This window comes from Mus musculus, chromosome 9, assembly GCF_000001635.26.
Source record: "Mus musculus strain C57BL/6J chromosome 9, GRCm38.p6 C57BL/6J".
NCBI classification, from domain to species: domain Eukaryota; kingdom Metazoa; phylum Chordata; class Mammalia; order Rodentia; family Muridae; genus Mus; species Mus musculus.
In genome coordinates, this window is record NC_000075.6 from 78,077,952 (window position 1) to 78,221,494 (window position 143,543).

The window sequence follows — 143,543 nt, forward strand, 5'->3', positions numbered from 1 at the left end:
CTCCTGGTTCCTGCCCTGACATCCCTTAGTGATGGAGTATGCACTAAGAAACCTTTTCTTCCCCAAGAAGCAATGGAAACCCCTAACTAAGACAGAAGCCTTGGTGCTGATGGAGTTTCTTCAGGACTGACTGTTTCTCAGTCTGACAAACAGACATACACTCTGCCCAACACACACACACACACACACACACAGGCCAACACCACAAAGTAATATATTAAAAACCCGGACACTCTGCCCAACACACACACACACACACACACACACACACACCACACACACATCACACACACACACACACACACACACACCACACACATCACACACACACACACACACCACACACACATCACACACACATCACACAGGCCAACACCACAAAGTAATATATTAAAAACCCAGGCATACACTCTGCCCAACACACACACACACACACACACACACACACACACACACAGGCCAACACCACAAAGTAATATATTAAAAACCGGGACAGGAGTGACATCTAGTGGCAAAACCACAAGGCACTGGAATCAGGGTTTTAAAGGAATTGAGGAATTAGCCAGGAGTAGATGCCTTTAATTCCAGCAGAGGCAGGTGGATCACTGTGAGTTCCAGGTCAGCCAGGACTACACGGTGAGACCCTGTCTCAAGAAACAAATGTAACTGTTATATGAGACCTTTCATCCAACCCTCTTTGCCACTCCCAAGGTTCAGGAAACATTGTGGAAGGGGGAGCAGAATGCCTGAATTGCCTGCCTGACATTCCCACGATAGATCTATTGCTATACACGGAAACACACCCCTTCCTTCAACCCTAGGTTCGTTTCTGTCAGGATATTTTCTTTTTAGAGAAAGCAACTTTGTTTTTAGATTTATTCAGTTGGTTTTTATGTAGGTGAGTGTTTGCATGCATGTATGTGTATGTGCCGTGTTCATGCCTGGTGCCCACTGATGTCAGGTCCATGGTGCCCGAGTTACACATGGTTTTGAGTCACCTGATATAGGTACTGGAAACTGAACTCAGGTCCTTTGCAGGATCAGTATGTGTACGGACCTAACTGCTGAGCCATCTCTCCAACTTCATCTTTTAAAAATAGATTTTCTTGGAAACTATCTAAAAGTCCTTCAACTGACAAATGGATAACAAAAATGTGGCACATATATACCATGGACTACTACTCAGCTGTAAAGAAAAATGAAATCATAAAATCTACAGGTATATGAATGGAACTAAAAAAGACCATATTGAGTAAGGTAACCCAGAACCAGAATGGCAAATCTTCAGAAGTGAATACATATCCTGGAGAAAATTCAGAAACCAGAAAGTAGAAAAGGACCATTGCGGGGAGGAGAAGCGGGGAAATAGCTGGTATAAGTAATCTTGTGAGAAAATTAGTGGGCGTCTAGTTAGGGGTAGGGAGATGGTGATAAAATAAAGGTAAGGGTATCTGAGAAAGTCATAAGGAATCATACTATTATCTACCCAAACTATTGATAATCCACATGAGTCTCTGTAAACATATATTTATAGTTTAAGTTAAAAATTTCCATCTGGGCTGATGGCACTCCCTCCCTGAGCCAAAGACCACCTGATGAAAACTCTAACACCAGACAGGAGAAGCCCTCATTTGAGTTGTTGATCAGGGTTGTTCAAGAGATTCCCAAAACATTACAGATTTTGCTACTGCCCTTGGTGGCCCCCAAGAGGTGGAAGGTCCCTTTTTTATTGCTGAAGACACCATGTACTTCAGACACAAGGCCCAAAGGCCCCTGAGCTGAAACTGACATACAAAGCTCCTTCCTAGGAACTAGTTTCATGGTACCCAAAGGCAGGTTCCAAAGGAGAGGCAGCCAAGCCTTACATAGCTATGATGTTCAAGAAACACAGCAATGACCCGCATGGTGAGATAACCCTAAGGGTGAAGCAGTGGCACACATATTTTGACAGTAACTGACAGCTCTCTGATTGGACTTAAGATGCATTCAGCAAAAGGGAAATCTTGCCTGGTACTGGGAACCTAGTCAACAATGGAGAGCTAGCAAGGTCGTGGCTCTTGAAGATCTGCACAGAGCCACCATTAAACAACTGTAATTCCCCAACTACACTTCCAATTTTTGTCTTTATACACAGACAGGTGTAGTTCTCATCCCTCATCAAGGCAACTTTTTGTCAACAAGACCATTACAGAAAACCAAAACCAATCAAAATGCCAAGTTGTGGAGCCCCGTCTCAACAGACGTATCTACAAAATAATTCGCACACCTGAGGTTTTAGGAACACCACGGAAGAAGGGCAGAAGAATTCTAAGAGTCAGACAGACAAAGTTTGATATGAGAATGTCTCCCAATGTCAAAAGTTACACTCATGAAGTCTCACCAACCTGAGTGCCTCAGTGTTGGCTGAACAAAGACAGCAATAGGCACGCTAACGTGGACAGGGGAAAGCCCAGGACATCTCAAACCCACACAAAGAACGAAGAAATGCTGAGACCAGGAGAAAGTCTTCCCCAGGGAAGAGCACTCCAATTGGTTATCCAATACCAAGCAGTCAACCCTGATACATACACGAGTGACATTTTACAGACTGAGCAGTTTGTGCTATGGATGAGGGGAGGAGAGGTATATAACAATAATTAAACAACAGGTCATAAATTTGAAAGAGAGCAAGGATGGGTATATGGGAAGCTCTGAAGGGAGAAAAAGAAGGAAAAATGGTGTAATTATAATCATCTCAAGCGATAAAATAGGGCAAGCAGTGGTGGTACATGTGTTTAATCTCAGCACTTGGGAGGCAGAGGCAGGAGGATCTCTGTAAGTTCAAGGACAGCTTTGTCTTGAGTTCCAAGACCTTGAGTGAGTTCCAAAAAGGCCAGAGCTACATGGTGAGACCCTGTCTCAATAACAGTATGTGTGTGTTGTATAATTTTTCTTAAAATGCATTTTCTCACCACCTCCATGAGGATGGTTAACCAATTAACAATTTCTGAGGCAGTGTTCTCAATCTGCGGCTCGCAACCCCTTTGGGGGTCACGTATCAGATATCCTGCATAGCAGATATTTACATTAATAGTAGTAGCAAAATTACAGTTATGAAGTAGCAATGAAATACTTTTATGGTTGAGGGACACCACATGGAGCTATATTAAAGTGTCACAGCATTGGGAAGGTTGAGAACCACTGGAGGTAACTTTTAGTTTCGATATTTCATGGTTTTATAATTTGCTGTTACTGCTTCATTCATGTATCTTACTCCCCCTTGACCATATCTGCCCCTTCATCTCCACAGGTGATTTATGTGACGCGCAAATGTTCATTTGTGAAGAAAGACCCCATAGTCAGCTGCTTGAGCTTGCTGAGTCCCAGCCTGACTTCACTGTTTCACACTTACATATCTGTAAGTTGCCTAGATGAGACTAGGCGTGCCAAGGTTTGGAGTCAAAGGTAAAGGCCAGCAATGGCTGACGCAGTGTTCCTGATGCCTCTGTTGGCTATCCCGGGACCATTCATTAAACACTCTCACACTGTTAAAGGCCATCCACACATATTTCCTTGAAAGAAACATTTATTTATGATCTTTATTGAACAGTTTCAAACAAATCCAGAACAGGTTTCACATTTTGAGTATGATGCAAAGCCACTAAGTCATGCGGGAATAAGAACTCTCCAGTGTGCTCCCTGACCTATGTGTGTTGAGGATGCTCAGGCACAAGGCAGTGGATGTGACAGATCTGCTCAGAAACCTGCTTGAAAACATGATTTCAACTCTACATCAACATTTATTACAACAAAAGTGTCCTTAACAACTTCTAATTTCAAAACAAAGTACCCCAGGAATCAACTATCCTTTTAAATAAAAAAAATAATTTATACTCTTCTTAAAGGAATTCCAACAACTTAAAGTAAGCTCCAACTCCATGTATGTATATATGCATGTCTATCTACATGCGTGTGTCTATGTACATATAACTTAGGTGTCCCAGCGCTCTATGCTTCTGCTCATGCAGCAGTGACATGCTGGTGTGGCTCTACAGAGGCCTTTCCGAGAAGGCAGTGTAGCTCCTCACTCTGGCGAACAACAGGGGCGTGTACATCTTGTCAATCTCAAAAGCACTCACTGCAGTCTCACCAGTTGCTCTGGAAACAAAGTGCAAAACACCAGAATGAGAAGTCCCAGTGTACTTAAACTCCCGGCCTGCTTGTACGGTGTGAGTTTAAGGTCTACACAGTGGAGGCAGAGTGAAAAACATTTAAGAACTCCCTTCAGAAACTTTTTTTTTAATTAGGTATTTTCCTCGTTTACATTTTCAATGCTATCCCAAAAGTCCCCCGTACCCACCCCCCCAATCCCTTACCCACCCACTCCCCCTTTTTGGCCCTGGGGTTCCCCTGTACTGGGGCATATAAAGTTTGCAAGTCCAATGGGCCTCTCTTTCCAGTGATGGCCGACTAGGCCATCTTTTGATACTTATGCAGCTAGAGACAAGAGCTCCGGGGTACTGGTTAGTTCATATTGTTCCACCTATAGGGTTGAAGATCCCTTTAGCTCCTTGGGTAATTTCTCTAGCTCCTCCATTGGGGGCCGTGTGATCCATCCAATAGCTGACTGTGATCATCCACTTCTGTGTTTGCTAGGCCCCGGCATAGTCTCATAAGAAAGAGCTATATCTGGGTCCTTTCAGCGAAATCTTGCTAGTGTATGCCAGAAACTCTTTTTATTGGCTGCATAATATTATGATCCCTGCTTATATCATAATTTAACTTAATAATTATTCTTTTGGAAATTTAGGTTGTTTCTGATATTTGACAATTAAAATAATGTGTTATTCGTCAAGAATGTGTTATTCTTCATTATGACTTTCAACATATTCCTAAGAGAATTCCCAATCAGAGACTATAATCTGTAGCCCTTGTTAAACTGTTTTTTTTTTTTTTTTAAAAAACGCCCTATCGGGGCTGGAGAGATGGCTCAGCAGTTAAGAACACTGACTGCTCTTCTGAAGGTCCTGAGTTCAAATCCCAGCAACCACATGGTGGCTCACAACCATCTGTAATGAGGCTAACGCCCTCTTCTGGTGCATCTGAAGACAGCTACAGTGTACTTATGTATAATAATAAATAAATCTTTAAAAAAAAAAAAGGCAGCCAAGTGTGGTGGCACACGCCTTTAATCCCAGCACTCGGGAGGCAGAAGCAGGCAGATTTCTGAGTTCGAGGCCAGCCTGGTCTACAAAGTGAGTTCCGGGACAGCCAGGGCTACACAGAGAAACCCTGTCTCGAAAAACCAAAAAAAAAAAAAAAAAAAAAAAAAAAAAGCCCTATCATTACAAGAGAACTAATGATTTGGTATGGGATCAATAGCAAATGTGTAAGTGTGTGCGGGCTGAGGGGATCACTAATTATCTAATTATGCTACCACAGCTGTATTATACACTCCCGAGGAGACATCAACCAAAGCAGAAAACCACAGTCACCAACAGCTGCAATCTGTACCTGCTCTGGAGCGCTTTCCTTCTAAAAGACAATTCTCACTTCCTACAGGGGCAAGCACAAACTGTGGCTTCCTTCTCCTTCTGGGTTTTACTCTGGACTCACTGCATCAGATCACAAACTAAATGGAGAAGGGAAGGCCTGGGCTGTGAGGACACAGCCGGGCTTGGTAGACGGAGCCTCCACATGAGTACTGAAGTCATCCACACAGTGGAAATGTGATGGAGACCATCACCGCGCAGTCAGGACTGCAGAGCGGATTGGGAGCCTGTTCAAAACCTCCCTCTCAGAACTCTGGATTTGACCTGCGTGGGGAGCCCAGAACACCAGTCTTCCTTCAAGCTCGACACCTGCTAACTGGCAGTCACATGACCAGGTGGTTCCTGTCTCTTCTAAACTCTTTCTTACTTCTGTACTGTTCTTTTTTGATGCTCTTAATTAATTACTAATTAAAAAACCCTACCAAACAGAATTAAGAGCTTTACATAGAGGGCGGTAGCAGGTGGGTGGGCAGGGGAGCACCCTCATGGAAGCAGGGATTGGGGGGAGGTGGGATAGGGGTTTTCGGAGGGGAAACCAGGAGGGGGATGACAAATGTAAATAAACAAAATAACCAATAAAGAAATGTTTAAATAAAGAGCTTTACCTGGGTGTCACCTACCTAATGTATTTGGCTGTGGGCTACACTGAGCACCATTTTAACAGACATAATTTCTATAAGTATAATTTTTAAAATGATTGTATAATTCCCAAAAATGAATCTCCAGCCTAAAGAGACCTCAGCAGCCCTAGGATGGAGCGCCCCCTTTTTTGCGGGGGAGGGGTTAGCATAAAAGTCTACTTCATGCTAGTTTAGGCATTCTTTTTTTTTTTTAAGTTTCTTTTAAAATTGTACATGGTTCTTTTGCCTACACACATGTGTACACCACATGTGTGCCTTGTGCCTATGAAGGTCAGAAGAGTTGTAAGCTAACATGAGGGAGCTGGGAACTGAACCTGGGTCCTCTGGAAAATCAACAAGTGGCCCTAACTGTGGAGCACTCTTCACTGCGTTCACCTACTTGTAAGTGATGTGACAAGAGTGGTGGATCCAGATGAGTTTGTTGAACCTCTGGTGGCCACTGGAGCACAGCTGCAGTCCCACATGGAAGCTGTGATCTGCCTCTTGGACAGGAACACGACGAAAATACCTGTATTTATGGTCAAGTGGCTTCTGTAAAGAAAAGGTTCGTGAGCTAGGATAACCATTAGAGGAATATATAATGTGAGATTCACATTGCAGATAACCTGTTACACATTGCAGGTCACCCTGAGTACCACATGTAAACCTATGAGTGTTCCAAGAAGCGGTAGGTAAAACACCAGGTTTCCTCCCCACCAGCTAGAGTTACCTAGCAGTTTCAGGAATAAAACTTTCTTTCTCCTTTGGTGACTAGGAAGCCTGGAGAGAGGCGTGACAGCTCGCACCTTCAATCCGTGTGCTGCCAAGGACAGGCAGATCCTGGCAGCTTGAGCCTGTAATCTGGCAGAGATAGGCAGATCTCTGGGAATCTGAGGACTCCCATGTCTACACAGCGAGTTCCAGGCCAGTCAGGCTACACAGTCAGACCTTATCTTTTCTTCTATACATTTATATATAAAGTGTAGCGTACAAGTCATGTTTTGCAACAGCAGCAAGACAGTCACAGATGAACAGGTGTGATGGATCTCACTCTGACTGTTCTTTTGCACACTGTGAACACTGTGACTGGCTTCCTTATAGAAGGATACTGACGTGCCACGTGGGAACACGTGGAAAGCACTACAGCATCCCAGGAGCCCATCAGAGGAGGCAGGAAAGCCAGTGCCCTGGTGTCACGACATCACTCACAGATAAAACCCTGCAGCGTCTCACTACCTGACAACAGGAAGGGAGAATGAACCTACGAGCCCCACTACTTATGTGGACAACAGCCTACACTTGCTCTAACCACTGCCCAACTGATGTGGCAGGTATGTACGATGTCTCTGAACCAGGACTAGACAAAGGAATCTAGAGAAAGTTGCAAAAAATATTAGCTCTTCAATCCACCAAGAATTTAGAGCACCATAGACCATGATATATATGTATATATAATCACATTTACTGGGCATTTATTCTTTCTTCACAGAAACAGAAGAGGGAAGCTTTTTTCTGGTAAAATGCTCTCTCTGCAAGTCTCCTGGCAGAAGAGTGGCCTGTACGAGCAGCAGAGACAGTAGCAGCCCCGTTAACAGAGACAGGAGTCGGATGTAGGAGATCCTGGTACTGTATTCCCGTGCGTGAGGACCCTAGGGTGGCTTTCTGGAAGGGCAAACACACTGATGTGCATAAACGTCCAGCTCTTGTGGCAAAACCGTCTGGGGATTGTTTCTCTTTCCTAGCTGAGAATGGGTGGATGGACAGCTGTGGTAAGGGCAGCCCCGGCTCCACAGTGCATACTCACTTCTTCTTTTTTCTTAGTTATTACAGCAAAGACTTTGGTCTGATTGTCTGCATCTTGTGACAAGCGGTAATGACCCAGCAGAATTGCATCCGTTCTAAGAAATAATAAGCACACCTTAAAACAGCCAGTTATACTTATCTGAGCACCTAGAACGCGGCGTCCCAGTGCCCCTTCCCCCACTCGCCCACACACAGCACTGGGATGAGAACGAGCTTGCATAGGCCTTGCAGGACAGGCTTCCCGAGACCCCACCCCAGCCCCCAGCCTCAGGACTGCCTTTTATGACATGCATTATTAAGCCATAAAAGCGCTGTCTTAGGATAAATAAGGAAATGTGGACTAGGTAGAAGGCCATATAGAAACACTACCTGGTGTTCCTGGTTCTTAACCGGGGAACGATGGACGGAGGCTCCTCGGGGGTGGTTAACATCATCACATGGCCATCAGGAAAGAATCTCATGTATCTACATGAGAAGGAACCAGACACCACCACACACAGTACAAAACATGACCTTAGCTTGCAGTCTCTACTTAGCCCCACACACAGTACAAAACATGACCTTAGCTTGCAGTCTCTACACTTAGCCCCACACACAGTACAAAACATGACCTTAGCTTGCAGTCTCTACACTTAGCCCCACACACAGTACAAAACATGACCTTAGCTTGCAGTCTCTACTTAGCCCCACACACAGTACAAAACATGACCTTAGCTTGCGGTCTCTACACTTAGCCGGAGCTGTGAAACCCAGACTGAACCCCATCAGCAAAGCGTGGGTAAGACAGGAAGGCAGCCAGGACCCAGTGGCAGGCTACACGGGAGAGCCTAGCCTGTAACTCCTTGGGGTGTGTTGACCTTTCATTTCACTCACCAAATAAACTTTAAACTTGTCTCTTAGACTAAAGTCTGTGTTTTCCTGGGGCACTAATTAATGCCTGACAAAGCAAGACCCAGTAACTATACACAGTGACAGACACTACCCTACCTATTTCTCAGCTGCATACCCACGTGCTGAACAAAGGCTGGGACAGGCCTTATAGGTCACAGTATAAGGACAGAGGAGAGGGGCTCAGGAGGGCTACTAGGAACTGGAGGGATTATACAACTTATAAATAACCTTTAGGTTTTTGAGTGCGGTTCCTGTCATAATATTAGATTAAAAAATACCGAGGACCGTTTTGTGGATAAATCATGAGCAACAGAAAGCAGATCCAAAACCTAAGACACTTGAGAATTTCCCACTCACGCACTTTACAGCAGCTGTACCTGTAATATTCCACTTGGTGCCACGCCCTGTAGAAACCATCAAGTGACTGCTCTCCCTGGCGAATATACGTGGTTTTACTGATGTACACTCCTACAAAAAACCAGACGTTCCTTTAAAGTCCATAAGTAAAAGTCACGTGACAATCGCATAGCACACCCCGCTCTATTTTTAGTGCTGCTTCCCTCAGTTACGTTCATAGGCACTTAGGTCCATTACAAAAAATGAAAACCACGTTTTATCAAAATTACATTGTAGATTATGATTACTCCTGAGCGCTTGAGTCCGCCCAACTTACCATCAAACCGAACTCGGGGCCGTTCTAGAAACATCTCTCTCCAGGACGCGTATGGAACGAGCTTCATGCAGCTTCTGCCCCACACTTTCAAGCAAGCCAGACGCCAGATTTCAGGGTCTCTAGGTAAGAAAGCACAGCATCAATCAATGTAAAAAGCTAAGTTAAAGTCCTTAGAAGCAAATGAATATTTTGACTATCATGTAGTTCTTTTTAATTCAACAATTATTTGCTGAGTATCTGCAAGATGCTGTTTCAAGAGGCAGGCTGAGACCGACACACAAGGTGAAGACCTTTTGTTTATTGGTGAAAGTTCAGGTCGAGTGCTAGCGTAAAAACCAACCACCGAGGCAGTCAGATAGGAAAAAATACTGTCCAAGAAACTGACCCTTTGGACAGAGTGACCACGGGGACAGGGAACACCATCCTAGCAGCAGCTGTCAGAGTGAGGCTTGAGCTGAGAGCCAGCAGGAGCACAGGCTGCAGAAGTGAGCAAGCTGTGCAAGGCAGAGGAGGAGCCAGCATCCCACTGCTGGCCTCTAGCAGGACAGTGCCAGCTTACGGGAGAAGCTTTGAGCGTGGTTACGCTTTCAAAAATTAACTCTGGGAGACATGGACTAAAGAAAGGTGACAGGCCGGGCAGTAGTGGTGCACGCCTTTAATCCCAGCACTCAGGAGGCAGAGGCAGGCAAATTTCTGAGTTCAAGGCCAGCCTGGTCTACAGAGTGAGTTCCAGGACAGCCAGGGCTACACAGAGAAACCCTGTCTCAAAAAACCAAGAAGGTGACATAATCTGAGACCTTATCATCAGAGCAAAGTCAATGCATCCAGACTATAATAGAGGATGATAAACGAACAGAAAGCCAACTTTAAGTCAATGCACCCAGACTATAATAGAGGATGATAAACGAACAGAAAGCCAACTTTAAGAAACAGTGGCAGAAAGTTTCCCAAACCTGGAGAAAGACAAACATCCCGGAATCAGGAAGATCAAATACAGTCAAATATGTCAGAGAGGTGACCCAATGTGCCTAGCAACAGACTCCCGATCAGAACTTCTACAGGTCGGGGGCCTGGGATGATCCATTCTAAACCCTGAAGGAAAAGTAACTGCTAAGCTGGAGAGAGACCCCTGCCAACTGCCACAGCAATGGGGGAGCTGCCTGCCAGTGCAGCTCAGGGAGAGCTCTGTCAACAGCAAGGAAGGAGAGAGGGCTCTAGATAGAGGGCCATGTAGAGGACAAAAGAGCTGTAGCTCCAGGTCAGCTGCTGGGGACTGCCAGGAAAAGTAGCTTAGCGCCAGCACCAGCTGCTGTCAGCTCTGACTGGAATAAGGAGTTCCTGTCCTCACAGGCCTTGGTGGGGAGGGGGAGGAAATGGAGAGCTGGGACTTGAACCCACACGAAGCAAGCACTCCGTCACTGAACTACCTATAGGGCTTTAATACAACTGAAGGAGCTCGATGGTCCCTTATGGTCCATGTTCCATAAAGTAAACCTGTCCTTGCCTTAGGGCAGAATCTAAACTGCAACAACAGCAGCCAATGCTGGACAGCCTTCTGCCTTAGGGGCTAACAGCTTTTCCCTGATATAAGCCTTGGGCTTGTGTGGAACTCACAGGCACTCAGCATTCTCAGATCATCAGAGGGCATTGCCACGAGCTTGAGTCCTGTCTGCATTTTACCCAAGGGACATCGGGAGGGTGTCCTTGCCTCTGCCCTTGACATTGCAGCCGTGTATACAATCCCAGCGTCACATACGGCTGTCCTCCACCAGAAGGTAGGGAGGTCCCAGCCACCTCCAGCAGCTCTAGGATACAACTGCTAGAGTTCCACTTCCTGGAGCCGTCTGTGCTCTTGGGAATGGAGCGAGGTTTCCTCTCCAGCCTGCTGAGTGCCAAAATCCCAGCTCCATCCACCACTGTCTCTCAGAACCTGGCAAGTGTATCAGCCTCTTTGGAGGCTTTTGTTTCCCACTCTTACACCGTCAGGTTGCATATGATAGCCTTAGAAAGATTGGTGGGCACAGGACCCCGACCCTGGCCTTCAGGCTTGTGTAGAAAGTAAATGTGCATCCTTTTGCATCCATGTAGGCATGCAGGCTGCACTTATCCCATGGGAGCTAGGCAAGTCTACATTACATCCTACCACACAGCTCCAAAAACTGGATCCTGGCACCAAGGTCCAGGTATTTTCTACATCTATCTTTTAAGACTTGTGACAAGCACCTTTTCAAATCCTATGGTTCAGGGACCATAGCTACAGACATCACAGTTCTTGGTATTGCTTGCACTTGTCATGAGGGACCTAAGGACAGTCCCCTCTGCATCTCAGACAACAAAGACTATGACAGATACAAGTCCCAGTGAGCCTGTGCCCATTACAAAACTGTATAACTGACTTTATGAATCACTGCAGTCCAGACTATTCAGAGACATTACCGACATCAATCAGAGCCAAAGAAATCACAAGGATGTTACACATTTAAGCTCCTTTTTAACCAGAGCCAAAGCTCTAGCTGACTCCATATCCCATCTGAAGGAAAAGAAAAGAAGAAAATGTTTCCAAGAAACACAGGAAACAAGAACAAAAGGAGATGGGGTTACTTCAAACTAAAATTCCTTTCTGGGTCAGTGAGATGGCTCAGCAGGAGTGGGCATCTGCCACCAAAACTGCTGACCTGAGTGTGGTCCCTGGGACCCAGAGGGTGGGGAGAGCTGACTCTGAGTTGTCTCTAACATAATTAAAACATGAGCATAAATCTAAACTGAGATTTTTTAAAAAGAGGTATTTTAATGAGGAACAAGTACAGGAAAGAAATGTTCCAATCCACTAATCCCTGGGGAAGGACAAATAAGACATGGTATCACAGACTCCACTATGAAAAGCTGCAAGAATGTAAGTGCAGCCATGGGGGTTCCTCAAAAGATGCACATAGGGAAGTCACATGATGAACAATCCCAGGAATGGGTATGTATCCAAAGGAAATGGAATCAGTGTATTAAAGGGACAGACTCACCTTCACTTCACTGCAGCACTAGTCACAATAGCTAATGACAGAAAGAAGAACAGACCTTTAAACATGTAGCACATCTACACACTGAATTCCTAGACAGACACAGAAAGAACAAAATCCTGTACCTTGTAACAGCTGGATGGAACTACAGATCATTAAGTTATGTAAAATGCCAGTGACAACGGCCTCGTACCTCACTCATGCAGGATCTACAAAAGTCAATCCTATGAAAGACAAGAGAACAATGGCGGCCATGTGCTGATCTGCACTGGGAAGAGGAGTGTGGGGTGGGGACTGAATATGCCTGGCCCAGGGAGTGGCACTATTAGGGGGTGTGGCCTTGTTGGAGGAAGTGTGTCATTGTGGGTGTGGGCTTTAGGACCCTCCTCCCAGCTGTCTGGAAGCCAGTCTTCTAGCATCCTTCAGATGAAGATGTAGAGCTCTCAGCTCCTCCTGCACTATGTCTGCCTGGATGCTGCCATGTTCCCTCCTTGATGATAATGAACTGAACCTCTGAACCTGTAAGCCAGCCCCAATTAAATGTTGTCCTTATAAGAGTTGGCTTGGCCATAGTGTCTGTTCACAGCAGTAAAACCCTAGCTAAGACAGGAGCAAAGATGGTGGTGGGAGGTTGACTGATGGCTGAGTTACAATGAGAGCAAGAAGCAACAGTGCTGATGTGGTAGGGTGGATGGATATGTCAAAAAGTACAAGATTTTGAATTTCTACCATAAAGAAAGAAATATACCAGGTACTGTGGCATATATCTGTATCCCTAGTATTGCAGAGGCTGAGGCAGGAGGATTCTGGATTAGAGGACAACCTGTGCTATATAGTGAGTTCAAGGCCATCCTGAGCAGTATAGTAAGACTTTAGTTTCAAAATAAATGCTGGCATGTGGTTTTATAAAGGGTACTTGCCTAGTACAAAAGTGGAATATGCTTAATCTGATTGTACAGTGTGCAATATACATATACCAAACAGTACGTAGTACCATTAATATAGAAAAACTTTAACTTTTTATGTACTAGCTAAAACAAAATAAATTAAGGTGCATGCTTACAGTACCAGGATTGCTTTGCATATGAGGCCAGCCTGAGTTAGTCAGTGCCAGGCTAGATAGGGCTACCTTGCCTCAAAACCCAAAACAAACCAACAAACAAAGTCCTAGAAACAAACAAAGCTGCCAATCAGACCTGTTCTCATCAGAACCGCCCTCTGACATTAGCGAGGGAAGATGTTTCCGCAGAAACAGAGCTGTCCCAGGTTCTCACCATCACCTGTCAATGGGAAATACTAGAGGGGATTTTCTAAGATGAAAGAAAATAGTGCTGATAAAGAACACAAACACCTCAAGTGTAAATAAAGATGCAAACAATAACATCAAGACTTCAAATATAAGGGAGAAGAGCACTTTCGGCTCTTGCAGAGGACCCGAGCTCAGTTCCCAGCAGCCACGTGGCAACTCACAACCATCTGCATCTCCAGTTCTAGGGAACCAAGGGCCTAGTCCAGCCTCTGCAGGCACTAGGCACACACATGGAGTGGATAATGCACACAGTCTAAACATCCACACACATGGAATAGAATAAGTCTTAATTTATTTTAAAGTATTCAAATAGAGGGGGAGTAGAATCAAAGTATGGAGGGGTGTGTGTGTGAGAGTGTGTATGTGAGATAGAGACAGACAGAGACAGACTGAGAGAGAGAGAGAGAGAGAGAGAGAGAGAGAGAGAGAGAGAGAGAGAGAGAGAGAGAGAGATGCTAGCAGCCTAAAATAACTTATTAAGATAAATGCCAGTACAAACCTGCAATAAATACACTAAAAATAAAAAGCAGAAAATAAAACCATGCTACTAAGCAAATCACCTCACCAAAAAGAAGACAAGAGGGGGGAAAGGGTCTGGAATACCCAGAGAACAATGACAACATAAATCCTCCCATATCCATAATTACCTTGCATACAAGAGGACCAACTTCCCAGCTCCAAGGCAGAAAGCTTGGACAGAGGGCTGACTCCGGCAAGTTGCCCTCTGGACTCTACCCATGCTGTGGTACTCACACAACCCACTCATACAAACACACAAATAATGGTAAAAATGACTTTTGAAAACTCATGTTGAACTATCACCTCACTAAAGAAAAAAATGGCAAAATATTAGCAACTGCGGGGAGAAAGGGACTCCGTACTGTGGGACTGTGTGTTGGTAAAGCCACCACTGAGACTGGGATCCAGGCTCCTCGAGCCATGTAAAACATACCTATCATATGGTCTAGCAATCCTACTGAGTATATACATTTCTGAAAAAAAGATTTTTTTAAAGCATTTACTTTTATTTGTGTGTTTGTGTGTGTGTGTGAGAGAGAGAGAGAGAGAGAGTGTATGTGTGTGTGTACCTGTGTATGTGTGTGCCAGATGTGTGTGTTTGTGTACCAAGTGTGTGTGTGCCAGGTGTGTCAGTGCCTTCAGAGGCCAAAGGAGGGCATCAGATCTCAGAGCTGGAGTTACAGGCTGTTGTGAGCTGCATTCCACAATGCAAATATATTTTAAAACATCACACTAGAAACAATAAATACACATATTTTTTCCTGTCAATTAAAACAAAACTTCCTCTGGTGGTTTACAGAGAAAAAGTTCTATGGGTCCCTAAGTGGAAGCAAGACCATACAGAATGTCACTGAATTTTACTGAGACCAGAAGAAACAGAGGCTAAGTCTGCACGGTAGCAGAAGCAGAGAAAAGGCTAACTGGAAATACACTTTAAGGACAGCACCAAGAGTGAAAACAGAGGCTGAGGAGAGTGTCAGTCAGTGGTAGTGTGCATGCTTTTCACTTGTGAGGCTGGAGTTGATTCAGTGCTGGATGGACATGGCTGCCACACACATGCCTGCCATACTCATCCCTGAGGAGACACAGGAACCCCACTGCAAGCTTGCAAGGCAAACCAGCAAAATCAGCTAAGTTCTATGTTCTAGCCTGACCCTGTCTCAATATGTACGGTGGAAAAGGATGGAGGAAGGATCCTATTCAATTTCAGGCCTGTGAATCTGTGGACATGTCTGTGCGTGTGGCCACACACACACACACACGTATACAATAAGATGCAAAAAAAAAAAAAAAATTTAATATAGTCGTGGTTTTGATACAGCTCAAAGTATTTTTAAATCCCACTGGATAAAAGATAGACTCTTCAACAAATGGTGCTAGTCAAACTGGATCCCTATGACAGCTACATGTAGAAGAATGAAGGTACATCCTTATCTCTCCCCCAGCACAAAACTCAACTCCAAATGGATCAAGGACCTCAATCAAGTAGGATCTGATACCCTGGATCTGATAGAGGAGAAAGTACAGAATACACTTCAACGTATAGACCAGGACAGGTCTTTCTCAACATGACCAGCATAGTACAAGCATTGAGACCAACAACTGAGGACTGGAGAGATGGCTCAGCAGTTAAGAGCACCAGCTGCTCTTCCAGAGGACCCAGGTTTAATTCCCAGCAACCACATGGCAGCTGACAATTGTCTGTAACTCCAGTTTCAGGGAATCTGACATCCTCCCAGGTATACATGCAGGCAAAATACCAATTCACATGAAATTTAAAAAGAACACATTTTTTAAAATGTTACTTTAAAAAAAAAAAGACCAACAATTGATAAATGTGATTTAGTGAAACTAAAAAGTTTCTTTATAACAAAGGCACCATCATTCCAGTAAAAAGGCAGCCTATAGAACAGAAAACATCTTTACCTGTTATACATCTGACAAGATCAAAAATTGGAGCAAGAAACTAAACAGTGCTCAAAAGAGATAGCTGCAAGTGTTCTTAACCACTGGACCATTTCTCCTTCCCCAGAGTTTCTTCTTTTAACAATTATTCATTTTATGATGATGTATTAAGTTTCATTCCTGAAATTTCACCTTTTTAAAATCAAACTGTCACTTCTCCCCACGTATAATTAATGGAGTGATATTTAGATTCACCAATTTTGAAGGGCTGGCAGCAATCCAGTAACTATTCGACAAGTATTTGTGCAACAGACTAACACAGAGAATTATTAAAAACCCAGGCTCTGAATAATTCAAATAGTTTATGTAAAATTCTAGACTCTAAGTGGTATTGGGCTATTTTGTAAATAATGCATTTGGATTTTAAGAACTTCGGTTATTAAAACTCTAGATGCTGAGGACACACTGTTTTGTATAGAATCTTATGGCGAGCAGTTGCAAATGATCTCACACTGAACTACAACACGTTTAAAGTACACAACAGTTATTTAAGGGGTCAAAACAAAACTCCAGTAAATCTAAAGTTAAATAATTAACTCCTAATGGGTTTAGAGCTACTATACAGACACTGTGAACGTATTCTTTCTTCTCCATCAACTGAACCGTCATAGGAACTGAGGAAGCAGTCAGGGCGCCTGTATCTGTCTGGCAGTGCTATACCCTGGGAAGCTAGCACATTCTAACCTTGAAGTGCTGTTATTTGAGGAAAGTCACATTAAGTACAGCTTTGTAAACTTTCTATTTAAGCTTTTACTCAGAACATCAAGTTTTTGGTTTTTTGGTTTTGTTTGGTTTTGTTTGGTTTGGTCAAACTTGACAAAAGGCTATCATCTTTTACTTCACTGCCTGAGTCATTTCCAAAAACCAGTACCTGGCACAGATATAGAATCCTCTGCACACCAGTGACAACTGCTCTAACGATCTGAGGTCCAAGTCACTTGATACCACCCATCGGAAGATGTACATCAGCACCTCCATAGGCAGGACTGCAACAGAAAATCATCTTCAGTGACTTCCCTTCCTCCGAGGGCACTGTGCATCTGAGAAAGCTGTAAACCACAGCCTCAGAGACACAGCGCAGAGACGCAGGCAGAGCACATTAACTCGCCAGCAGCAAACGACGACTCCCACTACACAGGGGAGGCTTCGCTTTTCCGCACAGAGTTAATGCTAAAGAACCGTTTCCCCTGGATAGTTATTTTATCACCAAGATATACTAAAATCAATATGAAAAATGATGGGATTCTTATATTTTTATTTAAGAAAAATGTAAATAGTCCTCCCATAAACAAGCAGTACTTACTATATGAACATGCTAACTCCTGAGCATTCAGCCTCATCAGGACCACTGCACACTCTGGCTGATGCGCACAGTGGCACCGAGTTCCTCCAGCTTCCCAAGGGCTTCAGTGAAAAAAGTATGGCGTCCCAAACACCTGCATGCCCTGGTCTGTTGTTTCAGATTCTGAATAGCACAGGCTTACATCGCCAGCTGTTTCTATCATAACTAGATCACCACCATCTAGGTCACCAATCGCCTGACTTCACCCCGAGGTCCAAGGGTTTCTGAGTGACAACAGCCAAGGAGCCACACCTGATATGTGAGTCTGACTGGTCTCAAGCTCAGGCTGACAGAGTTTGAGCACAGACTCCTGCAACGTGAGCTGCTGCTGGAAGTACGACAGGAGATCGGCCATCTTGCTGGCGTCCTCGTTCTCTTCGATGCTGAAACCGAGAGGGAGGGAGTAGATTGAGTGCGTCAGATCATTGAAACAGACAGCTTAAACACTGGTCCCACAGCACCTTCAAAACTGACTTAGAAAGACAATCTAAAAAGCCATCTTTCTTATTACTTTTAAAAGCTGTGCTAGTGTGGACCCTGCCTTGTTGCAAAGTCCATACCAAGTTTTCCAAATGAAAACATTTTGGTCATTATCCAAAGACTTAGGATTTTTAGGCTCATGTGTTGGGATTTAATTAGTTTATTTGTGGTGAGTTTATGAGTTAGTGAAAAAAATAAGTGTTTGAAAATTTTGTGTAAGTTCTTTTGTTTTTTTTTTTTTTTTTTTTGGCTTTTTCAAGACAGGGTTTCTCTATAGCCCTGGCTGTCCTGGAACTCACTTTGTAGACCAGGCTGGCCTCGAACTCAGAAATCCACCTGCCTCTGCCTCCCGAGTGCTGGGATTAAAGGCGTGAGCCACCACGCCCGGCTTTGTGTAAGTTCTTTAGTGAACTCTTTTTGTGTAGGGTGTTTGACTATGAGTCTGTTCACCATGCAGAGCCCTAAGAGGCCAGCAGAGGGCATCAGATCCCTTTGGAATTGGTGCTAGAGTTTTGAGCTGCCATGGCGGGTGATGGGAACTGAACTCTGGTCCTCTTAAAGAACAGCCAGTGCTCTTAACCACTAGGCCTCTCTCCAGCCTGTATTTAATGATCTAATCCCTTCTGACTGTATGAAAATAAAATATATAAATGCCATTTGAGTTGCTAAGTTTTCTAATAAAAATTCCCTTAATTTGTCACCCTACCCTAAAGAGTAAGATACCAATTTTGAATAAGCCTTAGACTAACCCACAAATCATCTACAGATATTTACAGTTGCAAGGTTCTTTCAGCTTTCCATTTTTGAGGAAAGACTTGCATGAGGATGGAGTTAGGAAAACAGGACGGACATTTCACAATTCAGAAAGCAGGTAAGTTTGAACTTAGATAAACTCAATGACCCATCTACCCAAGCCTCAATACAGACAGGCAGTGGTGGCACACACCTCTCTCTAGTTTCAGCACTCAAGAGACAGAGGCAGGCAGATCTCTGAGTCTGAGGCCAGTCTGATCTACAGAACAACCACAGCTACACAGGGAAACCCTGTGTCAAAAACAAAACAAAACAAAAACACAAAAAGGTCCCCCAAAACAACAACAACAACAAAAACAAATAAAAAACAGACAGCCAAACACTTCAACAGGGGTGAAACTGTCACCAAAACAGAATCCTCAGGACTTCCCAGATCTGGTAAAAGGTAGTACAAACCTAACATAGAGTAACATAACTTAAAGATCTGGTAACACAAACCTAACAGAGCTGGTAACACAGACTTGATAGATCCGGCAATACAAATTTGACTGAATCCTTACGCACCTCCCATAAAAGACCTAGCTAAAACTTATAAAGTTGACCAAGATCCATATCTAGGTAACGAAGCCCAAATGGCTCATTTGGGTTTGAGCTACTACTTCACACTGTCCAGTCTCATTTGGTGAACATGGTGCTTTGAACGTGCTGAGCAAGCACTCCACCAACCAAGCTACATAGCCTTAGCCCTGGCATTTCCCAGTTTAAAGCCAACATTTCCTCCTGGCCACAAACAGCTTTCCTTTTCATGCCATCAAGTTGAGCTTTGGGGAAGATATTAGGCCAAAACGATTTATAACTGTCTTGAAAAAAGCACTGGCTTTGAAATACACTCTTAATCTTCTCTCAGTTGAAGCCATCACTGCTCTGTCAAGGCTCGAATGGAAGTGCTGTCTCGGGTACAGTGAACACGAGTTTCCTCAATGCTTGTTTATGCTTGAATCTATGCTTCTAGACAATGCTATTTTAGAGGTTTGATAATGCTAATTCTAGATACACTGGGAGAAAGAAATCACTAGAGCTTAGCATTTTCCTAACAAGATGCCTTTTTGAAATGTCAAAAAGACTCAAACACACAGAGGCTAGTACAATGAAGTTCTGCATGCCCACCACCCAACTTTGAGCATTAGTGACATATTTGTCAACTAGCGTAACTATATTTTAGTACTTTCCACTTCAAACAGATTTCTAAAAGTTGAAATATATTCTTTAATCTTTTCAATAATCATCAATTTAATTTTACAAACTTTCGTCACCTTTTTGTTACAGCTATTTAAGATGTAAATATTAAAGTGTCTCTAATTAAGTAAGTCTACTTATAAACATGGACACATTAAACGTGACTAACAGAATAGCACCACCTTCTTAGCAGGGTAAGAGTTAGAACAGCACAGTGCTTAACTTACAAACTATACCCATTACTGACTGTCTGATACGTACTAGCCGCTCCCAACGCCGTCGCCGTCTGGAGACCGGGTGTAAGTGATCTTGAACTCAATGTCTGGCACCAGCTGCATCGCCCTACGGTAGAACTTGATGGCTACAAGAGAAAAGCTAATTAGCTATGGCCACACATTTCTCTCACTCATTTTGTCTGCCCTTAGCTGTGGTTGGTAGACTTGATGAACAGCTGAATACTTCAAACATGCAAACATGCATACTGAACAAAATTATTTCCAAACCAGGCAGCTCAGGTTCCTGCCCTCAAAGCTAATAGGTTACAGAGACTTAAGATGTGATTTGATTGTTTGCGTTGTTCTTTGGGGGGTGTTTGGGGGATTCTGGAGGGTGGTGCTGGTTTTTGTTTGATTTGACTTAGTTTTTCGGGACAGGGTTTCTCTGTATAGCAACCCTGGCTATCTTGGAACTCGATTTGTAGACCAGGCTAACCTTGAAATCACAGAAATCCCCTGCCTCTTCCTCCCAAGTGTTCAGATCAAAGGTGTGCACCACCACCACCCAGCCAACTATTCCTCTATGTCTTCTGCATCCTCTGCATCTGGAGCCGACTACCATGCACTGACGTCACGTGGGAACCTCACAAACTAATACCAGGGACTTGACCAGTTAGACACTTAAAATGTGGGGAAAAGCACCAGTAGAAGAAACTTCCACATAAACACAGTAACTTCAAATAATGATATTTTCCATGTGTTTTCAAAGGACTCAATCTCAAACATTTTTTCATGAATTTTCAAACATTTCAATTGCTATTATTACCACCAACAAACAAACAAACAAAACCCTTACTATTGATTTACAGTACAACCACTCTGTTCATGTGTGTTATCTACCTCACTCCTTGCTGGAGGCAGAACCCAGGTTATGTACTGCACAGGGCAGGCAAGGACTCCACCACCAATGCATTTCTTTTTTTTCACTAATGCATTTCTATTGGGTTTACAGAGACAGAAGCTGAAGCACCCTGCCTTTGGTAAAACTTAAAGTCAGGCTTAGAAAGAGGGCCTACGCATTCTCTGATTTCATCTTTTGTAGTTCATTCATCTGAAATATTTTCACATGTGAAAAAAACAAAATATGATCTTTATTCATAAATCACCAATGTAAAACTAAATATAGAAAATGCATCTTACTCATCCTATAAATATGATAATACTACCCTGCAATGTATTTTGAAAACAAATTATATACAATTTATTTATTTTAATTAATTAATTATTTGTGTGAGAACAAGTCTTTACTATGTAACCCTGGCTGGCCTGGACCTCATTATGTTGACCAAGCTGGTCTCAAACCTGCAAGGATCTTTCAGTCTCAGGCATACACTACTTAAAAACAATTTCAAGTAGGAGGAGAAAAATGTCCAATACCAAATAAATTCCAGTACAAAAGGAAAAAGTACTGAGAAGCAGAGCTTTTACCTTCATAGAGAGCTCCATTTTGTTCTTCCTCCACTGCCTGCAGGAAGAGTTCTCGAGCCTGTAAAATGAGAAGGTGAAAAAAAAAAAAATTGAAAATCTGTATGGTAAGTGGACAAGCCAGGTGTGGTGGCACAAGCCACAATCCCAGCCCTGGAGAGGCAGAGGCAACGGGATCAGATGTCCAATGTCATCCTTATGTGAGGGCAGCCTGGGTTTCATGAAAAAATAATAAAAATAATCAAAAATAAATAAATAAAAGTAAATTTAGAGCATGAAGACGCATTCTTAACTGGTGTTGTACAAAGCAAAACAATGGAATATGACCTAAGGTCCACAGCTTACATAAAAGTAACTCAAAATGAATTATGAACTCAAAAGCAAAATGCAAAACTATAAACCTTCAGGGAAACTGAAAAAAATCTTGGGGACCGAGGTGGCTCTTCTGTGTGAGCCACGAAAGGAAAAGTTGATACGTTCTGCCTCGAAGAGACTCACAACTCTGCAGGACACACCCTGCTGGATGTAATGGTGACAGCCCCCATGTAAGAGGAAGACCAAATGAAATGGCAGGCGACAGAAAGCAGCTAGCATATGGAGTACTTCCAGTGTGAACAGCTACAAACTTTCCTGGATAAGGTAATGACTGATACAACATGACAGGTTTAGTTTAAAATGTGAAAACCAACAAACCAACCAACCACCCAATTAAACCTCTCAAAGACAAGGAACCCAGGCACCAAGTTAGGTGGCAAAGGCCTAAGGAGGGTGAGGCAGGTAGATCATTGTAAGTTCTAGGGTATGCTGGCCAACACGCGAGTTCCAGGTCACCTGGACCATAGAAGAACCTGTTTCAAGAAAAATAAAGGGGGTTGGAGAGATGGCTCAGTGGTTAAGAGCACTGACTGCTCTTCCAGAGGTCTTGAGTTCAATTCCCAGCAACCACATGGTGGCTCACAACCATCTGTAATGGGATCCAATGCCCTCTTCTGGTGTGTCTGGAGACAGTGACAGTGTACTCATATGCATAAAATAAATAAATAAGTCTTAAAAAAAAAAAAAGAAAAAGAAAATTCTTTAAAAAGGCAAGAATATTTTACCCCTGCCTTTAGGGCTTCTGCTGTAATTTCTGGGCATCTACTTTTTAAAGACTAAGTGAAACTTAAGAGGCAACAAATTAACAAACGTTACAGGAAGAGGGTGGGTGATAGTAAAATAGGCTTGTATTAGTTACTGTGATAAAACGCCATGACTGAGACCACTTATAAAAGGAAGTTCACGTGAGTCATGGTTCTGGGGTTTGGCATTTGTGGTGGCATGCTGAAGGAGCAGGACCCTGAGGCTTCATATCTTTCACAGCAAGCAGGAAGCAGAGTGCAAACTTGAAATGGCATGAGTCTTTAAACTCTCAAAGCCCCCCTCCAGTGACATACTTCCCCTGTCTACCCAAACAGTGTCACCAACTAGGGGCTAAGCATTCAAACGCTGGAGACTCTGGGGACATTGCTCATTACATCACAACAAAGCCACAGCAACAATATCTCCCGAAACACTTAGAAGTACAGGTAAGGTGAAGGACCTGTAAGCAGAAGTACTAGTCATGCGAAACTGTCCCACATCAGGAAACATTATTGTACTTTACAAACCACATCTCTGCCATCAGATCTAATGACAAAACACACTGGTAAAACTCACTATGTGTCAAAGAAAAGAGTTAATTTGTTAGAGCACTTCAGCACTTAACTTTTCTTCCTTTGCCAGTTCCTGTCGTCCTTTGGTGTCTGCAGCTGCTTTCAGCATAGAGCTTCTTCCTGCTCTGCAAGGCCGAGTTTCTCCATGACTGGAGCCTACACCTGGGGTCAGTTCAAACATCCACTGAGCTCTGAACATCTGGAGCTGCGCCTGTGACAGAGAATATTGGAGGACCCATCACGGGAAGGCAGTGAAACTCTGGTTTCCAGTATTTACTTCACTGTACATTGTTGCAATTCAAAGACCAGAAAACAAACAGACAATCAGTCACACACACACACACACACACACACACACACACACTCTCTCTCTCTCTCTCTCTCTCTCTCTCAAACCAAAGACCTTATAAACATACTTTTAAAACATCATCTTCTGAGGCAAGCAGATCTCTGAGTTCGAAACCAACCTGCTCTACAGAGTGAGTTTTAGGACAGCCAGGGCTACAACAGAGAAACCCTGTCTCAAAATCCAAACAAACAAATGAAAACAAAAACAACAGCAAAAAAAATAAAATAAAATCATTTTCTGCTTAAAACTTTAAAGAATGAATACCAGACAAAAGTAAGTTTGTCCATATAGTAAAAAGCCTAAAAATACTGGAGAACTAAATTTTAATTAGAATTGAGATTATAAGCCCTGATGTGGGGGCAGAATTGATATGTTACTGAATATTTGTTAATAGTACACATCTAGTAGATATTACAAAGTTTCTAAAAATTTCTACAGGTCAAGCAAAGTCTTTCTTTTGATAAACATTCTATACTCCAAAAAGGAAATCCTTTTAAACAAAGGTCATTTAAATATAAAGCATAGAAAAACTCAAGGCCCCAATGTGGTCGGCTGCTTTTAAGGAAGAAATTGTTACCCCAACTTTTGAAAACAGTCACAGCATCACCCCATGTGGGTACTGCCTCAGCAGGATCACACTGCCTCCCTGCTCCCCACTCAAGGACCTGGCTTTCGGGGAGGGGCGTCTATCCTCAGGACCCCACAGGACCAGCTCAGGGGGTCCATTAAGACTGCAGGCACCCGGGCTTGCTTCCTTTGCTGTCTCTCCCATCCCCCTCCCAAGGCCTTGACCCTAGAGGTGCCTTTCAAAAAGGGTCCCGAAGAGTAATCGCTACTTCTCCTGCGAAAGACGGCCACTGCTAATAGAATCACGGATATTATTTCTGGGTAACTTTCTAGAAAGGTGTCTCATGGATGTCTTAACAATATTCTGCAGTGCTCTGCTTCCAGACTTCTAACATGTTACACTCGTGCCTGACCTGCAGAATCCCTAGCTGCGTCCATCCTACTAAACTACATGTGCCAAGTAAGCAAGCCTCATACAGCTCAGAAGTCAATATTAGCTTAGTTGCAGTAATTTTTGAGTTTAATACATATAGATTTATCTCATCCCCTCATTTCCCTGTTATTTCCTTAGATTTAATTTCCTGGTCAGTTGCTGTATCAAAAGGGAGTGTATACTTCTAATTTTGATCCACATTGCTCATGTATCCTCCAGAAAAATAAAGGTCGGTTATAATCTCAAGTGTAACGTGTGTTTTCACAGTCCAGACAAAAATGGACATCATTCAATAAATTATTAATTCGTTGAGTTGTGGTTAAATTATTAATGAGACATATTACCTCTTCAAATATTTAACAGCCATTCATATTTTTCCACTAACTGTCTGCTCACCTCTCTCTACCTTGTATTCCTCTAATTCATGCACAGTCTATCCACTTACGATTCTAACCCTTTGCTAACATAGCAAGCAGTTGTTCTAGCTATTTCTTTCAATTTTATGTTTTAAACAGGCTTTGAACTTCAAATGATCAAATCTCAAACTTGTTCATTAAGTTATGTGTTCTGACTTGCATATTACTTTTAAATATCTTACACCTACATTCTTGGACCAAAACAACAGTTGGGTGAGTAAAATCACCTGCTGCCGAGCCTACTGACCTGACCTGAGAGCCACGTGCTAGAAGGAAAGGAACGACTCCCATCAATTGTTCTCTGACCTCCCTACAAGCACTGTGGCACATGAGTCCATGAACTCACATGCACACACAAGTAAACGAATGTAAAAAATTAATATAAACATTTAATTTCATATTTTTACAGAAAAAATATGGTTTAAGTATGTTATAAAGAATATCGGGGGCTGGAGAGATGGCTCAACAGTAAGAGCACTGACTGCTCTTCCAGAGGTCCTGAGTTCAATTCCCAGCAACCACATGGTGGCTCACAACCACCTGTAATAGGATTTGATCCCCTCTTCTAGTGTATCTGAAGACAGCTATAATTGTACTCATATGCATAAAAATAAATAAATAAACAAATCTTTATTAAAAAAAAACCCAAAGTCCAAACTAGGACATGATAGTGCATGCCTTTAATCCCAGCACTCAGAGGCAGAGGCAAGAGATCAAGGCCACTCTGTTCTACAGAGTGAGTTCTGGGAAAGCCAGGGCTGTTTCAAAGCAACAAAACCCCCAAACCAACCAAAAACCATTAACAAATCAAAAACAACAACCAACAAAAAATATAAACAAAACAAAAACAACAAAACATCAACCAACAAAAAACATAAACAACAAAAAACAAAAAACCAACCAAAAAAACCACAAACAAAAGACTATGCAAGCTCAGCTAAATTCCATGCAAATAAGAGCTGACAAGAGCTCCCAACGGTGACCAACTTCTCACGGTGTAAGAACTCAACACAGAACTGAAGACACTTGCCTGCAGGTCTCTCTCAGCCGGACTCTCATTTCCTTCATCGCCTACTCTGTCAGCATCAGAATGACAATCTTCCTCCGCTTCTGCCTGAGAAGAACAAACCAGAACAGGGTCCAAAACTGGTAAACACTAGTTTCCCTCTGTGATCGTCTCAGTCAATTGTTAACTAATACCACACCTCTGAGTTTGTGGAACCCACTTTGAATATCAAGGCTGCACAAAGTTCAAGTTCGGAGGCTGAGATGTTTCACGTCAATGAAATACAATTCCTTCTCTCTGGGTATCCACTTTGGTTAAGTTTAAATGATACCAATACAAAGAGAATTTGTGCTTTAACTTTTATAATACTGTAGAATCAATTCTGCACCTCTAGGTGACCCAGGCTTGGTTCCCAGCACCCACACGGTGGCATACAATCATGTTATCTCAGTCAGGCATGGTATTCCATGCCTTTAATTTCCACACTCAGGAGAGAGGCAGGCTGCATCTGAGTTCAAGGCCAGCTTGGTCTACATAGTGAGTTCCAAGTGAAGGAATGCAGTGAAACCTTGTCTTAAGGAAAGGAAGGAAGGAAGGAAAAGAAAAAGTCAGCCCTTCTCTTTTTCCCTATTAAGGAATTGAGTCTAGAGCTTTGTACATGTAAACAAGAAGTCTAACAGAGCCACTGAGATATATGCCGACCAAACTCACCTCCTCTATTTTATCTCTATTATAAACCCAATCTTTTACACTGGCGTGGTTTAACGTGGAATAAAGGTGGGCTGAACAGTGAGTGGCTTTGGGCTTAATAAACGTTTCCGTTTACTATCACCATCGAATCCTTTTAGTCTCAGTACATTAAGTGACTAAAATGAATCCTCAGGAAAATAAAGTATTGCCTGGTTCAGTCTGTTAGCTAATAACTTATCAGCACGGGCAGCTTGCTCAACACTCAGTGTGGTCACTCCTACACAGAAATGGCAATGAGGAAATGACCCTGGCAGTTAGCTAGGACTAATAACAAATGGATTTTATTGCCTCTGGTCTCTACACACATATGCAGAAAGGTACATGTGTAGTTTCATACACACATGTACCTGCACACACAGGAAACACATATCCATACCACTGTCACCCCTCCCCACAAAAAAAAAAAAAAAAGAAAGAAAAGCCCCAAAGGCAATTATTCTATCTAGTTCCAAAGACAGTAACTTTTCTATTAGCAAATTTTGGCTGTAAGTTATTTCCAGGAGAGGAAAGGTTTTGCCACCACAGATCTCCGAGTACAGCAACCAAACACTCTTGTACCACATAAGTGTAACATAAACAAACTCTGCTCATACCTTATCTCTGGCAACCAGACCCAAAGCAGGGAGCCCGTAAAACTTGACTAGCTGGGACAGAGTAAGATCCTTGCTGCTCTGTAAAGTTACTCCAGGGAAGACATAAGTCAGAGAAGCATTTGTTCTAAGCCAGGAGTCTGGGTTTGGACAAAGGGCTTAGACTGCTCTTCCCCAAAGGATCCCCGTGTAAACAGAGGTCCTCAGGTTGGCGTTCCTGGATGTTGGGAGAACCCGTAGGATCTGGCCTGATGGGTGGAGAACAGTTCCTGCCATGATGTGCTGTTGTGTGGGAGGTGCAAAGCAAGGGGGCCACCTGGATCCCGGAGTTGATCCTCCAGATCATGAGCCAAAGCGAACTCTGTATGCATGATCTCAGGCATTTTGTTGTAATGAGAAACTGATCTACTAGGAAATATGAGAGGGAGACTGTGAAATGCATGGATCCCACTGAGATGTATACATCTAAGAGTCTGAGTTATCACTGCAAATCCTAAATAGAGCTAATAAGAGAGGACCCGAGTCCCACGGAGTACAGCCCTCTTGCTGTTGTCGGGCAGTCGGACTAAGCTAGCCTGATCTGAAGAGCTTCCCGGCTCTAATGGGTTAGTGCTACTCAGTGTGCTGCTTGCTCTTCTGGGCCTGGATTGCCTTCTTCCTTGCTTAGCTGCATCTACTTCAACATTCAGTCAGCAGCATTTTCCAACTGTTTTCTGTCACCTTACAAATACATTCTTATTGAAATCACTTGTCTCCCTCAGTAGAAAGAGTGTATCGAAGGCAGAGAGCACATCTTTGTCACAGCTGGTACGTTTAGGACCAAAAGCACCACATGATTTTGGGTAAAAAAAAAAAAAAAAAAACCAGCATCATTAGTTTTTGTTAGTTGAAACAGGGTCTCATTGTGTATAGCCTAGGCTGGACTGAAACTCGATATGTAGACCAGGCTGGCCTTGAATTTGCAGTGATTTTCCTGCCTCAGACTCTCATGTGCTAGGAGGAATTTGAGTGTGAGCACTATACTGGGATCTCTTTCTTTGGAGAGACATCTGTGAGCTGGAGAGATGGTTCAGCAGTTGAGGGCTGGATAGTCTTCCAGGGGACCTGAGTTTGGTTCCCAGCATTCGTGTCCAGCAGCACACTGGAATTCTCTTTCTGGCCTCTGTGGGCACCTGCACATACACGGCATGGTGTCTCAGTTAGGGTCACTACTGCTGTGATGAAACACCATGACCGAAAGCAACTTGGGGAAGAAATGGTTTACTTGGCTTACATTCCCACATCACTACTCATCACTGAGGAAATCAGGGCAGGAACTCAAACAGGACACAATGGTGGATGCAGGAGCTGATGCAGAGGCCATGGAGGTGTGCTGCTTACTGACTTGTTCCTGCATGGCTTGCTCAGCCAACTTTCTCATAGATCCCAGGACCGGCCTGCCAAGGGATGGTACCACCCACAAAGGGCTGGGCCCTCCCCATCAATCACTAATTAAGAAAATGCCCTGCAGGCTTGACTGCAGCCTGATCTTTCGGAGACACTTTCTCAGGTGAGGCGTGCCTTCCTCTCAGATGACTCTAGTCTGTGTCAAGTTAACATAAATCTAGCACACACTTTAAAACATTAATTTAAGGAGAGGGAGAGAGGGAGGGAGAGAGAGAGAGATCTGTAAAGAGAATTAGTGATTCTGAATTCTGGGTCATCTTTTCAGATGTGATTAAAAGTTTATCACAGATCACAGTTAATAGGTTTGCTAATATTGAAGATCTGGTACTGCACCAAACCCCACACCATGCCAGGCTAGTCGGAGGCTCAAAAATAACTAGTTGAATACAGAATGCCTATCTCAGAACAGAATCCATTGTTAACCTTGATTTTGACAGTAGGAACTGGAATTTTACTACATTTAGTCGATTTTAATCCCACTTGAAATAAGCAGGAGCTTAGTTAATCATCAGTATTTTCATAGTTGAAAATTACTCAAGCATCATGGTATAGTTTAGTGGGTTAGTTTCTTCGCAGATGAGATTAACTGAACATAAAGAAGGTTAAGGGCTTAATCGTGGTTTGAGGACTACTTTTGAAAGTTTAGAAGAAGAATCAATTAGTGTGTTTTCTGTGCACCAGACTAGTTTCATAAAATAAACCGTTGCAGCCAATTCATGTTAAAAAAAAAAAAAAAGCCACTTGAGTGTTCTCCCAGTCAGTCTGGTATCTTTCATTCTTAAATCATCCAGCCCTAGCCGGAAACTAGTTTCTTAAGTCACTGCAGAGCCTACATACTCCATGCAACAGTCCCGTGAGACCGGAGCTGTCACACATGGAGCTTGGCGCAGTCTCTCCGTCCGCACAGCAGAGAAGCGGCTTAGGCCCTCGCTATCAAGAAACTTGGCAAGAATCCCTCCAAGTCCAGTTTGCCAGCACTGCCTGCGAATATCCTACCAGGGCCACTGACACCTCGAGGGCGTGCGTCCCAAACGTGGAGCTCCCGAAATCATCTATGGGCCGGGCTGCCAGAACAGAAGCGATCAACAAGTGTCACCGCTTGCCAGGGCCACCTCCCTTGTGCAGAAGCCAGGACAGGTCACCTGAGACCCGACTCCCAGCTCGGACAGTCTGGAGTGACCGAAGCGGGCCTTTCCTCGGCTATCCGTCAAACCCTGCCCTCACCACCCGGCCCTTGCTGCCCTCCCTCCTCGGTTACCATGCTGGCCGGCGGCCGGCCCAGTCGAGGGGCTTCCCGCGCCCGGCTCCCGGAGGGGTGGCGGCTGCCCGGTGTCTACTCCTGCCCGTCTGCTGCAGCGCGGCTTAGCAGAGTTCTCGGTCGGAGAAGCGCACCAGGCAGCGGCAATAACTGCGGGCCCGGCGTACGGCAGCCATTTTCGCGGGACAGGGGGCCGGAGGCAGGCGCGCTGCGGCGGCCGGGGACTCGAGCTGCGGAGGGGTCGCCGGTCGCCAGCGGAGGCCGAGCACCGAGCGAAGAGCTGAGCGTCGGCCCAGCAGGAGACGTCTGGACGCAGCGGCGGAGCTGCCTGCTCTGCTGCGGAAACTGCGCCGCCGCGCCGCGCATGCGCAATGCCGTCGTCGCCGTCGCCGCCGCCTGCTTGGCTACCAGCCACCCGTCGCGAGCTAGGGTGATGGGCCTACTGTGTGCAGCCGTCGGTGGAGCTAAGCTGGCCCGCCTCACTCAGCCCGCCTGTTTGATGCTGAGAACACCCAGGCAGGAAGGAGCAGACGTTAGCTCAAAATGTTTGAACCTGAATTTGGAGTAGAGCCCCCTGAGTCGATCCTAATTGGACATTAGGGGACAGTACTTTAGGCGCCCTGGACACTGGGTGCCCTGTCAGAATGAGAAAAGAGAGCGAAAACTCAACAATCATTGAACCCCACAGACTCTGAACCGAAGAAAACGTACGCTCATGTGTGCAGCCGGAGAGTGGTAACAGCCAACGCAAGTCACGTCGAACTACAGATCCCACAATACAACGGGGGAAGGACGGCCCTTTTCAAGGCCTGAAACCCGACTCCTGAAGGAGTGGACACTACAAGGGACGCTGGGATTTGTAGTCAAATGTTCCACGTTGAGCCGGAACTTACACCCACCCACCCCCAACCCGGTGCCACTTCTTACAGTCCAAACATCCGATTCCACGTCAATAGAAGGCACTTGGATTGCACATTTTAGAACTTTTTCACCTACAGGCATATGCTAGCAAAACTTACGGGCTTCCTGGCCTCTGACAGACATTTAGACAACATTTATTGAGTTTCTGTAAGTGTTAGAACCTAACAGCCAGGACGCTACATTCACCCGACTTCACAGAACTTAAAATTTTATTGTGCTACTTTATTCTGGAGCTCAGAAATGAAGTACGTCTTCGGCAAAGACATGGAGGTAAAAGGGGAGGGGTGCAACTTGATTACAGTAAGAAATTGCAAATCCTGTGTATGTTGTCTATTTAGTTAGTTTGTATTCCACTGAGTCCAGTTAATGCTGGAATATTGCCTTATCTTTTGGGCCTGATTTTGTAGAAATTATCATAATTTCAGTAGGCTGATGAATACACCTGTCGTGACATATCCAAAAGACAGCATCTCGGAACACTCTTTCCTGTCCCCGGGCTCTTACATTCTCTCCACCCCATCTTCTTTAATGTTCCCGGAGCTGGGGGCTGGGGAGTGGATATAGATATGTCCCATTTAGGGCTGAGCACTGTCACCTATTCTCGGCAGATTTTGTAAATAATGGAATCCACCTCTAGGTGGAGACTGTCCTTGGCTCCTCCCTTATAGACTAATCTAGTGGGATATAGGTCAGGGACTTGGCCCATGGGATTACCCCTAGGAAGGTGAAATCAATTTAAGACAATGTCATTTTTCTTCCAGAATCTAGGGTGTCATTCCCTAGAAGCCACCATGAGATTCAGGCAGAACCAGGTAAACTTTTTCTAGCTAGAGACCAAGAATGCTTTTACATTCCTTAACTAAAGCTTTGAGCTTCCTTGTCCTCCGAAGTTCCCCTTCCGGTCGTGTTCCACGCCTGTTTCTCTGCTTCAGTCTCATCCTCCTGGCTGTTTCCCGTTTTACAACTCGCCAGTCCTAGTTTTCCTAGTTCTTGAGGTGCTGTCTGTGTCCAAATTTAAATTATTTTATTAATGAGACTAAGAACCCTGGAAGGAGGCTTCTATTTCCTCGGAATCGTATGGTGGCTCTTCGGGGACTTCCCCGAGATTTCTTAACTGCCTTTTAATTCCTTTCTTTAAAAGACTTGCTTACTGTTACTTCTGTGTGTGTACGCTTGTGTAAGTTTATGTGCCACCATGAGTGTGAAGGTTCCTAAACAGGCCAGAAGGTATCAGGTCACCTGCAACTGGACTTAGAGGTGATTGTGAGCCATTTCACATGGATTCTGGAAACCTAAACTGGAGCCCCTTGCAAGAGCAGCAAGTGCTCTTGACAGCCAGACCCAGCCAGACCGTCTCTCACAAAACAACATCAGCTAAACATCAGCTTTCACATGAAGTTTCCACAGTGTTAGAACTAGTCAATTTCATTGAAAGGGTTGAATGTTTAAGGTGGGCTGGCCAACTAGCACACGAGGAAGGTTGGAAACAGCATTAATCTCTGCATATAAAAAGACAGAAAGCAGTTTAACAACATGTGCATTTAGCAAAACAACAGTCAAGGGCTCCCTACGTGGGGCCTGTAACCTCCTCTTTCCTCCATAGGGCCATGGACTTTTGACAAGGTTGGAGCAGGTCTCGGAGCCAATCAGAAAGCAGCTGATTCTCCCTATAGCTTATATGCCTCTTGCATCCTTAGGCACATGTTGCCCAAATCCTATATTTCAGAACAGCCCTTCTCTATGGATGGTTTCATTTGTACACTACTAACTACCTATGATGTAGGTATTCGACGGATGCCAATATGTCAGTAGTTTTCTTTGTTTTTTAAAGGAGACTCTAGATTTCAGGTCTTTCAAGAAAAACACTTCTCCCAATGATCCCTTTAAAATTAGGTTTTAAATGGAAAAAATTTAAAAAAGACTAATAACAGACGTGATTTGAATTCCCCAGATTGGGGCTTGGAGAGATGGCTCAGTGGTTAAGAGCACTGACTGCTCTTCCAGAGGACCTGGGTTCAATTCCCAGCACCCACATGGTCTGTGACTCCACTTCCAGGGGGTCTGATGACCTCACACAGACATACTAAACCAACAGTGCACATAAAACAACAATGAGCCCTAAACGTCAGTTTTCAGATGAAGAGTGAGGATTGAATGTTTAAGGCGGGCTGGCCAATTAACACGTTTTCTCTTATCCAAACGAGTTGATGAAGTAGTAAAATTTAACAAGATAAATATTTGTGAAGATAAATTCAGTACCTACCTAATTGAAACCCTGTTTGCTTCACAGCAACAAGCCTGTTTTATTAAAACACAGCTACAGTTCACTACCGCTTATTTGTACTCAGTCATAACCAATAGCCGTCATCACTGGTTTTTATTATCTCAACATGTATTTACTGGGTCATAATTTCCCAAGGGCCAGGACTTCTAATATAAACTGCTTAGTAACCCAGTGGACCTCTGCCAAAGGTAGACAAAGGCAGTTCCTCTCTTTGCAAGGCAGACTGGCTTGAACTGTTAAGTTTGAAAATGTAATCATTTTAGTTACTTTTAAAGCTCCCCTTTATGAGCACTATATGACTTATTAGGCTCCTTGTCTTGTGTTCACTAAGGAGGACTTGTGATTTCCATTTGTCCTATGGGCTAGCTATCACATAGGTAAACAAGGAGACAGGTAAGGTTAACAGAAGCCCTGGGGAACTTGACTGTCTCGTAGGTTTCTTCAACAGTGGAGCAAAAGGAGTGATCTGAGCTTTGCTAGATTCAGGGGCTGAGAAAAACTGCCTGCAGTCCTCAGGATTCAGAGGCAAATAATGAAAGGAAAACGACATGACAAGTGTGTGTGGGGGGGCACTCGGTCTTATTTGTTAGACCAGCTCTCCTGTAGCTCATGTTGGCGCTTCTGCTTCCACTGTCACACGCAGGGGCTGCGGATGTGTAACTCCATCAAGCATGGCTGGGAAGAGTTAAATTCAAAAAGAGTTAAATTCAAAAGAGTTACTGATTTATTGGTCAAAATAGTGTTATTTAGAAAGATGTGGGTCTCCAGACCAGCAGCATCTGCCCCAAGAACTTCTGGTGTGGGGCCTAGCAATTTGTTTTTACTAGCCTTTTGGGTTACCACCCTGTGGAACGATAGAGTCCAGAGCCGGGTGGTAATTTGTTTTTTTTTTTTTTCAAAATGCTTCAAAGCTATCCTTTAAGATGATTTAAGGTGGGTCCCACAATAGTATATATGTATGTAGGTATGACTTATTTTAGAGAGGTTTGAGACTTGGTCTCATTACATAGTCCTAGCTGTCCTTGAATTCACTATGTAGACCAGGCTGTCCCAGAACTCACATAGATTCACTGCATCTGCCTCCTAAGTGCTGTGATTAAAGGTGTACACCACCACTCAGGCTTTACAATATAATTTATGTTGTGAGTTTGTTCTAGTGGTTCTCTGCCTTCCTAATACAGTTCCTCATGTTGTGGTAATCACCAACTTTAAAATTATTTTTGTTGCTACTTCATAACTGTAATTTTGCTACTGTTATGAATCATAATGTAAATATCTGTGTCTTCTGATGGTCTTAGGCCACCTTTGAATCCCCAAAAGGGTTAACCACAGGTTGAGAACCTCTGCAAACAGTGTTAGATTTCCTACCACTGCATAGAAAGGAGTGTTGCATCTCCTTGGTTTCTCACTTCGGAAGCTATCCATTCAGTCTTTCAAACTTACGTTGCAATAATGCTGAAATCATTTTTTCTACTGTGGTTAAATACAGACGCCAAAATGTGTTGTTTTAAAACATTGTGACTGTGCAGTTTAGTCGCATTGATTTACATTCAGGCAGGAAACTTTTTTTTTTAAGCGGGGGCTTCCCTTATTTGAGTATTTTGGGGTCAATCAGCCTGTCAGTGGCAAGTCTGCGGCTCCCCCGGGTGGGTTCGCCGCAGCCCAGAAGCTCAACGCTGCCCTCTGCCGAGCATCCGGGAGATGGCGGTGGTGCAGGGCCGCGCGGGGCCAGCGAGGGGAGCTGCAGGGCAGCTTTTCCAGGGAAAGCGGCTGGTCGTCCCCACTAGAAGCCACTCTGCCTTTTGTTTGTTTTGCTGCCGGAGGCCGCGGAGCGGCGGGTTCCTGCTGGATGCCACGCGCTGACGGGTGTGGACTTGCCGGGTTCGCCCGCTCGGATCCCACTGCCCTTGCCTGCCGGGCCCTCTCGGGTGCACGCGCCGCCGGGCCGCGATCGCCGCCAGTAAGTGGGGCTGGGGCTAGGGCTGGAGGGCTGCACTGCGACCTGTCGCTGGGTGCTGGGCGGTACCGGCTGACCCGAGCGAACTCATGGCCGGGAATGAGGGGCTGTGGCTTCTCAGTGGACCCGCCACGGTCTTGCGGGTCTCCTTTGCCGAGAAAACTCCCGAGCCCGGGGCTTTTGATGGGTGTGTTTATCTTTCAGTCTGAAGGAGCGGAGCACCCTGGCCGACTTGAAACCTCTTGCGGGTGGGTTTGTGGGTGGATGGGTGCTGAGGACTTGGGATTATCATTTGCCTAACTAGGCCCTTGTCCGTCCCACCCGGGTCTGAGCAGCACACTTGCTCGCAACCATTTTACTCAAGATTATCTTTTACTCCGGCTTCTTTCTTTCCACTCAAACCAGATGTTTGGAGGAGGATGTTGAAAGATTTTTTTTTTTTCAGAGAACAACGTTTATTTTTTATTGTTAACCTTTTAAAAGTTTGATACTAGCATGCATGGCTTGTACAGGAGGTAAAATTAATGCATCTTTCTGCAGAGGAATGTATTCATTTCCATTTATTACTAAGGAATGGCTTTTACTAAGTCTGAGGGAGATTCCACCCTGGATTTTGCCCACCTGACTGATATCTGAGCTAGCAAGACTGTTTGTTTGTTTGTTTTATAATTTTGAGCCCAGCACTCTTTGTATTGAGAGGAGTTTGATAGTTAACAGTTTTCATTTCACCCATTTCCTGGTGAGTCGGGGCTTCCAGGTGTGTCTCAATAATGAATGGAGCTGCATATGAAATTCTTAAAGAGCTTTAAATCAGTGTAGTTGACATATAAATTATTTGCAAGACCTGTGCCTTGACTCTGTGCGTAACTGTTACAGTAGCTAATGTATGCATAAATACGCACATCTGAAATAGTTTCTGAACAATTTGGTAGATTCTTTAAGGCCCTCTACGAGCCTGGACTTGGAGAACACTGTAAGTCAGAGTAGAACCAAGGACAGTGCTGGGAGTGTTTAACTTAGGATGACATCCCATGGACCCCCTGCCTCTGGGGTGCAGCCTTCCAGTGTCCACACACACACACACACACACACACACACACACACACACACACTTTTCTGCTCTTTCCTTTCCACTTTGCCTTGTCCCTTTTTTCAGTCACACTGGTAACTGAGTGGGAAGAGGGCAGCTTCAATTCTTAATGAGACCAACCAGTTTCCCATAATGGAGGCGCGTGCTGTGGGGTCCAAGAAGCCTGCCTGAGTAGGCGTCCTTGCCAAAGGAACTGAGCACATATACTAGTCACAAAGAATCTTTTCTCCTACCGAAATGTCCTCCCTCTGTGCCATGCGCAATTGCTGACAGGATAAGGAGTCAGGAAAGTGGAGCCTCACTGACTGAGTGTCCACTCACTCTCTCAGAGCCCTTCTCACAGACTCCCTGTTCTGTTCTGGTTTTTCCCTCACAGCTTTCTAAGGTTCCTGACAAATCAGGGGGTTGTTTCAATTTTCAAGCATTTGAATTCTCTTCAGCCATTTTCCCTCCATCAGTGAGTCACCAAGACCTTTGAAGTGTGTTTCATATAGTCTCTTCCTTCTGCATCTAATCTAGATCTTGCCCTTCCCTTCCTGCAGCCTGAAACATTGTGGAGCCACCTTGTCGCCGGCCCCCCAGGCCTGTTAGTGAGCCCTCTCGAGTGTTTGCCCTCTCTGTCCTCTTCCTCTGCTTCCCGGCTAAGTCTTTCACATGGTCACTTTTTGTTATATCTCCTGGCCATGCGACCTTTAGTTTATCCATTGTGTCAGTTCTTCACTAATCCACCTGAGTTTTCAAGTCCATTCATAATGAACCTCAGCCTTCTAAATTCTCTGCACTCAGTGTCCTACTGTGGGGGCGACTCCTTCCCCCAAACGGAGATCATCTTACTCTCTTTAGAGCCTCGCTTTATCCTCCATACTCCCCTGTGCTAACAGTACCCATCTCTGGGGGAGGAAATCCTCTTGTGTGTTTGTAAACACATTCATGTGGGTATGCAGGTGTATGCGCTTGCATGTGTGCGGCCAGAGGTCGACACTGGTTTTCTTCCTTGGTCACTGTCTTACATTTGGGAGCCATGTCTCACTGGCTCCGTTAGGTTAGAAGTGAGGCTGTGTCTTGCCTTGGCTTGCATGTGGGTGCCGGGGATTTAACTCGGGTCTTTATGCTTGCACAGCCGATACGTTATCAATTCCCAAGTCCCGTGAGTCTTTCTGTCGTTGTCGCTACTCATTTCTCTCCTTGTCCCTAAAAGTCTTGAAATATTTGTTCACCAGCCTGCCCTTACACTGTTCTCTCATTGGCTTACGTTATCTTAAGTCTCTTGAGGCCAGGAACCGTATTTTATGGATGGCAATCCATCTTTCTGGTTTCAGAGTCAGGCAGAATTGTGGTTGGGCTTGGCGTTACTCTTTAGTCACATGGCTGTGTCAGATTCTAACAGGCCAGTAGTTGCGTAAAGATGGTCCACGGGGCCTACTCAGTAATGGCCGACCATGGCGTGCTTCTCCCTCTGCAGCTACTGGCAGAGTCCTAAGCAAGAGGCACACAGTTGGTAGGTTTGTAGTAGAGAACTTATACTTGAGCCTAGAGGAGGACCGGGCTCACCAGACAGTGATTCTTGCCCTTAGCGTCAGTGCTGGAGCTCACAGTATTCCTGGCTGCTGCTCTGCTACTAGGATCTGTTACTATTTTTCCTTCAGACCTTGCCAGGAACATTTCTGCCTTTAAAAAAAAAAAAAAAAAAAAAAAATCAGCAACCTCTCCTACTTCATTTTGTGGAACCTTGTCAAGTTAAAGATAGATCTACCCAATGTAGTCATATGCTTATGAAAGATACATGACTGTATGTTTTTATCTATTTATATTTATTTGTTTTGGTTTTTGAGACTGGTAGTTTGAATGAAAATGAACCCCTTGGGCTCATAGGGAGTGACACTATTAGGAGGTGTGGTCTTATTGGAGGATTGTGGCCTTGATGGAGGAAGTGTGTCAACTAGGAACAGGCTCTGAGGTTTCAGAAGCACAAGCCAGGCCAATATTACTCTTTCTGCTGTAGAACTCTGAGTTACCTCTCCAGCACCATGTCTTCCTGCGTGCCACCATGCTTCCCACCATGATGATAATAGTCTAAACCTCTGAACTGTAAGCAAGCCCCAGTTAAATGTTTCCTTTCTAAGAGTTGCTGTGGTCATGGTATCTCTTCACAGCAATGAAACCCTAACCAAGACAGAGAGGCTTGCCCTGAAGCCCAGGCTAGCTATAGATTTATGGTGATCTTCCTGCCTCAGCCTCCCAAGTGTTGGGATTGAAAGTGTGAACCATCACTCCTGGCTTTGACTGCGTGCATCTATGCACGGCTACTTACCTGCTGTTGGTTTCTGGATAGAATTCTGGGTATAGTGACCATTGTAGTTTCATCTCTGTTGCTGAGATAGAACACAGTGACCAAAAGCAACTTAGGGCAGTTGACTTTCCATCATGGAGAGGAGTCAGGCAGGAACCTTAAGCAAAAGCCATGCAGGAATGCTGCTTGCTAATGGCTTATGCTTAGTTAGCTTTCTATCTACCTACCTATCTATCTATCTATCTATCTATCTATCTATTATAGGTAAGTACATTGTAACTGTCTTCAGACCCTCCAGAAGAGGGCATCAGATCTCATTACAGATGGTTGTGAGCCACCATGTGGTTGCTGGGATTTGAACTCAGGACCTCTGGAAGAGCAGTCAGTGCTCTTAACCACTGAGCCATCTCTCCAGCCCTTAGTTAGCTTTCTTACAAATCACCTGCTCAGGATATGGTGCCACCCACAGTGGGCTGGGCCTACCTACATCCACAGTACAGACCAATCCAGGTAACCCTTCAGTTGAAACTCCCTTCTAGGGGACTCTGAGCTGTGCCAAGTTGGCAGTGAGAGCTAAGGAGGACAGTGGCTTTTCTGTGTAAGTTGATGTGCAGAAAGGAGCAGGATCTCGCTTGACTGTCCATTCTTCATTAGCATTCTTTGAAGGCCATAGCATTTCTTACAATTAAATGTAATTAGTTAGTTAATTTTTGAGGTAGGGTCTCATTGTGTAGCCCTGAAACTTGCTATGAGCCAGTCTAGCCTCAAATTCATAGAGATGTACCTGCCTCTGCCTGCCGAGTACTGAGATTAAATTCGTGCACCACCACACCTGGCTCTGGCATTCTTTTTAAAAGTCAGGATCTCGGTAGTTCAGGCTGCTCTCAAACTCAAGGTAGCATTGCCACAGCCTCTTGAGTGTTGGTATTCCCCGTGTAAGATACCACACCTAGCCTGGGCATGGCATCCAGGAAAAGGGCCTGTCACTAGAGTGTCAGACTCTGACCCTGGACTTCAGTGTTTATAGGAGGTGTGATTGCCCAAGATTGCACAGTGGTATGTGCACTGTTGGACTAGTCATGTTATTCTGAGATAACAGTGTGACTGTGCCCTAACTTCTGCTAGTGCTTACCCTTGGGCTGCAGCTCTAGCTTCCTTATCAAAATACATGTGTTCTGGTCAGGTGTGCTGGCTCACACCTAAAATATCAACACTGGAGAAGTGGGGGCATGGAGATCAAACCTAGAGTACACAATAAGTCGCAGGCCAGCCTGGGCTATAGAGTGAGATATACCCCCCAATAACCCGCTAGCAAAACCCCCAACAACTCATTTTGTAAAAAGACTTTGGCAAAGTAAATAATTTCTAGCACAAGTTGCATTAAAATCCTGGGGAAAGGTTGTGGGAAGAGGAGAATGCAGCTACCTTTCCTTGAAGCCCAGGAAGTAAAAGAAGTCCGACTGTCTCGGAGATGGCGACTCTCAGTGCTCTGACACTTTCTCTGCTCACCCTGAGCTGCCGGCCCGTGAGAGGAACATTGTCCTATTCGACCTATCAGGGAAATGTCCAGCCCACGCTGAACCCTTGCCATCCTAATTTCCTTATGGAGTTCCTGAAGTGTCTTCCATACTTTGAAAGGTGAGCTCTTCGAAGGAAGTGTAATTCGCAGACTCATGTACAGACCATATCCACATTCTGTGTTGTTCTGTGAAATTGAGTGTTGGTTCAGGATTAGGAAAATATTCATGAGTCTTTTTCCAAGGTTCGTGGGAGCATTTGATGCACCTTTGGTAGAGGAAAGGTTGTTTACATTTTTTAAAAGATTTATTTATTATAATATCTAAGTATGCTGTAGCTGTCTTCAGACACACCAGAAGAGGGTGTCAGATCTCATTACGGATGGTTGTGAGCCACCATGTGGTTGCTGGGATTTGAACTCAGGACCTTTGGAAGAGCAGTCCGTGCTCTTAACCACTGAGCCATCTCTCCAGCCCTGTTTACATTTTCACATTTAAAAGTATGCTACTCTGAAGATGATAAAGTCTTGATGCTTGTTAGTGGGGTCTCTGACCTCTTCTGCAAAGGTGTGGTGTTGGATGATCTTCAAGTTTACACACAGAAAGAAGAATTTCCAGTTTCCGTGTGTTGATCCCAAAGATGGGAAGAGAAAGACCACCCACCCAAGTCATCATGGCCAAATTAATTTAATTAAAGCAAGCTTTCCTTGTACATGAACTGCCTATCCCTGAGGTGGGATTCAAGAGGTTGGCATTGAACATGACAAGATAAGGGTTTTTATAGCTCAGGGGAGGGAATTTCCCAAATGAGGGATTCAGCAAGCCAACAGGTGGGGTTACAGAAGCAGCACATAGCAAGGCAGTCATAACAACCTCCTAAAACCAAGGCAAGGTGGCAAGGTGGGCATGGTAACTTCTGAAAAAAGGACACGGTAGCTGGTTCTTGGAACAGACAGTACAGAACGATTTGTAGTTATGGTTACAGGTGGGGCATAGCCCAATGTTTGAGAAAAAGATTTAATCATAAACAGGAATGAACCTAGTTTGTTTGTCTTTATTATGAGATGGCTTTCAAGCCCAAGATGGAGGCAGGCCGGTCCATCACTTGCTGTTACAGTTGGAATTGAGATCCAACTGAACATAGCACTTAAATCTATACTAGTTAGCATTCAGGTATATATTTCCATACTTTAAATATTCTCCTAGATGTTCAGCTTGGCATCCTCAGTTTTTAAGATGAAATGGCCATGTAGTGCTTCATATTTCATTCAATTCTTTCCCCTATGGTGGAAGACATTTGTGGCCACTTAAGGCTGGTGATAACTGGGGGTATGTGAGAAACACACCTTTTACATTTTTATTATTATTATTATTTTGAGACAGTCTCATTCTCTAATCTGTGTTGGTCCTGGTATTTTTCATGTTGCCTAGGCTAGCCTCAAGTTCATAGTGATGCTCCTGCCTCTACCTCTTAAGTACTGTGATTACCATACCCAACTGAAACACACATTTTTTGAATGAATATTTTCATAAGTAGTTTTATATAACATAGGTATAGCATATTCAGGATATAACCATATCCTTCATGGGCACAGTACACACATGACACACAGATATATATGCAGGCAAAACACTCATGCATATAAAATATTTTTAATATGATGAAGAAATATATGATTCCCTGGGATCTGCATAGTAGAAGGAGAGACCAACTCCCTACAGTTATCCTCTGACCTCTACACATAACATACTCCATGGAATGCCTCTATCCATGCACACAAAATAACTCTCTTCTGGTCTTCACCAAGCATGCATATGCATATACCTGCAGTTGAAACAGTCATATGCATAAAGTAATTAAATCTAAAACTTAAAAGAAAACATAGTAAACATGCAGTTTTCCAGAACTAAGATGAAGATTTACAGTTACGTACTTGACAGTACTCTCTCTAACCAAAATATCAAAATCCAAGGTGGATCAAAAATGGGACACGCACAATTGGACTTTTATGACTTTCATACCTGATTCTGTAATAGATTGTAGTTGAAATGCAGACATAATAAAAACACTCGATGGAATTACCCTCTAACTGCGCCTGTAAGCTGTAGTCTATGTTTATAGTGTATACAAATACCATCTATACACAAATATGCCAAAGCAGCATGCTTCTTCCTAGACTCGTAGTTCATAAAAGTGATAGTTAATGCTTTTGTCCTCTCAGACTTTCTTTATAAGTAAGTTTATCAGAGAATGATTTCAGATGAAACCGAAGGAAAACAAGATCTTTTGAGATATACGTGTTTCTCAAAATTACTGCGAACATTTTAGAGGGACCCATCTTTTTGTGCCAAGTCCTAATATGGTTGACCAGTTTTGCCAGAAGGAGGCTGGGAAGAATGGTCACGGGAGGAGCTCACTGATTCAGGGACATCACCTACAATCAGAATGACACCTCACAGATCTGTAAAGTGCTCAGCGACACGTCTTTGTGATAGCTATTCTGTGTCCCTCTGACTGCCAGATTCTTAACGCTAAGACCGCAGTCACGAGTGTATTAAAACCTCTGCCCTCAGAGTGTGGGGATGGATAACTATACTTTTATAAGTGTGGCCTTGTAAGACAAGTTGTATGGAGAGTGTTTCCATTTACTCAGGGATTTCCTGTTTGGAGCTAGGAAACTGTAGTTTTTCTGAATGAAGCTGTAAGTCCGTGCCATTTGTTTATGTGACCCCCCTGACAGGTGCAAAGGTGAGCAGTTGTAACGGAGCTGTGCAGCCCCTGGAGCCTCAAGTGTTTATTGTCTCTTCTGCAGAAAAGGTTTACTGAGCCCTGTTCTGTTTTTATTCTTCTACTAAGCCGCTGTTTTATCCTTAGTGCATTTTAGTGAAGCATGGTAAACTGAGTTATGGTCATTCCTAAATTAAACATGTTGTAATTCCAACCTGACAAGGTTTAGAATTATCATGGAACCGTAACACCAGATGTGTCTGTGTTTCCTGAAAAACTTATCAGGGAAGACCCAACCTGGATGTGGGCGGTTCCATCCCAAGGCTGGGGTCTGGGACCCAGTAAAAATGAGAAAAGACTCCGATTCCTGCCACTCACCTCTCCCTGCCTCCCACTGCAGATGCCATGTGACCAGCCACCTCCTTCCGTCCTCGTTGTGACTTTCCCGAGTCTAAAGGAACACTTCCTTCCTTAAGGATTGCTTTTGTTGCTTTAGTGGGGCGTTGTCTCAGCAATGAGAACAGTCAATAATGCCAAGGTGGAGATCAGGAAACAGTTCCTGGGCGTAGAAGATTTCCTCCTCTCTGTGCCCTCAGTGCAGTGGCTGAAGGCATATTCAATGCGCTCCTTTTTGGTGCTACAGCCAAGCCAGATTCTCTGTAGAGAAGGGTCTTCTGGGCTCCTAGCTGCTGTTCCTAATTCAGGAAAACCAAGTTGTCCAAGAGACCAAATGCTTGTAAGATTTGTTCGCTAAAGTGTATACAGGGGAAGAATTCCTAGAGAGAGAGATATGAGAGACATTTGCTATTTTTAGGCAGCTTATAAAGAAATCGCAGTGTTAAGTTACTCTCTTAAGTTTGTTACACATTTGAACTCGGATTCAGAAAGTCATTAGAAGCCTAATTTTCAGAAGTGCTGTGAGAAGGTGTGTGTGTGTGTGTGTGTGTGTGTGTGTGTAAATGTGACATTGATTCCTTGACCATCAAGGTTCCAAAATAAAGAATGGACTGCAGTTCCGCTGTCCCCGGCCTGTTTTCTGGGCTGTGAATGAACAGGGTGCCTGACGGGAGTGCCTGCTCATGAGCAGATGTCCTGTGAAACTGGGGAGAGGGAACTGGGGCAGGGCACAGGAAGGTCTTCACCAGCGTCACCTCGCTAGGAAAACAGTAACATTTCAAACATTTGCCAGAACTCTTTGAAAGAAAGCCTCTTTCTGTTTAGATAGAGCATTGCCCAAACACTAAAGGCTCCTGGAACAGCATGGAGGGGCCTCCCTGTGACTGGAGGCTCTGCGGTGTCCACTCTTCTGCTGCTTCAGAACTTCAGACTGCTTCCAGAGAGCTCAAATGAGATCCTGATCTTTGTTTTGTCCTTGAAGAAAGAGACACGCTGAGAGTTTTTCTGTACCCAAGGAGGTACAGAAAATAAATAGCGAGGTCTAAACTTCACATTTGGGCCAGCCTTTGAGAACCTGCTGTGTGCAGAAAGGCACACAGAACAGAGAGGTGTGGGCTGCATCCCTGTAGAGAACTGTCCACTGGGTCACTCACCATCCAGCAGGGCTGCACAGGTGAGAATGGGCTGTGAGGATACCGTGAGCAGGGATCCTTCGCTGTGTCTGTCCACGGCACCGGACAGACGTCTGAGACGGGTGTGTGAGTTGACCTAGGAAAGAGGAGGCAGTTCTTAACTTGGAGCCTTCCCCCACGGACATGCAATATCCACCTGTATTATGCATCACAAATGTGGATACACAAATGTGGATAACCTCACAACTGTAGAAAAAGATATTAGTTGGCCTTTTGACCAAATTGTAAGGAACTCAGTGATCTGAAGCTGCTCTCTGCTGTTAGACTGAAGTCCCAGTGAATCATGGGTAAATGTGATAGAGAGGAGCAAGAGACTTGAATTGGAACCTGGACTCCATACGGTTAGATACTAAGTAGTTTTGTGGCTACTTCTGGTTGTTTTGAAACACAGTCTCATGTATTTCAGGCTAGTGTCAAACTTGTGGCCAAGGATGACCTTGAGTGTCAGCTCCTCCTGCCTCATGTTAGTAGTGACAGGATTACAGGCAAGGACCACGGTACTCAGTTGACACAGTACTGGGGACTGAGCCAAGCTTGGAAAGCACTCTACCCATGGAGCTACATTCTTAGCCCCAATACAGGGATCTTAAAAGCCCAAGAGAAACTACACATAGAGATACTCTGGGGCAAAGAGGGGAAGCCTCTGTTTTGGCCAACTAGTTCTCCAGACATCTCTGAGTGACACCAGAGTAAATTTTGGGTATTTCTTATGGTGACCTTATGTTGTATTTATAGCGTGCGCTCTTTCAAAATGGAAACACAGAGTGGAAGCAGGCACAAAGTGAACTTCAGGCAAGTACACAGTGACCTCTTGTACACGTCTGTGACTATAGCCTGCTCAGTCTTTATGACTGTATGGCTTAGAGATAAAGCGGCTCATGGCTGAGTTCTTGGTTCCCAGCTGGCAGATATAACCATTGAGTGCTGGCTGGATCCTGCAGGCTCTGACCTAACCAGTGGATTCCTGATTGATAGCAGCATTGGATGATGACAGGGACCTCTGGAGGGTTGGTCCTAGTTGGAGGAAGTAGACCACCGAGGGTGTGTCCTCTAGGACATATCTTGTCCCAGGCCCCTTGTGTCTCTTTCTACTTCCTGACAGCTGTGAGTGTAGCTTTGCTCTCAACGGGCGTGCTCACCCTCTGGCTAAAGGATACACGACAGAGGATAAGGGCAAATACATCCCAACGTAAATCATAAACTTAAAACCTTAGGAGATATTTTTATGTTTTGTTTTTCTGTAACATGATTGTGCGTTTGTTGCGTGTGAGCTTCGTACGCACTATGGTTTCACAGTGTCAGAGGTTGGACAAGCCTGACAACACATCTTTTTTGGGTCACAGTGTTCTGCCTTCCCACAGTCCAAAAACAGCCAAGCCAGCCAACCGTGGGTTGAAACATCTGAAACTATGAACTAAAATATATCATTTCTCCTCTTCAGGTGTTTGTGCCAAACATTGTTCCCCAGTACCTATGCTGCTAATGAAAGACAGTTTGTCACCTGCCTGTCAGTATAACCTTCAGCCGCTGTATCTGGGTTGCTTTTAGCTCTCCTTGATGGGATAGTGAGTCTAGTGTTAGGTCATTCAGCGAGAAACCAAAGGCCGATGTGTTCAGGGAATGTCCGGCAGTCCTGCTAATGGTAGACAGGGCTGAGCCTACGTCTTTCAGTTTATCCTAACAGATGAGAGTCTTGCCTTTGTAGTTGATGCCTCCCAGTTACAGAGGGCCCTGTGTGCTCTCACTAGTGCAGCTTTACACAACCATGCTCAAGACAGAAACTCAGGCTGCTTCCCTGTCACCCGTCTTACTCCCCCTTACAGCCCTCCTCTGCCCTCACCCACTCACTTCCCTTTCGGTACCGTGTGCTGGTGCTGTAGCCCCATCTCTAAATAGTTCTTAGTAGGAAGCACTTTGTCTTTGCCGGGCTCTAATGTATGCCTAGGCTAGAGCAGGTGGCTTCAAGGCCCGAATGTGCTGGTCTGAATCCAATCAGAATCTGTTAGCTAATGTTGCTAACTGTGGAGTGGGCTCGATGGCACCGGCAGAAGCATCCTTTCTTCTTCTTGGCACTGTCCATCACCCTGCTGTGTCCCAGAGCAACGGAGCATCCCTTCTCTGCTTTCAACTGAGGACAAGAATCCATCATGTTTGGACCACAAAAGTAATAACTGAGTAGTACTGATCCCAAACATATCCAACCTCTTCTTGCTTGAGTATGCTTAGAGTTGATTTTTGGTTGACCTCCTGCCTGGTGCTAACCTGACTAACCCCACTTTATTTTTTCAGTGTGGAAAACAATTGTGGAGAAGAAAATGGCTCCCTGAGCTGAGTGGTCCTAATCTCAGGAGCTGTCCGTCCAGAGGGAGCCTGATCTTTTCTCTAATATCACTTTGCAGACTTGGAAAATCCTGTGGCTCCCCAACCTCCTTCACCTCCAGCATCCTGTGCTCTCATGGAGGGCCTCACTGTGTTCTTTAACGTCTCTCAGTGTTTGTCATCTAGACAGACAGCTCAGCTTGGTTTGCGCCTAGTATTGCCATGTTGCACAGTCCAGCAGACTCCATTCCTGTTGTGTTTTCTGTGAATGAAATGCCATGAAATCTTGAAGTACATCCACTTGCTCTGAATATTATGTTTCTAAATAAGGCTCCACTAATGTACTGCCTTGAGGAGGAAAGTCGAACTTGTAGAGCTATCTGTAATTTCCTAGTAAGCATGTACTGTGGGCTCAATGGTTGTTTTGTTTTAGGGTTGGTTTTGCGGGTTTTGGTTAGTTGGTTAGTTAGTTGGTTGGTTGGTTGGTTGGTTGATTTGCAATTCTGTAAAAATCAAACCCAGGCCTTGTGCAAGTAGGCACACGCTGTAGCCCTGAGCTACATCATTAGATGAGCGGCGTTCTCTATAGTTTTAATCCAGTACCCCCGGTAGTAAGCTTGTAAAAAAGAATAAATAAATAAAAAATAAAATAAAATAAAAAATCCTTTTCCAAAAAAAAAAAAATCTTTTTCCATTGCCCAAATAACATAATGGCATGTCCCACATCCCAACCTGTGTCTGCTCCTGTCTCTGATGAAATCGGGTCAACTGCCTTTGTCTGGGCCTCCATCATAAGCCCCTCGGCCAGGGCAGTGGCCCCTGCGAGTTTCTCTGCCTTTGCTTTTTCTGCTCTAACAACTATTCGGTCTCCAGGGGATTCTCCCTCTTCTGTTTCTCTGCAAGACTCTGGAGGTTTCCCTCGGCACGCTACAGATTAAAACTCCCGTATGATATATAAATGGGCCCCACTCTGAGGTGCTGCACCCCAGTCCTCCCTGGAGAGCTTTTGAAATGATCCAAGCTTACCCCACTCGGCCTGCCCCTCGGAGCAGCCATGGATCAGGACGCTAGAGGATTCCTAGGCAATTCTCAAGTTCAGCCAGTAAGGCCCTAGGCTTTCTTCTCTTCTAAACACAGCACAGTATTATTCCTACCAAGCTTCTGTGTGTGTGTAGTGTTCTCTGCATGTAATCCCCATCCCCCTCCTGTGTAACAGTCTTGTTTATCCTTCAGCATCTCAGACGCTTGTCACCTCTTCTCACCCCAGAGCCGGCTGCTCTCTTCCGTGACAGGATCTCTCTGTCATAGCAGATACTACATTTCCTTATGTGTGTCAACTGTGAATTATTTCAAGGGAAAATACTTTCCTTACACTTAATGTATCCCCACCTAAGCATACATGTTTAACCTCTCAGCAAAATGACTAGCATTTTACCTGACACCAGCACGTGAAGACGCCCTAGTCCGACCTGCTGGGAAATCCCTGAGGAATTACTTGACATTCAGCACGCAAACCTGCTGCCATGACACAGTGACAGTCAGACCTTGCCAAAATAGTTGATTTTCGTTTCCTGATAGTAATGTCAAATTGTAACAAGGGGGAATTGTTAGGGCAATCCTGTGTTAAATGATTCAGTGCATCTTAATTTCAGTAAAGTGCTTCACTCATAAGTAGTTTTCCTAATAATCCAGGAAAGCATTGTTACAATTATCCAATTTAAGCGGAGAAGGAAATAGTGGTGCATTAGCAGCAAAGCAAAGGCTTTTGTTAATAATTGCTAGGATAAGGCCACGGCAAGAAGGGAAGCGGGGCGCCCACACACCACTGTAATATAATCGTTATTAAGCTTTAGTCAACACAATTCATCAAGAAGGTGGAGGAGCGCGAGGGGATCCAGACGTGAGTGCCGGAGATAATTAAGGATGGGAACTGGGTCCTGTGAGGAGCTGTGCAGTTAGGCTGCAGACAGCTGAATGACACTTGCTTAGTAACTTTATGTGCATACACGCTTTCATGACATGTTTTCTTCAGAACACTAAACATGTTGAGATTAGCCTAAGTAGCAATATGCAAGGTTGGTTTGACAGGAAGAAAAATATCTAACAAACTAGAAAAAGAATGCAACCTGGTCATAGCAGACCCCTAATTTTAAAAGCAAGAACTTACCATTATTTAAGGAGCAGAACAGATGTAACCAAAACAAACAGACAAACAAATGTATATTTATGGGGTTGGTAGGATGGCTCAACAGCTAAAGGCTCGTGCGGCACAAGCCTGGTGACCTGACTTTGACCCCTAGAACCCACGTAAAGGTGGAAGAAAAGAACTCCACAAACTTGTCCTCTGACCTCCACACTCGTGCCATGACACACCTGCCCCTCCCCCACGCCATGCCCTCTCATGTACATAACACACACAACAACACAAAATAATAATAAAATTTAGAAACAGCTGATACAGTTCATTAGGTGATTCTTGACAAATCAGTTGTTTGGTGTGGTTGTTTGGTTTGTTGGTTTCTGGAAGATGACATACAACGGTGGCTTGGCAGTCTTCAGACGCTACAAATGAAAAGTGCACCTGCCGTGGGGCGTTGCACACTGTAAACTCGCTGCAGATGCGGGTGGGTGTGGTAAGGATCCAGCAGTGCTGCAGTCTCTGCTTGGGGCAGTGGTCAGATGCTCTTCCTAAGCAGGCCGTGGATGCAAACAGCCCACAATAGGATGGCCATGCATGGAAGAACCCTATTGAGTGGCAGAGTTCTGGGAAGGTCCCATTAAGTAAATGTGCCTTTGTATTTTTTAAATGAAGGTAAATTGTTCAGTGTGATCTGTGTGCCTTTTAAAAAGATCCCCTCCTCCTCCTCCTCCTATCTTGAGTAGAAACTTTGAAACTTTGAAGCTGTACTAATGCCAGATTTGCCGACAGGCTGCAGGAGGAGTACCCCGTCTGTACCTCCGCTTGCTCTGACCAGCGCAACAAGCTGCGGAAGGGAAGGGTGACCACCTGCAGCAAGGGGTGTTTATTTCTACTGGCTCTGGGAAGGTGGGCTAGGAAGCCTTAAGGGGATTAGGAAGCCTTAAGGCCGAGGTTCTAATGGAATCGGATTCTGCAGGTGAGAGCCCTCTTCCTAGTCTGGAGATTGCTTGCAGAGGGCCTTCCCATGGCAGGGGCAGGGCAAAAGGAGACAAGACACCAAACTTGTCATATCAGGGCCCTACCCTGTGAATCTCATTTTTAACCAGATCACCTCTTTCTAGGCTTGGTTTCCAAATACAATCACCTTGGGAGTTAGAACTTGTAGTTAGGAATGGGAGTGGGGTGAGCGACACAGTTCAGAGCACAGCACACCCCTCGCCCTGATTTTCCCCATTAACATTTTATCCTATTTGCCTCAGACCTGCACATGCATGCACACACACACACACACACACACACACACACAGAATCCTGATGGTGCTCAACTTTACAATGGCTCAATTACAGTGTTTCAGCTTTACACTGGGCCCCAAAGTTTCCATAGGAACTATGCTTTGAATTCTTAGTTTGATCTTTTCCCAGCCTTGGGGTGTATGTATGGTACCATACTCTCTTGATATTGAGTAGTGACAGCAAGCCACAGCTCCTCAGGCCCACCATTCCATCAGGGGGCAAACAACTGATCTCTACAGAGGGCAATGCTGGCATTATACTGTGTTTTGTGTTTACATCCATCATGGCTACAAAAAATGCACACCTGTGTGTATAGATGCTATTTAATCCTTGATAAAGTGAGCCAGCTGTGTTTTGAGCATGGGGAAGGTGGGCTAAGCTGAAGGGTGGCATGGAATACCAAATTCATTTTCAACTCACAATATCTTCAACTTATAGTGGCATTATCAGGACATAACCCCACACGCAGCTTAAATCATATTGTCCTTGTCCTTTATCACTAGATCTTTCTGGGTGTATTTTCTATTACTGAGCCACAACACAGGCATCAACTTCAATAAATTTAAGACAGGTACAATATTTATCTAATTTACTTTCGTTTATCTCTCATCCATTGACTGGATAATGTCTTTTTATATAGCATTTTCTTTCTTTCTTTCTTCCTTTCTTCCTTCCTTTCTTTCTTCCTTTCTTTCTTTCTTTCTTTCTTTCTTTCTTCCTTTCTTCCTTTCTTTCTTTCTTCCTTTCTTTCTTTCTTTCTTTCTTTCTTTCTTTCTTTCTTTCTTTCTTTCTTTCTTTCTTTCTTCAGCATAGAATCCAGTCAATGCCTATACTTAGAAACATGGGATCTGGCAGCTGAGGAGATATGGGCTCAGTGTAGTGAAGTGTTTGCTGTGCAAGCATGAAGACTTGAGTTTAGATCCATATGAAAAGCCTGGGTATGCATAAAACTGAATCCCAGTGCTAGGGAAGGAGAGGTGTAGAGACAAACTGATCCCCGGGGCTCACTGCATAGTCAGTCTATCTAGCCAAAACACTGGGCTCCGGGCTTAGTGAGAGACCCTGTCTCAAAGAAGGTAGAGAGCTATAGTTGACCTGTGGTCTTCACATATGCATGCACAGGTCAGTACACCTGTGCTCACATGCACACACCACACACAGGCACACACAAACATACACATCTACACACATACACTCACCACACTGCACACGCTGCACACACACACTGCACACACATACACAACGGTATCTGAGGCCCTCCAGAACAAAACTGCAGTTATGCTCTAGGTCACCCACTCCTCAATCCCAAACCACACCCCGTGCTTTCATTGCTGCTCCTGTGTTGCTAGCTTTCCTTTTTGTCCTACGAGATGCTCAGCCTTCCCTCATGACTCAGTTTCTTTAAAGACCTTTCTTACTGCCTCCTGAAGCACAGTTGGAATTGACCCAACTGGAAGCCAAGCCAACTAACCCCACCCTTGTTCCCTCCAGACACCTGGTACCCTGTGCCTACTTGAAATACCACCTCCCTCACTCATTCCTAGCATGGCTAAGCCCTCCTTTGAAAGAAGGGCCTATGTTTACAAATATGTATTAATATTTATGTGCTTTATGAATATTTATCGTCAGCAGTAGAATACATCACTGTAAAGAATAGCACAAAGAAACTATAGGGAATCTGATCCTGAAGGTCAATGAGAAACCAAACGCTCCTCCAGGGGGAGGGAATGAGCTGAGCATGAAGAGGCTGCGCTTGACCCTACCCACTCCTTCAGTTGTGTGATAGAGGAGGGAAGTCAGGATTGCGGCTGTAGTTCTCACAGATGCTCAAGTCATACACAGCTTTTACAAGAATGTAGTCTAGGCTTATTTTTTACTGTTGCCTTTCAGGTTGGAGCTTAGACACAGATGGTCTACAAGCAACAGTGGAGCACTAGAAACTGCACCTAGCAGCTCCATCTTAGTAACCATAGGGTCCTGGTCAAGACCGAGAATTACTGTGCGTGTAACAATGTTACAACTAAACCACAGACTGTGGTTGCTTTCATCAAGTCTCCACTGCAGTCCCTTTCTGAGGCCCCTGTCTTGGATCCCATGTTCAATTTAGTTGTCGTAGCTCCTTAGTTGCCACTAACCTGACAGGTAACCTGGGTTACAAAACTTCTTTATTATAGGCAGACTGAGTGAGTCTCAATTATATAAATTTTTACAATGTCAAGGACTTATTTAAAAAAAAAAAAACCTACAGCAATGGGTAGTTGCTACATATCATATATGCAGGCCTTGGATGATTCATTCCTTGTCTGATCAGCTAAAAGAAAAAAAAAATCGAGCTGATGATACTCAGCTACACATAGTCCGTGATGTGCGTGTCAGCTTTCTTTCTGCAGTGTGATATGGCCTCCTCCGGCTCTTGTATATTTGCATGCTGACTGTAGCTGCTGTGCAGAGAACACACTTAGCATGGGTGCTCTTAGTTCAGTAGTCCTCCTTCACCGAAGCTAGGCAGGTTTTCCAATCAAGCCCTGAATTGGAGGTCACTCATTGTATTGTTTTCCAAGCATGCCATCTCTAGCTTTATAAAGACACTTATTTGTATTTGAAAGAGAATATCTAGGCCAGGAGTTGACAGCTTTTTCTGTGACTCCAGAGCATAAACACTCTAGGCTATCCAGTACTCAGAAATACTCAGTGCTGCGATTGTGGGTGGAGATAGCCAGCAAGTCTAAATATGCTTTATCCCAATAAAACTTTACTTAAATGAGTAAATGGCAGTCTGGTGGCTACAGTTCAGTGAGCCTCGCTTTAGACTGCACAAAAGCACACATTCACTGTGTTCACTAGCACTTGTCCTAACCTTCCGTGCTTCCCCACAGGCAGAAGACTGAGCTTTGAAAATATGTATTTGGGAGATAATCACGTTCTGTTGAATACCTTGTGCTGGTGCTGCCATCGAAAAATCTGGTTACAGTCTGGGGAGGCCTGCTACCATTGCAGGACTGAACCGCCTCGGCCCTGAGATGAGTGTCCCGACAGAGCAGGCGCACGCACCATGAATAGATACACAACGATCAAGCAGCTTGGGGATGGGACCTACGGCTCTGTCCTGCTGGGGAGAAGCATTGAGTCTGGAGAACTGATTGCCATTAAAAAGTAAGTGTATGCTTGACTTCTTGAAAATTCACAGTCCGCTCTGCCTATCAAGGTGATTCCAACTCCGTCCTGTCCATTCCCTGTCTTTGAAACGTTTCTAGAGGGGAGTGAATGGGAGGCATGAAGAAGAATCAGGCAATGATTCTAACGTTATAAAGAAGCCATAAGACTTCTGATGAGGGAGGGGTGAAGTTAATAAACTTCATTTGCCAGGAGAGGAAATGTGTGCCTATCTGATATTTGCCGTCTTGTATCTGCTGTCATGTACTTATACTTAGTTCTTGTAGCCATGATTCAGACCTATCGCATTACTTACCTGTGGCTATATAGCAATTAACTCCAGGCTTGTGGAGTAGAACAACATACATACATTATATCTCCGTTTCTGTGGGCCAGCACAACTTTGCTGAGTTATCTGGTCCAGGGGCTCTTCCGAGGCCGCAGTCCAAGTGCTGCTCAAAACTATAGATTTATTGACAGCTGGACAGGGAAAGGGTCTACTTCCAAGCTCACTCATGTGCCTTTGGTGGCATTTAGGTCCTTCGCATTGTTGGTCTTAGGGTCTTCATTCTCTGCTGATTACTGCCCAGAGGTGGCCTCTCCGCCCTTCGCCAGGTGGACTGCTCCAAAGAGCCATTCACAGTGTGGAGACTTGCTTCATTGAGATGTAGGCAGTGGGAAAGCAATAAGGAACTGAGAGATGCTCAGAGGTTAAGCATGCCCACCACTCTCACAGAGGACCGGAGTTCAGTCCCAGCTCACAACAACCTGTAACTCCAGTTCCAAGGGGTTACAACCTCTTCTGGCTCCTGTGGCCACCTGCACACACATAGCAGAACACTGTCATCCGTATGTACACTAAATAAACAAATTGGTTGTTTGTTCTTTGTTTTAAAGACAGGGTTTCTCTGTGTAGCCCTGGCTGTCCTGAAAGTCATTCTGTAAACGAGGCTGGGCTTGAACTCAGAGATCCACCTGCCTGTCTCCTGAGTGCTGGGATTAAAGGCATGCGCCACCACCACCTGGCATAACCTTTTTTTTTTTAAAGAAGGAAGTCTATCTTCCATCTTTTCACTCTTATAAACCAATCACTGAAGTGACTTTCTCTCAGAATAATGTGCCATTACTAGCTAGAAGCAAGTTATTGAAGGACAAAGGGTATACGTGATTATAAATAGAAGATGATAGTCTTTGGCAACCATGTTAGAGTCTGTCTGCCGGGCCACCTGTGCCCTCTGCCTTATTACCATCTCCACTAAGTCCTGGAACCATTTAAAAACCATTCCTTGAACTGAACCTATATCCAGTATGCCATTGCATTTTATTCCAGATGTGTTTCTCTTTCTTATCTTTGTTCTGTTTTGTTTATTTGAGACAGTCTTGCTATGTAGTCTAGGCTGGCTTTGAATCCACAACCCTCTTCCTTGCTTCCCAAGAACTGGGTTATAGGTCTGCAGCACTCCTTCTCACTCCGTTTTCCCCAACTCCAGATGCCTCACTTTCATTCATCCAGTCCTGTCAATTGTACTAAATATCCATCTGGTCTACCTACTTCATTCCCACTAGAACCTCACTTTCAACCTATTACCATTTGCCATCTGACTAGCAGATTCTCTATAAGGCTCTTGGCTTCTAGTCATTTCACTGTTCATACCAAGCTGAAAAGACAGTCGATTAAAACCACCAGTGCTGGATAGTTTTATGTCAACCTGACACACGCTAAAGTCATCTGAGAAGAGGGAACCTCAATTAAGACCGTCTATAAGATCAGATTGTAGGCAGGCCTACAAGGCATTTTCTTAATGAATGTTTCATGAGGGAAGCCCACTGTGGATGGCACCATCCCTGAGCTGGTGGTTCTGGATTCTACAAGAGAGCAGGCTGAGTAAGCCAGTATCAGACTTCCATGGTCTCTGCATCAGCTCCTGCCTGCCTGTTCACACCCTGTTTGAGTTCCTGTCCTAACTTCCTTCAGTGAATGACTATGGATGTAGAAATGTAAGTCACATAAGTCCAACTTGCTTTTGGTCATGGTGTTTCATCACAGCAATAGTAACCCTAGCTGAGACTCAGTGCTCCCAGCAGGGCTGAGCTCTGGTCTCTGGTCTTGGTCTCAGCTCAGTCCTGTGTCTTGTACTTGATCTTTCACCTTTCCCCTGGTTTTACTGCTCTCTGCCCTGGATTCCTGGAGTCACCTTCTAAATGAACTTCCTGCACCACAGCCTGGGAGGGCCTAGTGTGCACAGCTTTCATTCAGTGTCATCCTCTTAGCAACAAGCATCAGTCCTGAGACCTTCAGGCTGCTGCAGCTTTGTCCTGTTTCTCCAGCTCTGTCTCTCTCTTATCTCCGCCTTCTTTCCTCTTGGTTGCAGTCTTCAGCCTTTCCGTATCTTGAATTTACCTAATTCCTTTCCACCCTGATCTTGTGATAGGTCCTACTGCATATGCCTAGCTACATTGAGCTAGCTCTTCACTTTCATGGTGGTGGGGCTGAGGTAGCAGGCACAGAGGAGTAGACCAGCAGCTGAGAGCTTATGTCTATAACCCCAAACAAAAAATAGAGCCACTCACTCCAGATGGGGTGAGTCTTTTGAAACCTTGAAGCCCCTCCCTGCCTCCTTCTAACAAGGCCACACTTCCTAAGTTTTCCCAAACAGCCATCTACTTGAGACCAAGCATCCCAATACCCTAGAGCACTGGGGAGAGGTACCTCCTTCTATTACTGAGAGTAGTGAGATACAGTATCTGGCATCTGCATTGCAATTAAAATAAATATAGCTCCTATGGTATACTAGCTAAGTTTCAAGTGCACAGTAACCACAGAGTTTTTTAAAAAAATATTTTTAAATTAACTCTTTAAAAATTTCATACATATGAATTATGTATCCTGGTCATATCAACCCCCAACTCTCCAAGGGACCCTCTCTTCTACCTTCATCATTTCTATCTCTTTCTCTTTTTCCTCCTTCTTTTCTTTTTATAACCTACTGCCTGTCCCAAGTCTAAGGACTACTGTCTACCTCATCCTGTATCATCAAATTCGTGACTACCACACCATCACCAAAAATCTCCAAGTTCTATTGGCCATCTCTGGCCTACAAAGAATAAACTTGAGGCCGCTTTCTTCAGGCCAAGTTAGTTAGTGGTAGTCAGACGGTAGTTAGTGGTAGTCAGACGGTAGTTAGTTAGTGGTAGTCAGGTGGTAGTCCTGGCTCTTCACACTGCACCAGGCTCCTGGTTAGGGTTTTTGTTGCTGTGATAAACACCATGGCCAAAAGCAACTTGGTGAAGAGAGGCTTTATTTCTTTTTCCAACTCTCAGGTTGCGCTCCATCACTGAGGGAAGTCAGGGCAGGAACCTGGAGGCAGGAGCTGATGCAGAGCCCATGGAGGAGTGCTGCTTACTGGCTTGCACCTTGCCGATTGCTAAGCTCAGGGATGTCACTGTGTACAGTGAGCTCAGCCTCAATCACTAACCAAGACAGTGTCCCACAGACTTACTGCAGGCCAGTCTGGTGGGGACATGGTCTCAGTTGACAGTCCTTCTTCCCAGGTCTGTCTTGTTTGTGTCAAGTTGACAAAAACCACGCAGGCCCCCAGTTTCCCACTGCTGCTGGGAAGTTTAGTGATTCACACTTGACTGACTGAACCAGGGTTTAAAATGAGGTTTTGTTTTGTTTTGTTTTGTTTTTTAAATAGTATAATATTTTATAAAAATTGAAACCAACGTTGGTTAGGTTCAGGATAAAAAATTAATAATTATTTTTATTTGTGTGTATGTACCCATTGAGGCCAGAAAAGAACATTTGAATCCCCTGGAGATGGAGTTTCAGGCAATTTAAGCTGCCTGATGTGGGTGCTGGCTATGTGGGTAGCCATACCGCTGAGTGAGGGTTCTCTGCAAGAGCATGCAATACCAAGCCATCTCCCCAAGCCTGAATAAAGACATTTTTAAGAAATGGTGTGAATATTTCATAGGCTGAAGCCTATAAATAAGCATGCCATTTCCTTTTCTTCTCTTTCAGAATGAAAAGAAAGTTTTACTCCTGGGAAGAATGCATGAACCTTCGGGAGGTTAAGGTATTTATTAATTTACCAGAATGATTCTGTTTGGCTGACTAGAATAGCTGTTTGTGTGGCTAGATTTGCAGTTGACGTGGTCACCCCATTTGTCTTTTCTCACCAATGCTGTGAAAGCAGAGGAAAGACACTATACAGTTGGTGTCTGACAGCAGGAGAGCGCAGCGTTACTTAGTGAATATCTCGTTACTAGAGTGCTTTTGTCGTTAATGGCGTTCTCCCACCAGCATAGCTCAGTGACTGGTGATTTGTAGCATGGCCCCCACTGGTGTCATTCCTAATTACTGATGCGAAGGACACTGCCTGTAGCTAGTTTTTCCTAGCTATGATAGCAGTGCCTCTTGCACTTTTTTGCATGAATGAGTACTCTGTTGGGTGTGATGGAACTCTTTGACCAACACTGAGCTTGGTCAGCATTGCACAGTGTGTGTTCACTGTTTTGTTTGGTTGTTTGTTTGATTGGTTGGTTAGTTTTTTTCTCCCTTTGTTTTTTCTTTCTTCCTTCCTTCCATATTCATTTTTTGGGTTTTTGGTTTTTGTTTTTGTTTTTTTTTTTCTGATAAGGTCTGCCTATATCTCATAGGTTGCCCTTGAACTAGAAATCCTCTTAAGTCCTATAGCTTCTCACTTGCTGTGATTGTCAGGCTCCACAACGCCTGATAAAAAGAACCTCCTGTTTTTGCCTGCCCCACCCCCATTCCCAGAGTCCAGCACTGATGACAAGCCCCGCCCAGACCTCGAGCCTCCTCAGCAAGTTCTCAGAGCAGAGCTGATCTTCACTTTTGTTCCCTTTTTTTTCCTTTTCTCTTCTTCCTCTCTTCTTTCCATCCTGCCTCAGTCATCTCTTATGCCTCCCCTGGTAGACTGACTGCTTGGGTTTTCCATATGTAATTACTTTCCTGTGCATTGGAGAAGTGCTTCATCCATTGTTAGTCCTCTCAACCCTGTTTGAGAAGCCCAGAAGGATATGAAATCAGCCCACTTAGTACATGGAATTAGGGTTTCAGGTCTAGAGCAGGGGCCTGTAAACTTCATCTATAAAGGGCAAAGCAATAACTCTTTTAGACTCCATAAGCCTGAAGGTATTGTTGAAGCTATTGTCCGTGTATATATGTAATGAGTAAGAAGTGTTGTCAGGTGTGCTGGTGCATGACTGTCATCCCAGCACTTGGGAAGCTGAGACAGGTGGATCTCTGAGTTCAGGCCAGCCTGGTCTATGTATCGAGCACCAGGCCAGCCAAGCCTACATAATGAGATCCTATCTCAAAAAGAGAAAGAAAGAAAGAAAGAAAGAAAGAAAGAAAGAAAGAAAGAAAGAAAGAAAGAAAGAAAGAAAGAAAGGAGGGAGGGAGGGAGGGAGGGAGGGAGGGAGGGAGGGAGGGAGGGAGGGAGGGAGGGAGGGAGGGAGGGAGGAAGGAGTTGAGCATGATGCTACCCACTTTTAATCTCAGTACTCAAAAGGCAGAGGCAGGTGGATCTTTGTGAGTTGGAGGAAAGCCTGGTCTACATAGCACATTGCAGGACATCCACGATTGATAGAGACCATGTCTCAAAAAGGAGGAGGAAGAGGGAGGAGGAAGAAGAACAGGAGGAGGAGGAGGAAGAGAAAAATATAATTGGATATAATTTTATTACAAGTCTCCCAATTTGAAGAATGGTATTTGTTTGCTGGTAATCTGTAACATTAAGCTTGATTAAGGTTTAAGGCATTCAGGACTAGACAGGTTGCTCAGAAGTTAGGAGTACTCACTGTTTTTGTAGAGGACCCAGTTTGGTTCCCTTCCTAACACACACGTAGATGGCTCAGAACTGCCACCAGTTCTGTCAGACGCAACACCCTCTCTGGCTTTCTTAGGCACTTGCAAGCATGTGGTGTACATACATACAAACAGGCCCAACATACACATACACACATACATACACACACACATACACACATACACACACACATACATACATACATACATACATACATACATACATAAATGTGTTTTCTGTTGTGAAAGTGATTGCAAATACTTATATTAGTCTTACAGAGATCCATCTGCATCTGTCAACCAAGTGCTGGGATTAAAGGCAGGCAATGCATACCACCAAGCCTAGCCACATTACATGCATTTTAAATTCATATTCTATGCTCCCAGTTGGGCTGTTGGCCTCTGAGAAGCAGACACTGTCTTCCGCCATGTTTATCCTTAGGGTATAGTACATTTCAGTTTTAATAGTGAGGAAAGCATCGACCAGTCCCTGGAGGGCGGTGAGAGGGTCAAAATGGATACTATCGATGTACCCATGGAGTGCACCCCTGTGAGAACTGCTGGCTTGTTTGCTACTGATGCTTAGCTGCTCTCACAAAAAAAGCTTGTCTCCACTCCTTCAGAAACGTTTCTATAACCACACAAGACGCTTGTTTTCTGGAAATAGATCTGGGTAATGTGACCACACAAAATTTAACTTGCTCAGTAACCTCACTGAAACGGGATGAAATGGGAGCTTCAAAGCTGCTCTTAGACATGGCCTGTAATTCATGCTTCAGACAGACCATGCCTCAGAGCCGAACCTCTGCCCTCCTTCTAGAAAAGCTCTAAGTCCCACTTCCCTTTTTTCTAAATGAATTGGCTGTGAAGCTGCTCATCGAGTGATACCTGTGACGCGTTTCAAGCAAACGGGTAGGAAAGATGGCTGCAGTCAGCGCAGCCAGTGAACAGCAGCCTGTGTATTTCCTCATGGGAAAGCAGGAATCCAGTCCAAACAAAAGAAATAATCAAGCTTGTTGGGTCATCCTAGAAGACTGTAGCCAAGCCAGCTGAGAACCCAAGCCAGCAGCATGACTTGGCAAGAATTCGTCCTTTGGGGTTAAGGTTCCAGAAGGTTCTTCCTTGGGCCTTCTCTGCTGGCCATGTTTCCTCACTGGCCCAAGCTCCATTGTTCCAAGTTCTGATCATTTGGGTCCTTCTGGACTGAGGTGTTCACTTTAACACTTCCTTCTGCACACATTTTGTTTGGTTTATTGGGGTTTTTGGGGGTTTGGGGATTTTGGGGGGGGGTTGTTGTTGTTGTTGTTGCTGCTGCTGCTGTTGTTTCTAAAGGTTTTTTGAGACAGAGTTTTTCTCTGTGGCCCTGGCTGTCCTGGAACTCACTCTGTAGCCTAGGCTGGCCTCGAATTCCGAGACCCACCTGCTTCTGCCTCCCAAGTGCTGGAATTAAAGGTGTGTGCCATCACCACCTAGCAAAATGTGTGTTCTTTTTCATTCAAAGGCAGGGAAGCTTCTATGATTTATCAGTATTGATTTCATTGCCCGAGGTGGGAAAAGACTTTTTAAGGCAATGGGTTCAAACTCTGGTCATCCAGATAGGACCCCCAGAACTGAGTATCTTTGGATATTGTACTTGAACACAGTTGCTGCTCACTAATAGTAGGTCAGCAGTTTTGTTCACTGTTGACAGATGGTGTATATGCAAGTCATACATGCAGGGCTACATTCAAATGAACTTTAAAAACTATGTATGCAGGCTAAGTAATTAGAAACTCCTGTATCATCTTCTGAACCGTGGCCATGTTCCTCAGCGACTGCCTGACTTTCTCACCTTCGTTGCTCTTAGACCTTTCCTTTAGAATTTCATCAATAATGTGTCTTCATTCCTCTCTAGTAGTTAAAACTTACATTGTAGGAAGGACCATTTTGTCTTAGACACACAAGTCTAATGAAGGTCTAGAATCAGGCTGTGCGCCCCAGTCAGGCTGTGCGCCCCAGTCAGGCTGTGTGCCCCAGTCAGGCTGTGTGCCCCAGTCAGGCTGTGTGCCCCAGTCAGGCTGTGTGCACCTCAGTCACACTATGAGCCTCAGTCCTTTGGGCGATTTCCTGTTGAACATGTCTGTAGGCTACTGCCTGGTGATCTCAGCCTTAACCAGCTATACTCTCTAGAGCTAGAAGATTTAAAACCATGGCTTGCTTTATTGGTTCTCCTCTTGACACTTGCACAACCCGAATTCCATGCTTGTGAGGGTGTAAGCCTAAAATAACCTGGGCCTATTGCCACAAAAATAGTCCTGACCTATTGCTCTGGGCTGGGTACAGCCAGAAATACCAGCTCACCTTCCGATGTTCACCTTCCAGCCTTCTCGTGAATTGATCAAAGTCATCTTTCTAGATAAAGTTAAGTGACCTCAGAAAAATACTGTTTATTACATCACCAATAAAATGTAACCCATGGCACCTTCTCACTTGGAGACTAGACACTGTTCTCTGTGTGTGCTTAGGGTTTCTTTCCCTCTTACACAGATTTATTTTTCTAACTTTGTTTTGTCTCTCACCATCTTTCAGTCTTTAAAGAAGCTTAATCATGCCAATATCGTAAAGTTAAAAGAGGTTATCAGGGAAAACGACCATCTTTACTTTATCTTCGAGTACATGAAGGAAAACCTTTACCAGCTCATTAAAGAAAGGTATGGTTTAGTCATAACCTTATTCCTTTTAACAAAGTGTCTTTGAGATTTTTTTTTATTATTTTAAAGTGTACATGTAGGGACTATGTGTGTGTACAGGTGCTCACGAAGGTCAGAGGCACCAGCTTTGTGCCATTGCTGGTGTTCCAGTGACTAGCTCTGCGCCATTGCTGGAGTCATGATGAGCCACCCCCACGTGGGTGCTGGGAACTGAATTCTCAAGGGTCCTCTACCAAGAGTAGTATGTGTTCTTAACCTTTGAGCCATCTCTCCAGCCTCACAACATTTTTATGCATTAAAATTGCAAAGTAGACATGCCTTTTGTTTTGTTTATTTTGGTTTTCCAGTTCTTTCTGTAGTCCTTTAACAGCCATGCCTCTGGACTCTAATGATTAAATTTGCCAGCTAGGTGAAGGACCCAGCCACATTCCTGTGCCTGGGAATGCTCGGATAACTCCCAAGAAGCAGCCTGCTTGCTTCCATTCATTTTGTAGTTTTTGAGAAGAGATCTCATTGCTAGGCTGGCCCCAGACTTGCTGCGTAGTTGAGACAGGCCTGGAACCCAAGATCCTTCCATGTCAGCAGTTCTTAACCTGTAGGTCATGACCCCTCTTATAGGGTCATATATCATATCCTGCATGCCAGATAGCTACATTTTTATTCATACAGTAGTAAAATTATAGTTATGAGGTAGCAATGAAATAAGTTTGTGGTTGGGGGTCACAGCATGAGGAACTGTATTAAGGGTGTCAGCATTAGGAAGGCTGAGAACCAGCTCTTTATACGAACCTTCTGAGTCCTGAGGTTGCAGATAGGCTACCGTGCTCAGGTTAGTTTTAGATACAGTGTTAAAGGTTTCTTAGTTATTATTATTATTATAAAAAGTTTACTCTTCCTTGTAACAGAACTGGATATACTTGCTGTTTATTACTTAGCTTCACCATCAAGTGATTCTTTTTCTCTGGTATTTATTATCAAAGGATCTAGTAAAATTTTCTTAATTTCGTACTATATGACCAGAATGACACAAACACAGGAGAGTCTCTTTAATACAGAAACTTGGGTTTTTAACTTCATTTTCTTCTGATCCATACAGAAATAAGTTGTTTCCAGAGTCTGCTATAAGGAATATAATGTACCAGATATTGCAAGGACTGGCATTCATTCACAAACACGGTAGGTGTTTTACAGTATTGTGCTTCTGAACAGCAGTGAAATGTCACTAGGTAAGTGACAGAGGAAGTAACAATGTGCTCTGTGATGCACTTCCAGAAGAGACCATAGAGTTGACAGGTTGACAGTGGCCTTCAGAATATGTTACCTTTGTACTTTGATTCCTAGATTTTTGTGTGTGTGTGTGTGTTCTTCAGTTTTTGTGTCACATTTATTAATCATAGATGGATCTAAGATTTATTTCCCACCACTTACTGATCTATCAACAAGAAACATCCGATCGGAATTCTGAGGTCTCTGTGTGCTGTGTCTAATCCATGCTAGCATTTCTGAACTCTGCTGCTCATTTTTCTACATCATTTGTATTCCAATTTGTTTCAAAGAGGGTCAGAGTAGTTAAACTATACAAATGGAGAAACAAAATAAATTAAAATTTGGCAAACTGATAAAGAGACAAAGGCAAACATGGTAGGGAGCAGCTGGGAGTAAGAGTCACTCCCCTCCGTCCCTCCCTCCTTCCCTAAGGGACCTAGCCAGGAGTGCTAGCACAATCCTTCAATCAACACTACAGAGGCAGAGACAGGCAGATCTCCATGAGTTTGAGGCCAGCCTGGTCTACATAACAAGTTCAAGGCCAGCCAGGGCTACATAGTAAGACCTTGTCTGAAGAAGAAAAAGAAGGAGAAGGAGAAGAGGTGAGGGAGGAGGGAGGTGCAGGTCTTGTGTGTGCTATCACAGTCTCTGTGAGTTGATAAGGTATACATCAGCCTGGTTGTATCTGCAGAATGCTGTTTCCTTAGAGTCAACCATCCCGCTCTGGCTCTTACAGTCTTTCTGCCTCCTCTACTGCATAGATCCCTGAGCCTTGCTTGAAGGGAGGGCTTTGATAAAGACATCCCACTCAGGCTGAATGTTCCAAGGTCTCTCATTGTCTGCACAGGGTTCAGTTGTGGGTCTCTGTGTTATCTATTGCAAGAAGCATTTCTGATGAGGGGTGAGCTGGGCACTGACGTATGAAAATGTAGCAATATGCTCTAACAAGTTGTTTTGTTGCTGGGTTAGCAGCTTCTTCCCTAGGGCCACGTGTCCTAGTCTCTTGACCTCACTACTGGTGTCAAGTATGGATTCCATGTCATGGAGTGGGCCTTAAATCCAGGTTTTTGTTTTTTCTAAGTGGTTGGTTACTCTCATAACGTGTGTGCCACTACGACACCAGTATATTTTGAAGGCAGGTCACTGTTGTAGGTTGCAGAGTTTGTAGGGATAAAGCTTCTAGTTGGGCACCAGCCAGCTTGATTTTTTTTCCATATTTGATGGCATAAATAAATGGTGTCTTCAGCAACAGGGTCTTACACTCTGGTTGTGTGTGTTGGGGATAAGGGGTAAACAGCATTTCCAATAGCCTAATATTTGGAGGACATGTCCAACATGCCAGTAAATTTTATTTCAGTAGAAGAAACAGGCAATAAATTTGGTTCTGAGCTTGTGGTACAAAGGAAAATATTAAACATGATCGAGTTTCCTTGACATAAAAATAGATTAGTTAGATGAGCATAGTAGTGCACAACTTTAATCCCAGCACTTGGAAGGCAGGTGGATATCTGTAAATTCGAGGCCAGCCTGGTGTACAGAATGAGTTCCAGGACAGCCAGGGTAGAGTGGTTACACAGAGAGAGAAAAACCCTGTCTCAAAAAAACAAAAACAAACAAACAAAAACTATACTAGTTATCAAAAGAAGAACTATTATTTTTAAGTTAATTTGTTCATTTTACATTTATTTATCTAGCGTGTGTATGTATGTATGTATGTGTCTGTGTCTGTGTATGTCACAGTTTGGCTGCATTAGTCAGAGGACGACTTTCAGGGGTTGTGCAATGAGTCCTCTTCCTTCCATCCTTCCGTGGGATTTGAACTCAGGTCATCAGGTTTAGAAGCAAGATTTTCACCTGCTGAGCCATCTTACCGGGCATAAAACTATCTGGATACCATGACCAGGAAGACACTTTCTCATGGGCCCCTTGGAGGGGGCAGTGTGTCACATGATCTTATAGTAAACACAGCATCGGGCTGTGTAGGCTGCTTTTCTGTGATATCCTTTATTAGGTAGGCCAGTCCCATCACCTGATCAGAGAAGGCAATTCTGCTGTGACTCGCCTCAGGGATGGCGTGGGTAGTCCGCTGAGAGCTTTAGCATGTCCAAAGGGAAGCTTAGCTATGTGCCCTTCAGGAAACCCTCCCCTTGTGTTTTTCCTCTTACCTGAGTTTGTAAAGGTTGCACAGCAGTGACCATGAGCAGGCATCTTCATCAGCTCTCTGGAAGGTTGCTGGTTTCAGCCACTGCAGAGGAGACTCAGATTGGTAACTTTCCCATGACTATGTAGCCAAACCCGGACATTTGTGAGGGAAAGCCAGAGTCCTCTGAGAAGGTCATTCGAGGTCATTTAGTATGCAGACAGTGGCTGATTTTGTATCAGTCTCTGTATGTTGTCACTGTAAACATTTCACTAAAAAAAAAAAGGATTCATTTCTCATTGAGGAGTCTGGGTTGAAACCTTTTGGCAGTTACCAGATTTGTTGTAAATTTTCAGTGGGTAGAAAAATGTTGTGTTGTACAAGGTGACACAGTATATCCAGGGCCAGGACCAGCTCTTTACTTCTAAGTAACTCTTCTCAGTTACAGAGTAGATGAAGCACAGGGACAGGCTATCCCTCGTGGTCATCCAGCACAGACTGTAATCAGTGAGTGATACACAGGGCTGAGCTGACTTGTTCATCCAGCTGGGCGAACCACTGCAGTACAGGTGAGCTTCCATCCCACTGACTTCGGAGCACTGACCGGCTCCTTAGCCTTTATTCACAGGAGTTCACAGTGGGTGATGTGTAATAGTCAAACACAGGATTTTAGGGACACCTAGGAGAGGGCACATGAGCTCAAAGGAGAAAAGGGAACCAAAGGAGTTCTTTCTCTACCAGCTTATTGTCAAGTAGGAAGCAGTCACAAGGTGTTAGGGTAAGTTGTTCTTTAACCCCAGAAGCTGAGACAGAGAGTTCCTTTTCACTCCTTTGCATGAGACTCAGATATCTATTGCTAGGAAGAACTCGCAGCCTTTCTCCTGAGACTCTACCTAATGACGCACTTATGTACTCATAGACACAGACCACCTACACACTTCCATACATGTCCATCCACATGTAGCTATCTCTATATGTACACATGCCCACATGCTTATCACTTGTATAGGCCCTCTTGTCCCTCACACGTAAACAGGGGCATGGGTATGTATGCAGGCACAAATATCTTCAGCTAACAGTTTAGCACTCCTCAGCAGCCCCTGGGAATTCTGCACTGCCATTCCCTCTCAAGCCTTAGGCACTGGGAATGTGTGCAATGTGAAGGAAGGTTCAGCAGTGGAGGGTCAGGCCTGTGCTTTCAAAACCTCACCATCCTGGCCATCACCAGAGGTGGACGTTGTTGACATTTTTCCCAACAGCGATATGCGTGGTTCTGGTTGGAGTCAACTCCATCTGTTACTCTTTTCATTCCTTGCCAACGTCACAGATAGGGAGAACAGAAAGTAGCCATGCCTCTCAAAGAAGAGGAGACCAGAGCTTTGAGAGGCTCACAGCTCTGCAGAGAGCGCACTGCAGTAATGCAGAGGAAGCTCAAGTCCTAGCCCCTTCTTGCTGCTGTTGTTGTTGTTGTTGTTGTTGATGATGATGATGATGATGATGATAAACAACCTTTTAAGAAATGGAGTATAGGGAACAAGAAAAGAGAGGTGGTTTGTGGGTAGGAGTACTTATTACTGAACCTGTGAGACTGAGTTCATTCTCAGTTGCAAGAATGAACAGTTCCTGCCAGTTGTCCTCTGCCCTCCACACACATGCCTCGGTAACACTTGCACACACACACACACACAACTAATAAATAAATGTGATGTTTTGATTTTGTTTTTTTAACTTACAGGGTTGGTGTGGTGGTGACTTGACTTCGGTTAAGTGCACATGCGCCTAATAGTCAACCTTTCCTGTGGTAGTGAAGCTATCTGATAAAAGAGTAACTTCATGGCACTGTCTAGTTTCAGCCCTTCCCCCGTAGCTCGTTCTCACAGTGAGAAGGTGCAGCTCGCCCTGGGGAGTACTGTCCTCTGAGAGGGAAGAACAGCACAGCGGGTGGTTGCTATGGCCATGTCTCCTGTCACTGACTATATTACACGCCCCCCCCCCCCATGGGGAATAAACACATGGCTCTGCTCGGTACTGACTGAACAATGTCAAAGCACATGTCCCTTGCAGGAATATAATCCAAATCGTATGCTTCCTGCTGACCTACCTATACAGCTGGAGGGAGGGGGGCTATATATCCACATCAGGTAATGGAAATGATTTGGGGCAGTGTTTTGCCCTGGAGATGATGCTGTATCTTTGAGCCTCACCACTGCCTTAAATGTGTGACCTTGAGGTGACCCTTTGTGTGCCTGTGCTGCCCTTCCCATGGCCTACTTTCTTTTCTTGATATAAACACTGTAGTTTTAGATTCAGGGAAGGAAGGAAATTGGGGAGGAAGGAAGGGAAAGAAACTGAGAATTATCTGAAATTACTTTTACAGCAGGAAGATGTGCCACATAAATTCATAATGTTTAAATACACTTATGTCATCTCTCCTTATTTAATTAGTCACCAGTAACAGAATATGGACCTGGGAAAGCCTTCCTTGAGGCTGTATTTTCCTTTCTTCCTTGAAGTTATTTATAAAAATCTTCTATCAGAATGAAAAGGGAAGCCCTTGTGTTATTCAGCAGTCAGGCAATGCCCTGAACTCAAATTAGGGCTCTGTTTCTGTGTTCTGGAAGCCATTTAGAACTGGGGGGTTTTTGCTGTGACAGTGCTCTGCTGTTGTGTGATCCCTAAATGGCACAGCTAGAAGGATTTCCATTGTCAGGTCAGGAGCCAGAAGGAAGAAGGGGGTCATTGTTATGGGCCACACTGTACACGTCAGCAGAGCACAGACCCAGGCAGAGCTCACTGCCAGCTCCCCACAGCTGACACTTGTCACTGGCCTCACAAGCCTTGATTCTTATCTGAAAAAAGGACACCATCTATGCAAGCCCACGTTGGCAGTTTGTGGGAGGTTGCCAGAGAGAACTGTCTAGTAGTTATCCTCAAAATGACCAGCTCTCGAAAGGCACTGATGTGCCGGCATTGCCCTTTAAAAGCTTTATAGATAGAATGTGTTTTATCCCACAAAGCAAACCTGTGAAGTAGATGCTAGTCTCTATTTTACTAATGAGGAAACTCCTCAGGCACTAAAGGGTTAAATGGCCACAGGCATCCTTGCTAGTCTACACATTCACATCCTAAGCTGAGTTGTCTTTTTAAATAGTCATGTTTCACTAAAACAGATGAAGTATGAAAAAAAGAAGCGAATTAGAGGAATAAGTGAGAAGCCTGACTCTTCATTCCCCCTTTGATGAACATGGATGCTCTCTGTGGGACTAGGATCAAGAGCGAGAGAGTACAGCCTGACTGTTGGGGGAGGGGTGCTCGGGACTTAGAAGAGCGTGGCTCACAGTGGACTCACAAGCGATGCTTGCATGAGTACCAGCCAGTGTGGTAGGATGGACTGAGCTGCAGAAGATGAGAGTTGTTGATGTGGGCGTAATAGATGGTGCCAGAGGGAGTTGGGGGGGGGTGTTGGGGGGGCTGTTCAAAGACAGATGAGTCACTATAAGAGAAATGCCATATAAGTTTCTAAATAATAATTACCCCAATTCGAGGAGGGAGGGGATGCTTACCAGGAGAATCAGCATTGATGTGGACTTGAGAGTCAAAGCACAAATCAAGGTGTAGGTGTCTGAGCCAAGAGGGAGAGTCAAGTCGTGCTTGGCACTCTCAGCCTCTGACAGGGTGTTCTTGGTGGGATTGTGAGTGACTTGTTGCCCCTGCCCATAACTCAGTTTCCCCATCTGTTGGTAAGCAAACAATGCCTGCTGTTTCTTCTTTTCACTGGAGAGTCCTGGAAACCATCCTCGGTACTTTGACAAAAGACAGCTCTAATACTTGCATAATTCGTCATTTGTTTCCAAGATGGGAACATAATATAGTCAGGCCTTCTGGGAATTGGCAGGTGTTCACAAGAGCGAAGGTCCCAAACACGGTGACTCAGTTATACCAAGATTTAAAACAGGCATCACTCATCTGGTGGGTAGATAATATATTTTTATTGGGCTCATAATAACCATCTGGATTTGTCCATATCAGATTTTTTTCTTTTATAGGAAAGGCCATTCTTGACTAATACTGAGTCACTCTTGAGTTTCTTACTCTGACAGCCTCAAGTTTGGTTCTTATAATTATTTATATTTGGTTAACTACAAACCTGGTTAGGATTCTTGAAGAAATCTGTCTATGGGAGGCCACTAGGTCTCTGTCAGGACAGTGGCAGAATAAAGATGAAGCACTGAACTATAATATGTTTTCCTAGTGCATGCGTACACATGCATGGACTCGTAGCTACAAATATACACATGCTGTAAAGAGGCCAACTTTACTGTGACTATGTTTTGTCTCACCCACACCACACCTGACTGATCTCAGTTCCTTGGGCTGTGCAAAGCAGGCGGCCCTGTGTTCTGAAGGAAGTACTTCCTCCTCTTACGTGTGTCTCCCGTGAATGTCTGTGATCATTTCTGTGCCTTCATCCTCATGTAGGCATGAGGTTCTAGGCTCTGATGTATCCACTTGGTCCAGCTAAGCCACCCACTGGGTCTGCAGTCCCATCATTATGCTATACAACTCTGCGTTTAGAATCTGACCAGCTGCTAAGCCCAGGTGTCTCCAGGATGGTGAACACAGAGGAGTGTCCTTCTCTTAAAACATTGCTACTTCCCATCATGCATCGCCATGTAGTGCCTTTTCACATCACAGTCACTTTCTGCTAGAGCACAGACAAAAGTAGCCTTGGCTCTTGCTTTCTGAGGTATTACAGGAGTGCCTGTTGTGGTGTGCATACCCAGCCATGAACCTCATCGAACCGCATCATCACCTGCTGTGATATGCATATCCAACTGTCACCACCCTGCTTCTGAGCCTGTGCACCTGTCAAGCAGTTCTCAGTTTCTGTCTTTAGGACGTCCTCCCTTCCATCCTCCCCACAGCTCTGGCCTACTCTCTTCGTCCATGTAGATTCATCAGTGTGAAGGTCCTTCCTTCCTACACGCCCATGTAGTTCCCTCAGTTCAATCAGCAATCACATGCTATGAGACTCCCTGGCTCTTTTTTGCATGCAAGACATTCAGAAATGTAAAAGGCCTTAACTGTTAAAGTGCTTCCATCTGCACAGTGAAAACACTGACCATATGTGTACATGATAGAAGTCTCCACACGAAGGGCCTGCTCTTCCTGTGAAGGCAAAGACCAAGAACCATAGCCATGTGGGTTGATCAGAATCCCCAGAGCCCAGCCCGCTCTTGGCAAAGCTTCTGAATCATTTCTTGGCAGAGGGGAAGAATAAGGAATGGCACCGTGTGTGATGGTTCCTTAGACAAAATGCAACTCAGCCTTGGAGAATGGTCAAGATTGGGATCGATACAGATGAAAAGGAACAGGGTACATTATCAATGGGGATCCATACAGTGAACTTAATGGGAGTAAAGAACTTCAGCTGAGTGGAGCAGATGGGATGGGTGTTGGGAGTCATGTTTTGCAGTGTGGTTGATTGACCCTAGGGCAGCATGCATGCTAGTCAGGTTCTTTACCACAAAAGTACATTCATCTCTTTAAGTAGAATGAAAGAGATCAGATTTATTAAACAGAGGCTGTGTGTGTGTGTGTGTGTGTGTGTGTGTGTGTGTGTGTGTGTGTAACATTGTTTAAATTACTAGAGGGTGTGAGAATCCAGAGATGCTCGTGGAAGGGAATGGTCCAGCCTTAGGCAATAAGAGCTGCTGGGAGGGCAGAGTGAAAGGGAGAAAGGCCAGGAGGAGGCATTCTGAGGGAAATGTGGGACTGTCCCATCACTATCAAAAGAACAGATTCAGGCTGGAGAGATGGCTCAGTAGTTAAGAGCACTTGACTGTTCTTCCAGATATCCTGAGTTCAATTCCCAGCAACCACATGGTGGTTCACAACCATCTGTAATGTGATGCCCTCTTCTGGTGTGCATAAAGACAGAGCACTCATATACATAAAATAAATCTTTTTAAAAGCCAACCAACCAAACCAGATCCAACAGAACTACTGAGTACTTGGCGATATTGTTTGAGGAGGACAGATTATTTGTGAGGTAGTTTTGGACAAGCTGATGCAGAGACGAAAGTGACATCCAGTCAGGATCCAATTAAGGATGTAGCTTTAAGGGTGGCTCAGGATATAATATTAGAGATGATAAACAGAACTAACACTGTGGGCAGAATCACCTAAGTTGTCTTTCCCATCTGAGTGCCAGTGAGGTTTAGAAGCATTCTGAGTGATGTCTGTGTGGGTGGTACCTTAGGGAGGAGGTGGCTTGAGGTTTGCAGAGCCATGGATATTGCCAGTAACTGGATCTCTGCATGTGCCTTGAAGACTCCCCCATTAAAGACCTCCTGGCCACATCTTGGCAGCACCACTGTAGCTGAGACTTCAGTGAGCCCTCATTGTTCCTCACAGTGTGAGTTTCACAATGCTTACCAGAGTCACAAGGCTGAGTAGACAAGACCCATTAATCTTTTTTATGTCTCTTTGGTTTTGGTTTTGGTTTTGGTTTTGGTTTTGGTTTTGGTTTTTCGAGACAGGGTTTCTCTGTATAGCCCTGACTGTCAGGGAACTCACTTTGTAGACCAGGCTGGCCTTGAACTCAGAAACCCACCTGCCTCTGCCTCCCAAGTGCTGGGATTAAAGGTGTGCGCCACCACTGCCCGGCTTTTTTATGTCTCTTAATTATTTTCTGTATTATAAACTTAATACAATAAAAATTGTTGTCTTTTGACATGGTATTAGTCTCAAGCTACTTCTGCTGACTTGATCGGGATGATCCCCCAGCCCCAGGACAGTTTGGTTTGCAGTTATCTCAGCCCACAAGTGTATTTGAAAGTGCTTCCGTGTGTATAAAAGTGTGCAGACTAGCTTTGGAAGGATTTTATATAAGGAGGTGAACGAAACCCTGAGAGAGGTGCGAAGGGGTGACGGTCACCTACGGATGTTGTCAAGAGAGTGTTTGAGCTGCAGAGAGCAGTGCAGAGGGAGTGTGTGGTTGGATCTCTTCACTCTCCCTGCAGGTTTCTTCCACCGGGACTTAAAACCCGAGAACCTCCTCTGCATGGGACCAGAACTTGTGAAAATCGCCGACTTTGGATTGGCTCGAGAAATCCGATCAAGACCTCCGTACACAGACTATGTGTCTACTAGATGGTAAATGCTTTTTCTCTCTGAATTATCTAATTATGCTTTTTTTTCCAAAAGATACAGTTATAATGTATCTTATATGTAATGACAGCAAGTGTAATGGCACACACCTCTAATCCCAGCACCCAGGAGGCAGGAAGATTTTTTTATGAGTTCATTGCCAGCCTGGTCTATATAGTGAGTTCCAGCCTGGCCAGGGCTATCTAGAAAAAAAAAAAGAAATCAAAACAACAGAAACATTAAAACATTATGATGAGAACAGTATTAATCACAAACATTAATTTCTCACTAAAAGGAACAAGTAGTTCAAACCCTGCAGATATTTTGTTATTAAGTGAAGTGTAAGCTTGTTAAAAACAATTTTCAAAGAAAAACCATTGTGCTCTCTGTAGTCTTAGTAATTTCTTAAGTTTTTAGACTTGTTATTTCGTGTGTGTGTGTGTGTGTGTGTGTATGTGTGTGTGTGTGTGTGTTCGTGCACGTGTGTGTGTGTGTGTGTGTGTGTGTGTGTGTGTGTGTGTGTGTGTGCATATGCACCATATGCACGCCTGGTGCCTGGAGTGGTCGGAGCCTCTGGCACTAGATTTGCGGATGATTGTGCACTCTTGTGTAAGTGCTGGGAATTGAACCTGGTTCCTCTGCAAGAGCAACTTGTGCTCTTAATGGCTGAGCCACTTCTCCAACCCCCAAATACATCATGTTTTCTGAGGATGGTGTCCCCATAGCCTCCTTCCCGGCTCCCTCTCTTTTTTACCTCCATGTGCTTCTGAAGGTGCTACAGAGAAGATTCCTGTGTGGCGGGGAGATGGCTGAGCCTTAAGAGTATGTCTTGTGCTCAGGGAGAACCCAAGTTGAGTTCCCCACCCTTCTCAGGTGGCTTAGAACCAACCGTTTATCACTCCAGCTCCAGAGGGCTCCAGGGTCTCTGGCCTCGTGTGCACACACCCACACAGAATTCTTAAAGGCTTCAGAGGAGGTAGACATGGAGGAGGAGAAGGGGACAGGGAGAGACTTTAGTAGATGACTCTGGGAGTAGAGGCTGGTGCTTAAGACTATGGGCCGCAGTCCCACATGGAGCCCAGTATCTGAGCATGGGCTTGTGAAACATTGGGCAGTGGTGAAGGTGGAATGTTTCTGAATGGACAACTAAAACCTAATTCAAAGTCAACTGTGTGATGGATTGGAATATCTCTGCCTGTGATCCCATGTTAACAGGTGGGACTTGGCTGCAGCTTTGCTACTGAACACATGACATGCGTGCTTTTCAGGGTGTGTGCTGTTCCCACACACAGTGCCCATGATCCTGCCCCAACCACTGCAGACTCGATTCAAGACTACTGCATGTTGTAACTGCAGTGTGTTCACCATATGGATGGATTTTTTGCTCTTATAGAATAACATAATGGTTTATGTGTAGAAAACAAACGCTTAATATTTTCCTACCATCATTCCTCAACAAATTAGTATCAAGTTAGGAACTGTCTGGATTGGATTGGGTTAGAATGTTTGATTTTTAAAATTGATGTTCAGTTGAGTTTTGTTTAAAGATCATTAGGTGGGGGCTGGAGAGATGGCTCAGCAGTTAAGAGCACTGACTGCTCTTCCGAAGATCCTGAGTTTAATTCCCAGCAACCACATGGTGGCTCACAACCATCTGTAATGTGGCTAACGCCCTCTTCTGGTGTGTCTGAAGACTGCTACAGTGTACTCACTGTGGCTCTGTGAGTGGAGTGCTTCCTACCCACCATGCATAGAGCCCTGGGCTCAGCCCCCAGCATCTCATCAACCACTGTCCTGTAACCCTGCAGTGGACACAGGAGGATCAGAAATCCAAGGTCATTCTTGGTGACATTGTGAGATTGAGGCCAGCATGGGCTATGTAAGACTCTTTCACTAGGTTTGATGGCGCACGCCTTTGATCCCAGAACTTGGGAGGCAGAAGGAGGCGGATTTCTGAGTTCAAGGCCAGCCTGGTCTACAGAGTGAGTTGTTCCAGGACAACCAGCGCTACATAGAGAAACTCTGTCTCGAAAAAAAAAATATTTATTTTATGTATATGAGTACACTGTTGCTCTCTTCAGACACACCAGAAGAGGACATCTGATCCCATTACAGATGGTTGTGAGCCACCATGTGGTTGCTGGGAATTAAACTCAGGACCTCTGGAAGAGCAGTCAGTGCTCTTAACTGCTGAGCCATCTTTCCAGTCCCAAAGGTGAATTTTTGCTTTCTTCTTTAATAAATGGTAAGATTATATGTACACTAAAGAATAGATTAAGATAAGTGTGTGATTTGTTACTAATAATCTTTACATTTTTATACCTACTGAGGAAATATAAAAATTTCTGCGGGGAAACAGAGACATAAATGGAAAAGGTTGAAGAAGCCTTGATTGGATTCCTATTTCTTCTCTTTCTCGTTCTTCCTTCCTCCCCTCTCTTTTCTTTGTATATGTGTGGGGTATATGTGTATATATGGTTCATGCACTGCACATGTGTGTATGGTGTTCACACAGGGGTGGGGGGTGGTCAGAGGTGTCCTCCTCTGTCACTGTCAGCTCACCTTTTTGGCTGAGCCGGGTAGCCAACAAGCTCATGAAACCCACCTGTCTCTGCTCCGCTGTACTGGAGTTGCAGGCACTAGAAGCTGTGCCTGGCTTTTTACTCGGGTGCTGGGATTTGAACTCGGTTTCTCCTGCTTGCACAGCAACAGCAGTCGCCCTTACCCAGTGAGCTACCTCTGCAACCCTAAGACTAATAGTTTTTATTATTGGCCATGACAGCTACCGAGTCCTCATAAGCCCCCATACCACATTGCATTTAGGGAAACGACATACTTTTACTGAGAGTTACTGAATTTATTTTCTGACCAGTAGAAGCAATAGCTAGCTGTTAACTTTGTCTTTCCAGGTACAGGGCTCCAGAGGTACTGCTGAGATCCACCAACTACAGCTCCCCCATTGACATCTGGGCGGTAGGCTGCATCATGGCGGAGGTGTACACGCTCCGGCCCCTTTTCCCTGGGGCCAGTGAAATTGACACAATTTTCAAAATTTGCCAAGTGTTGGGAACACCAAAGAAGGTAATGAACAGAACAAAGGCTCGTGGGCCAAAGCCAGCAGCTTCCTGCTCTGCCCCTCCCCAGTACTGTACAGCTCTGGCACACTTGAGATTGTCCTAGGCCTTGACCATTCTTCTCTGCTCAGGTTCTCTAGCAAGGCCTCTTCTCCCCTTCCTTATGCTTACAACTATGATGTTTGTCCTTCTCTGTTTTCTCTCTATACTGGCTAACCCTATACAGACCTCCATTCATATGCATATGTGTTCTGAGCCTTCCAAAGGTGCTCTCTATCCCCCCCCACACACACACACTCCACCTTTGTAACTGTTCCAGCTATTTGGTGCCTTCCCTCCTCTCTCAGTCACCTCTGGCCCAATTCACCTGAAGCACAGAGCTTACCTTTAAACACACTTCCTTTCTCCGGCTCCTATTTCTGTCTGTGGTCTCATCATAGTCCCTGAAGGACCAGTCTTGAGGCTGAGTGGCTTATGACTCAAACCTAGGGCCTTATACATAGTAGACAAAGTTTCTTTCGTTTTTTGTTTTAAAGAATTATTTATTTTATGTATAGGAGTACACTGTAACTGTCTTCAAACATACCAGAAGAAGACATCTGGTCTCATTACAGATAGTAGTGAGCCACCATGTGGTTGCTGAGAATTGAACACAGGACCTCTAGAACAGCACTTAGTACTCTTAACCTCTAAGCCATCTCTCCAGCCCTTCTTTTTTGTTTTTTATTTTTTAGTTGTTTGAATGATAACGTTGTCCACATCCTCTGCTGGCTGGCCTCCTTCCTCTGACCTTCTCCCTCTTTGATCTATCCCTCTGGTGGCTTTTGACATTTTTAATTATTATATTTTAAAAGAAATGCCATATTTTGTCTTTTAAAGACGGCGATATTTTTAAGGGAAGGATTTATATTGAATTATTTTTGGATACTCAACAAACACTAAGCATTCTCTCGGGAACTATCTGATTGGATAGTATTCATAGTAACTGTTAGCTCCAGGAAGAGGTCAAAATTCTATTGCAGGGTGCCTCACAAAACAGTAGTGTTGAAGCTGGAGAGGCTCACGCCTAGCTGCTCAGATTTCCCATGGTTCTCTCCAGCCTTCAGTGCCCCGGACATGGGGTGTGTGAAACGTGGAGAGTGGAGCAGACAGCAAGCAGTGTCTCTGTCTTCTCAGTGTGAAAGTGAGCAACGTCAGGCTGGTGATAGATGACACGTGGCGTTTCACAAACTTACTGGGTTAGGACTCCGTCTTTTGCTTTATCTCGTTTTATTTTGTTTTCCCCTTAAAAATATACTAACAGATTCTAAAACCCATATGTCAGGGAGCACAGGAGAGAGAATGCCATGGACTTCGATCCTCAGCCCTCCGGAGATGGACAGGCTTCAATAAAGGTTACAAAACAAACTAAGCTGGCGGATAATCACCACCTTTTCTAGTGTTTCTCAGTTGGCATGAGAGGTAGTCTGTGTTAGGGTAGCCCCGGGCCTCATCATATGCATCTCTAGTGAAGCCACAGGAGGCACGACACAGTTGCCTTTCTGTGACGGGCACACAGAAGACCCCTGACAGAAGTCACAGCGAATAGTCTGAGCGCCATTTCCTGTCTTTTCCTGCAGACTGACTGGCCTGAAGGCTACCAGCTGTCAAGTGCTATGAATTTCCTCTGGCCCCAGTGCATACCCAATAACTTAAAGACTCTAATCCCAAATGCTAGCAGCGAAGCCATTCAGCTCCTGAGAGACTTGCTTCAGTGGGATCCCAAGAAACGACCAACCGCTAGTCAGGTTTGCCTATTTGTTTGTTTGATTGATTGTTTGTTTTGTTGTTTTTCTGTTCAAAGCATTTCTTAGGAGATCTATACCTAACCCTGAATATTCCTATAAATTATAAGTTTATCATCTGATAACATGGTTGAAAAATAGTATTGACTGCTCTGAACTGGAGGAATTTAAGGTAATCTGAACCTTGTACACAATTAAAATAGTTCAGATTAAACTGTGTTTGATTCGAACATTAGCATATATGTCACAATACGTGATACATATGTGATCGGCAATGAAAATGAACATAAAATTGTCAAGAAAGAAAGAGTGGTTCAGGGGTTTCGGGGGGGGGGGGGACCGGGACGGGATAACATTTGAAATGTAAATAAAGAAAATATCCAATGGAAAAAAAGAAAAGAAAAGAAAAGAAAAGAAAAGAAAAGAAAAGAAAAGGGCAGTTCAGAAAAGACCCGTGTACCTGTCAGCCTTAGAAGTGTTTAAATGTGTTCTGTAGGAGTTAGGATCATTCCGTGGTTGAGAGATACGCCTGCACGGATTGCTGAAAAGTAACCATAGCTTACAAGCCCAGCTCCCTCCTGTACAGATAGCTAGAACGGCAGAGGGATAGAGCCAGACAGGTAACTGCAGCCTGCATTTTCATAACTTTGCACGTGTCATGGTTTGTTTTATGTGATTTCAACCTAATGAGAACCCCACACAGTAAATGTTTTTGTTTTCACTTCTATAGGTAAGAAAACCACGTCTTAGATAGTTTGAGTGGTTTCCCCTCGTCACTTCTTCAGTGTTGGTGCAGAGTGCAGGTGCCTATAATCCAAGCGGCAGGCTTCTGAATGGGCTCTCCTCCTGTCTGCCCGCCTGCCTTTCCTGGGCTACACTGATAAATTATGAAATGTACCCAAAAGAGCTGAGGTGGCTCTCGTCACTCACCTGCCCCCTGCAAGCCTGGTTTTGCATTGGTTGTGTCACCTTTGTCAGCTTGGTTCATGAACAATTCATTACACTGCTCGGAGCATCAAATAATGACCAGTTCTAGCCAGAGAGGAGATCTGTGATATTTCTCACAAAAGCGCCAGCTTAATGTTAGAATTCGTGGTAGCTGGAGAGATGACAGTTGGGGGAAGGTTAAGGGGACAGAAAAGTTCTTCCTCAGAACCCTAAAGAGTTACAAAGTGTATGCACTTTAGATGGTGAAACTCACAAATGGCTTAAGGGCAGAAAGGAAAATTTCTCATGAAGCACTTCATTTTTTATAGGATGCCCCTAAAATATTAAACTAAGTTCTTTTATTCTTGCTTTTATAGAACCAAGAACCAAGGAGGACTAGTATCAGAAAAGCTAAAAATGCCCCCAAATCAAATCAGACTCGAAAATGCTTAGGGTTACAAAGAATTCTTCAGGTTACACACCAGAGTCCAGGACTCTGACAGGGTGCCCACATGGTTTGGCTCTGTGCTTACATATAATAGTTGTAGATGTCTGTAACTTATGTTCCAGACTCATTAAGAAAATGCTGCTACTTTCAGTGAGATCCATTAACAATTTCCAGGGAATACCTAGAGAATTTCATACAATTGTAAGCTTCTACACGTTCAAGCTTCCTCCTTGGTTATCCAGAAACTCAGTTATTCATAGCAACTTGCTTCTAAGGCTTGTCTTAGTGGGGACGCTTGAGTGACTGTGTACTGTATTCTCGATTTTGCCTGAGTATTGGCAGAGATTCCCACTGCCTGCTTTGCTATTGCTGTTTGGTTAGTCAGCTGATTTTGAGACCAGATCTTTTATAGCTGGCCTCACCTGAACAAGTTTAACCAAGTCTGGCCTTTGACTTGTGGTCCTCCTCCCTCCAAACTCCTGAGTGCAAGGATTAGAGACATGTCTGTCCCACCATTCCCAGATTCATACCATTTGCCTTATCCAAATAATTTTAAGTCTTGCAACTAATATGTAAATGTTATTTTAGCTCAGATATGGAAAAACAGAAGGGATTGCCAATGCAGGCTATTGATTTATTCAGCAGGTTTGGCTAAGAGCCTGTAGTGTTCACATGAGCTGTCGTCCATTGATCATAACAGTGCTCTCTGTCCCTTCTTTGCCTTTCCCCTAATGCCTCATTTGTCATTCTAGGCTCTTCGATATCCTTACTTCCAGATCGGACACCCACTGGGCATCATCAGCAAGGACTCAGGAAAACCACAGAGAGAGGTCCAGGACAAGACAGGCCCTCCTCCTTACATCAAGCCAGCCCCTCCTGCCCAGGCCCCGGCCAAGGCATATACGCTGATTTCTTCACGACCAAGCCAAGCCAGTCAGCCCCCTCAGCATTCTGTGCACCCCTACAAAGGCGATGTCTCTAGGACTGAGCAGCTGAGCCATGTTCAGGAGGGCAAGCCAAGCCCTCCATTCTTCCCATCCCTCCACAATAAGAATCTTCAGCCAGTAAGTGTCGAGTGTCTACACGGACACTTGTTTCTTCGTCTCAGTTATTTTCTTCTGGCTAGAGAGAGTATGTGTGAAATATTTTCCTTTTCAGTGCATAAGGTCATATACATTTATCTTCACAGTACCATGGTGTTGTGAGAAGGCTCGAGATCTGAAGTCTGACTTCAGTTTCCACCTTTTCCATATCAGTATTAGCCCTCCGCTGTCGCTCTGATAAAATGGTGTGACAAAGGCAACTTAGAGAAGAAGGAGTTTATTTGGGCTTATGGTTCCAATGGGTTAGAGCCTGCAAAGGCATGGCAGCAGGAGCAGGAGGCTAAGGGCTCATACCTTGACTGCAGACAACCGAGCAGAGAGAGCACAGGGAAATAGGGCCTGGGTTTGGCAGAGTCCAACCCCAGAGACATACTCCCTCCAGCCAGGCCACACCTCCAACTCTATCCAAACAGTGCTACCATCTGGAGAGCAAGTACTGAAACATCCCTATGGTAGACATTCCCATTCAAACCACCACAGTCTCCTGCTAGCGAGTGGAGGAGTGTCGGCAAGTGGACTCTATAGCCAGAGTTCTGCTCTTCAGCAGCCTGCTAACCAAAAGCAAGTTATCTGGCTTCTCCATTCCATATTACTCACCTATTAAATAGAAACAATTATAATGTACAATTGTTTTGAGGACTGACCTAGTTAATACTTGAAAGAAGAATAGTGACTAGTATATCATATTATCAAAACATACATAGTGCTAGCATGTTTATGTCAACTTGACACAAGCTAGAGTTGTTTGAGAAGGCAGAAAGCAGTCCCATTGGATTGGCCCGTGGCAAGCCTGTAGTGTATTTTCTTAGTTAGTGGTTGATGTGGGAGTGTCCAGCTTACTGTAGGTGGTACAACCCCTGGGCAGGTGATCCTGGGGTGTGTAAGAAAACAAGCTGAACAAGACTTGGAGAGCAAGACAGTAGCCATGGCTTCTGCTTCAGTTTCTGCCTCCAGGTCCCTGCCCTGACGTCCCTCAGAGATGGACTGGAAGAGTGAGATGAAATGAGCTCCTTCCTCTGTATTTGCTTTGGTCATAATGTTTTCTCACAGCAATAGAAACCCTGACTAATACTTCCTAAAACTCAGGAATTGCTAGGAATTATTATTGTTCATCCCTACAGAGTCAGTTTCTTCATACATGGATGGAGATCTTAATTTATCTCTCCTCCCCGCTCTCACCAGTTTGTTCTTGGTCATGGGAGATCCTAATGCCTAGAATAGTGTTTTAAAAATCCTAAGGAGCAGAAATCCATTCTTCCGTGTGCAGACCGTTACTCATATGACGATGATGAGTTGATGTCAGTGCTGGGCTGCTAACTGAGTGCAATTCTTTTTTTCAGCTAGTTTTTAAGTGGACAGTATACAATGCCAGAAGTGTTCAGTTCTCTGGAGAGTTACAGACAGTGAGCTGCCTGACGTAGTGCTGGAGACTGAACTCTGGTCCTCTGTGAGATCAGTGTGAGCTTAGAACCACGCAGCTTCTCGCCAGCCCCAGGGTTTTCTTACTTGGGTTGATTGAAGTGGGGAGAGTCCCCACCCCAGTATGTGCAGCATTTCCTGGGCTGCCCACCGGACTTCAGGAGTGGAGAGAGCAAACCAAGGAGCAGCCTGCACATACAAAGTCATCGCTATCTGCTCCTGGCCGTGGGTGCCGTGACTGGCGCCTCAGGTCCCCACCAGGATGGACTCAAACCTGGAATTTCAGGGCAAAGCAACGCTTTCTCTGCTAAGGCACTTTTTGTTTGGTTTGGTCTGGTTTGGTCTGTTTGGTTTGTTCCCCACCCCCACCCCACCCCAGACAAGTTTCCTATTTGTAGCTCTGGCTGTCCTGGAACTTGCTTTATAGACCAAGCTGGTCTTGAACTCAGAGATCTACTTCCTCTGTCACCCAGATGCTGGGATTAAAGGTGTGTGCTACCACTGCCCGGCCTTCGAAGGCCCCTGTGTAAGGGTGTTCTATCGCAGTAGCAAGAGAATACATTGGAATACTTTCTTGGGTCTTCCTTTCTTACATTCTTGTTGCATGTAACTTTGGGAAGTTCTGTTTACAAAAAATTATAGTTGGTGCAGGGTGAGTTAAAGACAGAGGGTATGGGCTTGCATTTTCAAGCAGATGGAGCCTGTGGGATAGTACCATACTTCAATCCTTCTTACTCTAACAATGGAAATTCAGGATAGAAACTATTTATTGATGGATGTACAAGGCTGTGGATTCATTCCCTAGCATGTGTGCACATACACACACACACACACACACACACACACACACACACACACTCACACCTACATACACACAGACACACACACACAGATTATTGATATATAAACCCTGTTAATGTTGCTTTTTCTTTTCCTTCTTCTCTGTTTGTATTCACAGAAAATCCTAGCCAGCCTGGAACAGAAAAATGGTGAAATCAAGCCAAAGAGCAGGAGAAGATGGGGTCTCATCTCCAGGTCGACAAAGGGTTCTGACGACTGGGCCGACTTGGATGACTTAGACTTCAGTCCCTCTCTCACCAGGATAGATGTAAAAAACAAGAAGAGACAGAGTGATGACACCCTCTGCAGGCAAGTGTGCCGTCTGTCTGTCCCCATGAGCAGGCTGACTTGGATCTACAGGTCACCAGTATCCCCTCTCCCTCCTGACTTAAACCACATTCTCTTGATGCAGGTTTGAAAGTGTTCTGGACCTGAAGCCATCTGAGTCAGTGGGTACAGGAACCACTGTCTCCACGCAGGCTTCCTCGCAGAGGAGAGACACGCCGACCCTGCAGTCCTCAGCAAAGCAGCACTACTTGAAGCACTCTCGCTACTTGCCTGGTAACAGAAAGGGCACGCTGCCCTCAATGACCAATAACCTGTCTTGTCTCTGGGATCATGTTGCACATGATCCGTAAATATGTTCTGTTCTGGAGGATGAGTGCTTTCATGTTGGCTCTGTGTCCTCCTTAGCCCACAGTATAGACCACACCGTTTTGTTTTACATAGGCGTCCTGAGATGAGAGACTTAGTGTAGGACACATGAGCTGAATCTCTGAGGATGGAAGGCTTGGCAGGAACTGGAGAGCATGTCTGAAGCATCTTTGTCTCTGCTACTCAGGAAACCAGGGAGGAGTTTAGTTGCACATCCTGGGCAGTACTATAGATACTAAGTTTTGTATTTTGTAAGTACCATAGACATTAAACTTTGTATTTTGGTAAGTGCCCAAGCCTCTCTCCAGACTTTAGATTCCAACCATTATCCGATCATCCACTCACAGATTAACTCAACAGTCTATGTATCAAGCGGCCACTGTATGCTAAGCACTGAGAACGTCATGACAGAACACACACACACACACACACGCCCCTCGCACATGCACACCCACCCTGCCTTCCAGAATTGCACAGCTCCAGGTAGCTTCTTCACGTTCACAGCCGCACAGTGGCATCATGTTCACTACCCTGCAGATGAAGGTGAGTGGAGTTCACAGACTCACGGTGAGACTCCGACACACAGTCGTCATCACAGATGGTGACACCCTGGCCAGGAAAGATTCCTCTGAGCAACTGGCTGGGCACCAAAAATCGAGGAAGAACCAAATGCAGAAACCAAGAGAAGAGCACACCAGGCCACAGGGAAAGCAAGCACCAGGGCCTAGAGGCAGGAAAGGTTTAGCCGTGAGAGAAACTGTACCATGGCAGTGTGTGCAGAGCAGGGGAGGAAGGCATGGGGGTGTGGCACGAGCTCTCTGTGGAGACCTGGTCAAATATCTGGATCCCATGTTGTTGTTGGTGGTTTGTGTTTTGGCATGGGTGTTGTTGTTGTTGTTGTTGTTTTACTGAACCTTACCATGTAGCCTTAGCTGTACTAGAACTCACCATATTGACCAGGCTGGCCTTGAACTTACAGAGATCCTTACAGAGAGCTTCCTGAGTATTGAGATTAAAGCTGTGTATCACTTCACTATGCTGAGTTTCATTTTTTTTTTTTAAATAGGGAAAATCCTGATAAGAGTCTACAGTCAGGGCCCAGCAAGCTTAATTGGAGGATATGAGTCTACAGTTAGGGCCCAGCAAGCTATGACTGTCATCTGGGTAAGAGAAGGGGAAGCCAGTCTGGAAGTACTGCAGTTCCGAAGTAAAGCCTCCAGATGCAGTAAATGCTTCACTTGAGGTTGGGGGTATGATGGGTCCAGGCAGGCTATCAGGGTTTTGACATCATCCTAGAAGTCTGCAGTGATGGTTCTCGTGGTGACAAATGTGGAGGGACCCAGGTCTGAGGAAATGGATGAGTAGACTGTAAGCTTCAGTTCTATAGAACGGCTGTGGAGGCTGGCTTTGGCAGGAGCATGGAGCATGGTAAACGTTTGTCTTGATGGCCTCACAGCTTCTATGTTCTGTCCTGGGTGGCCTCGCATCTGAAGGAGCAGCATTAATGAGGCATGTCCGCACGCACAGCGATGTCATCAGCCGCTAATGGTGAGGTGATCCAGGCCGTGGGGGAAAGTGGAACCTCAGATAACAGACACAAAAAGAAGCCAGGGGCTGCAGAGCTGTGGCATGGGGTATCAGTGAGGAATGGAGAGAACCTAGAAGTCACTGGGAAGAGGGAAGATTCAAATGTTTAGGAGTCCTTGAAGGAGTCCTCCTGAGGGAGGGAGGGGACCAGAAAGGTAAGCAGGGACAGATCTGTTAGCTGAAGCATAAGAAAACCCCACAGACTGGCTGCAAATGAGACAATGTTTTCCACTCCAAGATGGCCTCTTCCCTTTGTGTCTGTCACGTGATGTCACCAGTTTCTATATTTTTGGGTTTTGCTGGAGTGTTTTTTTTTTTTGTTTGTTTGTTTTTTGTTTTTTTTAACCACAGAAATTTTTTATGTTCTGTGTTACTTTCATTTTTGAAATTTGGTATAGATTTATTTTATGTTTCAAATAAACTTTGCCATGTCTGATTAAGGTATCTAGCAATGTCACAGGCAATACATAAATTGTAAGAAATGTACTAGAGTGACTGTAAGCATGTGCTTTGTCACTGTTCTGTTGTTATGAAGAGATACCTGGAAGCCCACTCCCCCAAGGCCACGCCTCCTAATCCCTCTCAGGTAGCCCCACTCCCTACTGACCAAGCCTCAGATACATGAGCCTGTGGGGGCCACTGCCATCCAAACCAGCTCAGCAAGGGTGCAATGAAACCACCAGACTGGACCACTGGTGAAAGGAATGGTTTATTTGGGGAAATTCAGAATTGACCTGGCTATCTCTCGGAGGTCAGAGAGAATAACAAAAGGTGTAAAAGCTACCAGCTTTAAAGGAGGAAGGTTAGGGAGGTGTGCGAGCCTGGCCACCTGGGAGCCAGTCTGGGGACGTTAGTCGGTCTCGTAAGCGTGTGTTAATAGATGCAGCATTGCAGAAGGCTGTCTGCTGCTGCAGTGGAGCTAAGGGAGGTTGTGGCTCTTCCTAGCCCACATCACAAGTTCCTCAGGCATGCTGGTTTGGGGCTTTTGTTTATCCACTGGCAAGCCTTCTGTTTACCCTGTCAGAGTGCAGCCTGCGATGAGACCAGAGCATCATTTACAACCTTGGCAGTGGCACTGCCGCTAGGGTGGGGGAGGGGTGGGGTGCTTTGGCCCTAACAGTGTCCACGGTCTCGTGGAGTTAATATTAGTTGTTATTTGTTTGTTTTTTGTTTTTTGTTTTTCGAGACAGGGTTTCTCTGTGTAGCCTTGGCTGTCCTGGAACTCACTCTGTAGACCAGGCTAGCCTCGAACTCAGAAATCCGCCTGCCTCTACCTCCCGAGTGCTGGGATTAAAGGCGTGCGCCACCACGCCCGGCTATATTAGTTGTTATTATGGCAAGAACAGCAAACACCTACTAATTTAGAAAAGATGTCATACGTAGTACAGTTGTGTTGCCTGTGGTTCTTAGGTGATCAGACTTACAGATTGTGCCGGGCAGAGGTGCTGCACACCTTTAATCACAGCACTTGGGAGGCAGAGGCAGGTGGATTTCTGAGTTTGGGGCCAGCCTGGTCTACAGAGTGAGTTCCAGGACAGGCAGGGCTACACAGAGAAACCCTGTCTCGAAAAAGAAAAAAAAAGACTCACAGATTGCACCCTCTTCTCTGACCTGCCCTCACGTCGTCTCCATTTTGTCCCTAGACACCTGGTAACTTGTTGGCTTGAGTTTTTTGGGCTTTGTTGTTTTGTTTTGTTTTGTTTTGAATTTTCTCTCTGTATTTATTTTATAATCTATGTATATTTGAATTTTTTTTTTAGGTCCCATGTATAGGGTTGGAGAGATGGCTCAGTCATTAAAGGCTAGTCTCATAACCACAGACAGACTCCACATATTAGTGAAGTCATGTAATCTTTTTTTGTGTGTGTTAGTTTCCCTTGTCTTTGTGTGTTAGTGCGTTTCCCTTGTCTAAAGTCCGTATCAGACAAATGGCGAGCTCCTGGTCTCCTTATGACTGATTAATATCCTTCGTGTAGATGTACCATTGTTTCTATCTGTCTGGTTTATTTTGCATTGAAAGCTCATTTCTTCTCCTCTAGGAATAAATATAAGAAATGGCGTGCTCCCAAATCCAGGCAAGGACTTTCTTCCATCAAATTCATGGTCCAGTTCCGGCTTGTCTGGAAAATCTTCAGGAACAGTATCAGTAGTGAGCAAAATAACTTCAGGCAAGTAACAGTTATTAACTCCTGAGTGACCAGAGGCCAATTCTCCTGATGTTGTGGGGCTGGAGGAAGTCTCCTAGAGAACTATGGCATGGGGCCCTTCTGTCTGAGACGCAGGCATCTCTTCAGTTTCCCTGCCCTGCTCTCCCTTTTGTAGCAGCCCTAGGGGTTCAGCCAGCTCCCCAAAGGTTCTGTCCTCAGGGGAGGTTGGGAGTGGAGCAGTCCTCCCTGACCCAGGAGGAAGCCAAAAACCAAGTTTACAGACTTACCAAATCTAACCTCGGATGCCCTGCTGTGCTTTGGACACCTGGCTCCTAAAGTCAGTGTTAGTCTGGACTTCTCTGCTGGACTTCCTGACTGTGAACCTGCCCTGCCCAGAGCAGCAGAGTCCCTTCTGGTTGGAAAGTGGACAGACTGTTTTTTAAAATAAAGTCCTCCAAAATGGCTAGCCAGGTAGACAATTTCCCCGTGCTGTTTCCCTGGCCGAGTGCTCTACACGGCACCCAGTGCACACCTAACCCTCGCCGCTCCCCGGAACCTTCTTACATTAGGGTTCATGTAGGAATGCCGTGCCCAGGTACCCGTCATGCCACCGAAGAACACATGTAAGCCCCCGTGGCCCACCCTACATACCAGGCCTGATGGAATGTCAACTTTTCCTGTGCATTTAAAAAGTTATATATAAAAGTCAGTGAGCTTTGCATAGTTTAAAGTTTATAGGAATGCTTCCTTTTAAAAAATAAAGTGTGTAGCAAGTATGTTGTATCTATCCTGAATTGTAAGCTATACTGCATATGGCTGTATGTGCCATAACTGGTTACTACACTGGATTATCCGTTACTATATTGGATCACTATTCATTCTTTGCCTTCTGACCACGTGAATGGCTGTTTGTAGCTTGTTCGTTGGAAGGGGCTAAGGTGGACACAAGGCGGACACTACTGTATCTCTGTTTGTGTGCACACAGGCACCAGGTCCTCTGCTGGATCAGCTTTAGGTTAAAGGGTGTGCACATCTTGGGCTTTATAGATATCACATTGCTCCCAGCTGGATATAGTGCCTCTGTCTAAACTTGTATGTCTTTTTTTTTTAATTAGATATTTTCTTTATTTACATTTCAAATGTTATCCTCTTTCCTCATTTCCTCTCCGAAAACCCCCTACCCCATTTCCCCTCCCCGTACTCACTAACCCACCCACTCCTGCTTCCCTGTCCTGGCTTTCCCTTACCCTGGGGCATGGAGCCGTCACTGGACCAAGGGCCTCTACTCTCACTGATGTTAAACTTATATGTCTTAAGGTTTATCCTTGTGTTTATTGATTTTTTTTTCTCCTTGGGGGAGCGGGGTTCAAGTTCTCCTCTCACTTTTCTTCCTGTCTCCTTACTTACCAGTACTCCATGCGTTCCAGGGCATTTCCCCACTCTGCCCTAAGCAGTTATCAGATGCCTTTTTGTTGTCAAGGCAATGCAGCTGTACAGTAACTCTTCCTCACGCTCAGTACTACCATCCCATTGTCCTTAATGGTCAGAACTAACTCATCCATGAGTCTGTGTTAACTGCTTACCTGCTATCTGCAAGTTATACCATGAACCTCCTAGAATACAAAGGCAGAGGGCAGTATACAGTCTTCCCTTAGCACACTTTCAAATGTAAGTGATTTAAACAAGCTTTGCCTGGTGGCACACACCTATAATCCCAGCATTCAGGAGACTAGCGCTGCCTTAGGAAAAAATAAGAAAGTGGGGAGTAGAGAAAAGGAAAGATGGCAGGAAGACATAAACAGTGAGTGACCTTTTAGGACATTTCTGTTGGGGCCAGTGAGTCTAGTTATCAGCAGGATAGTTAGTGTCTATTTATAACATGTAAATAAATAGGATTACCCCTTCGCATGAGAGAATATGTTAAGTGAATTACATTCAACTGCATTTCAGAATTTGTATACACTGACATGAAAGGATATTCCATTAGATGGAATAGAAGAAAAAAAGTTTCAGAACAGGCTAAACCAATTCTTGGTAGGAAAACTATGTCCCTTGCTTAGTTTAACAGTGGCCCCCTTAGTTGCTGCCTGCCTATGGGAAGGCATGTCCTTTGCCTTCGTGACCTTTCTGACTGTGGTATGGTGACATGGCTTCTCAGAGCTCTCCTCGGTCTCCTCCTTTGTCCCTCAGAGATAACAACGTGCTTTCCTGAACTCTTGGTGTGGTAGGCGTGTCTCTGTAGTTTAAAGAGCTTTCCTTTTCACCCCTCAGTTGGCTCAGGCTCTGCGAGCTCTAGTGGACTGACTGGAAGCTACATTCCTTCCTTTCTGAAAAAGGAAATCGGTTCTGTCATGCAGAGGGTTCAGCTGGCGCCCCTCGCAGCCCCTCCCCCCGGTGAGTCGCAATTCTTGTCATCGGTAAATTAGTCCAGTAGTTCCTGAGTTGCTGCTCTGTGGCAGGGACAGGGTCTGCAGAGTCAGGCAGCACTCTGTAGAGGATGCGAGTGGATTGAGTGTCAACATATACAAATTCTGATGTGCATAAATGCTAAGGAGAAAAAAAACCAAAGCAGGCGAAAAGTGGACTTGGGGCCTGGAGCCCACGGAGTCAATAAAGTTCGCTACAAAAAGACGCTTAGTAGAAGTGGGGCGGAAGTTGTGGGGCGGAAGTTAGTGGGCGAGCCCTGGGCACTGGGAATGGCTCTGCAGCAGATCAGGCCTAGCAAATTCAGAGAGCAGTGAAGAGGCCAAAATACAGGGTGCAGGGGGGCAAGAAAGAGACAGGAGGGTTGTGCCAGATGATAGAGTCTTCCCACAGATTTCTCCCTGCCTGCAGGAGGGGAGACGAGAAGGAGGCAGTTGTGCATATGCACCCACCCCGTGTCCGCTGCAGACATTTGTCCCCGTTCTGGCCTTCCTGCACCTGCCTTGGGTCCCACTCAGCATTTCTCTTCCATTGCAGGCTACTCTTCCCTCAAGGCCGTGAGACCTCACCCGGGGAGGCCTTTCTTTCACACCCAGCCCAGGAGCACGCCCGGCTTGATCCCCCGACCTCCAGCTGCTCAGCCTGTGCACGGCAGGATAGACTGGTCTTCCAAGTACCCATCCCGGCGGTGACTGTCCCGGCCACGGGCCGTGCTCCTCAGCTGGCTCCATTGTACCCGCACAACCACGAGGCGGTGTAAAACAACCCACACTTACAGCTGTTCTGAACTAATACATTTCAATATTTCTTTTAAATTTTTTTTAAAACATTGATTTGAATGCAATACCCTCTTTTTGTATAAAATTATTTTATTCTAAAACCGGGTCTCATTATTTTCTTAAACAACAGCATTTTGTATATATGGATTATGTTTTAGCATTTTATACAGTCAACTTTGTAATGAACTTTTTAAAGATTAAGTGATTTTTTGTTCATTGTTCCATGTAATATTTTATACAGATTTTGAAATATGTAATAATATTGATTCAGTATTGTGACAGGGTGCAGTTTAAGACAGTGGGATACAAGATAATTTACTTGATATATTTGAATTTTATGGAGTGGCCCATTCGGTACTCTAGGCTCTCTTAGACTGGTCTTCGGAAGGTGGTCTGCTCACTGCTTTTCTGAACAGCTTGTATTGATTGTTCTGGGGGTGGAAGTTGTTTTGTTGTTTTGAGACAGGGTCCTATGTAGCCCAGACTGGCCTCCCACTCACTATGTCGCTGAGGATAGCTTTGAACTTGGGATCTTCCTGTGTCTACCTGCCTGAGTGCTGGGATCGCAGGTGTGTAAGCCATGCTTGGTTTTACCCTGGGCTTTGTACAAGCCTCCCAGCCCTGATCCTATCTTTTATACGATTGTCTTTCATACAACGGTTCTGTCCTAAACTATCGCTTTCTTTAGACATTTTACTTTATTTTTGCCCCCAAAACAAAGAACTTTTCATAACTAGTTGGTGAAATTTTATTACACTCACAAACACAGCTGCAAAAAATCCAGATAAACCCAGGCATAATCATTCGAGACAGCACAGTCCTACTTCTTTGTTGCTTTGTATTGGTTGACATCTCTGCTGGCCTCTGCCTTCACCAGCCCACACCTGTGGGTGGGGATGGGGATGAAGGGGCTGAGTAGGACAGCCATGGGCAGACAGAGAGATGGCAGAGTTGTAGTCACCTGTTGCTCTGGTGAGCTTTTTTTTTTTTGGTTCCCTGGGGCCTACCAGCCAGGACCTACCTACCCACAGAACTGCCAGCCAGCCTCCCTCAGGCCCCACCGAGCCACAGAGGCAGGGTGGGGAGCTTGCAGCCCATCGAAGGTGTCTCCACCTGCACCCCTCTAGCCAGAGAGGAGGCTCCCTCCCACCCCTGCGGTCCATACTTTTTTTCCATTTTTAAAAATACCCAGGCTGGAGAGATGACTCAGCCATTCCAGTTCCAAGGGATCCGACGCCCTCTTCTGGCTTCTGTGGGCACATGCACTCGTGTATATAATTGCCACTGACAGGGACACATACATGTAAAATCTTTATAAAAATCTAATTGTTAAAAATCCCTTAAAAGGGAAGCTTTCTTATGTCAAAAGTACCTTTTTTATTATTTTTATTAGGATTTCTGATTGCTTTAATGTAAAATTTTCTTAACATATGGTAATACAATCAATTAAGCTTATATCCCTGCCAAGATGAAAGACCAAAAAAGCCAAGTATCTTTCTATGTAGCCATGGCTGTCCTGGAACTCACTCTGTAGACGAGACTGACCTCGAACTTAGAGATCTGCCTGCCTCTGCCTACCAAGGGCTGGGACTAAAGACGCACGCCACCACACCCAGTGACTTTTTTTTTTTTAAACTGAGAGTGAAGGTTGTATTCAGCTGCATTTTCCACACCTGACTAGGAGCAGCTCATAAACGCCGCAGGCCAACTTCTCATGACGATTTTAGGAGTAGGGAAGCTTTGGGGGGTGGGGAGGGGATCTAAACTGTAAGACGTCACACTCGCCAGGATGTTATGTTCAGACTGTGCCACGGCTCAGCCCCCATCTTGTGTGGCGTGTCTTGAGGTTGGGACCTCTGTTGGACAGAGGCTGTCCCATTGAGAGGAATGTTTACAGCAGTTCTACAAATAGCAAAGCTCGTCTGGAGACAGAAGCATACAGAGGATCCACTTGCTTCCATCTCTGTGTGACGCAGCCACCTCCTCTCCTGGTTACCTTACAGGCAAAAGGAAGAGTCACGAGGCCAGTAGCCAACCTCAACCGATGGCAGAGCCACTCGCATGCTCCCAGGGCCCAAAGGACGTTTTTGTTACTGTTTCCAAATGCGGCAAAGCAAACCATATGAAACGTTCTTTTTTGTAGATAAAAATGGTAAGGTGAAGTGAATTCCTCATACGTTAGTAAATGATTGCTTTGATGTATTAACAGCGACTTCCAAAGGGCTCTGTCTGCCCTCAAATCAGAAAGCAGTTTATACTTTGGAGAATCTGAATCCAAAGTACACTCGATGGAGCCCTTTTGATGCTGAGGGGCGTGCAGAACGCACATCACGGGCAAGGGCTTGAGAGGGAATGTTTCCCTGTTAACAAGCTAGCAGCAAAACCTTAGGAAATGCACATGCAAGCACAACTTGAAAGCGTTCGTTTCTGTATTATATTCTAAACCAACAAAATGTGCGTCCGGAGATGAGTCCTTTACTGTAAGGTTAATATTTATTTTCTCTTTTCTGTATTATGTATAAAAAGTAAATCTCAAATCCTGCTCGGCTAGCTGCCAAGCTGCCTGCAAGCTGTAGATACCATTAAGATACAGAAATAAATCTCGAACCCCCATGGAGTCTCTGTAATCTAGCCAGTGTTAACTAAGGTCATTATGTTCTTTTTTAAAATTGACAAGATCCCAGCTACCCAGTTGTTTGACGCCATGAAATTGTTTTCCTTCATGTTCTGTGGACCCTAACTTGGCTTCCCTTCCTTGACTAGCAAACAGCTTCCCTTCTGAAGTTAGCCATGAAAGTTTACATGAGAGCGGCAGCTGTGCAGCTGAGCAAACCAGCTTACTGGAAAACCAAATTCTAAAGAACTAGCAAGAACCGCAGACGTACGTTTCTCTCATCCAAATGGGTAAAGGGGAAATTGTATGCAAGCTATGTGCTATAGACAGAAATAGCCCTTTGTAAACAGAGATAGTCGAATTTGCCTATCGCATATATTTTACCTACTATAGAATTATGAAGTGAAAAGCAAAATGCTGACAGGAGTGAGGGGTTAGATGGCACCTAGTCATGACTGTACCTCATTTTCAATTGCAAAGCTTTGGAGGGCTAGAGAGTGGTCCAGAGGTTAAGAGCACCAGCTGCTCCTCCAGAAGGCCCAGGTTCGATTCCCAGCACCAAAGAGACAGCTCACAACCATTTATAGTTCCAGTTCCAAGGACTCTGCCCTCTTCTGAGGGCATACAGTGCACAGATATGAATGCAGACAAAACACCCATAGAGAGAAAGTTTAAATTATATTGCATCAAAATAAAGGAGATTTATTATTAAAAGCAATATCAAAACAGCTTTCTGGCAAGTCAGAGTGGCTCATTCTGGGCCTGGTTTGTTGGCATGGATATGCTGAGATGCCCAGAGTTTGCCTCACAGAGACAAGGGAAACTATGTTTGCATAAAAGCTGCTGCTATTAGAATTGTTTCCTTTAAGGTAAGTCCTGTTAATTAAGGAGTGTAGAAAGCTGATCCCGAAACAATGTATCACAGTTCTTGTCTAAGGAAAACATACAACTAAAACAGCCATACTGCCACGTTCCTGAATTCTTAAGACCTGAGTACAGGAAGGCAAAATGTGTCAAGTGAAGGCTCCTTTCCCTTTCAGTTCCAAGGATAAATACCGTTGGAGCTAATGGGCACCATCTTTTCCTGTGAAGTCACATTTCCATAACATCAAGCCATTGTCTTGTGCCATTGGGGGGTGGGAATGGTGGGGCAGGTGACACAGGTCACTGTATGACCAGAAGCGATAAGTTTCTAAGGAAATATTTGACATACTTATTGCTTTATGTTGTTCTAAGCAGATGTTTGTTCAATAAACTGGGTAGGTATTGTTTACAATTGTCTTTACAATTTCCAAACTAATGTACTGTATGTTTGTATAATTTATTTGTATGGTCTGCTCATGTAAATTATCAAGACAAAACAGGGGCTCGTATCATCCTAAGGGGTGTTGGTTTTTCCTTAAACACTGATATGTGACTTGAACACCAGCTGGACAAAGCCTTCCCAGCTCCCACATCTCAGTACAGAATGCAGTTCTGTTCCACTGACTCGATTCCAAAGCAACCTTCGCACCATTAGAAGGCAAAGCACAGGGGGTAAAGAGGGACCCTCCTGAAATACAATGTTACTTTTTGAATGATTTATCCTGAGATCTTTGAGGATGTTAATACTATAGATGGAAACTTCTGCTCCAAATAAAGTTAAATTCAAGAAACATTGACTAGAATTTTTTGTCTTTTGTACCGTTTCAGTAGATGGTACCTTTAGGACTGAGAAGAAACTGCTGTTACTGTAAGGACGACTGTCCGTGACTCTCTGGCTAGTCTTCTTTTATTAATTAATTCCTTTGTTGCCGGGGCGTGGCGGCGCACACCTTTAATCCCAGCACTTGGGAGGCAGAGGCAGGCGAATTTCTGAGTTCAAGGCCAGCCTGGTCTACAGAATGAGTTCCAGGGCTACACAGAGAAACCCTGTCTCAGGAAAAAAAAAAAAAGAATTAATTCCTTTGTTACTATAATGCCTCCTTAGTGACATATTTTGTCTGCATTCATGACAGTAGAATTGGAAATATATGCTTAGGGCAACATAACAAGTAAATTATTTTTTTCCAGAATTAAGCAAAATACATGACCAGAGATATATTTTTTTAAGTAGCTTTCTTTTAAACTATTTTAACTACTTATTGTTCCTGTTTTCAATGTGCTTAATTCGCTTTTTTTTCCAAGTCACATTCACCTACAGATTGTCTTTAAAGAAACTCATAGTTTACAGAGTACTGGCAGTATATTCCAGGAAATTCATGTTCTGAGTACTCTAACTCATTGAGTAAATATTATAGGAATTGGATCTCCCAGTTTAAGTTCTATTAACTCAACAAGTTAGAGACTGTCTTTTAGGCAGCTCAACTTGTCTGAGAATGTCTCTCAACAGGCTTTACTGCTCATATGTTTGGAGAGGGAGGGGCTTAGTGTATCTGGTTGGTTTCAGGGACTTCCTAAAACCTTTGAGTTGTTTACTTCCTGAATTAATGGGTTTCTTTATAGGATAGAATGTTTTCCCTTTAACATCCTGTCTTAAGGAGATGGAAAATGTAAGGTTCTATCTCAGAGGAAATTACTACACAACAAAAGTATAAGCAAAGACTAAAACAATGTTTCTTTAATAGTCCAAGGGATGGCACTCCCCAGACCTCAGGCTTAAGCCTATATGAGATGTTATTTATACAATTATTTCTCACTAAGGACGTTTTTCTTGCTAAGAAAAAAAATGCTACCCAGATATGGATGTTATGACTTGAGCTCAGTTCACTACTTGCAGCCCCTACCTGCAGCCAAGAGATAGACAGATTGATTGTTTAACGTAGAAATTAAGTGATGGGTAACTTCCTTCTCTCCCTCCCTCCCTCCCCTCCTCTCTCCCTCCCCAGAAGCTATCTGGAAGGGACCTCACCTTGATTCTGGTCATTCCAAGAGCCAACCCAGGGCCAAAAAACATCCTGAGTTCCAGTGGATTTTGACTTGGACATTTTAAAAACATCCTCTGTTCTGACTTCTCCTGATGCCTTTTCTAGAACTCATAATGCAGACAACACACTCTTACTTACTTCTCCCCCATGTCTTTTTCCTGACACCCATTCTTCCCTATACTTCAGAATTATACAAGCAAAAAACACTGATGTACTTTAGGGGTACCCCACTGTCACACCCAGTGTTCCCAATCACTTGGGAGAAACAAGGTCACTCATCACCCCAATTCCTGATGGCATTTAAGGTCGCCCCTGACAAGAACAAGAGGTAGAAACTAACTAGGCAGCTTAGGGTAATAAGACCCCAAGAAAAATAACCATTTTTTTTTCTTGGCTAAGAGCCAGAAATGAAAGACTGGGGAGACAGCTGAGTGGTTTAGAGCACTTGTTACACTTAGAGAGGACCAGAGTTCTGTGTTCTTGGCAACCCTTTGGTGGTTCACAACCATCAGGAACTCCCAGTTTCAGGAGATCCAACACACTCTTCTCAGCTCCTCCGGCATCAGATACACATGTGGTGCATATATAAATAAAAATGTTAAAATGCAATAAAAACTAAAAACTAAAAATGATATCGGGGCCTCTTGACAGCCTTGTCCTTGCCAGAAGTGTTAATGAGGGTGCTAATCCCTGATTTTTAGTTAGGGTTACCTTTTGAGGGGGATGGATATTAGTGTGTAGTAATAAACGTGTATTAAGATAAAATTCCTTCTGGTCAAGAGAATAGAACCTGATGAGCTAGTTGGGCCAAGTCAATCACTCAGTGAAAGAACCACTCTAGGGAGTTTACTGTAATTCATGCTAATGAGGCAGAACAATTAGCCTTACAATGAGACATTGTCTTTTCATTTTCAGAATGTCAGTCTACAGGGTCACCAATCTGCCTGCTTTTCTAAATTATACAGAAAAGTGTGATTTCTTCTCTCTTTTCTAATCTAAGCATGCTTCCATAATGCTTGGGCTTCCCCAGCATTTTGGGTCTTCTTACTCTTTCTCTAAAGTTCCCTCTCCCACCATGAAGCCACTTATCCGTGCTAGACTAAATGGGATGACTTTGCTCATTACCTTCTCCATTTTCCTCCTTCAGCAGCTTAAAGTTACAGCCTACCTGTCCTGGGTGTTTGCCTTTTCGAGTGTAATAGCATTTGTCCTAATAACATTTTTTTAAATAAATAAATTTAAGCAGGGACTGGTAAATAGGCTCATGCTCTTATTTCCAGAGTTTGGGAGGCAGGCAGATCTCTAAATTCAATGCTACCCTGGTCTACAGAGAAAGTCCCTGAACAGCTAGGGCCACACAGAGGAAACCTGAAACAAACAAACAAGTAACTAAATAAATGTTTAAAACAAGAGAGAGAGAGAGAGAGAGAGAGAGGAAGGAAGAAGGAAGGAAGGAAGGAAGGAAGGAAGGAAGGAAGGAAGGAAGAAAGAGAGAGGTGGGGTAGAACTGTTCCCAGACAGAATCTTTGTTACGACTGCTTGGAACCTTCACCTGAACTCATATTCTCTCTCTCTCTCTCACACACACACCTTTTAAACATATTTACATCTCTATTTACATCTATTAACATAACAGAATTTTTAAAGATTTAAAAAATTTTTAATTAAAAAAAAATTTTTTTCCTGTCTCTAGCTGCATAGTCGGCCATCAGTGGAAAGAGAGGCCCTTTGGTCGTGCAAACTTTATATGCCTCAGTACAGGGGAATGACAGGGCCAAGAAGTGGGAGTGGGTGGGAAAGCGTGTGGGGGACTTTTGGGATAGGATAGCATTGGAAATGTAAATGAAATAAATACCCAATTAAAAAAATAAAAATATATATTTTTTTTAAGTTAAAGAATAAAATAAAGTTTTAAACGAAAATTAAATTGCAGGAACTACAAAAGAAAGGCAGACTGCCACATGCAGCGCCTCATTTGGATGTGTCTGGAGTCTTGGAAGCTTGACTACCCTACGTTCTCCTACAATGGACCTTGAGAGCTTGTTTGGAGGTTCTAGCAGGGGAGCGCAGCTACTCGTATACCCTTGACCGAAGACCGGTCCTCCTCTATTCGGGGAAGGTCGTCCTCTTCGACCGAGCGCGCAGCTTCGGGAGGGACGCACATGGAGCGGTGAGGGAGGAAGGGGACACCCGCCTAGCCAGCCAGATCAGCCGAATCAACCCTGGCGATCAATGGGGTGACAGATGTCGCAGCCAGATCGCCCTCACATCCGAGAGTAAGCAGGCTCTTGGTAGGTATATAAGGCCATAGAATTTTGTAACTTTACACATGTGGTGACCTTATGTAGCCGACTGTACTTGATATTATAACAAATCCTGAATCCGTTTTAGGGTTAAATAATCCTTTTTATACTCGCTTCGTTCTAAGTTTAAATTAAAATACTTAAATTTAGGATGTTTTTACTGTTAACCAAAATGCTTTGGGGCTATGCAAAATACAACAGTTTGGATTGGTTAAACCTTCCGAAGCCCCGCCCCCGACGGCCATGTCTATTCTACGGCCCGGCTCTGCTCCTGGCCCAGGCGCCCGTGTCCGGTGCGGTCCCATACGAGATGGGTTCTCTGCCTTCGGTGCGTGTCGGCGCCTCTGCCAAGGCGGAGCGGACGGCGAAAGGTAGACCCAGCGCATCTCCAGCTTCACGAGACTCACGCGGCCTTCCGTGGGCCGTAATCGTCTGTCTCCCTCTGTGGCCGAAGTGACACACCGAAGCGAGTAAAAAGCTAATTCCTAGAACAGTGTGATGCACCCGGCCCTCCGTTGGCTTCCCGTGCCCTTTGTAGCTAAATTTGGAAAATCCTGAGTTTCTCAAAGTCCAAGAACTTTATAATGTGCACTGCTAGGCTAATACCTTTACAACGAATGCCCCCCAGCTTCCCTGAATCGGAATGTGAAAGTGACACACTGAAAACCAAGGCTAAGGGTTCTGTCCTTTCTTTCACGTGTTAAAATGGTGGCATCTTTTTAATGCGCGAGGGAAAACGCAACAACAATAATAAAACACTCCTCCCAAATCCTGAACATTCAGTTATGTCCAGAAAATTGGGATGAAGATAGGACTTTGCTTTACCGCTCTGTACTGCGTTCGGGTTTTTTGTTTGTTCGGTTTGTTGTTTGGTTTTTGGTTTAGTTTGGTTCGTTTGTTTTCCAGAAAGGCCGAAAGCCATCGTGACGTCGAGGCACAAGCTCCACTGTCCTAACAGTAGAGGTCGCATGGAGTTCGTGAGACGGGCATTAGCTGCCGCTGGAGCTGTACCCAGCCCACCGTATTTTCACAAATTAGCCAGACAATACGCCTTCTCTTCGCATCACTACTGGTCCGGGTCAGCCATAAGATCCTTCCTGTTAGGGACTTTTCTTTGAACTAAGATGTAATTAACGGGATTCATTACCCCTTTTAAGTTACCCTTGGTTTCTACGAGGGATAACAGGTAATAAGGACAAAGGGAAGTAATGTAAATTTTGTCAGTTTTATTGATTATACACCCTCTAGGTGAATTTTCTGTACCTGCGTTGCACGGTTGGAAGCCTTGTTTCCTGGCCTGCGAGTGCAAGTTTTGCTTTTGTTCTATTCTTCAGCTTCCTGTGGAGATTTTCAGATACAAGCAAACAAAACATTGCATAACTCTGTGTGCAGCCCTTACCCGGATGTGTGCAGCTTTAGGGTGTGCTTGGTATGTCTCCTGCCTCCTCTTGGTTTGTGGGAGTCTTTCCTCCTAACATAGTTTCATATGGGAGTGCCACGATTTGGTATTTATTTCCAACGGGTAAAGGTTATCACACCCACCAAAAAATCTGCAAGGCTTTATCCTCAAAGCAGTCTGTCTCATGCGGAGTTTTTACTAATGTGTCTCGGTGCTGCTCTAAACAAGGTCTGTAGACTTTACACTATGAATAACTTGAGATTTATAAAAATGTTGTAAAGTTGAACCTCAGAGCCCTCAGTCCTCCCGGGTGCTAACGCCTTACATAACCATGATAAACTGAGAAGAAAAGTGTTACTGGTGTGCAAGTAAATGGGCAGCAGACTTAATTATGATTTCAGTGTTTCTACTAAAGTCCTCTTACCAATCCAGTATCCCACAGTGTATCTAGTCATGTTTCCTCAGTTTCCCCAAGGCTAGGATGGTTTCTCAGCCTTTTCCTTGTTTCAACCCCTTGACGTAATTATTGAGACCATCAATGAGGATTCTCTGGGAATAATTCCCGCCTCCCCCACCTTGTCCTTGGCTCTTGAGTCTAGTCCCTTATCTCACAGAAAGTCCTATGCCTTGGATATGCCCGATTTCTACCTTGTGATTGGGGGAACTGTTTGTGTTGGTTTATTTGTGGTTTGGTTGGTTGGTTGGTTGTTGTTGTTGTTGTTGTTTTAACAGGTGTTTCTTTGCTTTTCTCAATGTCACAGCAGGAGGAACAGGATATCCAAATGACCTCCTTGGAAAACAATGGTTAAGGAGCACTGGGACTCTGACAGGACCTGGGTTCTCTCCGACCCCTTTATTCCCCATGCCCACTGCCCCACATGTGTGTACACATGTGCTTCTGCTTGTGAGCACGCAGGAGTTCATTGTAGAGGGCATCTCCCTTACCTGTTGTCTCTCTTTGATTTAAAAAAAAAAAATCTATTCTTACAAACCCCTATATATACATGTTGCCTGACTTAAAGTCAGGTCTGGGTTACTGCCATCAGTCCCAATGTTCACAGAAATGGGAAACGAGAGGGGTGGACCAGTGGGGACAACCTGTAACTTGGACTTCTTAGATCACTCCTGTCCCTCCCAAGACACCTAGGACTCATCGGGTCTAATTTAGTCTAGGAGGTGTGTTTCTAGATGCATCCCTGGAGTACAGTGAATGCAAGCCAAGAAATAATTTTTTCTTCCCAATTTCATGGTCTCATCCTGACCTACAGCAGATAAGTAAGGATGATTCCATTTCTGTATTCTCTCGAGCCCATCCCCCTCTCCCTGCCGTAGAGTCGGGAGTACCCTTTTTTTTTTTTCTTCTCAAGACAGGGTTTCTCTGTATCACCCTGGCTGTCCTGGAACTCACTCTAAAGTACCCTCTTAATTAACCATGCTTAGAGAGGAATAAAAGGACAAGACCAGAGTTTCAGCTACCTTGGATTCTGCACCGACTCAGGATCACAGTCAGTTTGTGTGAGGTCACCAGTTTATACCAAACAGGTTTCAAGGGGCCACGGACAGAACTGTCTTGGTCAGAATCAGCTGAGTCTTGCAGACATGATTCTACTCCAGACCGTTTTGTCTCTAGAAGAGAAACTTGCAAACATTCTGCCTTCCTTTTCTTTTCTTTGGGAAAGTAAATGCTGTGTTAGAAGTTTGGACCAGAATTCTCGGACTTCACCATCTATGGATGCTTCGCTTTTGATGTGTTTGCCTGTTTATAATCTATTTTATTTATTTTGGAAGATTTTCATTAATAAAAAGTAATGAAGACATAGCCTTGGGATTTCTTTTTTCTGGCCCTCAGATCAGATTCTTAGATCACTGGCAAATGAAAAGAGGTTTCCTGTTAGTTTTGTTCGTAACTGTACTCACCGGAACAAAGTCTATACACAGTTTGCCAGTGGGGACGTGTCCCAGCAATACCTACAAGGGTGAGGCGCTTCTCATACAAATCTCAGAATAGACTAATAACAGGGAGGGAACGCCAGCAACCAGAGCAGTCATCATCAGGGTGTGACTGCCGGTTTCAGAAACAATTTCCTTCTTATATTGAATATTTCCCAGACCAGGGGCTTAATGGTTCAACCATTAAGAGCACTGGCTGCTCTTCCAGAGGTCCTGAGTTCAATTCTCAACACCCACATGGCAGCTCACAAATATCTATAATTATAGTACTATGGGATCTGATGCCCTCTTCTGGAGTGCAGAAACAAAACACCCATATACATAAAATGAATAAAAGAAATAAAGAAAATGTCCAGGCCCAAGTTCTGACAACAGGTAAGGAGTACCCTACATATTGTTCTGTCTCCTTTCAAGAAAAATCTATGGAAATTTTTGTGTAATTTGGTAATCTCTGGAAAGACTGATCATAGAATTTTATTTTATATTACTACTACTACTATTGTTGGTTGTTTTGTTTTTGAGACAAAGTCTTACTATGTAGACAAGGTTAGTTTGAGCTCACAGAAATCTGTCTGTTTCTGCCTTCTGAGTGCTAGGATTAAAGTCACATACCACTGTGCCCCACTGAATTTTAAAGTTGAAAAAAGCTTTTAAAAACCACCTTCAGCATTGTGGTATCTTGCGCGCGCTCAACTGGCCAGGAAGAACGACGCTGCTACAGGATCCTTCTGCACACATTTATTCAGTCCTGTTTCTTCTTTCTCCATATATCTCCCTTGTTTATATCTCCCTTGTTTTTATATCTCCCCTGTTTGTATCTCTCCCTCGTTTATATCTCCCTTGTTTTTATATCTCCCTTGTTTATATCTCCCTTGTTTTTATATCTCTCTTGTTTTTATATCTCCCTTGTTTATATATCGCCCTCGTTTTTATATCTCCCTTGTTTTTATATCTCCCCCGAACCCTGGGCCTCTCACTCCTTTTATACTCTCAGTTCCCATCCACGCACAGCAGGCCACGCCACCTCACCAGGCATGCAGCTTCAGCTAATCAGGGCAGCAGGGGCAAATCTCCATCAAATTGGATTCACCTGTATCCTGGTACACCTGCGCAGCACTCAAGATGTTTGTGTCTTATATGAGGAAGTCAGGTGCAAGTCATACGACTTAGCTGCAGTCTCTGGCGCCTTTAGGACTGCCGCCACACCTGCTCCTAACATCTCCCCCTTTTTTCTTTTCTGGCAGAGAGAATGTCTGTAGATAGCCCCCCGCAGCCATGCCCCTTACCCGTCCTTGGGTGACAAACAGCATTGGTTTGATCCCTGTCTTAGGTTGGTGACATGCCCAGGGAGTCTTATCACTGACTACCTCTCAATCATGCCAAGCCACACCTGGGGAGATTGTGTTTTGCTTGCGGCAGGTGCATCAAAAGGCCAGGATGTTAATGAACCTATGGCCAGATCTTAATTGCTGCAAGCAAGCCTCATGGGTGAAGGTAGAGGTCTGATCCCCAGTGTGCAAGCATAGGGGCCCTACACAAAACCATCCCTTAGGCTCATCACCCAGAGAGGTCTTGGCCAGCTCCCGTGTCGTTTTTCCTAGGGGAAGGGAACTAGGACACTGAACCTTCATGCAATCAGACGTGCCTTCCACAGGATGCCAACAGCAAGCTATCCTCTGTGCAGTGCTTAGCCTCGCACCCCACGGCATAACGCAGCATAATTTCTTTTAGAGCAGCAAACCGAATCTGAGGAGATTGTCCCGCCTCCACTGCAGCAAAAGCCTATGCTACCATGGCGAAAGTGCGGGCCGCACACTCTGCACCTAACACATGTGCCAAACACAAAACACACACACACTATAACAAGCATACATCCCAGGGCTCTCATCCCCGCTCATCTTCCCTGAAGCAAGGGATAGATAGCCAGAGGGGCTATCTCTTTAAGGGGAATTCAGGGATCAAAAAGCGTGGAAAAATTTGAATGTCATGTCGAGCTGGTATCGGCTTCTGGAATACCGAAAGGATCTCCCATCTCGGCTCCATCCTTTGTGCTTGTGGGATCATCCACCACATCCACAGGGGCAACTGGATCAGGAGCCTCATTCTTGCAGCGTCTCACCAATCTCTCCAGCACCCAAAGAGGTTCCGTCTGGTCCTGTAGAAACACACAAACAGACCCTCTCGCCCACGTCAACACCTGATCTGGTCAATCCTCTCCAAATCTCCAGACAGAAGGTCCACCTACAGGTGGCTGCTGAGGAGGCATAGGGAGGCGGCGCAAAAGCTAATTCGCCTTCCTCCTCCACCTCGGCTCTTTTATTTCGTCCTTTCTGTCCACCTGATAACACTGTGTCTCCTTTCTTTTTCCTTTTTCTTTTTAAGCCCTTTTCCTCTTCTGACATACTTTCTTGTTGCTCTGTAAGGATTTTCTGACCTGTCTTGACTGCCTCTCGATTCAAACAGTAACAGAGTCCATATATCAGAACAAACAAGACCAAAACTATCAGACCTACCCACAAAGGGTCAACGGGAGAAAAAAGCATAACTACACAGCGAGGATCTATTGATCACTACACTGAGGTTATCATAGTTCCTTAACTTGTCCCCAAACCGGGAACCTTAACTTGTCCCAAACCGGGAACCTTAACTTGTCCCAAAGCCTGCTTCCTGGCAACTTTATATTCCCCTCTATTTTATCCGAGGTCCTTCCCAAACTCCTGGGTTACTTTGTGCCTACTTCCTGGCAACTTTATGCTCACCTCTATTTTATCCGAGGTCCTTCCCAAACTCCTGGGGTCCCAAGTTTCACTCACCTTGAACTTACCCTGCCGGCAACCACTGACTGCTGAAAGTTCTGAACTCGGTGGGGGAGTCGGTTCCCCGTACGGGCCACCAATTGTCGCGCCCGCTCTCGACCAGCAAGAACGACGCGACCACCAGTCCTTCTAACAGCAGTTTATTCAGTCCTCATCTTTCTTCTTTCTCTTTATCAGTACCGTTCCCCAGCTGAAGAGTTCTGAATCCACGCCGGATCCTTCTCAACAGTCTGTTTTACGAGAACACTTTATTAACCGCTCCTTCCCAGTGATGCAGTTCTGAATCCTCCCTGTAGCAGGGGGTCTTCACTCATGCCTGAAGATGTTTCTTTTCCCGGGTTTCGGCACCAATTCTTGCGCGCGCTCAACTGGCCAGGAAGAACGACGCTGCTACAGGATCCTTCTGCACACATTTATTCAGTCCTGTTTCTTCTTTCTCCATATATCTCCCTTGTTTATATCTCCCTTGTTTTTATATCTCCCCTGTTTGTATCTCTCCCTCGTTTATATCTCCCTTGTTTTTATATCTCCCTTGTTTATATCTCCCTTGTTTTTATATCTCTCTTGTTTTTATATCTCCCTTGTTTATATATCGCCCTCGTTTTTATATCTCCCTTGTTTTTATATCTCCCCCGAACCCTGGGCCTCTCACTCCTTTTATACTCTCAGTTCCCATCCACGCACAGCAGGCCACGCCACCTCACCAGGCATGCAGCTTCAGCTAATCAGGGCAGCAGGGGCAAATCTCCATCAAATTGGATTCACCTGTATCCTGGTACACCTGCGCAGCACTCAAGATGTTTGTGTCTTATATGAGGAAGTCAGGTGCAAGTCATACGACTTAGCTGCAGTCTCTGGCGCCTTTAGGACTGCCGCCACACCTGCTCCTAACAGTGGTATATGTTTTAATCCCAGCACTTGGAGGGCAGAGATAGGTTTGAGACCAGTGAGGGCTACGTAGTGAGATTCTGTCTCAAAAAACCAGAAACAAACAAACAAACAAACCCAGTCTCATCTCATGCCTTCAGTATACACATGAAGAAGTAGAAACCCGGGATAGAGACCAATGCAAAGATGGTGAGCTAGTTGTTTGAAATGCTTGTGCCTTTTCCTCCTGGTCTGATGGCCCTTCATACAGACCAGGGATCAATCTGCTAACTTGGCCTGCACACAAGCCTGGCTGGCCACATGTTTATATGTAGCTCATGACCTTAGAACAGGCTTTATTTTTTATTTTTTTGCATTAGTGTTTTGCCTGCATGTATGTCTATGTGAGGATGTCAGGTCTTGGAGCTACAGAGAGTTGTGATCTGCCATGTGTATGCTGGGATTTGAACTCAGTTCCTCTGGAAGGGGAAAATAGCTCTTCTTACCTGTCCTGCCTCAGGTACCATTCACCATAGTCTCATCACATGCCCTTTGGCTGCAGAATCCCACCACCACCCTCACTTTGCCATCAGTCACCAGAGTTTGATAATAGAGTAGAGGGTTATGGGCCATTTATCTTCAGAAAATAGTATGCTAGAAGGGCTCGTGAGTTGGCTTGGTGGTTAAGAACACAGGCTGCTCTTCTGGAGGACCAGGGATTCATTCCCAGCATCCACACAGCAGCCAACAACCAGCTGTAACTCTACTCCCAGGAGACTCAGCATCCTCCTCTAACTTCTGTGAGTACTGCACCTACTTGGTGCATAGACGTACATGCAGGCAAAACACTCATAAAACAAAAGTTGTTTTTAGATTATAAAAAGTAGAGATTAAAAATAGTACACTGGAGGGTTCAGGGTTGGTCTTAAGTACAGCAAATCCTCTTACACCTGTCAGTGAGGGAAAAAGAATGTCGAGCAGGTGAGGTGGTACACTGCTTTAATCCCAGCATTCAGGAGGCAGAGGCAGGCAGATCTCTGAGTTCAAGGCCGGCCTGGACTACATAGTGAAACCCTAGAGGGATGAGGGGAGGAGAGAGAGAGAGAGCGGGGGAGATAATTAAATAAGGAAAGCATCAGCCTCACTGATTAAAAAAGCCACAACAGGCAAGCAAGGGGTGTGTGTGTGTGTGTGTGTGAAGTGCACAGCCATAGTTCCACCATAGTTTCATCACATCCACTTTGAGTACAGAATAAAAGTGTGATTACAGAAACTCCAGCTCATAGACAGAGGAAAGATGAATTATCCAGGGCGATGGCATCTCGGAAGAGGTGATGCACCTAATGGGTCAGATAATAGCATGTCCTGGCTAGTTTTCCGTCAACTTGACACAAGCTAGAATCATCTGAAAGGGGAGAACCTCAATTGAGAAAATGCCTATCTAAGATCCAGCTTGTCGTGATAGTGCCCAGGGAGTGGCACTATTAGAAGGTGTGGCCCTGTTGGAGTATGTTTGGCCTTGTAGGAGTAGGTATGTCACTGTGGGTGTGGGCTTTAAGACTCTCATCCCAGCTGCCAGGAAGCCAGCTATTCTGCTAGAAGTATTCTGCTAGAGCCTTCATATGAGAATGTAGAATTCTCAGCTCCTGCACCATGCTTGCCTAGATGCTGCCATGTTCTTGCCTTGATGATAATGGGCTGAACCTGTAAGCCAACCCCAATTAAACATTGTCCTTTTAAGAGTTGCCTTGGTCATGGTGTCTCTTCACAGCAGTAAAACTTTAAGACACAGCCGTAGGGCATTTTTAAAATTAGTGATTGATGGTAGATGGTCCAGTCTACTGTGGGTGGTCTACTCCCAGGGTTAATGGTCCTGGGTTCTATAGGAAAGCAAGCTGAGGCCAGGCAGTGGTGGTGCACACCTTTAATCCCAGCCCTTGGGAGGCAGAGGCAAGCAGACTTCTGAGTTCGAGGCCAGCCTGGTCTACAAAGTGAGTTCCAGGACAGCCAGGGCTACACAGAGAAATGAGGCAGGCAGATTTCTGAGTTCGAGGCCAGCCTGGTCTGCAAAGTGAGTTCCAGGACAGCCAGAGCTATACAGAGAAACCCTGTCTGTATAAAAACCAAAAAAAAAAAAAAAAAAAAAAAAAGAAAAAAGAAAAGAAAAGAGGAAAAAAAAGAAAGCAGTCCCCTGACCATGAGATCTACAGCAAACCTTGCATATCCCTGCATCTTTCTCAGTCTCCTGGATTTATTTTCCTCTTTATTTTCAATTAAAGTAGGTTTCATAGGCTGGAGAAATAACGCAGTGGTTAAGAACATGCACTACTCTTCCAGAGGACCCAAGTTCGATTCCCTTTATCCCAGCACTCAGGAGGCAGCTCAGGGCTACCCAGTGAGCACATCAGGCATCTCAGCTGCCTGTGTCTCGGCTCCAGGGGAAGTAACACCTCTGGCTTCAGTGAGCACCCACACAAACACAGATCTACATGTAGTTTGACGTTTTTTTATAAAGTCAGATTTTTTTTTTTTTTTTTTTTTTTTGGTTTGGTTTGGTTTTCTGTATAGGCCTGGCTGTCCTGGAACTCACTTTGTAGACCAGGCAAAGTCAGATTTTTTTTTAAATTATTTATTTTATATCTAGCAACAGTGAGTACACTGTTGCTGTCTTCAGACACACCAGAAGAGGGCATCAGATTCCATTACAGATGGTTGTGAGCCATCATGTGGTTGCTGAGAATTGAACTCAGGACTTCTGGTAGAGCAGTCAGTGTTCTTAACTGCTGAGCCATCTCTCTAGTCCCTAGTTAAAAAAATTTTTAAATTTGAAATAGAGTAGGTTTCATATGACAACATATGTAAATCTTATTTTTTAAGCATGTTTCTGTCTTTTAATTGATATATTAAAACCATTCATATTTTAAAGTAATTATTAGCATATTTGGGTGTATCACTACCATGTGGTACCTGCCTTCTGTATGTTGTCTTTGCTCTGTTTTGGTTTGGTTTGAGTTTTGGTTTTTGGACTGCTGCTCGGGAGGTTTCTTACAGACACATAGGAGACGCGGGATCACTGAGAACACCACGCCAGCATGAGAGACGACTCACGACTCCCGTTTGAAGGCAGCTCAGTCTGAGTCTCCTCTCCCCCAGCAACTATTTTCTGCTTATGTAACTTCAGCCAACAGCCTCATGTGACTTACAAACTTCATGAGTTGCCTGAGTCTGCTAAAGCTCCCTCTGGGAGGTTAAGTTTCAAACTGGAAGGAGTTTCTGCACAGTGCTCTACCCCTTTCTCAAGCATCCTTTCTGCCTTCACCCTGCAATGTTTCCCAAGCCTTGGGGAGGATGGAACTTATTGTGTTCCATTTATGGCTGGCGTTTGACCGCCATGCCTCAAGAGAATCACTTATTCTCAACAATTTGACCTGTTATGAGTCTCCGTAGCTCACTTCCCTTCACAGAAAGTATGCTTCCCTCTAAAACAGGCTGGAAGCAGCAGTCATCTGGGGTCAAGACCAAATGTTTAGGGGCAGTTCTACACATAAACAATAGCAGTAGTCTCCCTGTGGGAACTTCAGGTTTGTGCCCTTGGATTACATTATCAAACATGGCTTCCTTCCCATGACGCTGACCTTAAATCCAACTGAAAACTGGTCGTTGCACCCATGAGAGCCACAGCATTATTGCCTCAGCCATCATGGCTGTCATGTTGGTAGTGTTTGCAAGATCCATAGCTGAGCAGCAATGTCAACAACCGTTCTCCTGCAATGGCCTGGGCATTGCCTTCTGGACTACAAAAGTCTGCCATCAAGGAAGACAGTTTCCATCAGATTAGTGCTAGCTTGATTTCTCCATGTCCTGCAACAAAAGAATGCAGTTTCTTCAGCAATAGGTATGCAGTTCTGGTGTGCGACCAACAGCATTGTCAATAGCCTTTGTGGCTTGTGGGGCCTCAGGGGCTTGCAAGGTCATCAACTCATCTGGAGGTAGCACAGCCCAGCACTGGAATTCTTACCTAGCAGCTTTATGGCTGCCTCTGATTTCCTTTTCGCTTTTCCACCTACATAAGGATGCCTTCATCCAAACTCTGCAATTGCTAGGGTTGTTTTTTGTTTTTTTTTTTGTTTTGTTTTGTTTTGTTTTGTTTTGTGTTTGTTGTTGTTGTTCTAAATATGTTTCCAAATCTGTAGAACTCTCAAAGGTTAGGAATATATAATGAAACCTTTTCTTTTTTTCTTTTTCTTTTTGGTTTTTCAAGACAGTGTTTCTTTGTGTAGCCCTGGCTGTCTTGGAACTCACTTTGTAGACCAGGCTGGCCTTGAACTCAGAAATCTGCCTGCCTCTGCCTCCCAAGTGCTGGATTAAAGGTGTGCGCCACCACGCCCAGCTCAATAATGAAATCTTTTCATGGGAAGCGTTTCTGAACGTCTACTGTCATCTATGACAGTCAAGTGCCAATTGGTGTTGCATAGTTATGGGGGTAGTAAAAAAGGAACTATTACTAAAGTCTAGTATAGAATGAAAAAATCTCTCTCTCTCTCTCTCTCTCTCTCTCTCTCTCTCTCTCTCTCTCTCTCTCTCTCTCTCTCTCTCTCGGCTGGAGAGATGCACCAGCAATTCCAAGCACTTGCTACGCTTGCAGAAGACCTGGGTTTAGTTCCCAGCACTCACATGGCGGCTCACAACTGTCTGGAATTCTAATTCCGGTACATCCGATGCCCTCTTCTTGGATCTACGGGCACTGCACACATGTGGTAGACATACATGCAAGCAAAACCACTCACACACACAAAATATAAAATACATCTTTTTAAGAAAGAAAGAAAAGATCTCTTCATTTCTGTCATCATTGGTCAAAAGAGCAGTGTTAGGTACAGCCGTGTGGGTGGAGGACTACTCACCCTCGTTCTCATACGCCACCATCATGAGACCATTATACACCTTCCCATATATGATAGTTTCAACAAGACCGACTCATAGTGCTTGGCTCAGGCCAGGATCATAACAGAGGAGGACCATGCTCTCCCTGCTATACTGGAGCCAGCGCCCTTGGCTCTGACAGGCCATGGCCCAGGACCATGGGTAATGCCTCTCTGTCAGCCACCCCTGGCTGCTAAAAGGGCCTGGGTCAGGGTGTATAGTTTCCACCCCCCCATACACTCTCTTACAGGAAAGAAATGTACACTGCATACTTAACCTATGGGTTAAGTTCTAATCTTTTTCACCTGTACTGTTGTATTCTCTACTTTAACCCTTGATTAAACTTCCATTCTAGCTTTAAAGCCTTCCAGAGGCAAATGAGCACAGAACTCCTGTCGATCCTTTCCCTAGGAATTCTACCTTGACACAAATTGTGCCACATGTCTATTCTTTTGAGTGACCCAAACAGACCCCTTTATCTGTTTTCCCTTGTCTTCATCCACTCCTAAATGTTTTATGACAAGCCCAACCTGTATGCGGCTCTGAATCACGTGACCCCCTGAAGCCTCTCCCAGGACATAAAGATCACATCCCACTATGGGGCCCAGCCAAACCACTGAAACCCCATACCAGTCCTGAGATCCCTGAAGAAATAACTTCTTTTTCAGCTCTCCCATGAACACAGTCCTATCATGCTGGACCATGGGTTTCTCCACTCTCCATATTAAAGTTGGACCTGAAGAGGTACTGCCTATCTCTTCAACCTTCTTTTCTCTACACTGATCCTTCCCATGGCTGGGTCAGAGGAAAGCCTCTTCAGTTTGGATTCTACTATGTACTCTCCTTCCCTGACATACCAACAGCTGTAAGATTTGGAGAGGCAACACCTCCATCTCCTCCACTCTTTCTTCTGCTTTTCCTGCTAAATCGGACTGGGTTGTATAATACTGTTCTCATGTCTTTTTCTTATTGTAAGTCCTTCCTTGTTTTCTAGGCGGACAACTCAGCCATAGTTGCATCTCCTGTCACTGAAGGCCGTAGCCACACAGTGGCTACCATAGTGAGAATCATAACCCATACAGGCTACTTTCAGGGATGGAAATACATTCTCTAGTCCATCAGCTGTTTGGAGGATGCCCCTGAATCCACAGGGTTGACCCTATTCATTAAGTAGGCCTGTCACCCTGAAGAGACACAGGAAACCAGCCTGAATTCCCCCTTCAAACCCCTTTCCCAGCATAGATGTCTCCAGCCTTTGGAGAGGGCAAACGAGAGGGCCCAGCCTGGTGCCAGAATATTGCAATTCCCCTTTTCATGGTGGCAGTCCCTTCCCCATAACGAACCCCCGAAATGGGGGCGGGGGACGACCAGCAGATGCCAGCTTTGGGAACAGACAAAAAGCAACATAAGCTAGCCTCTGTGTCACTGAGGCTGACACTCTCCTTGATAGATAAGCAACATTTCTCTGGTGCAGATGGCTCCTGCCCTTGAAGGGAACGGAGGACTAAATGTTCTTGAAATGATAAGAGGTCCACTCTTAGATCATGAGAGAAGGGCAATTAAGTGTTCCCAGATAGCTGTGACCAGTTTGTAAAATACACTCGCTCCTGATAGCCCCATAAAGTTACTTCCCAGGCCAGGAAGGTCCCCTCCTCAGCTGCATGGTTTCCCGCTATCTGAACAAACGTTAACAGGTTTTTTTCTTTTTTTTTTTAAAGATTTATTTATTTATTATATATAAGTACACTGTAGCTGTCTTTAGACACACCAGATCTCATTACAGATGGTTGTGAGCCACTCATGACCTCTGAAAGAGCAGTCAGTGCTCTTAACCACTGAGCCATCTCTCCAGCCCCTGGGTTATCAGGTTTGAAGGATGTCCTTCCCTTGTCACCTCCCCACTCATGTAACTCCAACATTTGAGGATCCCTGCTCATATATATTCCGAGCCTCTGGACGTGGGCATAGCATCCCTAACCTGAGCAGGATCCAGCTCTTTATCCAGGAATAAAGGCTCTCTTTGTTTTCATATCGAACTTGCAGTTCCTAGAGTTCTTCCGGGGTTCCCGAGAACTGGGTATAACAACCCCACAACACCTAGAGGAAGACAGCCACCCAAGGATGTCCTACCCTTAGACAGTTCAGCCTTGGTGAGATTTGATTGTTTGTTTTTGAAGGGGGTGTGTCTCTGTGTAGCCCTTACTGTTCTGGAACTTGCTCTGTAGACCAAGCAGGCCTCAAACTCATAGAGATCTGCCAGCCTCTGCCTCCCCAGTGTGGGATTAAACACATGCTCCAGCACTCCCTGTCTTTGGTGAGATATTTTATTACCCATAGCAAGGAACATAGGATTGCTTCTCTTGACACATCTTTGGATCCATAAGTCCTTGTTCAGGTGCCACTAGTGGCTTTCGTTCCCTGGAAAGATACAAACAATGTCTATTCACCCAAGATAGGGCATCTGTGACAGACAAAGGAGAACTTATTTAGAAGCCCATTTATCTTGCTAAACCACTTAGTTTACCATGGTTACTTACAGAGCGTGACTGAGGGATCACTTCCTGGAGTATGGGAGACATTAGGGAAGCTGCGTCTCTGAGAAGTCCACCTCAGCATGGGTAATGAGAGCTATATCCCAGAGCTTATTGGACAGCTTGAAGTCAGCTGCACAAAGGCAGCCTCTCTTCCATAACTGTCTTACTAATTTAACCTCAAAGAGTAGCTTCATGAGCCTTTCTTAAGTTCCCGGACTCTTTCGAGCCTCATCATCCTACCAAGATTCTTTGCCACAACCAAATCAAAACCTGCTCTCACCTTTAAGAGTTAAGATGATTGATCTACAATTAAATTTGATTTAATCCCAGCAAAGGCAGGCAGACCTCTGTAAGTTTGAGGCCAACCTAGTCTAGGGAGCAAATTCCAGGGCTGCCGGGCTAGACCAGAGAAAGCCTGTCTTGGGGGGCCGGGGGTGGGGGTGGGGGCAGAGAGCAGAAAAAGGAAACTTAGTCAATATGGAAAAAGAACAGGGATCCAGGCATCCAGGGACACACCCATCTTCCCCACCTCAAGTCCATCTTCCAGGTACTGAAGTGAGTTCAGAGTTTAACCAGAGAGCCTCAGGCACGCACATCTAAGCGGTCCTGGTCTAGGCAGTGGTCACGTGTGCTCACTGCTTTTCTGTGCTTCAGTCTCATCTTGTAAGACGTTCTGACTAACTCTTAGAAACTGTGCCAAAGGAATGTTTCCCAGGAGACAAGATCCCCCTCTGACTGGATTCCTGGGGAGTGTCCCTTTTCTTTGAGGTCCATTGTTTCCGTAGTCTGATAGTCGGACTGAGAGACACAAAGTGTCTCTTTTCAAATGTATTTTTGCCAGCCTGTTACAGAAACGTAAGCCATTTTGCATTGGGGCAACTGGTTTGAGGGGCAGCACTTTTAAAGAGGTGATAAGGTGGATGAGGGCTCCGCTGTCACGAGTGAATTAATGTCACTGAGGAGCGGGTTAGGTACTGAAGAACTAGCTTGCCTCAGTTTTAGGCTTCAAAGCCGTCCTACAGTAAAGACAAACTAGGTTTATTCCTGTTCATGACTGTACCTCTGTTTCTCAAAGGCAGAGCTATGCCCCACCTGTAACCTTAACTACAAACGGTTCTTGATGGGCTGCCTATGACTGTTCCAGGAATGGCGGTCATGCCTTTTTAACCATCTGCCCCATTCTACAGGGTAAAATGAAAGGGGAAAAAATTCTTTAAGGAGAAAGAGAGGGAGGGGGCAAAGTTTCCCATTCATCGGGAGTCCACCCCTAAGGTGAATGCACGAGCTTGCCGCTTTCTCTCTCGTCAAGGGAGGGCACACTTTTTTTTTTCTTTTATTTTACCCCATCCTCAGCAAGTGAAAGAAAGCCCCTCAATTTTGGCTTGCCCAACCTCCAGAACTGTACGTCTCTAATTTGTTTTCAAAAATAAAGTCTTGAGTGTCTATTTTAGCATCACAAGAATGGACCACAGCACGATGCTCCCAGTCGCTGATTCCTCTCTACTGTACTTTTGTTGGCAATGAATACAATGAATTCACAAATCTGCAAGCTCTAACCTTTCAATAGGTTGATGTTATAGTTATTTTGAATACAGTGCATTTATCTGAACTGCTTATATTACTGGGTTCCCCCGTAGAGAATGTAAACACTTCCAGCACAGGAATCGGAGTCCTCGCGTCAGCACCCCCAAAGAGTGTACTCAGTAATGAGTCAGCGAAAACTTTTAGAGCAAACCTGTTCTTCTCCCCGGGAAACAAAGCGTTAACCAACGTGCCTAGGGGGCGTGTACATTTCTTAAATGTTCAATGGCTGGTGGGCGGAGCTTCCAAAACGACCTGCAGGACGGTGAACTTTCGCTCGCAGAACCGCTTCTTTCCAGTGCCTGGAGACAACAATCCCACAAGAATAAGGTGAGTGAGTGCGTACATGTGTGTGCGTGCGTGTGTGTGTGTGTACTCCTCTTGCACTGAGTAGTTACATAATTTTGCTAAAGCTACAGTTTATAATCCGCAATTGTTTTAACTTTGTGATTTATTTGCTGTTCACTATCTCAAAGCTTGTTTAGGCCAAATAAAAGGCACAAATTTTTTCTGCCTAGTAGATGAGCGGTTGGTATGGTCTAAAGGTCTTGGTAGGGTTCGTTTTCTCTGCCATTTAAGTAATTAAAAGGCAGGAGGAATTTCAACTGCAACAGATAGCAGTGAAGAAATCTCAAACCCTGCAGACAGGAGCAGAGACTCAGCAGCTGAAGAAGGGGGCTTGCTGGAGGCAAGCAACCACCCACATGCAGCAGACACACAGAGAAAAGATCTGCAACACTGAAGCCACAAAATCTAAAAATCCCCGATCTCTTCTCGAGGGCTGGATTTGTTTGTTTGTTTGTTTGTTTAGTCTCTGAAGACCCCCCCCCCCCAATATAGGGTAATCACTTTAAAGAAAAGAAGTTTCTCTGGCCTGTGACTCTCGTGTAAACCAGCCCTAATCCAGATGGCCTAGAAGGTGTTGAGTTAGTCCCTCAGCAGTGGCCTGCTGCTGGGAGGTAAAAGCCTGCAAGGCCCTGGTTTTAAGGGGCCAGGCTTTTGTCTCAGCCTGGAGGGTATAGAAGAAGCCAGCCATCTTGGAAGTTCATCAGGTTTCTTACATATCCATGGCCCCTCTCCCTGTCTGTCTAACTTCTAGTCTCTCATGATTCTGAAGAAAATAGCAAATGGACATCTATCCAATGGACACGCGTGCGTTGTCTGTGCACAGCTTAAGTATGACTGGGCACACCAAAACACCCTCACACATTATAACTTCAAAAGTTGAAGAGACCTGAGAAACCTGCACATCAAATCCTACACTCTCCTGGCCCTGTGTGGAGTCAGAGCAGTTAGCACTCCCTCCCTGTGACGATGCTCGTGTGTGTGTGTGTGTGTGTGTGTGTGTGTGTGTGTGTGTGTGTGTGTGTGTGTGTGTGTGTGTGTGTGTGTGTGTGTGTGTGTGTGTGTGTGTACGTACTCGGGAGCGCAAATGCCAGCCTTGGGAACAAGAAAGCAGCATCCCGTAGCCTCCCCTGAGACTCATACCCCCTTTTGATTAACAACCAACTTTTCTCAGGTGCAGATGGCTCCTGCCCTCGAAGGAAACAGAACCCAATACCCTTGAAATGATAACAGCCCACTCTTAGACTATGAAAAAGAGACAATTAAGTGTTCCCAGACAGCTGTGGCCAGTTGTAAAACTACACCAGCTTCCTATAGCACAAGGTACTTTTCCCAGGTCGGAAAGGTTCCTTTCCAGCTGCACGTTCCGCCCCGCTGTCAGAACAAACCTGATATCAGGTTTGAAGAGCAGAATTCCTTTACCCTCTCATGGAATGCCAAGGCTTGGAAACCCGGCCTGCAGTTTTTTCCTTTATAAACCCCCTTCACTTAGACCTGGGGGTTCACTCTCTTTCCTGTTTCATCAGGAAGGTTGGTGGCCCAAGCTCGAGCTTGAATAAAGACCCTCATGCAATTATAGCAGGTTGTGATTCCTGATGGTCTCTTTGGGGTTTTTACAATCTGGGCACAACAAAGTAAATACATAAGACTTTTTTTTAAAAAATGATTTTATTTGTTTACAGTTCAAATGATATTCCCCTTCCCGGTTACCCCTCCACAACCCTGCCATCCCACCCCCCTCTGCCCCCTCCCCTTTGCCTTTATGAGGGTGCTCCTCCACCCATTCACCTACCCCCGCCCCCCGACTGTTCTAGCACCCCCCTGAGCTGGGGCATCAAATGTCCACAGGACAGAGGGCCTCCCTTTGATATCAGATAAGGCCATCCTCTGCTACATAAGTATCTGGTACCATGAATCTCTCTTTGGTTGGTGGTTTAGTCTCTGGGAATTCTGGGTTGGTCCAGTTGATATTGTTCTTCCTTTGGGGTTGCAATCCCCATAGAAACCAAATGGTGGCTCACAACCATCTATAAGGGGAACTGATGCCCTCTTCTGGCATATGGGTGTATATGCAGCAGAGCACTCAATAAATACATTTGCCAGGACCCAACGGGGATGACTTTAGCTGAAATACATAAGACTTAAGTGGGGTTTTAACTGAATTTGAATTTGAAAATACTCATTAGTATTTGGGCGTCCACACATGCTCACACATGCACACCACACATACATGCCCACACTCTCACACACATATTCTCTCTAGGAAAATCTCAGTTATTTTTTACCTACTTAGAAAGGAAGCAGGGGCCAGCCATAGAGTACCTTTGTGCTTCTCCGCGTCTCCTCCACGTGTTCAGAAGACTTAACTCAAATGATCGAACACTGGAGTTTTCCTCCTGGTCCTGCACGTGCAGGGAGCTGTGCTAAAATGAAATGCAGGGCTTCTCGAAGGAGCAAGCTCTGGTGAGGTGTTTATCGGTTTGTTTCTCAGACTTGCCCTAGCCTTTAAATACCACATGGCAGCCTGCTTTGTTTATTCTTACATAGCTACAAAGACCCAGGTAGATTTGAGTCTCTTGGCTTTATTTTTTCATCTAAGCAAGTGTATAAACCATTGGTGTTCTATGAACATTAACCAATCGGCTTAATTAATAAGAAGTTTAGTTTCTGAGTATGAAAGATGGGGAGGAGATACCTAATACAAGCTGGGTCAGAGTCTCTGTCCCACAGGGGTGCTGTGTCCCGCAGGAGTGCCATATGGCTGCAGTAAAAAATCCACATAACCAACTGAGAGCTGCCACGAGATCTGGTGTTCCATGTTGACCTAGTTCATGGGAAGAATGGACAATGGTTCCATGCTGACTGCGACCCCCAGGGCAGACTGATTGAATTTTCACCCTAGAATTTTCTTCTCATTTCTTTTCCTTTTTAAATTTTATTGTGCATGGGTGTTTTGTCTGTGTGCATATCTGTGCATCGCGTGTGCAGCATCCAAGGATGCTCGGAAAAGGAAGTCAGATCCTCTGGGCTTGGAGTTACTGAGTGTTGTGAGTTGCCACGTGGGTTTTGGGATGAAGCCCAGTCCTCTGCGCTTTTCACGGTTGAGCCACCTCTAGCTCAGACCTGTAACTTCCTACTAGGCACCTAGAAACTGCTGCTGCTGGTCCCCAAGCGCGCTCAGGAGATTGCCGCCCACTTCTAAAACAGAAGCCAGGCTGACTTCTTTTCTCACAAGCAAATGTTGCTGTAATCTGCGACGGAGAAGGGACATTTTTAGGTTGCTAGGTTTCCATGTTTAGTGACTTGCACATGTGCTCTCCTTTTGACCTTGGAACTAAGCCTTTGTTGGAGCTGAGCTGTGAACCGGTACCTGTGGCCTAACTCAAGCAATTGTATTAGGAGAAGTGTTCTTCCATTTTCTAGAAGATTTTGTACTTCTTTTTCCGTCTAAACTGTCACCCATGATGGCTGCTTTCTGCTCAGTCCAGCTGAGCTGTGCGCTGGCTTCTGGGTTGAGGAGCTGCATATGGGTGCACATTCTCTGATCCTTCTGGGTGGGGTTCAACCCCCAGGTCATCATAGGAAAAGCCCACTTGGCGAACTAGCTCATGGAACTGTGTACACACTTGGACAACTCTTGAGAAGAAGAAACCAGAGTTGAGAAGATGAGTGTGGGTCAGAATGCTGCTGGCATTTGAATGAAATCGGGGACAACTGTCTTTTGTTCTTGGCGGCTCCTGGGGACAAAATTAGTATTTCTACTGCACTTATTTTGTTCACTCTGACAATGTACCTTAAACAAGGAGATAACTGGGTTTACTTTTTGAAGGCTAAACGGACATAGTTTTCTATATTACCAATCTTTAGGTTATACTAAACATTGTTGAATCAAGAAAAAAGTATTAGAAGACCTGCTTTAGGCTTCTATCCTGGCTGGACAAATTTACATGTGCATACAATCTCTGTGTGCTAGCTGTTTCTCCTCCCACCCCCACAACTTGACACAAGCCAGGGTCATCTGGGAATAGGAAACAATTGAATTAAGAATTAAACCTCTGGGGCTGGAGAGATGGCTCAGTGGTTAAGAACACTGACTGCTCTTCCAAAGGCCATGAGTTCAAATCCCAGCAACCACATGGTGGCTCACAACCATCCATAATGAGATCTGACAACCTCTTCTGGTGTGTCTGAAGACAGCTACAGTGTACTTAGATATAATAATAACTAAATATTTTTTTTTAAGAAAATAAGAATTAAAACTCCATCAGGGTGTTTGGCCTGTAGGCAAGTCTGTGGGATGCTCTCTCTGTCTCTCTGCCTCTACATCTCTCTTTGTTCTCTACCCTCCCCCCACACACCTTTTTTTTTTTTTGAAACAGGGTCCTTCTGTGCAGTAATTGTTGTCCTGGAACTCATTATGTAGACCAGGCTAGCCTCAAACTCACAAGAGATCCTCTTGCCTTTTATCTCCCAAATCCTGGGATTAAAATCAAGTTCTACCACATTCAGCTGGGTCATTTTCTTGATTTATGGCTGGTGGTGGGTGGGGCAGCCCGCTGTGGGTGATACCACCCCATGGTTCTGGATCCTTGCCAAAAGATCCTCCTTATTTTGTTTTTTTGGTTCTCAAGTCCACTCCTGCCTTTCAGGATTCTATTGTAGAAAGCAGACTGAGCAAGGATTGAGAAGCAGGCCAATAAGTGTGTCTGCATGTGTGTGTGTGTGTGTGTGTGTGTGCATGTGTGTGTGCATGTGTGTGTGTAACCCAGCACTTCATGCTTGTGAGGCAAATACAATCCCACTGCACTCCTCCTGCCCCCAAACAGGCCAATAATGTAATATTTTGTTTGTTTGTCTTTGCTTTAGTGATACTATTTCTTTCAGTATACTTAACAAAAAAAATATGATAATTTTTTTCATTTGGCAAAAACCTTTATCTTTAGTGTGAGGTTGATCTGATTGGCCATAATGTATTTTATCAAAACATATTATGAACAGCATGTCTAATAAAGCTTTCTATAGACATAGTAAATGCTAAATAATTTTGCTAAATGACCAGATATGTGGAAATGTGCGCTCACGATCCCCTTGCCTCTGCCTGGGATGCGTGTCATGGTGCTCAGGGATCACTTTATGTTTCGTGTAGGAAGAAGTGATTAGTGAAAAAGATAGCACTTTGCAAGTTTAAAAATAATTTAATTCAGAATTTTGTATTTTACAGATATTTACAGTGTGTGTGTATTATTTAGTTTTGTTTTTTGAGACAGGGTTTCTTTGTATAGTCCTGGTTATCTGCACTCTGTAGACCAGGCTGGCCTCAAACTCACAGAGATCCACCTGCCTCTGCCTCCCAAGTACTGGGATTATAGGTGTGTGTCACCACTGCTTTACTTTGGTATTTTCTAACTTGTCATTATGATTCATATATTTTATGCTATTTCATAGATCTCTTTTTACCTGGAAAAAAAATAAAGTCTTGTGGCGGCAATTGAAGACTCCCCAGTTCCCGCAGAATAGCCCACTTCAAGTAGCCTGCCTCTTTGCTGGTGTTAGAAAAGATTTTTTTTTTCAGAGATATTTATGAAATCATTATATCAATTCCTGGTTCCTATCTCCAAATACCAGAGACAGTCTCAATAATGTGACGCCTTGGTGGGTGTGCCTGGTTCTTTTGTCTCAAGCTGTGAGTGACAGCATTTATACAGCGTAAGGCAAACCATGCGTGCACATTGAAATGGCTACTTTTTTGGTTTGTTTGTTTGATGGTTTGGGTTTTTGTTTTTCAAGGCAGGGTTTCTTTCTGTAGTCCTCACTGTCATGGAATTCGCTCTATAGGCCAGGCTGGCCTTGAACTCACAGAGATTCCCCTGCCTCTGCCTCCTGGAATTAAAGGCGTGGACCACTACTGCCCATTTTAATTGGTTAAAAGTAAAGACTGCTATTTCTGCTCAAGAAATGGGACATTGTTGACTGCCTAGCAAAGGCAAGTGCTCCGCCCCAGTCCTAACCACCTGCTCACAAGGCCAACTCCAAATCCCGCTTTTGTGCATTTCTCCATAGCGTGCTCTTGTCTGCGCACCCCACACAGGAGCTTTTCTTACCGTGTTTCATCTCGGCTGTAACTGGTGGCGAAGCGTATGATGTGTACCAGGTTGTTTTCTAAACGTATTTTTTTACTTCCGCCCTTTAGGAAGCTCTGAAGCAGGAGTCATGGCAGCCAAACCTAAGCTCTACTACTTTAATGGCAGGGGACGGATGGAGTCGATCCGCTGGCTGCTGGCTGCGGCTGGAGTGGAGGTCAGTTCCGGGTTGGGGGGATGGAGCATAAGTCCCATCCCCTCCTCCTTCCCTTCCTTTCCACCTGTTTTCTTAGATAAGAAAGGGGGGATTACAGTCACGAGGTGCCCAGGAAGAGGGGAGTTGAGGGCCTGGGATACTCTGAAGTTCCTGGAGATGATGATAACCATAGGGGAAGATTAGCTCATTTCCTCCATTGGGATTGGTTGGTTTTTCTGAGGCCATTTAACCCCTGCCTCAGCACCTCACTCGTGGAATTCATGGCTGCCCGGAGCCCTGGCCCAGATGTACGATCTGCTGACTGGCTCTTACCTTGACTCTAAGTCTCCTCGTGGACTTTATAGAAATGTCTTCAAACCGCTGTCTCTCCCAGTATGAATTCTGTTTCCCCGGAACAAGGTTCACTGCTGTCTTTGTTTCCCACTTTAGAGACTCTGCCCTGGTCTGGTCATCTGTCCCACCCCATCTTAAGATACGTAGGACAAAAACACCCTCGAAAAGCTTTAGATGGCTATAGATGGAGGCTAATTACAGTTTTAGCCATCAGTAAATGAGCATAACCTCGCTTGAGTAGGATCTTTGGATATATCAGTCTCAAAGATAAACTTAATTTGGCCTCACATGAAGGAAAAATTATGAAGCCAAAGAAGGAAAAGAGAGGAAACGAAAGAGGGAAAATCATTGGAGAAGTCTGGGGCAAAGACAAAAGTTTGAAGTGAGAGAAGAGCTAGGTGAGGTGAAGCAAAAACGGAGAACAGCTTCTTAGGGACCCTTGATATAGGAGATCCGCCCAGATGTTGTCTTGTCCCTTCCAACCAGTAGCTACCCTCCCACCCACTCACCCCCAGCTCATGCATCCCAGGATAGCTATGCATGCAGCCAACACATCAGTAGACGACAACAAAATGTCACAATGTCAAAAGGTTGGACACCCCTGAAAGCTAATCTTTAAATACACACCCTATCACACTTACAGAGGGGAGCTGACAGCTTTCTGGTTCCCTTTTAGATTTTATTCTGAAGGCCATAAGGCATTTCTGAATGGTATCTGAATCTCTCTCTCCCTGCTTCCTATCTTAAAGTTATAACAATGGCTCTCTGTCTTTAATCTAGTTTGAGGAAGAATTTCTTGAGACAAGGGAACAGTATGAGAAGATGCAAAAGGGTGAGTCTTGACACCATCTTACTGGAAAAAATAAAAAAACTTGTTTCTGGAAATATTCATGATGTAGAACACAGGTCTCAGGAATGACTAGAAAAGAAGAGCCATTCCTACAAACCCTGTCTGCCTGGTGCAAAGTAATGTATGATCTCTGTAGCCTTTATACATATCAGGTATCGGACCAATCTAACCTCAATCAGCATATCTATTTTTCTTGGTGTTTTTAATAGATTTGTCAAATTACGACACAAAGGATAGAATTAAGACTAAACCACATGCAGTTTTTACTTTTAAATGTTATTCTCTGATAGTTCTACTCATGTATATAAATTATTTTGATCACGTCTCTCCCCTGCCCCATCACCCTCTCTTCTCCTCTCTTCCTTCCACTGAATGCTTTCTCTTCCCAGCCAAGTTTCCTTCCTATTCTTATCTCTTTCTTTTTTAAAATCACTGAATTTAGTTAGAATTGTTTGCATGGTTGGGAGGATATTTACAAGGAAATTTACAAGTGGCTGCACCACTGAAGAATATGACTCCTCCTCTTCCTGTATCTATTAACTATCAATAGCTCCTCAAGGAACCGTGGGGCCCTAAAGCCCCTCCTCTGTCCGTGATGGAATGTTGATGGACCCAGTCTTGAGGTAGTCACAGTAGCCATAGCTGCTGCGATTTCATGAGTGCAATGATCCAGAGACACCATATTACAGCACCCCCCCCCCCCCATCCCCTGCCTCTTGCTTGTACATACATCTAACCTCTTTTTGGCAGTCCTGGAGAGAGTGATATAAATCTCTCCTATGTAGGCTCCCGTCATTTTCTCAGCTCTTTGCAAGCTAAGGAGCTTCTGTGTTACTTGTCACCCACAACAAACTGAAACAACTTTTGACCAAGGCTTGACTGTAGTGCTAATCTGTGAACATAAATATAAACATTTAGGTGGTAGTTGGATAACACATCCATTTAGCCAAAGAAGCAGATACTTGCTTGAGTTTATGACCTCGTTAGCCACAGACCTTGGATGAAGTCAGAGCATGAACCCTTTCCTATAGAAGGGGTCAAAAATTCAACCAGAAAGTAGTGGATTATCTCCATAATAACCATACCACTATTATACCAGTTAGCACATTTTGTTAGGGAGGTTGGTACTGTAGCATGTGTGGTTTACAGCTGGGAGAGACTGCTGATGGTTTTCCCCCCAAGTTGCCTATGCTATGGCATGATGAAAGCTATTTCATGGTGAAAGCTAGCCACAGGAAGGGGTTTCCAGTTCAGTTCAGACTTGATTTCTCTGTGTCCTGAAGCCAAAGTGAGGGTGTCTTTAGAAGTAGGCTCTACCATCTAGCTCTGGTGTGAAACCTAGAGCATTGCACTAGCTTGCATTATTGGGGGGCTTCTGGGACCTCCCAAACCAATGACTTATAGGGGGCACTCCTTTACCTATTCCTGGGAACAGCATTTATACATCCCTTCAGTGTATCTTGGTTCCCACCCTCTGTCTTTTAAAAAATATATTTAATTAAATTACTAGGTTTCCATATGGCTTTTTCATATCACCTAAGTTTTGGTTTACCCTTCTCTTCTCCCCATGACTGAACATTGACAGGCCCAGTCTTATGCTGGCTTGATGCAGGCAATCTTAGCCACTGTGAGTTAGGGATTATAGCGGCTATATCATGCCCAGGAGCTATCATATCATATCCTGTTTCCCCCTTATTTGGCCCTTATGTTCTTTCTTCCCTGTCTTCTGCAATTTTTTTTGAGCCTTTTCCACTTCTCCGTTTTTATCACTTGCATTCTCTTCCCATCCTAAAGCTCTTGAGTCCCCTCCCCTCCCTTTTCTAGCTTCTAAGCCTTTACAGATACTCCAAGTTAAGTATTAAGCACAAACATCTAAAACCTTGAGGCTAGGATCCACATATGAGAAGGAACATGTGACATCTGCCTTCCTGGACCTGGGTTTCCTCACTCAGTACAATGCTTTCCAGTTCTATCCATTTTCCTCCAAATTTTATACCTTTCCTTTTCTTTAGTGCTGAGTAGAATTCCACTGTATGTATGGACCACATTTTCATCCTCCATTCATTAGTTGATGGGCGTCTTGGCTGGTTCTGTTTCCCAGCTAGTGTGCACAAGAGAACAGGGAACATGTATGTGCAAGTATCTCTGTAGGAGGAGATAGAGTGTTACTATGTAGTCTAGGGCTGTCCCTGGATTTGCTATCCTCCTGCCTCAGCATCTTGAGTGTGGACCATCGTGTTTGGCTTAAACGAGTTTTGACCAAAAGAAAAAGACCAATCACTAGTATTATGATCCTCAGAAAATTTTCTCACACTTGGAGGAAAGAGTAGAACGCCATCAGCATTGCTTAGACTTCCCAGAGCCTAACCACCACTGCCGTCGCCTAAGGATCACATCGTCCCCACTGCTGCTGCTCAGCCGTCATGAAATTGCCACAGGCTGTCGCTAACAATTGTACAGCTCTTGTTTCATTTCTGTAGGATGAGAATCATCTGTCCACAGTTTAAGCATGCCGGTAGATCTCCCTGATGTGAAAAGCCATAACCTCCCTTTCCTCAACTCCTTTGCAAGGACTTGGAAATTTTTCTGAAATTCTTTCGTCTCTTTGATTCTAGCCTCTGGCTCATGGTATGGGTACTAAAGGATACAGGTGCCCGCACTAAGTGACTGTAGCTCCATAGCCCTTTCCACAAGCATTCCATCAGACAGTGCTCCCAGATCGTTCCTATGGTGCTCCAGCCCTCCCTATGATGTTGCTATAGCACTGAGGATGCCCTCCTAGGCCCCACTGTTCTGAGCAGGACACAGCATGGGACAGCAGTGAAGCCTAAACAAAGTCAGAAAGTTCACTGTCATTAGCTTAGCTGTTCGGAGACCGTGTGAGTTTGGTAGATTACACTCTCTTCCCTTGGCCTCTGAGGTGCCTTCTGTAGTAGAAAAGAATTAAACTAAACAGTGTCAAAGCTATTTCCCTGCTTTCTTGATCTGGGTTTTTAAAAAAATTTCTCTGAAGAAGATGGTCAACTTCTCGGAGCAGGCATCACTTCTAACCGGTCTTATTACTCCTGACACAGCACAATGGTCAGCACTAAGTTAGCCATTCAGTGTTGAATGAATATGGAAATCTGGTGATGTAATACAGCAGGAGAGCCTTTCCATTCATCATCATCCGATATTTGCAAAGAATGGTTTCAAGGTCACCCACTTAATGCAACTATGTAGATGGTCAGACATTTACACCTCAGAAGGCAGACCCAGAGAAGCCAGAGACTTGCCTAACACTTCTGGGAAGAGAGGGACACTGGCTCTTGGAAAGCTGTCATTGTTTCTTAAAGTGATGTTCACCATCTTGCAGTACCACTGAATCAAGTGAACATCATTAGAAGTCAGGGAAATAGGGCATAATGGAGCGTGTCTTTTATCCCAGTGCTTGGGAAGCAGAGGCAAGCACATCTCTGAGTGTGATGCCAGCCTGGTTAACATAACAAGTTACAGGACAGCCAGGGCTACTCAGAAAAGCCCTACTTCAAGGAGAGAGAGAGAGGAGTGGGGAAGGAGGGAAGAAGGGACAGAGGGGAGAGAGGTCCTACGGCTATACCAATGTACTAGTGAAGTGTGGTTCCAAGCTTAGGCAAAGTTTCTTACTCATGTGGACAGTGTGCTGGTATTAAAGGAAATTGAGAATATATTCCCTTCTGCATGAGAAGAGCACCATGATTATCTTCACGTACATTATAATCACAGGTTACAGTAGACCTTTGGTCAACAATGGACTACATACACAAATGGTGTTCTCATAAGATGATTCTAGTGACTCTGTAGGCATCTTAGTTTGTGTCCATTCACTATACTGTGTCCATACAAGGACGAAATCACCTAACGCATAAACCTCAGAATGTTTTCCTGCTGTTAAGCAATGATAAACTATAGCTATTGTAAGCAGTCACTCACTAAAGCTTGCTTTTGATTCGCTTTGATTAATAGGTACTGTGTCCTTTCATGCTTTTAAATCCAGCTATAAATAGATACTATTATTAGCAATAGGATGCTGAAGCTCAGCTAAGTAACTTGTTCAAACATGCATAGCTACGGTGGATTGAAAATGATATTGAACCTAGGACTGTATATGATGTCTTCTTGTTGCTGTGTCTGTCCTTCCTGCTGTCATATGTGCCTGTAAACTATATACTTTGGAAAGGATGCATACTCTCAGACTTCAGTCCCAACTCAGAATATGGAGGGCAAGGGATTCTTAGCAATCTTTCATGCCAAATGCCCAAAGAGTTTTACAGGACTTAAGCTTTGAGGCCCAGAAATGCTAGCTCTGTGTGTGTGTGTGTGTGTGTGTGTGTGTGTGTGTGTATGTATGTGTATGTATATGTATATACATACATACTTACATGCATATATGTATATATATATTAGAATAAATATAGAAAAATCTTGTTTAAATTGCTACTGTCCAATACACAAAAATGCATGAAGTAATCAAAGCTCAGATTTGACACAAAACAAATGATTGGCATTTCCTTATCTACTGGGGCCTGTCATTCATGCTTATAACTGAAAACTAGAAACCATCCAGTGGACTTGGTTGGACCATCCTGCAGATGGACTGCAACCCTTGAAGCCATTAAAGATGAGTATCTTACCCCTCTCTTTCATATCCCAGATGGACACCTGCTTTTCGGCCAAGTACCCTTGGTTGAAATCGATGGGATGATGCTGACACAGACCAGGGCCATCCTCAGCTACCTCGCTGCCAAGTACAACTTGTATGGGAAGGACCTGAAGGAGAGAGTCAGGTACCGTAGTGTTCCTTCCAGTAGTAAATGTTTAACCAAGCGTCTGTGGTCACACACTAACTGAAACTGGTCCAACAGGAACTAAAGGGAGAAAGTGAGGGAACAAAGGGGAGATGTTGTTGCTAGAATTGGCATAGCTTGGGTTGAGAACATATTCCACACCCTCTAGTCACACTAGTCAGCTTGTAGTATTCTCATATTCGTGCCTAGCAAGCTATGTTCTCAGAAAATGACCTACTAAAGTATTTTACATGAAGGTGCAAATGACCAATTCGGCAAAGAAGCCTTGCACATTATATTGATGATCAATTTTTGCTATCAACTTGAAACAGATTTCACTTAGCAAGCACTGGTCTATGGGGATTCTGGGTAGCTTCTATCTGGCCTAGGCTGGAGTTATCCCAGCCAGACTCACCCATATGTCTGCTAACCAGTAGTTAGTTAGCCAGGTAGCTCTGGATTTGGGTATTGGCTGATTATCAGTTTGGAGGAATAGGCCACTTATCCGCATCTGGGTGTTCTAACCTTCTCATGACATGCAGACAGTTCTAAGAGTGGCAGAGTGGAAGCCTTATAAGCATTGAACCCAGGATGAGTCGCTCGTATTTCCACCTTACTCATTAGTCAGTCACAAGGGCAGCCTGGGGAAAGACCTGTAGATGGAAGGACCTGACAGGACTCATCATAAGTACTGGAGGATGACAAGCTCGAGGTTTGGTGTTTTTCCCTTGCATCTGTATACCACAGATATCTGCTCTGTTATATGCTATGCCAGACCTGGCTAAGGATAGTTAGATTATTAAGCCATATAGTTTAGTTTCATGTAGATAAGTAGACTTAAGGCAAAAAGAAAGAAAATGAAAGAAAAGAAAAAAAAGAAGGAAAATTTCATCTATATTTGGGGTTAAGTAAAGGGTCCCTAAGATCTCATCATAGCAAACACTGAAGTGGCAGAGTGGTCAGTGCATACAGACGTTATGGTAATAGAAAAATCCCAGGTTCCATTATTCAGAAAACAGAGAAAGGTCACATAGGAGTGAGCAAAGCTCAGAAGCCCAGCAGCCATCTCTCCACCCCCACACCTTCCTCCTTAAAGCAGATGGCAAGAGACACAGTTCCACAGCCTGTGAGTAGCATGCATTCTCATTGTTTTGATATATAGTCCCCCAAGACAGGGTATCTCTGTGTAGCCCTGGCTGTCTTGGAACTCACTCTGTAGATCAGGCTGGCCTCGAACTTGAACTTACAGAGATCCACCTGCCTCTGCCTCCTGAGTGCTGGGATTAAAGGCGTGTGCCTCCACCTCCTGTTTTGATGTATACTTTTTATTAAGTGGGTGGGATTTTTTGGTTTTATTTTGTTTTTTTGTTTTTAATAATCTCTAAACCATCATAATCCCACTCTGCTTGTGGTAGATTTTCAACATGTAGGCACCTGCTACCTTTCATACATCCTTTCAGTCAGCAAATGTGTTCATTTCTCATCTGGTTAGATCTGGCTTACAGTCCAAGGTTCCTTTCCAATGGGCCACTCTGGTGTGTTTTCAGGATTGACATGTATGCAGATGGCACCCAGGACCTGATGATGATGATTGCCGTGGCTCCATTTAAAACCCCCAAGGAAAAAGAGGAGAGCTATGATTTGATACTGTCAAGAGCTAAAACCCGTTACTTCCCAGTGTTTGAAAAGGTAAGCTTGTACACCACCTGATATGCAGAATATTTAAGAATAAGGTTGTTCAAAAAGATAAACAAAGTTTGGACCAGGGGGTAAAGACCTCTGATCTCAAATCTGAGAACTTGGTTTCAAATCTGAGGACTCCAGTGGTGGAAGAAAAACACCAACTCATACAAGTTGTCCTCTGGCCTCTTCATGCACATCATGGCACATGCATCCCTCCATACATAGTTGCACAACGTAAAACAAATGAAAATATTAAAAAAAACAGGCTGTATCAGAGCTTTCCTGTTATAGGGTCTGTGGTAGTTTGAATGAGAATGGCTGCCATAATCTCATATATTTAAATACCCTTTTCTTTTTAAGTTTTGACCCTGTTTTAGTTACTTTTATATTACTATAATAAGACATCATAACTAAAGCAACTTATAGGAAGAAGAATTTATTTGGGGCTTATAGTTTCAGAGGGTTAGAGTCTATGACTATCATGGCTGGGAGCATAGCAACAGGCAGGCAGGCAGGCAAGCATGGTGCTGGAGCGGTAAGATGAGACCCTACATATTAAGATACAGTTGTGAGATACAGAGAGCCTACTCGGAACGGTGTGGGCTTTTGAAACCTCAAAGCCTGCCCCAGTGACATGCCTCCCCCAACAAGGCCACACTCTAATCCTTTCAAATAGTGTCACTCCCTGGTGACCAAGTACTCTAATCTATGAGCCTATGGGGCCATTCTCACTCAAACAACTACAATTTTTATTGTGTTTAATTTGTTTGAAAATATTATTTAAAAATGTAGACTGTAAACTGAAACAACCATTCCTCATCACAGAGGGGTCTAAAAATTGGTTTCATGAATTTCCATCCAGTTTTTCAATATAAATAAAGGCATTTTCTTTTCATTTATAGATAATTATGGTTATATTGAAGATATTTATACCACTATCTTATTACTTAGAAGATGTTTCAAAGCAGAATTTCTATATAACTACTACTTGGCATTAACAAATATCAATTCTACTACTTTCTTGCTTAAGACCTTTTTCCAATCCTTAAATTTTTTTAATTTAGATTTTTTTTTAAATTGCATGTATGAGTATTTTGCCTGTGTGAATGACTGTCTGTGTATCATGTGTGTACCTGGTACTCATGGAAGCCAAAAGAACTGTCATATCCCCTGGACCTGGAGTTACAGAAGGTATATGTGCTGTGAATCACTGAGATGTTTATCTAGACGTTTCCCAAGTTTTCATATATATTATCCTCTCTTTGTGGAGTGGACCATCTTTTATGTATTTGATACTCAAAGCTGACTGTGGTGTCTTTTTATATTTGCTTTCCACTGGGTGTGGAAAAATTTACTTTTTTTTCAAGTTTGGTCTTCTAATTCCACTAGTGACTTATTTTGTGTCGCAGCAGCTGGGCTCTCGATAGTTGTAGCTCCCGTGTCTCTGTCCTGGTGGATACAGTTTTTCTTTACTTCCCCCATGCTTTTCAAAGATTGTGGGTACTTCACCACACAAGAGCCTTGACAATCACTGTCCGTTTCCCAAAGAGTGTATCTGTCCATGGTTCGTGCTTGAGAGTTGGTTTAACCCTTTCTTGCCAGGACTGGAGATCTCACACACACACACACACACACACACACACACACACACACACACACCTCACACAAAAGCTTCAGTGAACCTCTCAGGACAAGAATACAGATAGGCAGATCATCATGACTGCCATTAAATTATGTTTGTTCTTTTCTGTAGATTTTAAAAGACCACGGAGAGGCTTTTCTCGTTGGCAACCAGCTCAGTTGGGCAGACATCCAGCTCCTAGAAGCCATTTTGATGGTGGAAGAACTCAGTGCCCCTGTACTGTCCGACTTCCCTCTGCTGCAGGTAGGATGCTGTTGGGCGTGGACACCTCACTCAGGAAGATGCAGCTGGAGTAAAGCCTGCAGTAATAACCGTCTGGAAGCTGAACTTAGAACTTAAGGGAAACCGGCTCATAAAGCATTGTTACCTTCACTCCGGTCCTTTGTTCTCACTTATACTATAGGGTCTGTCAGGGAATGAAACTTCATATGACGGGAAAATGGGGGTTTGAGGTTCCAATATGAACATTTAAACTGCCGGGGCACGTAGCTCACAGTTAAACACATGACCGGCATGCATGAGGCCTTAGTTCAGTCCCTGATAATTGCTAAACTATCAGAACATTCAGAGCTTTTTTCAGCAGTCTGAACATTTTTACTGACTGAAGCAAGAATGTTAATCTTTTGTTCTTCCCTCCTGGCTCCTGTGAGATGATGCTGTTCACTTTTAGTGGCCCTCATGCTGGGCCACCTTTTGGTCACATGGCCCCAGCTTGTGGGGAAGAACCCGGTGACTGTCACACTTACCTGGCCCTTGCTCCAGCTCCTCACATCGCTCTCAGAGAAAACCACTAGGCGTTGTCTGTTAAGAACAGTTGTTTCTAATTAGTTTCTTCTAATTAGTCGCGCTGGAAATACAAACCACATTTAAGAGCAGACTCCATGCCCAACAATAGACAGCCAATACAAAACTCATTGATATTTTTGGAGTTTTGTTTTGTTTTGGTCTCATATTGCTTTATCTGGGCCCCCTCACTGGTCTTTTGCCTCTATATTATGTTTCTGATTTTGAGGTTTTATGAGTTTTGTTTGTGTGTGCATGCCATCTGTCTGCATGTAAATGTGTTTCTCCTGCTATTTCTTACGGTTTTTTTTTCCTTTTATTTGTTAGTTAGTTCTTCTTGTTTTACCCATGTTTGTTTGTCTTTTATTTGCCTTTTGTTTTCTTAAGAGAGAGAGAGAGAAAACGGAGGTATGGTGTTGAATGGGTGAGGATGTGGGAGGATCTGGGAGGAGAAAGATAAGGATGGAAAAACATAGTGGGGATATCTTGTAGGAAAATCACCTCCTCTTAGGACAAAATCCTGATTTCCTAATGGTTATGACAGCTAATGGGCCAGCCCCTCACGTCACTGTTTCTGGTTTCAGGCATTTAAGACAAGAATCAGCAACATTCCTACAATTAAGAAGTTCCTGCAACCCGGAAGTCAGAGGAAGCCTCCTCCAGATGGCCCCTATGTTGAGGTGGTCAGGACTGTCCTGAAGTTCTAGTGCAGCGTGCTTTAAGGTGGCACCCACAAGGTTCCAATTGCAGTGTCACCACAGGCCAGCTGCAGAGCATTCCAGAAGCAAGGTATATAGATCCCAGGAGTCAAGCTCTTCAAACAACAAAACCACTCTGCCCACAATGACAAATGCCAATTAAATACAGTGGAAAACTATTCTCGTTGGAGAGGTGTTTGTTTTGTTTTCAGCTTGTTGGCTGTGGATGACAGTCTACAAATGTCACAAAACCAGAGTCGCTTATGAAGAAGTGGTAGGCAGACAGACAGACAGACAGGCAGGCAGACAGATGTATTCAGGACATTGAGCTAAAGTGTGTCTGTATAAAGGTCAGGACCATAACTAGGTTGCAGTGGTGACTTAGTAGCAGAGGATGGTTTCAGTATCTACACTGGCTTCTGAGAACTTGCGATGCTGAAGTGGGAGCAGAAGGAACGTCTGGGACACTACTCTGAGACCCTATTAAAGAAAAACACCTTGCACATCAGACAGTCCTCTTCCGGCAACAAGAGCCACGGAAGCTCAGGTTTTACTTTGCCTAGACATTCCTAGAGACCAGCGGGACCAACACATAGCCAGTGAATAGTTCCTTATTCAGGCTCAGCAGAAGCCTCCTCAGCCTTGAGGTGCTTTCTTTAAATGTTCCTATTATGTCCCCAAGCCATAGGTTAAAGCTGGACCCCACGCAGGGTTCATTTGATGGGAAAAGAAGAGGTGGGGATGTTACTGTGACTTTTGGTGGCTTCTGGTCTAGAGAAAGCTCCTGCTAGTAGTTTGGAAAATGTGATTGCCAGCTCCAAACTCCTCCTAGGACAACCTGTCTGTTCTTAAAAATTACATTTATTTGTTTGTTGTATGTGTGCGTGCACGTGCGCATGTGCCCGCACACATGCATACACACACATGACACAGAGTGCATATGGAAGTCGAGGACAACTTTTGGAAGTCACCCTGAGAGTTGGACTCTGGTTGATGGTTTTGTGGGCAAGGATCTCAACCTGCCGAGCGTCTTACCAGCCCCCTGTCCTGTCAACTTCTGGTATGTATCATGCCTTTTCTTGTGAAATAACTTAATGATTTGGACTTTGTCCCATTTCTGTAGGGCCTCCAAGGAGCAAGACTGCACTAATGTTACAGCCTGCTCCACTCAATCCCTTCTCCTTTCTTCAGATGATGGGCTGCATACCCTGGTACATGTGAACCTGGGTCCCTTCCCCCAGAGTGGTATTCTGTAGTCATCAGCTTTGCTGTAGGCAATGAATACATAAAGCAATTACTTTCCTGGGTTCGAATCCCTTTCCTCATCTTGTCAATGATATACTTCCAGCCACCGTAAGCCAAGGACCACCTATACCTCCTGCTTCTTCCTTTGTGGCTATCTTTGGCTCCACTGCCTGTACGTTGAGCAGAGCCTCACCCAAACCCTCAGGAGTTATTACTGGTCTCTAAGGAAAAGTGAACCTCAGATAACCCAATAGCATTAGGGAGCTTTTGAGGCCCCACTTTCCTTCCTCCACTTTTGAGTCTGAGTTTTGGACAGAGAATAGAGGTACTGGATTGACATGACCGTAGGGATGGGGCTTGGAACAAGGAGGCCCTCAATTCTATTTGAAAAGGTACCAGCATGGCAATTCTGTCACTACCATTGGTCCCTGTCTTACCAATGAAACACCGTGACTAAAAATCAAGATGGGGAGGAAGGATTTCTTTGGCTTATGCTTCCACATCCATAGTCTATCATTGAAGAAAGTCAGGACAGGAACCTGGAGGCAGGAGCTGATGCAGAGGCCATGGAGGGGTGCTGTATACTGGCTTGCTCCCCATGGCTTGCTCAGCCTTCTTACAGAACAGACTACCAGCCTAGGAGTGGGCTGGACCCTTTCCAATCAATCACTAATTATATAGCCTACAAGCTGGGCGTAGTGGCATATGCCTTTAATCTCAGCACTCCAGAGGCAGAGGCAGGTGAATCTCTAAGTTTGAGGCTAGCCTGGTCTACAAAATGAGTTCCAGGACAGTCATAGAGAAACCCTGTCTCCAAAACAAAATAGACCTACAGCTGGATCTTACAAAAGTATTGAGGCATTTTCTTTTCTTTTTCTTTTATTGGATATTTTCTTTATTTGCATTTCAAATGTTATCCCCTTGCCAGGTCTCCCCTCTGGAAACTCCCTATCCCATTTCCCCTCCCCCCTGACTCTATGAGGGTGCTCCCCCACCCACCCACTCCTGCCTTCCCACCCTGGCATTCCCCTACATTGCGGCATCAAACCCCAACAGGACTAAGGGCCGCTCTTCCCCCTGATGGGCAACAAGGTCATCCTCTGATACATACAGGGCCACAGCCATGGGTCCCTCCATGTGTACTCTTTGGTTGGTGGTACAGTCCTTGGGAACTCCAGAGGGTCTGGCCATTTGATACTGTTGCTACCCCTACAGGGCTGCAAATTCCCTCAGCTCCTTCAGTCCCTTCTCCAACTCCTCCATCGGGGGCCCCACACTCAGTCCAATGGTTCGCTGTGAGCATCTGCCTCTGTATTTGTCAGGCTCTGGCAGAACCTCTCAGGAGACAGCCATATTAGGCTCCCATCAGCAAGTACTTCCCAACATCTGCAATAGCATCTGGGTTTGGCGACTAAAGGAAAGGTCTCTGGATGACCTTTCCTTTAGTCTCTGCTCCACACTTTGTCTTCATATTTCCTCCTATGAGTATTTCCCCCTTCTAAGAAGCACTGAAGTATCCACACTTTGGTCTTCCTTTTTCTTGAGCTTCACATGGTCTGTGAATTGTATCTTGGGTATTATGAGTTTTGGTGCTAGGGCTGGAGAGATGGCTCAACGGTTAAGAGCATTCACTGCTCTTCCAGAGGACCTGAATTCAATTCCCAGCAACCACATGATGTTTCACAACCATCTGTAGTGGGATCTGATGCCCTCTTCTGGTGTGTCTGAAGGCATTTTCTTAATCGAGTCTCCTCCAATGACCCTAACTTACATCAAGTTGTCACAAACCAGCCAACACAGACCCTCAAATGAATAGGTAATCCTTTGGGGCAAATGTAAAATTCTGGTCTTTTCCTCCTATGTTGATTGTCTCTGGTAGACAAGAGTTGCACTCAGAGTTGTCATCCTAACTGGGTTGGATCCAGAGGATCTGGCTAGAACCAGGCAAAGAAAACTCAGAGAAAGCTCACCCCAAGCTCTGCTTTTCCTCAGCATGCAGTCACTCACATGCTATCTGACCTGTCTGGGAACAGTATTTCCTGCACTCTTTGTTAAGACATGAAACTCCCCAGTCAGGTCTGGCAACGTTCACAGGGACAAACGGGATAAAGAAGTCTGAGTATTTACTAAGTGACCACACTCTGGGTGTGACCTCTTGGGCTTTCTCCTGTGCAGTTTATCCCCATGAGATAAGCTGCCTCAGAACAGCAGCCCACACTGCTCTGCAAGCCAAGGCCAGGCAGGGCGTGCATCGCGTGAAAGAGTGTTGTGACCATTGCCTTTGGCTTTTTCATTTAGTATTTATGACAAGTGACTTTCCCTGTGGCTTGGGAGGTTTGGGAGGGCACACAATCAATCAGACTTTTACCTAGCAACCACTCTCAGAAACTCACCTCATGTACCATGAGAGTTACTTTAGGAACTTCCCACTTGAAATGACATCAGCTAGAAGCCCTGTTGAAACTGCTCTCCATTTCTTTCCCAACTACCCATGGAAGCGATCAGTGTAGCTATACATGAGGCTACTATGAATCTTAATGGGAAGTAAAAATGTCAATGAAAAAGTAGGATGGGGGGGGTCGGTGCAGAAAGAATCAAAGTTGAAGAGTTGCATTAAGTTAAAATGAAACTATTTCAGTTGAAAGTTTGCCAGGGAATTATGTAAGTCTCTTTCTGGTGCTGGGGACTGAACAATGAAGGGCCTCGAATGTGTTTGCCCGGTACACTACCACTGCTCTAAGTCCAAAGCACCAGAAACACCATTTTTCATCTTTACTCATTTCTTTCTTTCTTTCCTTCTTTCTTCCTTCTTTCTTCCTTCCTTCCTTTCTTTCTTTCTTTCTTTCTTTCTTTCTTTCTTTCTTTCTTTCTTTCTTTCAAAAGCTCAACATCTTTATTATATGCAAACAAGGACATACACATACACAGTGCTCCATTCTTGGTACCAGAAGCAACCTTATTCTACTTACTGACAAAGGCAATCTGTGGCCTCCAGTTTACAATAATAGTAGCAGGAATGTAAATACTCCAAGCAGGCACTTGTAGCAAAGGGGACTTCCTTAGGCTGCCTTTGGCCCCTAAGTATGTCCAGCAGCTCTGGACAAAGTTGCTTAAATCTGTGTTTAAGTATCTTGATACCCTCATAGCATCCCAGAGGGGTGCGGTACAGCTCCTGGGCCAGCTGGCTCAGCGTGGCTGTGTGACAAAGAAAGTTCTTCGGGACAAGCAGAGAGAGATCATGATAGAAGTTGACTTTGAGGAGCTGGGAGCATTGGCTCAGGGCAGTCAAGAGGGCTTTGAAATGAGAAATGAGCAGCCCTTATTCTACATGGCTCCAGTTCCAGAGTTTGCAGGGTACTTGAGACTTTCCCAGGGATGAGCCCTGGAAGCTCATGGCTTACATCAGATAGAAAGAGAGCATTCAGGTTCCGATGCTTGTGCTTACAAATATTCAGACAAGGGGGCAGGCGCTTGAAGTCTGACTGTAAGAGCCGAGGGCAGTCCGTGATTGACAAGGTCTCCGAGGGGGTGGTCAGGCAGTTGAGCCACTTGTCAAGGGAGTCTTCTAGAAGGTAGCTATCACTCAAATAGAGATTCTGGAGACAGACGACATTGGAGTACAGAGACAGCAACGTGCTTTGCCGCTCATCTTCCTGGTCTTCACAAGCAGTAAAACTGAAGGGCTTCATTCCCTCAGGGCTTCATTCCCTCAGGGCTTCATTCCCTCAGGCGTGAGCGTGTGAAGGTTACTCATCCCCTCCAGGTGAGGAACAAGGTCTACCAGGAATTCAAGCCACCATTGACTCAGCCGTAGCTCCAGGATATAGTTTAAATCCACCAATTTAAAGATCTTTATCACAGTAGAGACTGGGGAGGCACAACTGTGGAGCTTCCTACAGCACAGATGAATGGAACATTTTCTCTGCTGGACCCACTGCAACAAGTATATGGTCCATTCATCAAAACTGGCCTTCATTAGTTCAAACATCGGTTACCACCTTGAGATGTATCTTCCTCCCAGGGCCAGGACAGATCTCCACTGGCTGCTTCTGTGCCATGATCTGTGGTGACCGGTTATCTCCACGGGATCCAGCTTGTATACTCCAGAGGTCACGGTGCACATTCTTCCTCAAATCAAACACTCTGAGTTTGCAGCCACTGGAAGGAACCTTCCATGTGACCAGGGCATTCAACCCTTCAAGCAGTGCTTTCAGTCTCCAGGTGAGGGTCCTCTATCAGGGCTCCTATAGGAAGGCATGGGAAGGGCCAGGCAGACACCATTGAGGTCAGGACCTCTGTACACCTGTCGGTGAAGGCCCCCTTGAACATCTCTGGGAATAGCTGACTGGCAGTTCCTTCAAAGCAGAAACGGTTAAAGCTTCCTCCTTCAGTAGAGTGTGTCTTGCCCGCTAAAAGAGTGTGGGTCAACTCGCATTGTGACTGGTTTTCAGGGAAAATGATCCTGATCTGAACACGTTAAAAATCTCTAGATCCCAGCAGGGGTAAGTGGTGACTCCAAGTGGCTCTAGGTTCCAAAACCACTCTAGTCGCCGGGCGTGGTGGCGCACGCCTTTAATCCCAGCACTTGGGAGGCAAAGGCAGGCAGATTTCTGAGTTCAATACCAGCCTGGTCTACAGAGTGAGTTCCAGAACAGCCAGGGCTACACAGAGAAACCCTGTCTCGAAAAAAACAAAAACAAAAAAAACAAAAACAAAAAAAATCCAAAAACAAACAAACAAACAAACAAAACAACAACCCAAAACCACTCTAGTCATTTCAACAAGTATTTTGAAGGACTGGAACCCAGAGACATTTCATTTATTTTCCTCATCCCCAAAAGATGGGACATCTTTGTTTCAGTAATAGTCCAAAGCAGAGGCTGGTAGCATGAGGTTGGCACACATTAGAGTTCTTCTCAACGACATTCACACATGGTAAAAACTCCATGGGAACAATATGAAGGAGAGTCATACAAAGTAAGGACCATGGCAGGGGACCATGGCCATTAGCAGGCTGGGACAAGGCTGCTCTTAACTTCTGCCATCTCTCCAGGCCCTTGTATTGTTGGACGTATGTACTGGATAGTGGCTATCTTAGTTAATCGTCTATTGCTGTGGTAAAACACCATGACCAAGGCAACTTATCAAAGAAGGTGTTTAATTTGGGACTTCCAGTTTCAAAAGGTTAGAGTCCATGACCATCCTGGTGGGGAGTATAGCAGTAGGCAGGCAGGTAGGCATGGCACTAGAGCAGAAGCTGAGAGCTCACATCTTGAGACACAACCACAAGGCAGAGAAAGTGATACTAGGAATGGCACAAGTCTTTTGAAACTTCAAATCCCCCCCCCCCCCATGACACACCACCTGCAACAAGGCTACGCTTCTTGATCCTTCCCAAATAGTTCCACTAACTAGAAACCATGCAGTCAAACATATACGCCTACGAGGACTATTCTTATTCAAATCACCACAGTGGTCAACTTATCCAGAGGTTACACTCTTGGAGACAATTGGTTCTCTCTCAGTAGCCATCCATAGCCAATAGTCACTCAGCTGGGTATGTGACTTTGTGCCTACTTTCCCTCTCTCTGCTGGGATTTTGTCTGCCTTGAGTTTGCACAGGTTTTGTGTATGTTGCCAGAACCATTGTGAGTTCATATATACAGCTTCCCTGCTGTGCTCAGGAAACACTATTTCTTTATGATTGACCACTGCCTCTGGCTATTACAGTCTTTCTGCCCCACTTCTGCAATGATCCCTGAACTTTGGGGAGACCTTCCATTTGGGGCTGAGCGTTCTGTGGTCTCTTGTTCTTTGCATCTTGACTAGTTGGAAGCCCCTGTGTTATTTACCACCTACAGCAAATAGAATCTCCTCTGATGAGAATTGAGAGTCATACCCATACTTATATTTGTGTGTAAGTACCAGGAATCAGTTTAATACTATGTCCATTTAGCAGCAGCAGAGTCGTAGGTTTCCCCCTTAGGGCCTGTGACCTGTCTACCCACCAGTTCTTGACACAGTAAAGGTACCAGGGATAGGCTTCACCTTGTGGAATGGGAATTAAATCCAAGAAAGTGGTTGATCATTCTCATGTTCTTCTTGCCACTATGGTGTGAGTGGGCCTGTCTTGCCAAGCCATTGTTGAGGTTTGGAGACTGGCTGGAGGATTAAAGAACATATGGACCACATTTACTGTATATCCAACAAAAAGAGTGTGGTGCTATACAGGAAGCTTATGATCTTCTAAAAATGGTTTCATATCTGATTGCCAAATACATCTGAGAACAGTCTGTTAAAAAAAAAAGAGTTTCAGGCAAATAGCTAATAAAAATAACAGAAAAATTATTATTAATTGTACATTTTCCTAGGTGAAAATGTTACTTGCAATACTAGCCTAAAATTATAAGCACATTCTTTTGTGTGGGGGTTCATATTGTCAACCTGACAGGGCATGCCTCTGTCCATGTCCATGTGGAATTGTGCTAGTCAATTAGTTTAGCTGGGTAACTATGGAACAGGTATTTTAAGAACAGCACACAGAGCGAGTAGGGCTCCAGAGTAGGGTAGAGTAGCCCTGACTTTAAGCCAGGAGAAGGAATCCAATACTCAAGAAGTTGAATATGGTCAAGTTTCCGTTTTGCTCTGAACTCTAATGCCCTTCTCTGCTAATGCGATTCTATTAGCTATGCCTAGGTTGTTTGTAGAAGGGAGAGTCACTGTTAGATATCACAGTGAATGATAAAAATAGGTGTGGGCCACAGCAAATAATCTAATCTCTTGGCCTCATTTGTGTTGTCCCAGCAAAACTTATGTCCACCTTTGTCCCTGTCTTGGCTGGGCCTCTGGAAGCCCCATATTTGCAACTGGGAAAAGTTACTTAATAGAAAGACAATTTTGATAACGTGTATGTACAATCAAAGTTCAGATCCTACTGTAGCACGACCTTCAGTCAATGACTAAGGAATTTCAGAGTTGTGTAATCTCTGTGCTCTGTATTCCTAATTACTCATAGATCATCCATTAATGTTAACTTTACTCTCCCTTTCCGTCTACTGAATTATAATGAAATTAATTCCCTGGTAATGTACACAGACTCTGAAGATGGCTAGAGTATTCTTCTAAGAGACTTTTTACCATCTAACTTTGAAAATGCCAAATTAAATGTTTTGTTGTATATATTTATCGTCAGTAGGGAAGCATATGCATATTTAAGATCAGAAGGGAAAGTTCTTGCCATGCAAGTCCAATGACCTGGGTTTGAGCCCCAGAACCCAGGTAAAGATGGAGAGAAAAAGCCCATAAAATTGTCTTCTGACCACTACATGAACACCACAGCACATGCATGTGTGCACACTCACACACACCAATACATAAGGTAAATAATTTAAAATGTGGATATTTAAAATATTTTCAGAGTGATAGAGCAGTACACCTAACATCCACCTCTGGCCTCTGCAGGAATACACACAGGTATGTGCACCCACACATTTACATATCCTAACACACATAAAAACACATATGTGAGCACACATGCACGCGCGCGCGCGCACACACACACACACACACACTCACACACACACAAAGGCTACATAAAAGAAAACCATAAACTTATCTACAAAAGCAAGTCTATCAGAGCTCTCAAAAGGAGTGCTAACATTCAGGAAAGCAACTGATACATTTCAAGCCCTGAAAAGTATATACCTGTCTATCACAAATATTTATATACAGAAAAGACATCCTTTAAATTTGACAGAGGAAAAAACTGACATTTTCAGAAGAGAACAAACGAAGGTGGTTCACGATTGCCACAGCAACACTTCAGTAAACAGTACATTCCCCTTTCCTCCCCGTCCACAACCCACAGTTCTTTCTTGTTCGAAACCTCTTTTTCTTTCTTTCTCATCTCCAATCCTTCCTATTATTCATTTCTTAACTACAACATTCTATAGTGTAATAATCGCTAAAGTGTCTGGAGCCCAACACTCTCACAACGTTCCCTCCGCAGTCACTTCACACACTTTTTTTCTGAGTAGATCTAACACTGATCCATGGCTTTACACAGAATGCTTTCCCTCCACACCTAATCTTAGTAACTAAGATCCTATGCACCACACTACCCTGGTGTTTATATTCCAACAGCTATTGAAGTTAAAGGGACCGCCGCTTCTCAGTGGGTAAAACAACATTGGCCTGGTGTACACAGCAGTGGCAGTTACCTGAACTGTTGCTGCTCTACCCTGGGCGTAATACAGGTATGATACCAGCTGCTGGGGACACAGAGACTGAAGATCTAAATTCTGAACTCTGCACCTTATGTCTGCCACAATTAGCCCTACTTAGACATTTGAAAAGCATCAATTCATATGATAAATAGATAAAAAAGAATGTATATGATTTTTAAAAGACAAAACCATGAGAAATTTAAGCAACAACATAACCCTAGATGAGTAAATCCCAATATCGTAAGAAACAGGAACAACCAGAGAAGCACAACACCCCCCAAAATAATGAGTCCACATTAATTCCTCCAAAGAGCAAATTAGCCAAAATCCAGGACAAAGGATTTAAAGAATGATTATAAGCTGCCATGCTCAGAGCATACTAAGTTTTGTTTGTTTGTTTGCTTGCTTGCTTGCTTTTGTGCTTATAGTGGGAGTAAAGAACTCTTTCCCTGCTTCATGCTTTTGTTGGCTGCCTACGATGTTTCTACATGCAGGGAAAGGCCGTTGCCACAAAGCCAGATGACCTGGGTTCAACCCCTGCATCCCACATGGCAAGGAGAGAATAAACTCCTATGAGTTGTACCTTTATCTCAACATCCATGCCATGGCATTTGTGCGCACAAATAATAAACCAATAAATTCATTAAGAGATATGATAAAAATGTAATTATAAGAATGTTTACTGAAACCAGAGAGTATGTGATAAAATCCTAAGTGAAGTTAAAGATAATGCAAACAAATAACTGAGTAAAATAATAAAGTCACCACAGGAAATGAAACAAGACTTCAATAAAGAGATTAAAATAGTAAAGATAATCAAATTGTTGAAATTTTATATATGTAAAGTTTAGTAAGTTTTAAAAAATACTCATTAAAACCTCATCAATAGACTATATTCTATAGAATGGATTATCAGGAACAAAAGACAACATAGATAAAATAGAGTACAAACAAAAGAGAAAATGTGAACATTTGGGCTCTGTAGTATAAACCATTAGAAGACAAAATTTGGATCGTGGAGATGGCTCAGCAGGTAAAGGCCAGATTTACAAATTGTGGGTCTGGAAAAGAAAGAATAGTCTAAAGGCATAAACAATATATTCAGTAGAATCACATAGGAGAAAATTTCTCTAGAGAAATAAATGATAATCCAGACTCAAGAGACATATAGAACACCAGATGGGCAAACAAAGGAAAGAACCTCCATGTTGCATTATAGTTAAAAACACTAAACATACAGAACAAAAAAAGATATTCAAAGTTGCATGAATAAAGTATTTAAGTCACATGCAATGGCAAATGCATGAGAAAAACAACAGATTTTTTTTTTAAACAGAAACCTTTCAAGCAAGGAACTCACTGAATATTGTATTCCAAGTATTGAAAGACAATAATTTCGAACTCACGTTACTATACCCAGCAAAACTATCTGTTATTATTGAAGGACAAACTCACCATGATAGACACAAACAGAAGGAGTCACAACCACCGAAACAGCACTACATTCTGTTTGAATGAATCTTTTCACTAAAGACAAAGATAAAGTCATCCATGAAGCTACAGGAAATAATAAATCATGCTGAAGAGTAGTTAAGGGATGGGAGTAGGAAGGTGGCAAGCACTACAAAGCCAATCCAAGCTAGGAGTAAGTAAAGAAATAAATGTAACAAAGTAATTATGTGACGGTGCTATCTTCTAAGGACTCATTTAGATCACCTGCATTACATTTCTGACCTGTATATTCCTCCACACCTTCTACAAGTGATCACAAAATGACCTTTCAGTCACTGACTGCTCTGTGACTCTTGACCCAGTTGCATACAAGTTTGCAAAGAAGGTGCTGGGAAGAAAAGTAATTTTGACAGAAAGCAAGTTGTGCAGGGACAGTCTTCTGCACTCCCTGTCATTCACAAGGACTGTGAAAATGAGTGGCGTTGCCCAGGAGCCCACTTCACCATCGGACCTTGGGGAGGAATGGCCTCTATCAGCTCTTGGTGCTTATACTGACACTAGAAAAGCACAAACCTTTTGTTAAATTCCACGTACATCGGGTTCTGCATAAGAGATGCAATCCAAAGCATGATGATACATAAATTTAAGACAAGGGACAGTGTGTTTGTAAAAGAATAGCAGGACACACAGATCTCAGAGTTAAAAGAGTAAATTCTGGGCATGTTGTAGGAGTGGCAGAGGGAAAGGCCAGTGGAAGTTCGGGGTTACTCTCACGACAGCCTCTGCAGTGGCCTCCTGTGATCACAGCTATGTCTGCCCTTCACCCAAAGGACTGTCACAGGTCCCTGCATGTAGGAAAAACAGGTCAAGGAACCATTCCTGAAGCTACAGGTCAATGATTTCAAGCCTGAAATAGTTCACGGACCACGGGCGCTATGTTAAAATGGCACAGGTTTACCTCTGCCTGGTGAGCATGCGCCTCAGAAGGCGTTTGCGATCCTAGAGAGCGACCAGCAGGGTTTGTAATTCTTTCACTGCCGCCTCCCATCTTTGTCCTTCAGACGCTGTGTGAATGTCTCCACCTCTAACCCATCTCCCAGCAGTTTTAAAGGCCAGTCTTTGTAGTTTTTGAAAGAATTAGAGTCTAAAAGTAAGAAAACTGATTCCAGAGGAGTGTCTCCACCCACCACTCACTTCCTCTACCCACAGACACCAACCTGTGGCTCTGGTCACACCTCATGTCTAGCCAGCTTCTGTAGATGCACAAGTTGGCATGGCTCTGCGGCAGTCTACAAATAGAACCACCTCTGCACAGGGTGGAGGGATCATCTGCAAAGGGCACTCAGATCTCAACTGCAGATGTGGTTTGTATAGCACACAAGCACGGACACTCATGCACATG

At 44.4% G+C, this 143,543-nt stretch overlaps 3 protein-coding genes, 1 long non-coding RNA gene, 1 other non-coding gene and 1 pseudogene across 10 annotated transcripts; 3 read left to right on the forward strand and 3 right to left on the reverse strand.

Annotated features, from left to right (window-relative positions):
- Positions 1-3,547: 3,547 nt before the first annotated feature.
- Positions 3,548-31,114, reverse strand: Fbxo9 (f-box protein 9). 2 transcript variants are annotated; one of them, NM_001081490.2, is made up of 13 exons: positions 31,051-31,114; positions 26,320-26,403; positions 23,577-23,735; positions 21,837-21,894; positions 20,395-20,494; positions 17,917-18,047; positions 17,194-17,308; positions 9,519-9,637; positions 9,223-9,313; positions 8,324-8,419; positions 7,956-8,049; positions 6,552-6,703; positions 3,548-4,137 (listed from the first exon to the last, which is right to left on the reverse strand). In NM_001081490.2, exons 1-13 carry the CDS (start codon positions 31,054-31,056, stop codon positions 4,029-4,031), a joined length of 1,314 nt encoding a protein of 437 aa, NP_001074959.1. In that variant the 5' UTR covers positions 31,057-31,114; the 3' UTR covers positions 3,548-4,028. The 2 variants fall into 2 exon arrangements, with proteins under 2 accessions (NP_001074959.1, NP_076094.2); NM_023605.2 differs by lacking the exon at positions 31,051-31,114 and adding an exon at positions 30,340-30,705.
- Positions 31,115-31,128: 14 nt separating this feature from the next.
- On the forward strand, positions 31,129-94,163 carry Cilk1 (ciliogenesis associated kinase 1). Of its 5 annotated transcripts, none has more exons than NM_001163780.1 (14): positions 31,241-31,530; positions 53,344-53,620; positions 57,645-57,699; positions 62,025-62,146; positions 63,243-63,322; positions 72,578-72,710; positions 75,614-75,785; positions 77,398-77,565; positions 79,690-80,001; positions 82,418-82,608; positions 82,712-82,860; positions 86,580-86,708; positions 88,959-89,081; positions 89,649-94,159. In NM_001163780.1, exons 2-14 carry the CDS (start codon positions 53,520-53,522, stop codon positions 89,801-89,803), a joined length of 1,890 nt encoding a protein of 629 aa, NP_001157252.1. In that variant the 5' UTR covers positions 31,241-31,530; positions 53,344-53,519; the 3' UTR covers positions 89,804-94,159. The 5 variants fall into 5 exon arrangements, with proteins under 5 accessions (XP_030100326.1, NP_001157252.1, XP_030100325.1 ...); NM_019987.2 differs by lacking the exon at positions 31,241-31,530 and adding an exon at positions 35,287-35,504; XM_006511304.2 differs by lacking the exon at positions 31,241-31,530 and adding an exon at positions 40,397-40,519 and having other exon boundaries at positions 89,649-94,163.
- Positions 94,164-97,350: 3,187 nt separating this feature from the next.
- Positions 97,351-97,682, reverse strand: Rn7sk (RNA, 7SK, nuclear). Its single transcript, NR_030687.1, has one exon. It is a non-coding gene; the product is annotated as an RNA, 7SK, nuclear (small nuclear RNA).
- Positions 97,683-97,962: 280 nt separating this feature from the next.
- On the forward strand, positions 97,963-100,931 carry C920006O11Rik (RIKEN cDNA C920006O11 gene). Its single transcript, NR_040401.1, has 4 exons — positions 97,963-98,084; positions 98,620-98,791; positions 99,048-99,142; positions 99,874-100,931. It is a non-coding gene; the product is annotated as an RIKEN cDNA C920006O11 gene (long non-coding RNA).
- Positions 100,932-114,014: 13,083 nt separating this feature from the next.
- Gsta4 (glutathione S-transferase, alpha 4) lies at positions 114,015-131,398 on the forward strand. The gene is made up of 7 exons (NM_010357.3): positions 114,015-114,113; positions 120,319-120,425; positions 121,539-121,590; positions 126,281-126,413; positions 127,961-128,102; positions 129,850-129,981; positions 131,106-131,398. The coding sequence occupies exons 2-7, from the start codon at positions 120,339-120,341 to the stop codon at positions 131,226-131,228; spliced, it is 669 nt and encodes a 222-aa protein (NP_034487.2). The 5' UTR covers positions 114,015-114,113; positions 120,319-120,338; the 3' UTR covers positions 131,229-131,398.
- Positions 135,348-136,989, reverse strand: Gm3126 (predicted gene 3126; annotated as a pseudogene).

Coding starts and splice junctions, on each gene's coding strand:
- Gsta4 (NM_010357.3), top strand. CDS start 120,339: ATGGCAGCCAAACCTAAGCTCTACTACTTTAATGGCAGGGGACGGATG. Junction 120,426..121,538: donor TGGCTGCGGCTGGAGTGGAG/GTCAGTTCCGGG, acceptor TCTTTAATCTAG/TTTGAGGAAGAATTTCTTGA. Junction 128,103..129,849: donor ACTTCCCAGTGTTTGAAAAG/GTAAGCTTGTAC, acceptor TCTTTTCTGTAG/ATTTTAAAAGACCACGGAGA.
- Cilk1 (NM_001163780.1), top strand. CDS start 53,520: ATGAATAGATACACAACGATCAAGCAGCTTGGGGATGGGACCTACGGC. Junction 72,711..75,613: donor GACTATGTGTCTACTAGATG/GTAAATGCTTTT, acceptor TTGTCTTTCCAG/GTACAGGGCTCCAGAGGTAC. Junction 77,566..79,689: donor AACGACCAACCGCTAGTCAG/GTTTGCCTATTT, acceptor TTGTCATTCTAG/GCTCTTCGATATCCTTACTT.
- Fbxo9 (NM_001081490.2), bottom strand. Junction 20,495..21,836: donor AAATGGAGCTCTCTATGAAG/GTAAAAGCTCTG, acceptor TTTCTCTTGTAG/CCATCAAGTTCTACCGTAGG. Junction 18,048..20,394: donor GACGGCGTTGGGAGCGGCTA/GTACGTATCAGA, acceptor TCTCGGTTTCAG/CATCGAAGAGAACGAGGACG.